This window comes from Manis pentadactyla, chromosome 13, assembly GCF_030020395.1.
Source record: "Manis pentadactyla isolate mManPen7 chromosome 13, mManPen7.hap1, whole genome shotgun sequence".
NCBI classification, from domain to species: domain Eukaryota; kingdom Metazoa; phylum Chordata; class Mammalia; order Pholidota; family Manidae; genus Manis; species Manis pentadactyla.
The window spans coordinates 45,058,093-45,202,271 of NC_080031.1; positions in this window are offsets into that span (position 1 = coordinate 45,058,093).

The window sequence follows — 144,179 nt, forward strand, 5'->3', positions numbered from 1 at the left end:
CATAAGCTATTTTGCCATATTGGGTAGCACACTCATTCCTTTTTTTTCTTTAGTTCTACAGATATTTATGGTATGAGTTCTATATGTCAGACTCTGTACAAGGCATATAGAAGACACAAAGGCAAGGAAAATAGACACAGTGCCTAACCTCATTAAGTTTATTATGTTGTTTTGGCCTAGGGAAAAAAATATTATGAAATCCTGCCATATTCAATAGTGGAGTGTATTAGTTGCATTTTTCCAACCATCTATATTTAAAATTTAGTTGCTTGTATATCTTTCTAAATTCATCCACATGTTGTCTCATAATAAAGGCAGGGAGACAGCAGTAATGCAGTGTTTAATGGCTGATGGCCTTGCTTCATAAAGATAAGAGGGTCATAGCTTTACTGAGTAACCCAGAATAAGCTGTTATATTTCTCCAACCTTATTTACTAATTTAGAAAGTGCTCCTCTGCCCTCTTTTCTCTGCAGGCAAGCCACAAATACCAAATCATTTTCCACATGAAGATGCATCCATCCCAAGCACCTGGAGCTGGAGGACTCTGGAGGACTGGCTTCAGGGAGTATGCTTGCTCTCCTTTTCCCTGTCTACCTTGGGTGAGTCCCCTCATCTTCGGTTAAGTGAAAACACCATTCCATGTTCTGCCTGTCTCGATATTGACCCAATACTGGGATCCAGTGAGATGAATTTGAGAGTGCTTTGTGGATTCCAGGGTTTCTAGTTCAATGGAGCTTAAATCTGGGCCACTTAACTCATAGGCATGAAATAACTTCAAACTGTGTGTTTGTATGAAACAGGGTGATGGTGATGTGAATTACTCTCTGTATTCAGATTCTACTGTAACAAAATGCCTTCTGTAAGATAATTTCTGGGACCAAGTGGAAATGCATGCATAGTCATCTATGAATGCAGGAAATAGTTCATGCAATAAAATGACTTGGTCCTCATACACATATTCCTCTTCCCTGTTTAGGAGTGATGTCCATAGCTCCTGGCACGAAGTTCCCAGACCTGCCTCCAGATTACAGAGTACTCTTGGCAGGGAGTTGTTCTCTCGTCAACAATGATCATTAGTGCAGCAGTTGGACTGGAAAGCCTTTATCTGTTAGGAAGCCTGCAGAGTCTGGTTGCTAGGCAACCTAGTCTGGAGGCAGAAACCAGTGTTCACAAGAGGGAATCCGTGGAGGTGGGTCTGGAAAGTAGGGAGAAGCAATTCTGTTTGCAGAGTCAGCTGAGGCAGGAGGAAAAATACCCTGCCTACTACCCAGGTAATGAAGTGGTGCACACATTGACTTAGTTGTGCATTTTAACATCAAAGTCCTGGGTGCTAACAGTCACAAGTAACTACATTGTCATTTTTAAACTGTGTGACCTTAAGCAGGTGACTCTCCAGCCTGCATTGCCTGGAAAAAGCAGAAAGTGAAGAAGCCAAGTATGAATACCTCCCCTCATTCCTACTTTCTATCTGTGCAGCCACAAACACACACAATCCTTCTCAAATCAGAGCTGCTATTTTACATATGGTATTTGCATGGAGGTATGGAAAGAAAAGGGTATATTGCTAAAAAAACGCTGGAGTGAATGGTCTTTGGAACTCTTTATGGTTAAGGTGCAAAAAAAATGACTATTTCCCACTCTGAAATGTAGCTAAATATTTACACAGGACAGGCAATGCTAAAATACAGACCTGGGGACATTATCTTTCAGAGAGCCCAGCTCTTCTAGCTCCTCTGTCCCAAAATATATTCCTTGCTAGACTGCCAGCAGATTTGAAGGGTGCAAGGGTAGATACTTTTTTGGAAAGTTAAGGCATGAAGTATTCCCGAGTCACTTGGGAGGTCTAACTTATCAAGTAAACCTTAACTAATTCTCAGTTTAGGCCTGACAATGAATTTGAACTGAAAAGAATGAGCTATCCTAGTGAGACTTGCTGTGAAGGGCTATCCAGGGTTGAGGCATCACAGAGAGAAGGCAATGGGTTGTAAGATTTGCAGACAGGCAGATAGAGATTGAAGCAGCATTTCTTCACTCATGTTAGCGGGTAACCTTAGCCATGCTACCTATATTCTTTGATGTGCACTTCACTGACCAGTAAACAAAGGAATAAGAGCAGTATTTAACTCTAAGAGATGCTATGAACTTTAAACAAAATAATTTATGATAACCACTTAATAGAAGGCCAGATTTACTGTAAGCAATGAATAGACTGGTGAGATTGACCATGTAGGTACTTGGTTCAGGATGGTAGAGTAAAATTGGGTGATATTATGGTTTAAAAAACACTCACAGCTCAGGGGTAGGATGTTGGTATGGAAAAATCCTGCAATGGGAGTTGGGAGATCAGGCTTCTGTGAGGGGAAAGGTTAATACCAAACAATTGAGTTCAGTTAGCAATGGTGACAGCTCAAAGGATGCACAGAAAGAGCAAGTGTCTGCCCCAAAACACCTTCCCAAGCACCATAGACTGTACTTCAGAGCTTAGGAACACAGCTCCAAATCCAGATGCTTTCAGTTTGAAATCTTTCATTTGCTAATAGCATTATTCTTTGAGTACTTTCAGAGACTTTTGTATTCTTGGATCTGAGACTTAAACTAACAGTGGTCTGATTTCAAGAAGACTGTCATTTGCAGATTCTTTCCTATTGTATAGGTCTTGCTGTAAACAATGTGTGTCCCTTTCCTCTCTGGGCTACTATTTCTTAACCAATAACTCACATAGACCCTGAAAATACATACAACGGTGAACATTTGGGCAGAATTTCTGCTCTCATGTCACTTACAATGGTGTGAGATGGACTATAATAGTTCGACAGGAGTGGCTGATTTTTTCAGATGGAGATAAATGTTATGAAGTACATTTAAAGGGATACAAATGGTTTCAGTTGTCAGTTACAGTATAAAAACCACCCAAAATGCACTGCCTTGAAATCACAATGATTCATTAATTGTCATGAGTCTGCCCTGACTGGACTCAGCTGAGGGTCTCACCTCCCCCTTGTGCTATAGCCACAGTTACTTATGCAACTGCTTAGCTGGGAGGTCATTAGCGGCTGGCATGTCTCTGCTCATCTCTCATCCTCCAGGGTCTCTGCACCTTGCCATCATTCTGCACACCTCCCTGAACTTCTTTACAGGATGTCAGCTGAATGTTAAGTGCACAAGCCCCAGTGTGCAAGTGATCCTCAAACACATATAGTTGTCATGTTTTTTGATGTCCCTCTGACCAAATGGAGTCACCTGGGCAAGGCCAGAATCAGTGTGGGAGGGGGCTCTGCAAGCAGTTAAACAGGGCCATGGTTCATTAGAAGTCATCGGAGGCAGGGGAAGATGACTACTTTATTTTGGAAATGGGTGAAACTTCTCTCAGAAGAAGTACTATTTGAACTGAGACCTGAAGGCTGTAAGATCAGAGAGAAGGGGACATGTACAAAGGTGCTGGGGTAAGAAAGGTTGTGAGTATCTGAGATTATCTGGTACTTGTGAGTAAGAGGCCAGAGTGGTTAGAAGATCAAGTCAGTGAGGTTAGGCAGAGGCCAGACCGCAAGGGCTTGGAGGCAATAGTAGGTGTTTGGATTTTATTCTACACGCAAATGAGAAGCCATTAATGTGTTTAAGAAAGAGAGTCTGTTTATCTGATGTATATTTGCAGAAATAAATGTTAGACTTCTTGGTGAAGAAAGGATGTTAAGAAAATTAGCCCAGTCTTTCTAATAAGTCAGGAACATAAGAAGGGGACTATGCTAGGTTAAGAACATGATTAAAATATGGTCATGGAATAAGGGAAAAAATAGCTATAAAGACATTTCAGGATCATTGGAGAGATTTTTAAAATTACTGAAATGCAGAGGTGATATTATCAATTAGAAACAAATTTTAAAACAGTACAGACACTATGCTCTAACTTTAGTTAAAAAGCAATATATATATATATATACATACATACATGCGTAGAAAGAGATTCACAGAGACATACACTAGATGTTAACTTTAGTAGTGACCCCTGATTGTAAGGCGATGGTTTTTCTCTTTGCTGAAAAATAATGGAAGGCAAGGAGGCAAAAGTGAAATTTGGGAGTCCAGGTAGGAAGCTGTTACACAGCAGAGATAACAGTCGATTTTAAAGGCCGAATAGAGTAGAATTAGTGAGAAGTTGATATATTGGAGGTAGAATTTGGGGGTAAAGAAGTTATTACTTAATGATGAATTGGCAGTTTCTAGAAGACGTAAGAGTAATCAAGAATGACATTTAGTTTGTGGCTTGAGAAATGCATGGCAGTGGTGACGTTTTCTGAGATGGCATAGAAGCATGCAGATCTGCTTTGAGTACCTTTGTCAGAAAGAGGTTAAGAGGTGACTAGATACCCAGTGATGGGCCATCTATAACCGGATGTACCATTCTAAGTGCCTGATCTTCTTGGATGAGCTCCCTTCAGCCCGATAGTAGTAGTCAGATTAAACCTTATTAAGCACAAGCTGAATGAATGAGGACATGTCTTGGAAAGTCACCCTAGACACTAAGCAGAATATAAAATAGCCCAGAATGCTTCACCTTCTTAATCCTTTCCATTTTAGAAGATGGTCCAGAGCAACAACAATAACTTAACACTGATAAAAATGAGACCATTAAAAAGTAGAAAGCCGAGAATGGAAAATCAGACATTTTGGAAGAAATGATTGATATAGTCATTGATCAGAACGTTTTCTTAGGTGGCAATCAGTTATCTGAAGCTCCAAGTTAATCCAAACTCATATCATCTATGTGAGCACAATGTTAATAATCTATGCCATCATGGTGATAATTTTTAAAACTTGGTAGGAATGCCTGGAAGAATTTCCTCTCTATGATGAAATTACACAAACTAATGTGGCTTTCTTATTACAGTAGCAAGAAAAAGTTTGGTTAGATGTGAAGGAAGAGTTTCCTAAAAATAAATCAAGACTAGAATAGCTAACTCTCTGAAAGGGTTTTCAACCCATTGAGACTACTTCCTAATTTATGATTTTGTGGCCAAAATATTTAAAGCAAAAATAACCAGACTCTTAAAAGGCAACTCCATCTAGTGTATTTCTTTTGAACCTAGACCATAACGAATCTACCCAGATGCATCACAGCTGAATCAATCCAGATGGTTCTTTGAAACAGCCAAGCTGAGCATTTTAGATGTGCTATAAATTTGGATACTGGAGATCTTAAACCCTTCACTGAATAGGAGATCGGATATGCCAAGTACAGAGGCTGAGACCTCAAGAATTGGGAAGGGGTAAAATTTCAACTGGTGAGCATGTGTGGATTTTAATGGAAAAAATAATTCCTAGCCTTCAAATTGAATTCAGGTAGTCAACAGAGATCCTTCATTAATGTTTATCCCCTGTTGATTTTTTAAAATATCTTTAAATTTTACACTGAACAACAAAACATCTCAGTATATATGCTTTCCAAGTTTTTATTTAAGAACCAGTTTCCCAATGGAAAGAAGAGAATGTATAAACTGCCAGGTTGTCTTAACAGCCTGTAAGAAATATTTGAGTGTAGAGTCAAAAAGCTTTGTTTACTTTCACAAAGCTAGCTACTAAAGCTAAATTATAACTGTTTTAAATATTTTTTCTCAAAAAAGTACCTGTAGAAAATAATAATTTTCCTAACTTTCTCACTTAGGAAATACCTAGCCAAGTCAGATTGGCCACATTTCATTCCATAGTTATGAAATACAGGCTTGGAGACATCCATGGAGATAGAATTCATGGTTTTGCATGTCCTTCCTGCCTTCCAGATCAGCATGTATGGCCTATTGACAGTAAGATCTTAGTGGCTTTGAAAAATTTCTCAATAAATGCATTTAAACTCACTAAGAAATGGGGCAAGTGCAATAGATGAACACCAGACTGAGGATGTGAGCAGGTCAGATTAACCCCTAGGGCTCAGGATGTTTCTTGCTGGTTTCCAGGTAACAGAGGACCCAGAAGTTTGCCAGAATGGCTTAAAGGTTGTAAGTAGTCCGGCTGGGACTTCAGGTGCCCAGTGTCAAAGCCCAGGGAGACACAGGCCACCGCCTCCCTGCTTGATCTCTCTTTGTTGGTAGGAGTTTCTGTTCCTGTAAGGGAAAGAGCAATGCCAGAGACAAAGCTCAGGTCATAGAAACTGACCAAATCATACAGAACTGGGTTTATAATCTGACTTTATCAATTAATAGTTCTTTGATTTTTCACCTGTAACTTCATTTCCCTAAGTTTCCCTGTTCTCATCCATAAATGAGTTGGTTACGAGGATTAAATAAGATACTACCATGTAAAAGTATTTGCATAGTGTTTGATGTCTAAGAAATCTCAATGTTAGCTATTTTTAATATAATCAATGGAATGAAGAGAGTGGATGAACCAAAAACACAGGAAAAATAGTGAAGAAAACAAATGTTACTGATTTTTCAATTGTATAACAACCATATTGCTGAGAATGCCATATTTCCTTCAGATAGGGTAGGGAATCAAATCGCACTGAGAGCCACTTACTACTAACAAGAGTATTTATAGTTTGCTGAACATTTACAGCCTGCAGTTTTTTTGAGCAGCTCCTGATGTTTATTTTTTCACTAGGCCAAATTTGATGACAAGTAATTGTCTTAAAGATTCATGTGGCCTACAGAGATAAGATGATTATATCCCATTGTGGATTCAACCTTGGCTTCCTGACTTTCTTGCTTTAATGACTTGGTTGAGGGCTACCAACTTCAGGCTGGTAGTGCCAAGAGGGCACAACTATACAAAGCTTCTGCCCTGGGGCAGTGTTCCAACCTGTGTACTGGACCTATTTTCAAGTAACCCATAATTGCCACAACTCTCAATTTTGCATTTTTCTCTGCATGTCTGGAATCTGTCTTCCTCTTACATGGTCTTGAACACATATAATGTGTTTGCTGTATTCCTGTCTTAAATGTACTCCTTGCAATAGTCTGCTGATAGGCCAATCAAGTTTTAACAAATGACGTGCATTGAAAAAAATAGAATACTATTACGTGTCAGTGTTTGACACAGTTATGATAGCACGCACACTTATATAATGACCCATTTCATTGATGGGGGTGGTCTTAGGTCCACCAGTCACACTGGGGAGAGGAAGGGAATTATTATTCAAGCTCCAGTGGTCTGACAATAAGTTCCATGTTGTCTCTCTCCTGCCAATTTGCTAATTGGGATTGCTGTTGGGATTTGCTATTTGTTATTTGCTAATTAGCAGTTTGCTAATTGCTGTTGGGATACAGAAAATGATATGAGTGTGAAGAAGCTCATCAGGGAAAACTGTGCAGAAATGAGTTTCAAAGGCTATGATAGACAAGGGGTTGGCCAGGAGGGCATTTTAAACTAGGTTAAGCCACATGTATCCTAGTTTGAGGATGAAAACACACACTTTACATTTTGGGGAGTGAAAAATTGTAAGTCTCTCATTTGAAATTCCTTATATACTTAGGATGGTAATGTTATTTTCTAACAGAATACTTTGCTGTACAGTAGGTGGCTGTGGTGCCTAATTTAATCTTTCACTGAATATATTCCCTCAAATACAGTATCTCAGCTTGACAGTTATTAAATGCCTAGTTGACACCAGACATTAAAGAATTGGAACAAACATTAGGTACTGCAGATTCATTTAGCAATCAAAGAGAACTGCTGGATAAATAATGACCAGAATAGATTTATTTTCAGGATGAATGGCCAGTTGCCATGTGAATTGCAGTTCCTGAGTCTGTCCTCTTCATCAGCTTGCCAGATCGCTCCAGAAGCACTTGTTTGAGGCCTTTCAGGGATTGGCTTTTAAATTCTTACTACTGCTTAATGATCAGTCCTTTTGGATGCCAAAATGTACTTTCCTTTTTCAAATCTTTCCTCCTCCACTGTGCATTCAGCTTTTCTTGTTATGCTAGCTTGTGTAGCATCTGTTACTTGCCAAATTCCTGGGTACTGCAAATACCTGTAAAAAGGAATTTGTCAATGGTAGGATCCTGTCCCCACCTTCTTTCCTCATCTCAACGGCATCAATTGAAGAGCTAGGAGAGTGGCAGCTGCTCTTGGGTGTCTGGAAAGGTCTCATAAAACTGTGCTCTTTTAACTGCTGCTCTTTGTTTTCTGAGTGGGAAATGTGGTTGGGTAACCCAATTTCTCAAATCTCCACTGACTTACCCCATATAGCATAGGCCTTCTGCCCATTTGTATTTTACAGAAGTCTGAGTTGCCAGGTGACACAAATGATGTTCATTGTGTACCACCTTGATCATTAAAGATAATTGGTATTTAGAAGAGGAATAAATATATATGCTTGCAAAGGAGGGAAAGGCAGCAGAAATTCAGAGTCTGGGACTGGTGGAGCCAATGGCGAATGGAGGTTTGCACACTCTCCTAAAATCATTCTCATTGTTTATCATCACCACTTGTTTTTAATTGAAGGACCATTCTGTCAGGCCAAATTTAAAACATCTGTGGGCCAAATAGGTCCTGGGCCTCTGGTTTGTACCTTCTTAGTGTTTTGCAGTTTGCAAAGTGGCCTCATATTTATGTGTTTATGACCCCAGGGCCACTCACAGAGAAAATAATAATTAGTTCTCTTACGTGGGAGATTTTACCTTAGTGACTTAAAGGAGGCCAGGGAAGAGTTAAGGCTCAAATTCAGGCTTTTTGTCCACAACTCCAGAGTTCTTCTCATTGTACTATGCCTCTCTCTTATTTCCTCTCTAATTTACCTTCTCTGTCTAAATAATCAGGACTCCATCCTTCCCCCAGTCATGCAGGGAAACTTCAGTGATTCTGAGTCTAGGGAGAGCTTGTCTGAAGTCTTAACAGTTTTCCCACTCAAGATCTTTTATTCCTGCTCTGACATTCTAGAAGGTTATTTGATGTGTTTTTCTATCAGTGAGTGATTCTAAAAGAATAATAAATGCCAATAATTTCAGGCATCACATTACAGGAGATCCTATGTCAATTTTTATTTTTAGAGGAATAATAGGAATTAGTATGTTATAGAGAGAACAATTACATGACATATATGTTATTTGACAATCTAAAAAGTAACTCTAATTTCTCTAAGCCTTCCTCATTTAGGAAGTGGAAATTATACATATAGATGACAAATTTTTCAGAATGGTAGACTTTGGATCAAATTGTAAGACCACTATTTTCAAGCTATGTGACTTTGGTAGCTGTCACCTACTTACATCCATAAAATTAGTAGCAGAAGCAGCACACTTACTGTTTTGAGGATGAAAGGAGAGAATGCATGTGAGGCACTGATATAAGCATGTCCTCAGTGGATATGAATAAGATAGCCCAGAGGTAATGTAGCTGGGGGCTCTCCAAGGCCAGTCCTGTCACACTGCAAATCTGCCATCTTTCTTTCCTTCTGTTGCTTTTCCTCAAGCCAAGCTCTGAGGCAGTTAAGGAGAGAAGCATGTGCCTGTCCACCGCAGTCCACATCAAGTCCCCATATGACTGACTCATGGTTTGTTCTCTGACCTGATCATAAGAACATGACCCCAGTTGGTATGAATATTCAATTGTTTATTACCAGAAGGCAAGGTACATTTGTTGTATGATATTTCTGTCAGAACCCTGGCATTTCGAAGGCTACAAAACTAGACATAGATGGTTAATTTTCGCATTGATGGGATTCTCTTTTTATAGGTAAATCAGTTCCTTTTTACTTAACATTTCGCTTCTTCAGACTTATTCTGGAAAGCAAAGTGTTTTGTCTGGTAGTGGTGAGAAAGCACCCTGTAAATACTTATCTTCCAAAATTCTAAAGGAAAGAATGAGTGTGATTGAACTGTAAAGTTATGGAAAATGTACGTCATCACTGTGAGAGGAAGAGCTTAGAAGGGTCACTGTGGGAGGAGTGTTGATCAAAGTGGAGTCAATTTTTCAACAGAATAATAACAAGAAAAGAATAATTTGGACAGTCTCTTCAATAGATTGTGAAGGGAAAATTGCACAGCCACATGCAAAAGAGTAAAACCAGGCTATGCTCTTAGACCAGACACAAAAATTAACTAAAAAGGGTTTAAAGATTTGAATGTAAGACCTGAAACCATAAAACTCCTAGGAGAAAATGCAGATGGCAAGCTCCTTGACATAATCTCAGTGATGATTTTTTAAATCTGACACCAAAAGTAACAAAAGCAAAAAATGAACAAGTGGGACTACATTAAACTAAAAAGCTTCTGCACAGCAAAGGACACCATTAGTGCAATGAAGAGACAGTACACTGAATGGGAGAAAATAATTTCAAGCTTATATCTGATAAGGACCCAAAATGTTGAAAGAACTCATACAACTGGAAAAAAATATGATTAAAAACAGGCAGAATATCTGAATAGACATTTTTCCAAGAAGCCATACAGATGGCCAATATATACATGAAAAGATGTTCAACATTATTAATCATCAACGAAATGCAAATCAGAACTCAATGAAATAATCACCTTATATCTATTATAATGACTATCATCAAAAAGACAAGAAATAACAAGTGTTGGCTAGGATGTGGAAAAAGGGAACTCTCAGGCATTGTTTATAGGAATATAAAATGGAGTAGACACTATGGAAACAATATGAAGGTTCCTGAAAAATTAAAAATTGAGCTACCCTATTATCCAGAATTTCTACTTCTGGATATTTATCCAAAGAATATGAAAACACTAATTTGAAAAGGTATATGCACACCCATGTTCTCTACATTATTTACAGTAGCCAAGATATGGAAACAACCTAAGTATCCATTCATGGATGCATGGATAAAGAAATATTATTCAGCCATAAACAAGCGTGAATATTGCCATTTCTAACAACATAATGCCTTGTGGGTATTATGCTAAGTGAAATAAATCAGACAGAGAAAGACAATACTGTATGATCTCTCCTATATGTGGAATATAAAAAACAAAAAAGAAGCTCATAGATATAGAGAACAGGTTGAAGGTTGCAAGCAAGGGGAGTGGATAAACCCTTTTTAAAAAAATTAACTACACAATAAAAACTTTAAAAAGAAAAGCTCAAAACTTATGTTTGTATGCACTGTACTTTGAACTACAATGTCTAGAAACTCAAACACAGGTAACAGACTTGTTCACTAAGTAAATTCTAGTTAATTATCACAAACATCTGTTGAGTATTTGTAATGTTGGACATAACAGAGGACAAGAATTGTTCTGTGATATCATGGGAGAACAGAGATGAAGTAGACATATCTCTTTGTATTTGCATTCAGATGGTTCTGCATATTGAGTAGGGATGGAGGGCATATTTGGGGAGGTTGTGAATTTTGAAAAAGAAATTTAGAAATTGGTAGACAGAATAAAGCAGGAAAGTGAAATTGATATCCTGTATCATTAAAATAACTTTGATATTAGTATAAACTAGAGAAGGTCTAATAGTATAAAATCATCAGAATTTTGTTATTAAGTACATATATGTGCAAAAAAGAACTAAAGCCTTACTAAGATCAAAATAAAAACAATAAGTAACAAAAGAAATAAAATGGTGTATTGAAAATAAGAAATTACACAGATAATGGTATGTTGTTAAGTGATTTTCTCTGGTAGTAAATGAATATATTAAACCAATGTTAAGAAATAAGGAATTACAAGGATATGACGAAAGAGTGGAGATGATTTACTGGATGCCTGTGGACAAGGCCTTCATTCCCACTGTGTATGAATTCAGTATAATCATTGCTGAATGCTTACTGGGTGAAATGGAGGTGACTCATCCAGGGAACCTCCTAGAGGGTGCTTATGCTTTATAGCACCTCCTCCCACCCCCAATTTCCATCCCAAAGATCTCTCTTAGGTTAGACCTAAGGGCAGAGATATGCTTCCCCAAAAGGGAATTTCCATCACACTGATGCTTTCCTTTAAGCTAAATTGAAAGGGAATGAGGCCATCTGGCCATTCCTTCTGAGATGGTTATTTTTCAAGGCATTGGGTAGTAACTGTTGCTGTTTTGGTTCCTGAGTTTTTGTCAAGTTAATTCAAATAGAGTTACATGCCTTCTGCCATGGCATGGTAGCTGTAACCTAGAAGGCCAGGTGGTTCCTAATTTGGTTGACCTCCTACTTCTACCTCTAGTTAGGAAGTCCAGCTCACTAGATCTCAGATGGGCATATAAGTGTCACTTCACTGGCTGAGACAATTAGGAAGATTTTAACTAGTGAAAGCCTCAATTTCATGACCTTTATAATGGGGAACACAACTGTTTAGATTTTAAAAGTTAGAAAAGTTTTAATTTGTGAAAGACATAGTACCGGTTATCATACCTTGAGTACTTCAAACCTAGTCATGGAAAGTCTTGGAGAAGTTGGTTTTTACCCCTATACTATATATAAGGGTTGTGACACTTCTTTTATCTATCCACCTACCTACCTACCTACCTGTGTTTATCTATATGTATGGGGTAAATGGAAGTTTTCACCAGAATTTCCAACTGATGTTTATCACAGCAGAGCCTCCTGTCAATCCAGAGCAAGGGGTGGAGAGGAAAACGGCCATTTTCTCCTTCCATCCATTCCTGGTACCTAATTGGTCTGGCCCTCACCAGTTACCAGGGGCCTGCCCATGGAGTTACCAGCAGAAGAGAGGGGCAGGGGGGCGGAGTGTGGGCCATGCTCATAGGGGACAGAGTGTGGGCGGCTAGTGAACCCAAGCAAGCTGCGAGAAATAAATCCCTTTAACTCAAACTGTCCTTCCCCCTTGTCCTCCTTTGGTTTCACTGGATTCATAGAGAACTCACCCTGGGTCAGAAACACCCTTTCCCTTGGGGCTACACTATGTATATAATTATACTGTAGAAGGAAAAGCTTATTACATTTATTTTGACAAATAACTTAGAACCTGATGCAGTATCCTTGACATTCTGAGAGGACTAGTGAATATGAAAAACAATTAAGTCATTGACTTTAAAATGAGGGCAACATGTATACCTCATGGGCTATCCAACTAATGACTAATTTTTCACCTTTGCAATAAAAATACTAGAAGGCTAGATAATTCTCATAAGTTGTGTCATCACAAGTTCATGTTAAAATTCCAGAATTTGAACCAACTGTATCAAAGATCCTGAATATGCTTAGTTAGGAGAGTTTTAGGAATAATCTAGTCTCATTCAAACTCAGTGCTTGAATTTTTCTTACACTACCCCTCTTTCTATTTCTGATTACATACCTCAGCTAGTAGGGGATTTGTCACCTTTCAAGGCTGTTTGTTCTTGCCTGGACTTGGACAGCTTGGACTGTTCTATTTAAATCCAATATAAGAAAGATATTTCTGACTCCTTGCAACTTCCAGGAATTCAATTCTTGCTGTCACAGGTACATGATGAATCTTTCCTAAACAAGGCAGTCCCTCATTTGATTCAAAAAGGATATCATAATGTGTAGAATTATTTTCTTCCCAGATAACCCGAGGTTGTTCAGCTCTTCCCCATGGGACCTAGTTTTAAGATCTCTTTTCCTCTTAAAACACTGACTTGGCATTACAGTGTCCTCTTCAAAGGATGGCACCCAGAAAAATTACACACTCGTCTAATCTGAAATCAACATCTCGAAATTTAATAATATTAGTCGAGTGTCACGTTGTTTCAACCTTCATTGCACGTAAGCTCCTTCCTTTCAGGTCACATCCTCCTGTTTACTAGTTGTACATTTGTTAAATCTCATATTTATGATGTACGTTTCTTTCTGTCAGTTGTAGAGATCATTTCTGTCTAATTACTTTCCCCCAGCCAGATAAATCTTATTTATCTCAATAGAGAATATTTTTGCACTGTGAAAAGAGCTTGGATTTCATGACAATAGGCAAAGTACTTAAATGACCTTAGCCATTATGTAAAATGGCCACAAAGATAAGACCTACCAAACTACCAAAAGTGACTGTTGAGATTTAAAGGATTATATATATTCCTATTATAATACCAGACCAATAGTAAGTACTCAAGAAATAGTCCAACTTATATATTAATAATAATAGGTGGTGACCACCACGGAAACCAAGACCATACCCCTCAAGTAAATACTTATTTTATTACCTAGACAGCCCAGAGGGCTTTATCTAGCCATTTGGCTTTATTTCTCCTGGTTTCATGCCTAGAAAGAAATTGGTTTACCAACTTCTGCAAATTAACCATAGTCTAATACTTCAAGCCTTCATCATCCTGTAGAGGTTAAGATAACTATAGTAATTGTCTTGACATTTATTCTTTGACTTCATCTTTCCAGGTACACGAACTTTCAGGAAAAAGAACATGCTGTAGGAGACATGAAAAACTTTTCTTCAGCCTTTTTGGGCCACAAAATTCTTCTCATTTTCTGTTTCTTAAAACTTTAGGGGGAGATTTAAAGAAGCTATCAGAAGGAAATAGAACCATCTCTTTGATTGTAGAACACTCTAGTTCCTCTACATATATACTATGTTAATTAAAGAGATTGCCTTCTGGAAGTGAATACTCTAGATGTAAATTGAGATTTAAGAGCCTATGTTTTAGCTTTGTTATTAAATTAAGCAGCCTAATTGTCTCCTTGTAGTCAAATTCTATAATACTGTTCTGCTTAAATTGCGTGCTAGACTATTTCATGGTTCCTTGTGAAAAATGGGATGTCATATGTATTTTAATTACAAACTATGTTTCTTATGTAACATTTGACTTTAATAAGTAATAACCATACATTTTAATACAGTGTTTTTACCCCTTGAGAATGTGGATTTATTTTTCCATCCTTCACCTGAGTAACCTAAGGCTACTCTGATTTCATAAACCAGAGTTTATACTTACTTACATATTCATTTTTATTTAAGTATAGTTAATATACAATATTACAACGGTTTCAGGTGTACAACATGGTGATTTGACAATTAAATACATCACAAAATGATCATCACAACAAGTGTAGTTACCGTACAAAGACACTACAAATTCAAGGACTCTATTCCCTATGCTATACTTTTCAAACCCATGTCTTATCTTATAATTGGAATTTTGAGCCTCTTAATCCCCACCACATAGTTCCCTGTCCCCCCACCCAACTCTGTCTCCCCTGTGGCAACCACCAGTCTGTTCTCTGTATTTATGAGTTTATTTCTGTTTTGTTTGTTCATTTGCTTTAATTATTTTGGTTCCACATATAAGTTAAATCATATGGTAATTGTCCTTCTCTGACTTATTTCACTTAGCATAATACCCTCCAGGTCCATCCTGTTATTGCAAATGACATGACTTAATTCTTCTTTGGTGGATAAGCAATATTCCATTGTATATATGTGCCACATCATCTTTATCCATTCATCTAACAATGGACACTTAGATTGCTTCCATCTCCTGGTGATTGTAAATAATGCTGCAATTTACATAGGGGTGCGTGTGTCTTTTCAGATTAGGTATTTTGTTTTCTTAGTGTAGACAACCAGAAGTGGAATTACTGGGTTGAATGATATTTCTAATTTTTTAAGGAAGCTCCACACTGCTTTCTACAGTGGCTGCACCAGTTTACATTACCCACAATGGTGCACAAGTGTTCCTTTTTCTCCACATTCTTGCCAACACTTATTTCTTGTTTTTTGTGTACCAGTCAATGTGACTGGTGTGAAAGTGATGTGACTAGTAATATGAAGCATCTTCTCATGTGCCTGTTGGTCATCTATGTGTCTTTGGAAAAATGGGTGTTCAGGTCCTCTGCCCATTAAAAAAAATTGGATTATTCATTTTTTTGATATGGAGTTGTATGTTTATATATTTTTATATTAGCCCCTTATCAGATGTATCATTTGAAAATATCTCCTCCCATTTAGTAGGTTACCTTTTCATTTTGACGATGGTTTCCTTTGCTTTGAAGAAGCTTTTTAGTTTGATGTAATCCCCTTGTTTATTTTTGTTTCTGTTTATCTTGGCTGGGGAGACATATTCAGGAAAACATTACTAATGCCAATGCTTATATTTTCTTTATGGTTTTAGGTCTTACATTTAAGGTCTTTAATCCATTTCAAGTTAATTTTATGTCTGACATAATACAGTGATCTAGTTTAATTCTTTTGCATGTAGCTGTTTATTGAAGGGACTATTTTTTTCTCCACTTTATGTTCTTGCCTCCTTTGTCGTGTATTAATTGACCATATAAACATGGATTTATTTCTGGGCTCTCTATTCTTTCCCACTGATCTATGTTACTGTTTTTGTGCTAGTACCATATTGTTTTTATTACTAAAGCTTTATAGTATAGCTTGAAATCAGGGAGCAAGATACCCCAGCTTTGTCCTTCTTCCTTAAGATTTCTTATGTTATTAAAGTCTTTTATGGTTCTGTTCAAATTTTATGATTATTCTAGTTCTTTGAAAAAGGTCATTGGTATTTTGTTAGGGATTGGGTTGACTCCATGGATTGCTTTGGGTAGTTTTGCCATTTTAACAATATTAATTATTGTAATTCATGAGTACGGAATATTTTTCCATTTATTTGTATTGTTTTCAGTTTCTTTCATCAGTGTTTTATACTTTTCAGAGTACAGGGCTTTCACTTCTTTGTTTAGATTTTTTCCAAGGTATTTTATTCTTTCTGATGCAACTGTAAAGGGGATTGTTTTATTAATTTCTCTTTCTACTAGTTTGTTATTTTTATATAGAAATGCAATAGATTTCCGTATATTGATTTCATATTCAACTTTGCTGAATTCATTTATTAGTTCTAACAGTGTTTTGGTGGAGTCTTTAGGGCTTTTTGTGTATCATAGCATGTCATCTGCAAATAATGACAATTTTACTTCTTTCTTACCAGTTTGAATGCCTTTAATTTCTTTTCTTGTGTTTTTGCAGTGGCTAGGATTTCTAGAGCTATGTTGAATAAAAGTGATGAGAGTAGGCAGCCTTGTCTTGTTCCTGATATTAGAGGAAAAGCTTTCCACTTTTCACCATTTTTCACTGAGTTTGTCTTATGTAGCCTTTATTAGGTTGAGGTATGTTCCCTCTATACCCATTTGGTTGAGAGTTTTTATCATGAGTGGATGTTGAATTTTTTCAAATGCTTTGTCAGCATTTATTGCGATGATATGTTTTTTACTCCTTCCTTTTGATAATGTGCTGTATCACATTGTTTGATTTGAAGATAATGAACCATCTTTACATTCCTGGAATAACTAACACTGGTTATGATGAATGATCCTTTTAATAGAGTTTTTAATTTGGTTTTCCAGTATTTTACTGAGGTATTTTACAACTATGTTCATCAGGCTATTGGTCTGTAATTTTCCTTTTTTTAGAATGTCTTTGGTTTTGATAGCAGGGTATTGATAGCTTCATAGAATGAATTTTTGCATGTTTTCCTTCCTTTTCTATTTTTCAGAAAACTTTAAAAAGGGTAGGCATTAACTCTTCTTTAAATGTTTGGTAGAATACACCTGTGAAGCCATCTGGTCCTGGAATTTTGTTTCTTGGGAAGTTTTTGATTACCAGTTTAATTTTATTACTAGTAATTGGCCTGTTTAGATTTTTATTTCTTATTGGTTTGGTCCTGGAAGTTTATATGTTTCTAGGACTTTATCTATTTTTCCAGCTTGTCCAATTTGTTGACATATAATTTTTCATAGTAGTCTCTTAGAATCATTTTGTATTTCTGTGGTGTCATTTCTAAATTTGACTCTTTCTTTTTCTTTTAGTCTAGCTAAAGATTTATCAATTTTGTTTGCCTTTCACAGAATCAGCTCATAGTTTCATTGGTCTTTTGATTTTTTAAATCTCTATTTCATTAATTTTTTCTCTGAGCTTTATTATTTCTTTCCCTCTACTAACTTTGAGACTTGTTTGCTTTCCTTTTTCTAGTTCCTTTAAGCATTAAGTAAGATCTTTCTGTTGTAGTTTTTTAAGGTAGGCCTGTATTTCTGTAAACTTCCCTATTAAAACTGCTTTTGCTGAACCACAAAGATTTTGAAACTGTTATGTTTCTGTTCACATAAGTCTTGAGCTATTTTGTGATTTTCTCTTTGATTTCTTTATTGACCTATTGGTTGTTTAGAATCATGTTGCTTATCCTCAGTATGTTTGAGTTTTTTCCAGTTTTTTTCCTTAGAATTGATTTATAGTTTAATGCTGTTATGAATGGAAAAGATGTTTAGTATGACTTCATTCTTTTTGAATTTATTAAGACTTGTTTTTGTGGCTTAATATGCAGTCTGTCCTGGGGAAGGTTTCATGTGTAGTTGGAAAGAATGTGTATTCTGCTGTTTTTGGATGGGATGTCCTGTTCATATTTGTCAAGTACATGTGGTCTACTGTGTCATTCACAGCCACTGTTTGCTTGTTGATTTGCTGACTGGATGCTCTATCCATTGATGTAAGTGGGGTGTTAAAGTCCCTTAATATTCTTATATCACTGTCAATTTCTCCCTTTATGTCTGTTAATATTTACTTTATATATTTGGTGGTCCTTTTTGGGTGCACAGATGTTTACAATTGTTTCATCTTCTTGCTGGTTGAACCATTTACTGTTACATAATGTCCTTATTTGTCTATTGCTAGTTTAAAGGCTATTTTTTCTGATATGTGACACTACCCCAGATTTTCTATTATTTCCATTTGCATGGAATATTCTTTTCTATCCCTTCACTTTCAGATTCTGTATATCTTTAGGTCTGAAGTAAGTCTGTTGTGGACAGCAGGTAGGTATAAACCAGAGTTTTTTAATGGGGGTTATTATTCCCTTCTTCTAAAGAGGGAAACAACAATGATTATTAAATGAGTGAAAAAGTCATTAAAACAATATGACATTATTATCATGCTAGGTTGATAGAAATATGTTAATAGTAATAGGACATTTTCTGTGTATACTAATGATTGGTTTCTCTGAACCATGCTTTCAATCCCTCACCATCCATAATAGATAAAATGGAACCATTGATATAAAAGATGTAAAAAATGTCCTGTATGGTGTGAAACTTAGGAAATAGTAGTCTGAATTTTCATAGTACCATGACTAAGCCCCTTTATCCTAAATGAAATCACAGGTTCCCTCCTCCCCTTCACTAGGATTTCTTTAACCTCTTGCTTCATGAATGGTCCTTATGCAAGTCCTGAAAATTATGAAAAATTGCCATATGGGCATTTCTAGCAGAGTGTAATGAGTTGCATAAGAAATCTGCCTTCCCAAGGAAGCCATCAATATGAGCTGAACACAAAAATATTGCAAGCATTCTGAAAGAAAAAAGGAAACAATGTCTGAAAGGTCCAGGCTAACGTTTTAAGAGCTGCAATTATTTAAGCAAGTTTACATTTGGGAGAGAGTTCTGGACAGGGAATATACATTTGGTAGTCATCAACATATATATAGGTGGTATTTATATACTAAAACATAAATGAGATCTGCTGGAGAATGAATATAGACAGAGAAGAAAAGAGGCACGAGGTTTGAGGCATGGCTTACTCCAACATTTAGAAGTTGGGGAGAAGAGGAGGAAGCAGCATAGGGGATTAACATTGAGCAGAAACAAAGTCAGAAACAAAATCAGGGCAGTTTGGTATCCTGGAAAACAAGTGAAGAAAGTGTATGTGGGAGGATATGACTCTATATCTAATGCTACTTGATCGGTCAAGTAAGATGAGGAAGAGTAATGGAACACTAGATTTCACATATGTATAGAGAAATCATGATCTTAAAAGGAAAAATTTTGTTAGAAGGCTGGACTGAAAGTCTAATTGGAGTGGGTTCAAGAGAAAAGTGGAGGAAAGGTTTTGGAAAGAATGAGTGTTATAGAATCTTACATGAGAGGGGCTGGCCTCAAGCTACAAATTACTTAAGCCCCAAAGCATCTAGTCAAGTTCTACAAGAAGATATACTCCCGCTAGCTCCCACCCCAACCACCCTCTCAGCCCGTAGAGCCTCATCAATGACCGTGGTGTGCATGGTCCATTTTGAGTGCTTTGGGAGTGGGAATAATGTCATGGACTTCCACATTTATACCTCATCTCATTCTGTAGAATTGTAATGCCACTGGGATCATATCAAATTCAAGCTTAGTATGCAGATTATTGGAGAACCCATTTTTTATGCCAAATGAAGAAATACAATATTTGCAAATAAGGCACTTTTCAAGGAACTCATTATAACCTCAATTTTAAAATCTGTACAACTGAAGTCAAGTTACATTTTTGAACTTGTGTATGTGCTGCTGTTAATAATACCAAGAAGTGGCCATGGTATTGTGTGAATGTATGGGAAAACATTTTGACAGACTTCATCTCATTTGGCTTTCACAACACTGATGACTTAGATACAGTAAGATTGATAAATTTCAGCTTCAGAGAAAATGCACAGGAATTGTGTGACATGTCCAGGCTCACAGACAGCTTCTAATCGGGACCCATCATTGCAAATCATAACTTAGTGTTTTTTAATTATCCCCAAAGGCTGCTGCCACCACTCGCTCCATGGTGTTATGGAGGACAAGAGCATCTTAAAGTGCTGTGCAAAACTGGGATTTCTAAAATGTCACTGTGAAAGCCATTGATTTAACTGTATTTCAAAAGGGGGGAAATTCTGAATGGGTACACTTTAAAGAGGCAATATGTATGCCTTCATAATGTAAGAGAAATGTAGGTCTTACTTACAAACCAAATCTATTTGGAATTGACTGTGTCTCTCTGGCACATGAGAAAGCCTGCAGGGTTTGGAGAATGAGCTGGTCAGATTTAAGGTTTCTGTTTTTTATCATCTGAGGAAATTCCAAGACTAGTCCGCAGCAGGATTCCCTCTTCTAAAACGGGTCACATTCTTGTTTGTTTAGTTTTTTACTTTGTGAAATATTTATTAAATAAATGATATTGCATGTGTTTTCTTGTGCTTATTAGCCATCTGTATATATTTTTAATGAAATTTTTATTCTAAACTTTCACCCATTCAAAAAAGTAATCATTATATTAATGAATTGTGGGAATTATTTATATATTCTAGATAGGAATCATTTATTAGATGTATCATTTGTGAATACTCTGTGGTCATTTTACTCTGGCTTTTCTTTTTACTAATGGTATTCTTTGAAGAGCAGAAGATTTTAATTTTGATAAAAGGCAATTCAGGTTTTTTTTATGGCTATACTTGTAATGTCATATCTAAGAAATTAAGAAATCTTTGTGTAATCTAAGGTCACAAAGAGGTCTCCTATGCTTTCTCATTGAAACTTTATATTTGTAGCTCTCACATTTAGGTATCTTGAGTTAAGTTCTGCATATAGTGTGAATTAAGGGTCTGTGATCATTGTTTGCACATGGATATTCTACTGACCCAGGAGCATTTATTGAAGACTATCCTTTTGGCTTTGCACTGCCTTGACTTGACCATAAGTGTGGTATATCTTGACTTTTTTTTGTTCTTTCAATCTTTTTTTATCCTGTTTATCCTTTTGTCAATACTATACTGTCTTAATTACCTTTATAAAAGTTTTGAAATCAGGTACTGTTAGAACTTCAATTTATTCTTCTTTTTCACAGTTGTTTTGGCTATTCTAGGCACTTTGCTTTAATACATGCCTATTAGGGTCATCTTGTCAAATTCTAACAAAAAAAAATCCCCCTGGAATTTTGAGTAATTGCCTGGAACCTAAAGATCAATTTGGGCAGAATTGACATCCTCACGAAATTCAGTTTCCCAACATCTCAACTTGGGGAGGTCTAAGTAAAAAACAAGTAAAAAGGCATCTAAGTACCCCATTTACTTAGATCTTTTTTGACTCTGGTTGACACCATTTTGTATTGTTCAGTACAAATTGCAGCATTCAGGCTTTTTGCCCCTACTTCTGTTAAATTTATTCCTAAGTATTTTACTTTTTTGGATTCCATTATGAATATTGTTTTCTTAATTTTATTTTCAAACTTCATTGTTAGGATATAAAAATGGAATTGATTTTCATACAGTGATTTTGTATCTTGTAACCTTGTTACATTTGTTTTTCAGATCTGCTAGGGTTTTTTTTGTAGGTTCTTTCAGATTTTAAAAATATACCTTCTCTAAGATACTGTTTCACTTCTTACTTTCAAATTGTGTGACAAGCATCTTTTCCTCTGCCTTTTGGCTTTGTGAAGTCCCTGTAGAAGTCCTTTTGCCCATTTTCTTAACAGGTTGTATTTTTTTCAGAGTCATTTATGGGGATTGTTTGTATGTTTTGGATCAGAGTCCCTCAGGATATATACTTTTTAAATTGAATATAGTTGACATTATAATATTATATTGGTTTCAGGCATACAACATAGTGATTTGACAATTTTATATATACATATATATTACTATATACTCTAAATATACATATTACTAATGCTCACAATAGATGTAGTTGATGTCAAAAATAAATTACAGTGTCAGCGACAGCATTTTCTACGCTGTACTTTCATCCTGGTGACTAATTATTCTGTAATAGAATGCTCATGCCTCTTTATCCCCTTCACTCATTTTACACATTGCTCCATCTGCCTTCGGTAATGCCCAATCTGTTCTCTGTTGTTTATGAGTCTATTTCTCTTTTGTTCATTTACGTTGTTTTCTAGATTTTATATATAAATGAAATCCTTCTCTGACTTATTCAACTTGGCATAATACCCTCTAGGTCCATCCATGTTGTCGCAAATGGCAAGAATTCATTCTTTATATGAGTGAGTAATATTACATTGTATATACATACCACATCATCTTTATCCATTCATCTACCATGGGCACTAAGGTTGCATCCATATCTTGGCTATTTTAAATAATGGAGCAATAAACATAGGAGTGCATGTATCTTTTTCAATTAGTCTTGTTTTCTTTAAGTGAATTCCCAGAAGTAGAATTACTGTATCTTAAAGTATTTCTATTTTTAATTTTTTTTTGAGAAACCTCCATACTGATATCCATAGTGGCTGAATCAATTTACATGCCCACCAACCATGTAGGAGGGTTCCCTCTTCTCCACATCCTTGCCAACACTTGTTATTTCTTATCTCTTGGATACCGGCTATTCTGACCAGTGTGAGCTGGTATCACATTGTGGTTTGATTTGCATTTCCCTAATAACTAATGACGTGAGGCATCTTTTCATGTGCCTGTTGACCATATGTATGTCTTCTTCGGAAAAGTGCTTGTTTAGGTCCTCTGCCCATATTTTATATGGTTATTCATTTTCTGGTTATTGAGCTGTGTGAGTTCTTTATATGTTTTGTATTTTAGCCTCTTATCAGATATATCATTTGCAAATATTTCCTCCCACTCAGTAGGCTGCTTTTTGTTTTGTTGATGGTTTCCTTTGCTTTGCAGAGACTTTTTAGTTTGATATAATCCCCTTGTTTGTTTTTGCTTATTATTTTCTTCTGGGAGTTTTATGATATAAGGTCTTACATCTAAGGGTTTAATCTACTTCAAGTTTATATTGCATGTAGCTGTCCAGTTATCCCAGCACCATTTATTGAAGAGACTATCTTTTCTCCACTGTATGTTCGTGCCTCCTTTGTCATGTATTAACTGACCATATAAGCCTGGGTTCTCTATTTTGTCCTATTGATCTATGTGTCTGTTTTTATGCTAATACCATGCTGTTTTGATGAATATTTGTAATATAGATTGAAATCAGGTGACATGATTCCTCTGGCTTTGTTCTATTCAGCATCTTGTCTTGTTCCATACAAATTTTTGGCCTATTTCCTTCAATTCCATGGAAAAGGCCATGGGTATTTTGATAGGGATTGCACTGGGTACTGCAGCCATTTTCACAATGTCAATTCTTACTATCCATTACCACAGACCATCTTTACTTTTATTTGTGTTATCTTAAATTTCTTTCTTCAATGTCTTATAGTTTTTGAAGGACAAAGCTTTCACTTCCTCTGTTGGACTTATTCAAAGGTATATTACTTTTTTATACAATTGTAGGTGGGATTGTTTTCTAATTTACCTGTCTTCTGGTTTGTGTATAGAAACACAACAGATTTCTGTATATTGATTTGTATCCTGTGACTTTACTGAATTCATTTATTAGTCACATTTTTTTTTGGTGGAGTCTTTGGGGTTTTCTATAGTATCATATCATCTGCAAGTAGTGACAATTTTACTTCTTCCCTCCCAATTTGGATGCCTTTTATTTCTTTTTATTGTCTGATTGTAGTGGTTAAGATTTCCAGTAATAATGCTGACTAAAAGTGATAAGAGTGGAAACCTTTGCCTTGTGTTTCTCTACTGAGTATGATGTTAGCTGTGGGTTTGTCATATATAGACTTTATTATGTTGAGGAATTTTCCCTGTATACTTACTTTGTTCTGAGTCTTTATCATGAATGGATGTTAAATATTTGCAAATGTTTTTTCAGTATCTATTGAAATTATCATATGGTTTTTATTTTTCCTTTTGTTAATGTTCTGTATCACATTGGTTTGTGGATACTGAACTGTACTTGAATGCCTGGAAAAAAATCCCACTTGGTTTTGGTGAATAATCCTTTTCATGCATTTTTGTATTTACTTTGCTAATACTTTGTTGAGGAGTTTTGCATCTGTGTTCATTAGGAACACAATTATTGGTCTGTAATGTCCATTTTTTGTAGTGATTTTGTTTTTGTCTTCAGGTTGATGCATTGAATTTGGAAGTTTTCCTTCCTCTTCTATTTATTTTGGAGTAACTTAAGAAGGATAGGTATTAAGTCTTCTTTAAATATTTGGTAGCATTCACCTGTGAAGCCATCTGGACCTGGACTTCAGTTTGTTGGGAATTTTTTATTACCAATTTAGTTTTATTACTAGTAATTGGTCTGTTCAGATTTTCTATTTCTTCCTGGTTTAATTTTGGAAGATTGCATGTTTCCAGGAATTTATCTACTCTAAGTTGTCTAACTTGATGACATATAAGTTTTAATAGTAATCTCATAACTGTTTGTATTTCTGTAGTGTCAGTTGTAACTTCTCTTTCATTTCAGATTGTCTCACTTTTTTTGATGAGTCTACCTATATGTTTCTCTTTTCAAAGAACCAGCTCTTAGTTTCATTGATCTTTTGTTTTGTCCTTTTAGTCTCTATTTATTTCTTCAAGCAGTTCCTTTAGGTATAGAGTTAGATGATTTGAGGTTTTTGTTTCTTATGGAAGACCTGTATTCATATAAACTTACCTTTTAGAACTGTTTGTTTCTATTTACATTATTCTCCAAGGATTTTTTTATTTCCTCTTTTGTTTCTTCATTGACTGATTGGATGTTTAGTAGCATGCTATTTAACTTTCACATATTTGGGGTTTTTCCAGCGTTTTTCTTATAACTGATTTCCATTTTCATAACTTTGCATTGGAAAAGATGCTTGGTGTGATTTAATTATTCTTAAATTTATTGAGGCTTGTTCTGGATGTAATGTTCTGTATAGATTTCTATTAAGTCCATTTGGTCTAATGTGCCATTCAAAGCCACTGTTTCCTTATTGATTTTCTGTCTCCTCGACCTATCCATTGATGTGAGTGTGGTGTTGGAGTCCCCTACTATTATTTTACCATCAGGGCATATCTGTGTAACAAATATCTCCTTCTATTTTCATGGCTTTCATTTTCACTCAATTGCATCCTTTATAAACATATATTTTGGATTTTCTAAATTAATGAACACTTTATAGTAAAATATTCCATATAGTTAAGGAACATAAAAAGTGCTAATCTTGTACAAACTCATCCTTAATATATAAAATAAGTGAAACCTCCCCAACTTGTTTTATGTGGTCTGAAATCTAGAACCTGAGAAGTAATTGTAAGAAGTAAAAATTCCAGGCCTATCTTTCTGATGATCATAGACACAATGCTCTTAAAAATATTAATAAACTAAATCCAGGTAAATAAAATAAGTAATATAACCAAAGTGAGTGTATTCTAGTAATGTAATTTTACTTTTATATTTAAAATTCAAGGTATTTATCACATTAACTGAATAAAGGAGAAAATGATTTCAAAAGATGCAAAAATCATTAAAAATTTCAACATCCATTCATATATTCAATTCTAAAATTTAGTTATTTTGTAAAGTATTGTCATTGCTGCAAGGAGAAAAATAGCATGGGTAGGGAGTTGAAGGTTATAAGAAGAGCTTAGAAAAATAAATTGAGATGCTGAATTGGGAAAGGTTTTGTATAAACCTTCCAATGGATTCAGATTTCATTCCGCAGACCAAGATTTTGAGTATGGGATTAATACTTCTAAATCTCAGAATCTGTTAACTCCAAGAACACAAAACTAAAATGAATAGACACTAGAAAATCATTTTGAATTAACAATAATACCTACTCAGTGTAAAAAATCAAACAGGACATTGATATGTTAAAAAAAGTGGGTAATATCCACCATCACTCACCCAGCCCCACATTTATACCTCTTAGCCAATGTGAATATGTAAGTATTTATGTACAGTCAAAACCTATAAAAACATGTGCATTGATTATACACACACAGTTAATTTTATTGGATAATACTATAGGCATTGCCCCAATCCTGGCTTTTTAAATTAAATACTGATGATAGCATCTGACATTTTTCAAAATTTATTATGTCCCTAGCACTACACTATTCTAAGCATTTTATTTGTATTATCTCATTTAATACTTACTGTGGTCATGAGGTAAGTCCATTTAAGGATAAGGAAAGTAAGACTCAGAGGCTAAATGACTTTTTAAAAAATAAGGTCAGTTCACCAGCCAGTGAGTGATGGAGCCAGACTCTTAATCCATGTCATCTGATATATGTCTCATGCTCTGAACTGCTGTGCCAGGGGCTCTCTGACTCAGGTGACCAGATAGGAGAAGATGTAGGATATGTGTGTTTTTGTGCCAGTGGGGTTCTAAGAGCAGGAGGATTCCAAGAAAATTTCAGAGATAAGTAGCTCTGAGGCCCTGGTATACACTGATGTGTGGGCTGAAGGAGAGAAGAAGGCTGAAGTTCAACTTTCGGGCTCCTAGCCGTGAGGTCTGGGTAAAGCATGATATTAACTGAGGAGTAAATATGTGAATTGGGGCCAGTTTGGGGTGGGGAGAGAAAACCATTTTCTCCTTTTACCTGCATTCCCACTGGCTTCTTAATATAGGAACTTAGGGATGTGTTAGGGAGAAAGTCCCTCTCTTCCTTATCTCCTGGGAGTATTTTCTCCCTTCTAAATGAAAGTCATCTTATTTTTTGTTGAGATAGGAAAATGAAACTTGAAAACGCTTCTCCCACCTCCTTTCTTGATGTGTTATTGTGATGCGTCCACACCACACACACACACACACACACACACACACACACGACTGCCCACACATGGTATGCTGCTCCTCCTGGGAGGTGCAGGCCTGACTCTAACCTCAGCGCACTAGATCTGCTGAAGCAGCCTGCAGTGTCTGTGCTACTTGGCATGGGTAGTTAAGTATCATTTGGGGTGTATGAGAGGCTTATAAATCCTACTTTGGAAACAAACCAGGGCTCTTTCTCCTATCTAATTTTACCTGGAATATGCTGATATTTTGGGCCTCATCTTCCTCCTTATTTTTTCTCCACTGGTTGCGAACTCGATGGGACAATCAATTATTGAATTAAAAAACCCAATAATTGGCCTGTTGAATTTGATACTTGTAAAGGACATGCACATGAAAGAACACAGGTGCCAAGTATAGGCCCATGAGTAGTTAGGGATGCAGGTCTGCAGTTCAAAAGAGATACATTAGCAGGGAGTGTGGGGAAAGATGATGGATGGTCTAGAATTTCTGATTAAATAGTTTTGAATAAATTATCTGAGCTATTGGATGACAGGGAAGCTCTAAGCCTATGTATATTTTGAAATGCCATATGTACTTATTGATTTATTATTATGTTAAAGTGACATCTACTGAAACTTGTAGGTAATATAGCCATAGTTGATTGTCATCTTCTTTTCTCTCCTGTACCATGGGCCTTTCTCAGGGCTCATATAAACATATCTCACTGTGATATTTAGAGAAGTGGAAAGAGGGCATCAGTGCTGATATCTGAAAATAAATTGCTATAATACTGCAGCTGTATTAAACTGTCATAAGCAATATTCCCCTCAAGCCCATGGATAAAATACTGATTCTAAACAGTGACTCTTGACTAGATCCAGTACCCTAAATTATGTCTGGGTTTAACCACTTGCTACAGAGGTAAATTGGATGCCTGGGGATTAACCATGCCATCTGAAGCCATTCAAAATGTTGACAGAGATGAAACATGGTGATGGAGTGCTATACTTCAGACTGATATATTAAAAATTGATTAGTTGGAGAGGCAGTGATTCTTGGTAGAACTTGACCTATGTTGATTCCCTAGTTGCCCTGAAAACAAGAAGAATCCTCAAGCCTTCCCCATAGCACATAGAGACAGACATTTGTGCTAGACAGGGAAAGAGGCCAGAAACATCATTTTAAGGCCCATTTCTGTGAATGGCATGGCTACAGTGTGTGACATGTACATGTCTTCTCACCAAGAATGAGGGTTTTAAAATTATATGATTTCTGTGGAACCTTACAGCTCTGATATGTTTCTTATCAAATGAATCTGGCTTCAAAAATTTTTGTTATACTTGGAGCTTTCTTTATTGTGAAGCTCATTCTGTTATTTTTTTCTCAGAAAAACATTATAAAAATTTTCAAACATTATTTAAGTATTGGTAATTTTGTTAAATGTGATAACAATGTTGTGCTTAGGAGTAAAGAATTCTGATGACTGAAATGTTCAATATTCCAGAGTGGAAAAAAAGTTAATGCAAAATGTACTCTAGTTCATGCTTTATAGCTTGCCAAGTAAAACTATTGCTTTCACAAACATTATCTTGTTGATAACTTGGCTTTCTGGTGCTCTTAGGTTGGGGTCAGATCATGAAGGGCCTTACTAAAATAATGGGTAGTTGCACAATCTTGTTTTGACTCTTAGAACAGCCGTTTAAAGACCTTGGGAAATTTGTTCCTTTCACAGGGCTTTCTCCCACATCTATAAAACAGCTAATGATATCCATCCTTCTGCCACCTTCCCCCTGCACTAAATTATAATCCAAATCCTGTAAACATGGCCTCTGTGACTTGTTTCTAGCCCAGAACTCTCCTTTACTGTGAATCCCTTTCTCTGTTCTAATTTGCTCCCACCACAGTTGTGTACTTCTGGTTCTTTGGAAGCACCTTCCTCTTTCATTATCAGGTGATGCTCTCTGTTTTTAGAATGCCTTTACCCCCACTCTACAACTCTCCAGGTCCCAGCTGAAACATCCACTCTCAGTTCATCTTTTGAGTTTACAAGTTTAAGAGCAAGAGCTCCTGCTCCTAGGAACTTATTTTCTTTCACAGGAGAGGCAGTTAGTAGAGTGGTTAATAGTCCTGGCTCTGGAGTCAGACTGCCTGGGTTTGAATCCCAGCTCTGATATTTTCCTACTAAGTGACCTTGCAGAAATTACCTGAACTTACTTTCCTCATCTTTAAAATGGGTATAAGAATAGTGACTACCTCATAAGGCTATTATAAGGTATATTAATTAATGTAAAGGGCTAGCATAGTGCCTGGTGCATATTAAGTACTCAAAAAATATTAACTATCATTATAATACTTCTAATAATTCATGATCAGAAATTTATATGTGTTTATTGAACCCCTGCCTTTGCAAGCTGAAAGGAATCTTAAAAATCTTAATTCATCACTCCCCCAACTCAGAAATCCTTTCTCTGATATTATTGACAGCCATCTAGACCTTGTTTGAACTATTCTTTGGAAGAGTTCACCATATTTTGAAGAAGACTTTGAACTAAGATTTGTGTTCTTGTCAATTCTGCCACTTAACTCTTCCTTCTGTAACAGAACAAAACAATTCAACTCCCTTTATCCAAATGACAACCACAGCTTTCCTGGCAGGCCAAGGAACACTCTCCCCAGTGTCAACATCCCAGTCTCTATGCCATCACTCTCTCAGTCAGCTTCCATGTGGAGTGATCTCTTCATGCCACACGAGCTTGTCATTGTTTCGTGGTTAGTGAATGAATTTGTTAGTGATGAATATGTGGGCATGTTGAATTTGTGTGCAAGTGAGAGGGTGGTGATGAGGAACTGCTCTGTGAAAGTAAAGGTTCAGGCCTTGCAGGCAGCACTGATGATGTGTTTGCAATGCAAGCACATTGACACAGTCTGAGGACATGCTTTAACCTAATGAGACTCTTTTGGATTCCTCCTCCTCGTTTGTGCACTTATCCCTCCAGAAAATTCTTAGGAGTCAGTTGGCCAATCAGTACTCACTTGGTACCTGTGATGTGCAAGGGTCTGTTCTGAATTTGATGGGTATAGATACTTTGTAATGATGAATATTTAGTCATGAAAATTTCTATGCTAACTAGCTGTGAATTGAAATGTGAACTCATAATGGTATTTTGGGTTTTTACAGGTGCTGGTTTTTATACAAAATTATTGAGTTTGTGTCAAGACAAGCATTCAGCCAGTGTTGACCACCTACTATATGCTGGCCACTATAGGCACTGAAATTAAACAAGAAGGCAAGAAAATGCAGCAAGCTCAAATCAATAGAAAGGGTGAAGAAAAGGGCAAAAATGTGAAATCTTGAAGACTATCCTTCAGTGTTCCTAATGCTTACACTGGGGTGAGGGATGGGTGAAGGCCAGGGATTTGGTTGAAGAGAAATACTACAACTGTTCGAAGTTTAGGAGAGAGAATCCTGAAACTGAAAGGAACTTTTTCTAAGTCCCTTGTTTATCCCCAGACATCAGAAAGGTGAAAATCTGCTAATTCTGGAACTAAGGGATGCATAGTTTCTTAAAGAAATCTGGAGACCTACTTTAGACCTTTTGTCATTCACTTAATAATTACATCTATTCTTCCCCTAACTGCAATCTATCTTGCCTCACTCAAGTCCATTTTCTCCTATTTTGTCTGACAACCATATAGACAATCTGATCAGCACACTGTCCCCCAGATTATTTTCCTTCTATTGCAAAACTTCCAGGACTGCACAGAGGCAACATGACACTTGATATGACTCTTACTTAGCTTACTGTGCTATGTGGCTCTTTTAACACTGGTCCATAAAGGTTCCCAGTAGAAAGCCCTTGTAAGAATGCCAGCTGCTCCTAAGCATCTGAGCCCTTAATGAAACCCTTTCTTCTTCCCAGAGGGAGGAAAAAATTGTTGGTTTTCTCTCTCAATTATTTTTCTAGTCTATTCAGTTGTTACAACCTCTTTGTCTCTGTGAGAGGTGGATGTCACTGTAGCTTATCTCCTGAAGACAGGGAACAGTAGCGCCAGAGGAGATGTTTTTCTGATTCTGTTTCACCACCACCAGAGAAAAGAAGGTGGTGATGGAAAAGCTCACAAGCAGTGGAAGTAGATGTCCTGGGGAGATTTATGAGACAACACAACAAATGGAATGAGGATGTTTGCACCACCGGGTTATATAAAATATGCAGTTTTAATCCACTAAGCAGTTTATCTATTCATGCAGCTTAGTTTGCTGGGATAATTACCTTCCCGAGCAGGCCATGTCATGTACCAGGCAAAGTGTGTGCAAAATACACAAAATCTGTGTGTACTGTTGGAAAACACGGCAGAGGGTGGAATATTAACTCAAATTTCAGAAAAACACATTGTAGATAATTAATCCAGGAAGTCTGCTGGAAGTTTCTATTTGGTTGTTGGCAAAATTGTTAAGCTTTATTTTGTCTTACAACAATAACAGCTAATTGAGACACTGTGCTGAAAATTTTGCAAGCATCACAAAGTTCAGAGAGGTTGAATAACATAATGAAAGATACCAGTGAAGGTGTAGCTCGGCTGAGATTTGCTGCCTGGATGTCTGACCCAGATCCTGACTGTCCTTACCTGCAATGAGCCATCTGCACTTCCACTGAAGACCAAGACCTGCACCAGGTCACTGGACGCCATCCCCGCTGCCCACTAAGGCTGGGGCTCCAGCACTTCTCCCCACCTGGGACTAATAACCTTTTCCTGTTGGAGCTCTCCCATAAACATATGCAAATACTATAGTTTTTCCCGTTTTAACCTCTGTTGGCCTCATTTTCCCTTCCAGTTATCATGCCATTTCTCTGCTCTGCTTTACAGCAGAAGCACTTGAAAGCCTTGTTCGCAGTTACTGTCTTCAGTTTCCCTCCCCGGACTCTCCCCTGAACCCATCTCCCCGTGAGGCTTTTATCCTGCCCCTCTTTCACAATGTCTGACTTTACTCACTCCTTTCCTGAGGCACGTTCTGCATTTGACTGCTCTAAATACACACTATCCTGGTTTTCTGCCTTCTTCACTGTCCATTTCTTCACATTTTCCCTCTTCAAGATGGTTTCCCTTCATCTTTCTGAAATTTTCTTAGGGGACACGGACCTTATTGCTAGGACTTGTTTTCTGTCTATACTTACTCCCTTGTGCCAATAATTCGATACTTTATACTTCCAGCATGAAGTCCTCCCAATAGCACATTATCTTCTTAATATCATCATTGGAATGCATAATAGCTAACTCAAAATCAACGTATCTAAAACCTGTCCAGTGAAAACCCCCCAACCCAAAAAATCTTGGCCAAATCTGATCCATCTGTAACTATTCACAACTCAGTTGATGGCAACTCCATCTCTCAAGTTGCTCAAGCCCAAACCATGCAGTCATCTTTGACTCCATATCTGATTTTTCAGGAAATTCTGTTGGCTCTGTCTTCAGCTTACATCCTCACTCTTACCACTCACCCCTCCACTGATGCCACCCTGATTTATGTCAGCATATTTTACCTGAGATATTGCAGTTGCCTCCTAGGTGCCTCCTGGTTCCACCCTTACCCCCTGCATCCTAGTCTCAGTATGTCATGTGACACTTTAAATTTGCTAGTCAGATCATGTCACTCTTCTGCTTAAAACACTTTAATGACTCCCATATGTGAAAACACAAAGTCCTTCTGGGGGTCTATAAGGCCCTACATGACATGTCTTACCCCCCAAGTTTCTCTGGTCTTATCACTGAATCACTCTGATTTAGATATTATGGCTTCCTTCTACGACTGCTGGTTCTCTTTGGAGTGCTGTACGGTTTGTTTCCATTTTCTTCTTTAGGGCATTGCTCAAATGGCTCCTTCTCATTGAAAACTTCTCTACCTGCATTATTTAAAATCGATGCCCCCTTACATACAAATGCATAATCTAATCCCCTTCCTGGCATTATGTTCTCTATACCATTTATTGCCCTTTAATACACTCCATGACTTACTAGTGCAGTTTGTTTACTGTCTGTTCCCCTCAACTAGGATGCAAATTTCTTAAAGGCAGTGGTTTTCTCCACTGCTGTATCTCAGAGCTTAGACCAGTTCTAGAAGCACTGCTAAGTGACTGTTTGTTGGGTGAGTGAATGAGCATTAATAGTAGTTACCCAGAGAGTGGTGGAAATGACATCACAGCTGTAGATCCATCCTCCAAGTGGGTTGGTGTGCTGCCTGGATTAGTATTATGGTTTGCAGCTGTAACTCCATTAGTTATGCCAATTACATTTGGTTACGAGATTCAGTGTAGAGGTATGTGTGCAGTCCTGAAGTTAGAAGACGTGGGTATGGCTTCTACTTCTCACATTTGCTAGCCATATGCCTCCTTTTTGTCCCCTCATTTACAACATGAAGGTACTAACATTACTTACATGAGAAGGTTGTAAGGATTCAATCAGTCAGTATACACAAAGTGCTTAGACCAGTGCCTGTCAAAGGGCTTATACCAGCACTATCTATGTGGTACTACTAATCATATTTCTTCTTATTAAGAGAAATCAAAGCTGTTGGATAAAGGGTACAAACTTCCACTTATATGAATGACTTCTGGAAATCTAACGCCTGCCTGGCGACTAGAGTCAATGCTGTGCTGTACACCTGAAAGCTGCACCAATAGTAGAGCTTTAATGTTCTCGCCACAACAGCAACTGCATGGTGATTATGTGAGGTGAAGGATGTCTTAATTACCCTTGTTATAGTAAGCACTTTTGCAATGTATACATGTATCAAATTATCAGATTATAAACATGAAGCTTACATGATGTTTTAAGTTGATCATATCAAAATAAATCTAGGGAAAAAAGAGAGATTGAAGACACTATGGATGACTCTGAAATCCTTCCATTTCTAATTAAAGCATCTTAAGATATACTATACCCTATGAAATACCACTTGGTAACTTTATCTATATCATAAAATGACCTTGGGTATTGTAATATTTATACTGGGAACTAAGACTTACTGAGCACTTACTCAGTGACTAGCACTATTCTAAGCACTTTATTAACTCACTTGTTCCTCACAATAAACCTGTGATTTATGTACTATTATGCTCATGTTAAAGATGTGGAAACTGAGAGCACAGAAATTAAATAACTTGCTGAAACATAATAAAGCTATTAAGTGGTGCAGTCAGAATACAAACCTGATGAATCTGTATTTCTACTGTAATAGAAGAAAAATCTTTATTCATAAGGTATAAAGAAGTATGTTCAATTTACTGCCTAATTTAGATTAACCAGGATAAGTCAGAAATGTCAAAGAGCATCACCTATATCCCCCAAACTTTCCAAGTGGAGTCATTCTCAATGTGTGGTTATTTAAGATTCACCTGACAACTATTTGAAAACAAGTTTCATAGTCTTCCTTTATAGTAAAGTACTAAAATTTGAAAGTGATTTAAACATTAGAGCAGATACAAATTTATCACTGAATTTACACCACGCTTTCTATGATATGCTTTGTCAACAGGCCGAGAAAGGCATGGAGCTAGTACTAGGATGTTGAGAATCACCCTTAATGGACAGTATCTATGTCACAAGCTTTAGTGAGGAATGACTACTGGCATGTAATTAATAGTTAGGCTGTAGCACTTACAAGGAGAGATCATATGGTTATATCAGTTTTCGAGGCTTTGTCAAGATTGTGGGAAACTCTCACTCACTGGAGCTGCATGTGTTGTATGTGTTACAGCAGAGGAAGGGGTGGTCACCCTGGGGCCAGATGGTGTTTAGTTAAGGCTGTCCTTTGTACTTCAGAAGTTTGATATTTAGTAGAAGATGTTTGTTTCTACATGTAGTGAATACACACAAAAAGTACTGATTATAAGGCCAGTTCAGAAAAAGGAGAGCTCATACTTGGGTGATGATCTGTGAAGATTTTGTCATTGGGTCTTGTGCTGAACCCTGACACAGGAATAGGAATTTATGGCAAAGGGTGACTAGGTGCCTCCATCATCATAGGACAAGAGTTATCACTAAGAGGTACTTCAATTAGACCCTGCCTTAGGCAAAAGTGAAGCCTCAACCCTAGATTCCATCATGCTTCCAGGAAGCCTCATCCCTCTCTACCCCGCACGTATATTACCTTGCAACTAGTGTCACCAAAGAAACCCTTGACTCCAAACACAGACACCCACATACCTGTAGATCAGTGCTGCTGACCCCAGTTCCTACCACTCCCCCATGTCTTGTGGGCTCTTCCCATTCACAACCCACACCTTCAATGTCTTCAAGAAATCTTAGTCTAATAGAAACCTGGTTCTCCTCGGAGGACACCGCCAGCTCTGAAATCCCATGGCAGGTCATGCCTGCTTCCAGAGGTCTGAGGTGGGGTGTGTGTCTGAGGTGGGGGTATGTCTTCCTGGCTCATTGTTGCTACTTCTTCTCTTCTTTGTTTTCTCTCCCTAAAGCTCCACCTTGAATCTTATATTATTGGGCTCAAATATGTATTACTCCTCAACACAGTTGTCAAATGAATCTGTGTTCACTACCATTGAAAATCTGGTTCAGGGTCTTCCTTATTTAACCCATCCCCTGGATTTATTTTTAGTGAAGTAAAAATTGGCCCTAGCCTTTCAATTCCCAAACTTTTCCTTCTTCAGTCTTTTTCTCCTACTCATTCCTTAGACATTACAAGTAGCAGTAAGCACAACTTCTCTCTACAATATCGTCAAACATTTCATTTACCATCTCTCCAGCTCATTCCATTCTATTGAGCCCACAGAGACCTAAAGAAGTCCCTGCTTTTAGTAAAGATTCTATTTTATATTGTCATCATGCACATACCTAACATCACTGCTGCTACAGAAGTAGTACATTAGAAGTGGAAGACTAAGGATATCAGCAAAAATATCAGAGTAAGGATGTCTGAAAATTCTGCCCTCCATGAAACCAACAAGAAATTGGCTTAAATTGTCAGAATCAACTTTTTTCAGAACTTGGTAAATTAACCACAGGCTAACAGAAACTCTAGGAATGTTTATCTAAGAACACCAGCTGACTCCAGATAAGAATAGTGAGCATTAGGACATTTTAACTTGTCCTATTTGCAAACTCCCTCTCCCCCAGCCTCATAGTAAGTAGCCTTATAAACCAATAACCAAGCCACCACTGGAAAGGGAAGAATGAGATTAGAGCTCTTTCAAAACACTATTATCAGAGAATCTCATTATTTGATCTGTTTGGCGATTTCCTGGAAAACTCCAGGAATAATATCTTTATTTGATATGGAGCTCAATGTCTGTGGCAGTGGGTAATAGTGGTGGCAAACAATAGGCTAACCAAAATGCTTAAAAGAAAATCTGGGGAAAGAGATGTCCAAAAGGGGCTTTGAAAAATAATGACATATTCTGCAGCATTTAGAAGTTCATTGACATTGATCTGTGCTCAGACTAAGGGCTATGTGATTGCTCTGGGAACACCTGAGAAAGCCCTAAGCTCTTCTGGCTTTGAGTTTCTGCAGAATCAGGTTGAGGCAGGGCTGTTAACTGCCTAGCAGAGTGTTACAGGTGTGTGCCCCAACATGCACACAACACTCCTCAGGGAAAACTGGGTGACTTATAGGTTCTAAGGAAATCTCTATCTAATCATTGGCTGCTAACTAGTCTAACCGAGCAGAGACGTTAGTGGGTACACAACAAAGAATTATCTCAGTAATTGAGATGACAAATCTAGGGTAGAGGACAGAATCTCATTTCCAGAGTTGCCACATTATTTAGAAAGTTCATCTTGAAAAAAAAATGAAACCATGGCCCATATACAAAAGCAGAGAACTCAATAAAAAATACCCTTTAAGAAGCCCAGACATTGGACTTACTTGAAAAAACAACTAAAATGTATATCTAACAAGTTCAATGAACTCCAAGAAGGAAAATTTCAATGAGATAAAAGCTCAGACAATAATAATTCAACTTCAAAAGGCCAAGACAAAATCTTAAAAGCAGAAAAAGAAAAAACTTTTCATATATGGAAAGTCTTCAATAAGAATTGTGGCTGACTTGTCATCAGAAACCATGTAGACTAGAAGGAGTTGTGATGGTATATCCAGTGTGCTGAAAGAAAAAGACTGTCAACCAGGAATTCTATATCCAGACAAACCATCCTCCAGAACTAAGAAATTTAGACATTTCCGAATGAATAAAACTAAGAGAATTCATCACCAACTTCACCTGTCCTTTAAAAAAATACTACAGAGGTCCTTCAGGATGAAATAAAGGTAGATGAGAAAAAAATTCTAAACCACATAAATAAATAAAAAGCACTAGTAATGGTATCTACATGCATAAATATAAAGGAGAGTATATATCTATTTTGTGACTTAAAAAATCAGCATAAAGCAATAATTATTAAATAATGTTGACAGTCATGCAATGGGTAAAGAAGTATTTGTATGACAATAGTAGCACAGGGGAGGGAGAAGCTATATAGGAGCAAAATAGTTGTGTGCTATTGAAATTAAATTTGGTTAATACAAACGAGCTTATTTTAAATTAACATGATAATTGTAATCTCCAGGGCAACCACTAAGAAAATAAATAATATAGTTAAAGAAACAGTAAGGAGATTAAAATGAAACATAGAAATATCTAGTTAACACTAATGGAGCAGTAGGGAAACATGAAAGCATAAAACATGAAATATAAATATAAAAATGGCAGATGTCAATCCTACCTTATTTATAATCCCATTAAATTTATTAAATTATCAAGTTGAGGCAGAGATTAGCAAAATGGATTAAAAGGAACCATTATCCAACTAAATATGTCTTCAAGATATATACCTGAGATTCAAACACACAAATAGATTAAAAGTAAAATGAGATAAAAAGAAACACCACATAAATAATGACTAAAAAAGAGCTGGAGGATTTATACCTATATCAGTCTATAGTAATATGTTGACTTAAAGACAAAATTTGTTACTAGAGGTAAAGAAAAATATTTTATAATAAGAATATACAACAATTATAAATATGTAAGCACCTAATAACTATAAATATATAAGCACCTAACAATAAGGCCCCAAAATACATGAAGTAAAATGTGTAGAATTAAAGAGAATAAAACCAAATTCAACAATTATAGTTGGAGACTTCAGTATCTTGGTTCAAGTAATGGATAGAGGTGATCAACAAGGAAATAGAAAACTTGAACAACAAAAGTAACTAGACATTAAAAGACATATATAAAATAATTTACGCAATAACAGAGTAAGTATCTTCTCAGATATTTACCTGGAACATTCTCCAGGCACAATGGGATGAATCTTGGAATCAATAACAGAAGGAAATTTGGGAAATTCCAAAATATGTATAAAGGAAGAAATGACAAGGAAAATTAGAAGACTTTCAAGATGAATGTAAGTAAAATAATAATGTATAAAATTTACAGATGCATCTAAAATGGTACTTCCAGGGAAATTTATAGCTGTAAGTGACTCAGTTAAAAGAAAAAGACATTTCTCTAAGGAAGATATACAAATGGTCAATAAGCTATGAAAAGATGCCACCACCATGAGTCATTAGGGGAAATGCAAATCAAAACCACAATGCGATATCACTTCACACCCATCAGGATGAATACAATTTTAAAAAGACAATAACAAGAATTGGAAAGGATGTAGAGAAATTGTAATGCTCATACATTGCTCATGAAAATGTAAAATGATGCAGCCACTTGGAAAAGTTTGGGAGTTCCAAACATTGAAAACAAATGTCCACACAAAATGTAGTACATGTATGTTTATAACAACGTTTATAATGGCCAAAAAATGGAAAAAAACTCAAATATCCAACTCAAATTTATTACCAGCTAACAAGTAAACAAACCAGATGTGGTATAGTGATATCACTGAATATTATTCTGCCATGTAAAGGAATGAAATATCAATACAAAATATGTACCACAACATGGGTGAAACTTGAAAACATTATGCTAAGTGAATAAAGCCAGGTACTAAAGAGCATTCATTTTATGATTTCATTTTTTAAGAAGGGTACCCAACGGGTGAATCCATAGAGGTACAAAGTACATTAGTGACTTCCAGGGACTGTAGGTTTGGTGGAATGGGGAGTGACTGCTAACGCTATCAAGTTTCCAGGGTTGATGAAAGTATTCCAGAATTAGTGGTGTTAGACACACAACTTTGTGAATATTATAAAACCCACTGAACTGTACATCTTCAAAGGCTAAATTTTATAGTATGCCTACCCTATCTCAAAAAAATAAAAGATTAGGTCAGAAATAGAAATATTAATCCTGTCTGGGAAAATTATCGAAGACCTCATGACTAGAGTACATTGACCCTGGAGCTAGAATGAGTGCCCTGCAAATAGGCAAACACTCTTATGAGAACAAAGGCAGGAAAGCGTAAATGAGAAGTTAGTGCTTCTCTTTTGGGCAGCAAGCTGATCTTGGGGAATGAGATCAGAGTAGTTATGTGTGGCTAGGTTGGTTGGAGAGAAGAAACGCTGGACATCTGAGTTTGTTGCAGGTCACCTTTCTATGGCCGTGCTAAAGTGAAATTATAGAGTGCTTAAAGCATTATCTATAATGCCCTCTGATTCTGCTTCATTACTCTTTTCTCTGTACGTACAAAATTGTCCCAGTGTGGGTTTTCCAGGCTGGAGATAGAACAAAGGAATCCAAATTCAGAATCCCCTTAAAACCACACAATAAAGGCAGTCTCCTTTTCTACATAATTATGAAGTTACATCTGTACTTCAATTTTAAAATAGCTTTCCAGGGCTGAAGTTCTGTAATTTTTAATGATCAGTCCAAACTGCGTTCCCCAACATGAGAAGGAAGCCCACAGGTGACAGAAGAGCACTTTTCACCAATGTGGACCCAAGTTAAATTATTTATGATGACTGGTTTATAGTTTAGAGAACCAAAATATTCTTCTGCCTCTAACAGGAGTTGTAGCTCCATTGGCTGCCTGGCAGCATAGGGTTTGCATATACTCATGGAAAGAGTGAGACAATGGTGAGGAAACTCAGGAACCCAGGGTATATTGGGGTCTTTCCATCTGCACATGAGTATCTCAGTTTGAGATAACACTGTTATGTTGAGCTCCCAAACTAGAAACTATACCTATAAAATAACTATTACCCTGAAAGAAACTCTGACATCACTTAAGTCCATTCTTTTGCTTTTAAGCAAAATGATGCATTTACTCTTCCGTCTGCTTATTCCCTCTTCCTCTCTCTCCCCTCCATCCCATCTCCAGGAAGGAGTTCCCTACCCTTTCACCAACCTGCTGTGTCTCCTAGTGGCTTTTGGAAGATCATTTGAATTCATTGTGCTCCCCTCTAGAGAGAGTAATATAGGGCCCACTTTTGTTTCCTTCCTCTACTCCTGCATGGAGACTGAGAAAAAGAGCAAAGGGTCTCTTTCCTCCGTCCTTCACATTCCACCGCAACCCGAGCAATTCCTCCACAGGTCCTTCAGAGCACACAAGGCAGACAGCAACTCCTGGTGCTCTTACCTGTGCTTGGGTTATACGCGAAAATTCAGGCCGGTGTGTCCATGTGCCTCGCAACACATCCACTAGGCTTTTGATGCTATTGTGAAGGGACAACTTTGAAAATTCCTCCTTTACTTTTTTTAAATTTTGTTGTCATTAATCTACAATTACATGAAGAAAGTTATGTTTACTAGGCTCCCCCTTCACCAAGACCCCCCGACACACCCCATTACAGTCACAGTCCATCAGCACAGCAAGATGCTGTAGAATCACTACTTGCCTTCTCTGTGTTGTACAGCCCCCCTCGTGCCCCCCCCACATTACACGTACTAATCATTATGCATGCTTTCTTTCCCTCTGCCTTATCCCTCCATTCCCAACTATCCACCCCAGTCCCTTTCCCTTTGGTAACTGTTAGTCCATTCTTGGGTTCCGTGAATCTGGTGCTGTTTTGCTCATTCAGTTTCTCTTGGTTCTCCGGCTCCACAACTTAGGGAAATCATTTGATACTTGTCTTTCTCTGCCTGGCTTATTTCACCGAGCATAATATCCTCTAGCTCCATCCATGTTGCTGTGAATGGTAGGATTTGTTTTCTACATCTGGTAGAATAATATTGCAGTGTTCATCTTCTGATGGACACTTAGCTTAGCTATTTGGAATAGTGCTGTGATAGACATCGGGGTGCACATGTCTTTTATAAACTTGGCTGCTGCATTCTATTATTTATTTTTATGTATGTATGTATGTATACATTTAAGTACTTTTTTATTCTTTATTTATTTATAGTTAGTCTACAACTACATGAGTAACATTATGTTTACTAGACTCCCCCCATCACCAATTTACCAAAGGGTAAGGGATTGGAAGGCTTTTTGGGAATGGAGGGAAAAGGGTGGACACGGGGCATTATGATTAGCTTACATAATGTGTGGGCAGGTTCCACTTGGAAGTCAGTATAGTACAGAGTGTTCAAGTAGTGATTCTATAGCATCTTGCTACGCTGACGGACAGTGACTCTAATGGGGTGTGTGGTGGGGGGGGGGACTTGATGATCTGGGGAGTCTACTAAACATAATGTTCTTCATTAATGATACTGAAGAAAAACCCGCGTATTCCTGAGTAGATAACGATGAGACCCGGGGAAAAAAAAAGATCGCAGAGCGAGGATTGCAGCAGCGTGAGCTCGCGGGGAGCGTCCCGCCGGTCCCTGCAAGCTGCTGCGCTCTCCCTGTCTGTCCACAGGGCTTCCCCGGCCTCCCCCATCAGGCAGCGCGCCGCGGTGACCCCAGGGCCATTTTCCCAAGGCGCCTGCACGGCGGCCCCGCCGCCCCTCGGCATGCGTGCGCGCACACGCGCGCCCTCGCTCTCGCTCCCTCCCGCCCTCGGTACCCTGAGGCCGCTTGGCTGCCGAGCAGCCGCGGCCGGGGCCCGACCCGGGGCGACCTCGAGAAAACTCCGGGCTGGGGACCAGCGGGTGCTGGCGGCTGGGGCTGCTGGGATGAGCGAGACGGCGCGGGCGCGGGTTCGGGAGGCGCTCGACGGTAGGCCTCCTGCCGGCCTCGCCCAGACGAACGCTCCTCTCTCCCCAGGAAGCGGCGAACGGCCTCCATCCCCGCCCGCCGCCGCCGCCGCTGCCACCGCCGAAGTTCCCGGAAGGCCTTCGCCCGGCGGAAGGGTACAGCCTGCGGGGCGGCCCTGCGAGAGCGGCCGCTGACAGCTCCCCGCGCCCAACGCGCCCGCCCCTCGCCACCGCCTGGCTCCGCCCCAGGGCGCCCCTCGGCCCCGCCCGTGCCCACCGCCTGAGTGGCGCGCCTGCAATTGTAAGTTGTTTTTTTTTTTTTGCATAAGGTTTTCTATTCAGCATGTTTGTGATTCAATCATCTTGTATTGGTGATTCAGCCCTTTCTATTGATGAGTAGTACTTCATTGTATGAATAAACCACAGATTTTTGTAAAAGTCTGTTTTTAGTTTTGCCTACTATGAATAAAGTCTCTGAGAAGGTTTGTATATAGGTCTTTTTGTAAGCATAAGCACCCATTTTCATTTGAGTAAAAGTCTACAAGTGGAATTGCTGGGCCATAAGGTCAGTATATTTTTAAGTTTATCCAAACTGCCGGATCTTTTTCCCAAAATGGTGTACCATTTTACGTGCCCACCAGTTTGATCAACAGTTGATGTCTGGCAGTGTCAGTTTTTTACATTTTAATCATTCTGACGTAATTGTGATGTCACAGTGTTATTTTAATTTGCATTTATTTGATGACTAATGTTGCTAAAAGTTTTTCCATGGACTTATTGGCCATTTGTAGCTCTTCTTTTATGAAATGTCTCTTCCCTTTTCTCCATTTCTTAATTCAATTTACAATTTTTTTTATTTTGGTATCATTAATCTAATAATCAGTTACATGGAGGACATTAATCTAATAATCAGTTACATGGAGGACACTATGTTTACTAGGCTCCCCCCTTCACCAAGTCCCCTCCACATACCCCTTCACAGTCGCTGTCCATCAGTGTAGTAAGAGGCTGTAAAATCACTACTTGTTTTCTCTGTGTTGCACAATCCTCCCTGTGTCCCCCCCACATTATACATGCTAATCGTAATGCCCCCTTTCTTTTCCGCTTCCTTATCCGTCTCTTCCCACCCATCCTCCCCAGTCCCTTTCCCTTTGGTAACTGTTAGCCCACTCTTGGTTTCTGTGATTCTGCTGCTGTTTTGTTTCTTCAGTTTTTCTTTGTTCTTATACTCCACATATGAGTGAAATCATTTGGTACTTGTCTTTCTCCGCCCATCTTATTTTACTGAGCATAATACCCTCTAGCTCCATCCATGTTGTTTGCAAATGGTAGGATTTGTTTTCTTCTAATGGCTGAATAATATTCCATTGTGTATATGTACCACATCTTCTTTATTAATGTATCTACTGATGGACACTTTGCTTGGCTATTGTGAATAGTGCTGTGAGAAACATGTCTTTTTTAAACTGTCCTGCTGCATTCTATCTTGTCTATCCATTTATCTATGTATGTATGTATGTATCTATCATCTATCATCTATCTTTCTATGTAATCATCTATTTATCACCTATATCTATCTGTCTTATCATCTATCTATTTATTTATAATTAATCTACAATTAAATGAGTCACATTATGTTTAGTCGAGTCCCCCCATCACGAAGATGCCCCCCAGATACCCCATTGCAGTCACTGTCCATGAGCATAGTAAGATACTGTAGAATCACTACTTGTCTTCTCTGTGTTGTGCAACCCTCCCTGTGACCCTCTCCCACATTATACATGCTAATTGTAATGCACACTTTCTTTACCTCTCCCCTTATTCCTCCTTTCCCAACTATCCACCCCAGTCCCTTTCCCTTTGGTAACTGTTAGTCCATTCTTGGGTCCTGTGAATTTGGTGCTGTTTTGCTCATTCAGTTTCTCTTGGTTCTCCTTCTCCAGAGGTTAGTGAAATCATTTGATACTTGTCTTTCTCTTCCTGGCTTATTTCACTGAGCATAATACCCTCTAGCTCCGTCCATGTTGTTGTCAATGGTGGGATTTGTTTTCTTCATCTGGCAGAATATTATTGTCCTGTTCATCTTCTGATGGACACTCAGCTTGGCTATTGTGAATAGTGCTGTGATAGACATAGGGTGCACATGTCTTATAAAGTGGGCTGCTGCATTCTTTATTTTATTTTATTTTACTTTTACTTGTTTAGTTTTATTTTGTTATCATTAATCTTCTGTTACATGGAGAACATTGTTTAGTAGGCTCCCCATTCACAAAGTCTTCCCCACAAACCCCATGACAGTCACTGTCCATGAGCATAGTAAGATGCTGTAGAATCACTACTTGTCTTCTCTGTGTTGCACATCCCTCCCTGTGCCGCCCAAATTATCCGTGCTAATCGTAATGCCCCCTTTCTTTTCCCCTTCCTTATCCGTCCCTTCCCACCCATCCTCCCCAGTCGCTTTCCCTTTTGTAACTTCTTGGTTTCTGTGATTCTGCTGCTGTTTTGTTTCTTTGGTCTTTCGTTGTTCTTTTACTCCACATATGAGTCAAAACATTTGATACTTGTCTTTTTCTGCCCAGCTTATTTCACTGAGCATAATACCCTCTAGATCCATCCATATTATTTGCAAATGGTAGGATTTTTTTTCTTCTAATGGCTGAATAATATTCCATTGTGTATATGTACCACATCTTCTTTATTAATGCATCTACTGATGGACACTTTGCTTGGCTATTGTGAATAGTGCTGTGAGAAACATGTCTTTTTAAAAATGTCCTGCTGCATCCTGTCTTGTCTACTTATCTATGTATATATGTGTATATGTATCTATCTATATATCATCTATTTTTCTTCCTATGTAATCTGTCCAATAATCACCTATATCTATCATCTATCTATCTATATTTTATCTACAATTAAATGAGTAACATTCTGTTTACTCAAGTCCCCCCATCACCAATGCACCCCTATGTTTACCACAGTACTAGTCACAATAACCAATCTACAATTGTATGAGCAACTTTATGATTACTAGATTTCCCAGATCATCATGTCCCCCCCACATACCCCATTACTGTCACTGTCCATCAGCATAGGAAGATGCTATAGTATCACTACTTGACTTCTCTGTACTATACTGACTTCCCTGTGGGACCTCCCCCCCACATTACATGAGCTAATTTTAATGCCCCCTTTCCACCTTTCTCCCTCCCTTCCCCACCAGAGTTCCTAGTCCCTTACCCTTAGGTAAATTGGTGATGGGGGGAGTCTAGTAATCATAATGTTACCATGTGATTGTAGATTTATGATAAATAAAGAAATAAACAGGTAGATAGACAAATAAATAAATAATAGAATGCAGCTGCCCAGCTTAAAAAAGACATGTGCACCCCTATGTCTATCACAGCACTATTCATAATAGCCAAGCCAAGTGTCCACCAGAAGATGAACAATGCAATATTATTCTGCCATATGAAACAAATCCTACCATTGACAACAACATGGATGGAGCTAGAGGGTATTATGCTCAGTGAAATAAGCCAGGAAGAGAAAGACAAGTATCAAATGATTTCACTAACCTCTGGAGAAGGAGAACCAAGAGAAACTGAATGAGCAAAACAGCACCAGATTCACAGAACCCAAGAATGGACTTACAGTTACTAAAAGGAAAGGGACTGTGGTGGATAGTTGGGAATGGAGGGATAAGGGGAGAGGGAAGGAAAGCGTGCATTAACATTAGCATGTATAATGTGGGAGGGGGGTCACAGGGAGGGCTGTACAACACAGAAAACAAGTAGTGATTCTACAGTATCTTACTATGCTCATGGACAGTGACTGCAGTGGGGTATCTGGGGGCATCTTCGTGATGGGGGAAGTCTAGTAAACCTAATGTTCCTCATGTAATTGTATATTAATGACAGAAAGATAGTTAGAAAGATAGATAGATAATAAATGAATGAATGAGTACATGAATAAATAAAAAAGAAAGGAAGAAAGAAAGAAAGAGAGAGAGAGAGAAAGGAAGGAAGGAGGGAGGGAGAGAGGGAGGAAGGAAGGAAGGAGCCCAGTTTAGAAAAGACATGTGCACCCCTATGTTTATCACTGCACTATTCACAATAACCAATCCAAAATTATATGAGCTACATTTTCGTTACTACACGCCCCAGATCAAGTCCCCCCCACATACCCCACTACAGTCACTGTCCATCAGTGGAACAAGATGCTGTAGAATCACTACTTGAACTCTCTGTACTATACTGACTTCCCTGTGGGAACTCCCCACAATTATGTGAGCTAATCATAATGCCCCCTGTCCACCTTTCTCCCTCCCTTCCCAAACAGCCTTCCTAGTCCCTTTCCCCTCTTAAATTGGTGATGGGGGAAGTCTAGTAAACATAATGTTACTCATGTAGTCATAGAGTAATGATAAATAAATGAAGAATAAATACATATATACATACATACATACATATATAAAAAATAAATAATAGAATGCAGCGGCCCAGTTTATAAAAGACATGTGCACCCCTCTGTTTATCACAGCACTATTCACAATAGCCAAGCTAAGTGTCCATCTGTAGATGAACAGTGGAATATTATTCATCCATATGAAGGCAACAAATCCTACCATTTGCAACAACATGGATGGAGCTAGAGGGTATTATGCTCAGTGAAATAAGCCAGGTGGAGAAAGACAAGTATCAAATGATTTCACTAACCTGTGGAGAAGGAGAACCAAGACAAGCTAAATGAGCAAAACAGCACCAGATTTACAGAACCCAAGAATGGACTAACAGTTACCAAAGGTAAAGGGACTGGGGTGGACAGTTGGGAATGGAGGGATAAGGGGAGAGGGAAAGAAAGTCTGCATTATGATTAGTATGTGTAATGCTGGAGGGGGGTCACAGGGAGGGCTGTACAACACAGAGAAGACAAGTAGTGATTCTACAGTATCTTACTATGCTCTTGGACAGTGAGTACAATGGGGTATCTGGGGGCATTTTCGTGATGGGGGTGGTTTAGTAAACATAATGTTACTCATCTAATTGTATATCAATGACAGAAAGATAGGTAGATAGATACGTAGATAGATAGATAGATAGATAGATAGGTAGATAGATGGACAGACAAGATACTTAATGACAAGTATTAAAATTAAGAACTGAACACTGATGCAGTGTTATTGTTTAGTCTACAGATGTTCAAATTTTTTTAAGTGTCCCAACAATTCCCCTTTTATCAAAAGAAAACATGTTTTTCCTGGCTGGGGATTAGTTGTTGTTTCCATTCATCTGGAAGAGTACCTCAATCTTTCTTTGTCTGTATTGACTGACGATTTTAAGGAGTGCAAGCCAGTAATTTTGTAGACTGTCCCTCAGTTAGGGTTTGTCTGATGTTCCTTCAAGATGAAATTCCTGCTGTGCAAATATTGGGCATAATGATGCTACCGAATTGGTTAGAGTTTTTAGTACCTTTTCAGGAGGCGCACTCTGCCCGTCTAATTTCCAGGAGATGCTTATTTTCACCATAGGATAGTGTGCGCCATGTTTTCCCACCGCAAAGTTAATTTTTTGCTCTTTGAAATAGTACTTGTCGGGAGATACTTGGAGACTACGTAACGTGAAGTTGTTTCCAGGGTACTTGCGCCACCTAGTTTTGCCAAGGTTACAATGACAGCGGCAGACCCAGTATAGGATGTCAGCTCTGGTGGCTGTGTTTCCCAGTGCCAATTTGTGTCTTCCCCCTAGATTGTATGCCTTGTGTTAGCATAATGCCTGGCACACAACGCATTGCAGTTTCTTACCCAATTCATTTCTTTTATGTCAGCAGTTAGCAATGTGTATTGTAATTATCTGCCTGTATGTCTTTCCCACAGACTGTGAGCTTGTTGAGGTTAATCATCACGGGTTATTGCTTTTCTATCCCCAGTGTCTGTCACATATTATTAGGTGCTTAAAATTTACATGTTTCAGTTAGTGGCGTGCAGCAGACGCTAGGAAAGAATGTAAGGGCTATAGGTTAGTCTGCGGACTGCGCTTTTCCTGCTCTAAGCGGAAGTGAGGGCAAGGGTAGCGGAAGACACGGCCGGCGCAGTCCCCATGGAGAAACACACATCTCAGCAACCACGCTGGCGGTTGGGCTTCAGAATTGCGCGGGTGGGGAGGATAGTGGGGTGGGAAACCGAAAACCGAAATCTGCTCCTGGCACTCCATGTGGGCGGTGCTTCCCTTTGACCCTTCGCTCCCTTGCTACATATCAGGGCTTCTGCTGCCACTAGTCCGGGGAAGATGGTGGCTGCTGCTGTCCTGCTTCCTGTCCAGTGGATAAAGAACTGGGAGAAATCAGCGAGAGGCGAATTGTGAGTGTACTGGTTGGAGGCACGCGCGGGCCGGAACGTCAACTACGCTCTCACCTGTGCTGGGAGGTTGGGAGGGGGGGTGGCAGTGCTCCTTCCCCCATCGCGCGACGAGCGGGGATGGTTGTATTGGCGTTTTGAACTCGGGGAGGAGCGGTACTGGTCACCGCCGCTGACCTCCTTCCTTCCCTGGTCTCCTGAAATCCCCGCTTCCTGTCTTAGTCTGTCATCCTTTAGCCTCTCAGCCGAACTCCCGTTCTGCCCCAGCGGGTCCCCGCGCTCCCGCTCAGTGTCTTTTTTTTGTCCCCCTCTTAGCTTGAGCTCACTTGGCTCCTTTCTCTCTAAGGGGCCGCGCTGGAAGGGTTCGGACTTTTTGTCGCTCTCCGTCCCATTTCTTTCCTCTGCACCCGTTTAACTCTGCAGTGTGGAGCATTCTTATTCAAGTATCTTGGTGTACACATCGTGTGTTTTGTCGGGTATATATTGAGGTGTACAGTTACTGGGTTCTAGATTGTGATTAACTTCAGCTCTGGTGGATACTGTCAAACGATTTCAAAATATACTCCCATCAGCAGTGTATGACAGACCGTTCACTTTGCTTCACATCCTGGCTGACATTTAATATTGTCAGACTTGAAATTTTTGGTCAATATGATATGTATGTAATGGAATTTTGGGGGGGCTTATATTTACATGGACATCTTGTTATATGTTATTGTGTAAGAATGATAATAAGTTAGCATAAGAGTAGCCATCTTAAGGGCCTAGAAGCAGTTTTCTGAAGTTGTGACTTAAAAGAAAAAAAAACTGGAACTGAGTAAGGCCTTGGAAAACAAGTTAATCATGAACACCGGGATGGGGGCAGCTGTGGCCTTCGGTCAGCTAACCTTGGTCAGTTAATCCTACATACCAAGCTTATCTTGCAGAACCTCCCTAACAATTAAAGAGTGGTCTTATCTTGCTCTCGCTTAAACCCAGGATGTATGTCTTGCAAAGATAATGTGCAGCTGTGGAAAATTACTAAGAGTTAAGTGTTTTGAAAATGCCATATAAACCCTTGGTTTTGAGTGCTCGGGGTCCTTGTTGAGACCCGCTGCGTCGGGCTAACTTGGACCCCAGCTAGCTGGTTCCTGAATAAATTCCTCTTGCTTGTTGCATCAAGAGATGCCTTTCGTGAGTGATTTGGGGCGGCGTCCTCCTCTGGGAGAATCCAACATTTGGGGGCTCGTCCGGGATCTGCGCTCACCCCGCTTCACTCCCGAAGTTGCTCTTGGAGGAAGAGGTAAGATTAGTGGCGCCTTGGGTTGTCTGTGTTCTGTTTTCTGTTTTTCAGTGAGACCGGTCAGAATTCTGAAAGGGTACCCGTTTTCTGGCAGCTGTCTCGATCCCGTAAAGGGGTCGAGACTGCGGTCGGTAGATGTACTAGGAGCACCGCAGGCTGCAACCCTGAGGGACGCCTCGGGGAGGTTGGGGGGCCAGGGACGCCTGGTAGCCTCCCGTCTGTTTTTCCGGCAAAGTGAACCTGATGAGATAGGATTGATTTTTGGGCGCCGAGAGTATCAACCCTCTGATTCCTTTCGGTTTCTGTTTGAGACTCTGAGGAGAACTAAATGCGGCCGCTGTGTGTCTAATTTGTGTGTGTCTTTGTTTTTTGTGTCTTTTACGTGTCTAATTATTGTTATACTGACTATGGGACAGGCAGTGACGACCCCCCTTAGCCTGACGTTAGATCATTGGACGGAAGTCAGAGCGAGGGCACATAACTTGTCAGTAGAAGTGAAAAAGGGACCTTGGCAGACTTTCTGTACCTCCGAATGGCCCACCTTCAATGTTGGGTGGCCCTCGGAGGGGACTTTTGATCTCCCCACTATATTAGCAGTAAAAGCTGTTGTCTTCCAGGATTCGTCTCAAGGACACCCGGATCAGCAACCCTACATTGTAGTCTGGCAAGAGTTGGTGGAGAACCCCCCACCCTGGGTAAAGCCCTGGGTACAAAAGAAAATGGGCCCTCAAGTTTTAACTGCCCAGACTCAACCTCAGAAAAAGGAAAAAGAAACTACCAAAGTTTACCCTGATACTCAAGATTTGCTTATGATTGATGATCCCCCTCCCCCTCCTTACCCTCCCGCCCCTACAGCACCCCCGGCGCCCCCAGCCCCAGCGCTCCCAGCACCGCCAGCCCCGGCACCCTCAGTCCCTGATGCTGAGGCAGTGGGGCCGGCTCCAGGACCTGCCCAGGGAACTCGGCGCCGCCGAGGGGCCACCTTGGACCCACCGGGTATTTTTCCTCTCCGGTCTTATGGAGTTCCCATCCTTGGGGAAGAAGGAGACCCGCCTTTCCAACCTCTGCAATATTGGCCCTTCTCCTCTGCTGATTTGTATAATTGGAAAGCTAACCACCCGCCCTTTTCAGAGGAACTGCAGAAACTAACTGGTCTGGTAGAGTCCCTGATGTTTTCCCACCAGCCCACCTGGGATGACTGTCAGCAGCTTTTGCAGGTGCTCTTCACCACGGAAGAGAGAGAGAGGATTCTCCTGGAGGCACGAAGGAATGTGCCTGGAACTGACGGGCGACCTTCGCAACTCCCTCATGACATAGAGAGGGGGTTCCCGTTGACTAGACCCAACTGGGACTTTAATTCTCCAGAAGGTAGGGAGCGACTAACCATCTATCGTCAGGCTCTGGTGGCAGGTCTCCGTGGGGCTGCAAGATGCCCCACCAATTTGGCCAAGGTAAGAGAGGTCAGCCAGGGAGCCACTGAAGCACCCGCAGTATTCTTAGAGCGCCTGATAGAAGCCTTCAGGTGGTATACTCCCTTTGATCCCACTTCTGAGGGGCATAGTGCTTCAGTGGCCCTTGCTTTTATCGGACAGTCGGCACCCGACATTAGAAAAAAACTTCAGAGATTGGAAGGCTTACAGGATTTGTTGCTGAGGGATTTGGTGAAAGAAGCAGAGAAAGTTTATCATAAGAGAGAGACTGAGGAAGAGAAAAGGAAAGGGAAAGTAAAGAAGAAAAGAGGGATAGGAAGTATGAGAGAAATTTAACAAAGATCTTGGCCGCAGTAGTAGAAAGTAAGGGATGCCCGCCCTCTAGTGGTAGAACTAGTAAGGCAGGGTCCCTGGGCAACCGACCTCCTTTGGATAAAGATCAGTGTGCGTACTGCAAGGAGAAGGGGCATTGGGTGAAAGAATGCCCTAAGAAACCACCGCGGGGACCTCCGAAGAAGGTGTTGTCTCTGCTAGAAGATGAAGATTAGGGTAGACAGGGCTCGGAGCCCCTCCCCGAGCCTAGGGTAACTCTGAAGGTGGAGGGGCAACCCGTTGAGTTTCTGGTAGATACCGGTGCTCAACATTCAGTACTGACCCAAGCTAGAGGCCCCCTTTCTAGCAAAAAGTCTTGGGTGTTCGGGGCCACGGGTCAGAGACAATATGCATGGACTACCCAAAGAACAGTGGACTTAAGAGTGGGACAAGTAAACCACTCATTCCTTGTTATACTGGAATGCCCTACACCCTTGTTAGGAAGAGACATCTTGACCAAAGTCGGGACCCAAATATCCTTTCAGGCTGAAGATACCCGAGTGACTGATAGAGAGAAGAAACCTTTGGGCCTAAGTATTCTGTCCATAAGATTAGAAGACGAGTACCGCCTTTTTAAGGAACCAGAACCCTCCCCAGTTAATCAAAGGTGGCTCAACCAGTTTTCAGGGGCCTGGGCGGAGACGGCAGGTATGGGGCTTGCTGTAAATCAGCCCCCGGTGGTCATAGAATTGAAAGCCTCAGCCTCACCAGTAACTGTGAGACAATATCCAATGAGTAAAGAAGCCAGAGATGGAATTAGGCCCCATATCCAGAGGCTCATAGAGCAGGGGATATTAGTAAAATGTAAATTCCCATGGAACACTCCCTTGCTGCCTGTAAAGAAAGCGGGAACAGGAGATTATCGACCAGTGCAAGATTTAAGAGAAGTTAATAAGAGAACACAGGACATTCATCCCACTGTGCCGAATCCTTATAACCTGCTAAGCTCTCTGGCCCCAGAAAACACTTGGTATACAGTCTTAGATTTAAAAGACGCCTTCTTTTGTTTGCGCCTGCACCAGAGTAGCCAACCGTTGTTTGCTTTTGAGTGGAAGGACCCCTCCACAGGAACTACTGGACAATTGACCTGGACTCGCTTGCCACAAGGATTCAAGAATTCACCTACCCTCTTCGACGAGGCTTTACACCAGGACTTGGCCTTTTACCGAGCCTCCAACCCACAGGTAACCTTGTTACAATATGTTGATGACTTGCTGATAGCCGCCCCTACACAAGAAGTCTGCCAAGAGGCCACTGAAGCCCTTTTGACTGAACTTGCTAAGCTGGGGTATAGAGCATCTGCCAAAAAGGCACAGATCTGCCAACAACAAGTGACTTATTTAGGGTATTCCCTGAGAGAAGGGAAAAGGTGGCTTACTGAAGCCTGGAAGCAGACTGTGACGCAGATCCCGGACCCTACTACTCCGCGCCAAGTCCGCAAATTTCTGGGAACAGCAGAGTTCTGTAGATTATGGATACCCGGATATGCCACCTTAGCCGCCCCCCTGTACCCCCTAACCAAAGGGGCAGCCCCGTTTGTTTGGGGACCTGAACAGCAACAGGCCTTTGATGAGATCAAGAAGGCCCTCCTGTCGGCACCCGCTCTGGCCTTGCCAGACGTGACTAAGCCGTTCGTCCTTTTTGTGGATGAACGGAGTGGAGTGGCTCGGGGAGTGTTGACCCAGCAATGGGGACCTTGGAAGAGACCTGTCGCCTATTTGTCAAAAAAATTAGACCCAGTAAGTAGCGGATGGCCTGCCTGTTTGAGAGTAGTGGCGGCCGTGGCCCTCCTAGTTAAAGATTCTGACAAACTGACACTGGGACAGAAACTTACTGTGGTTGCTCCGCATGCGTTGGAGAGTGTAATTCGGCAGCCACCCGAGAGATGGATGTCGAATGCCAGAATGACTCACTACCAAACCTTACTCCTGAATCGTGATCGTGTGGAGTTTGCCCCCCCTGCCATTCTAAACCCGGCCACTCTGCTCCCCGATTCGGGGAAGGAAGTGCTTCATACCTGCCAGGAAATCCTGGCTGAGGAGACAGGCACCCGCCAGGACTTGCAAGATCAGCCCTTAGGAGGACCAGGACTCCTGACTTGGTATACGGACGGGAGCAGTTACATCATGGATGGTAAGAGAATGGCTGGAGCTGCAGTAGTAGATGATGACCAGATTATATGGGCCAGTGGACTCCCAACGGGCACCTCTGCACAGCGAGCAGAACTCATCGCCCTGACTCAGGCCCTAAGGATGGCAGAAGGTAAGAGACTTAACGTCTACACTGACAGCAGATACGCCTTTGCCACTGCTCATATACACAGGGCTATTTATAGACAGAGAGGGCTGTTAATTTCTGCCAGGAAAGATGTTAAAAACAAACAAGAGATTTTAGATTTGCTAGAAGCCATCCATAGGCCTAAGGAAGTAGCAATAATACATTGCCCTGGACATCAGAAAGATGACTCTCCAATAGCTCGAGGAAACCGGAGGGCAGACCAAGCCGCAAAGCAAGCAGCTCAGGGAATGAACATTTTGCCCCTCCAAGTGTGTCCGGAAGCCACTCACATTAAGAGCTTCCAGTATACACCTGAAGATCTCATTTGTATAAACAAATTAGGGTTCCAAAATTTCTCGCCCCAAGAGATATACAAGTCTGAAGAAGGGAAAGTTGTCCTGCCCCAGAGAGAGGCAGAGGAATACTTAAGGCAATTACATCAATTGACACATCTGGGAGCAAAAAATCTAAAAACCTTGGTTTGAGACTCCCCTTATCATGTTATTGGATTAGGAAAATTGGCTGACGAGGTTGTAAAAAATTGTGTACCCTGTCAATTAGTAAACGTGAGCAAAAATCAAGCAATATCTGGAAAAAGACTTTGAGGAGATCGCCCAGGAGCTTATTGGGAAGTTGACTTCACTGAAATTAAGCCTGCTAAGTATGGATATAAGTACCTTCTAGTTTTCCTAGACACATTTTCAGGATGGACAGAGGCGTTCCCCACAAAAACTGAGACAGCCCAGACGGTGTCTAAAAAGATCCTTGAGATATTTCCCAGATTTGGGATCCCAAAGGTAATCGGCTCCGACAACGGCCCTGCCTTTGTTGCCCAGGTAAGTCAGGGATTGGCCAAGATCCTGGGGACGGATTGGAAATTGCATTGTGCATACAGGCCCCAGAGCTCAGGACAGGTAGAAAGGATGAACAGAACTCTAAAAGAGACCTTGACTAAATTGTCCATAGAGACTGGCTTATGTGATTGGTTGGTCCTCCTTCCCTTTGCCCTGTTTAGAGTCAGGAACACTCCCGGCTGCTTTGGACTAACGCCTTTTGAAATAATGTTTGGGGCCCCGGCCCCACTTCAGTCAGCACATCTTCATACAATCCCTGAGTGTGCAACTAATAAGTTTTTGCTTGAAAGGTTACGAGCCTTGGAGGCTGTGCAGAAAGAGGTGTGGGCCTCCATCAAGGAAGCCTATCGGCCAGAGGACCTCTCAGTGCCTCACCAGTTCCAGGTGGGAGACCCCGTCTACGTGAGAAGGCACTGGACAGGAAACCTCGAGCCACGGTGGAAGGGACCTTTCATCGTCCTCCTGACTACTCCCACAGCTGTGAAAGTGGACGGCGTCTCTTCCTGGATACACGCTTCACATCTAAAGAAGGCACCCCCGTCGGACTTGGACTGGCGAGTAACTCGGACTGATAATCCTCTTAAGCTTCGCTTGTGTAAAAGGAACTATGTTGTTAGTAATTCTAATGCTCCTGCTGTTTCCAACCCCCCAGAGCCTTAATCCTCATGTCCCTTATCTGCTTACCTGGAAAGTAGGAAATGGGCAGACCCAAGAAGAGTATAATCACACCACCCATATTGCCCCTTTGGGCACTTGGTTCCCGGACTTATATTTTAATTTAGATAAAGTAGCTGACATAGACGGGATGGAAGGAGGAGACTGGCGGAAAAAGCAACGCCGAGTCTCTGTAAGTAGGAATGGATTTTATGCATGCCCAGGGTTTCGAACGGGAGCAGAAAGACAGAAGTGTGGAGGAATTGAGTCCCTCTACTGTGCACAATGGAGCTGTGTCACTTCCAATGACGGAGAAAAAAAATGGGATGTGAGCCCGCAGCTTATCCACCTTTCCTTTGTTAGACCATGCACTCGAGTGAAGTACAGCCCCAATTGTAACTTACTTAGACTCAAATTTACAGAACAGGAGGGTTGACTTGGGGACTGTATCTCCACCAGACACCCCCGAGTGGAATCCTTCTACGAGTGCGACTCAGCATCCAGGCCCTCCCAGCCGCTCCGATAGGACCTAATACTGTCCTACGAGATCAGCTGCGTCTTCCAACCCCTACTCCAAAGCAGTATCCCATCATTATGACTACTCACCCCCAGCCCTCCGTATCCCCTCCTAACCAGGTGGTTCCTTTTATTGGTACCGGACAGCGCCTCCTCAACCTCGTCGAGGGGGCGTTCTTAGTTCTGAATGTTTCCAACCCTAAAGTTACCGAATCCTGTTGGTTATGTTTTTCTTCTGGACCTCCTTATTATGAAGGGTTGGGACTGTCAGGTAGTTTCAATAATACAACTAGCCATGAGGTCTGTAGTTGGGGAAGCCACAAGAAGTTAACCCTAACTGAAGTAACTGGGAAAGGTAAATGTTTAGGAACAGTTCCCTCAACCCATAAGAGTTTGTGTAATGAAACCATACCCATAGTTTCCTCAGGTGAAAACAGATATCTAGTCCCTCCCCGTCAGGGATGGTGGGCTTGTAACACTGGACTAACCCCATGTGTTTCCACCTCTGCTTTTGATTCCTCCCATGATTTCTGTATTATGGTCCAACTAGTGCCTAGACTAATGTATCATGATGATCTCTCATTTGTAACCGAGTTCGACCCTAGACATAGGTATAAAAGAGAATTAGTCTCGTTGACTCTAGCCATGTTATTAGGAATAGGAGTTGCAGCAGGAGTGGGAACAGGGACAGCTGCCATCATCCAAGGGAACCAACACTATGAAAGACTGAGGGCAGCTATTGATGACGATTTAAGAACCATAGAACAATCCATTACCAAACTTGAAGAATCTCTGACTTCCCTTTCTGAAGTCGTCTTGCAGAATAGACGGGGGCTGGATCTGCTGTTCCTAAAAGAAGGAGGACTGTGTGCAGCTTTAAGAGAAGAATGCTGCTTTTATGCAGACCACTCCGGAATAGTAAGAGATTCAATGTCAAAGCTTAGGGAAAGGCTAGACCAGAGAAAGAGAGAGTGAGAGGCTGGCCAGGGTCTATTTGAGTCCTGGTTCACTAAGTCCCCATGGCTCACAACTCTGATATCCACTTTAGCCGGACCCTTGCTCATTCTTGTTCTGCTTCTTACTTTTGGTCCCTGTGTTTTGAACCGGCTAATATCTTTTGTTAGAGAGAAAGTGCTGTTCAAGTACTAATGCTAAGACAACAGTATCACTCGCTCACACATCGAGAAGAAACAAACATTCCATGATTGGAATGCCCCAAAAAAGAGAAGTGGGGAATGTAAGAATGAGAATAAGTTAGCATAAGAGTAGCCATCTTAAGGGCCTAGAAGCAGTTTTCTGAAGTTGTGACTTAAAAGAAAAAAAAACTGGAACTGAGTAAGGCCTTGGAAAACAAGTTAATCATGAACACCGGGATGGGGGCAGCTGTGGCCTTCGGTCAGCTAACCTTGGTCAGTTAATCCTACATACCAAGCTTATCGTGCAGAACCTCCCTAACAATTGAAGAGTGGTCTTATCTTGCTCTCGCTTAAACCCAGGATGTATGTCTTGCAAAGATAATGTGCAGCTGTGGAAAATTACTAAGAGTTAAGTGTTTTGAAAATGCCATATAAACCCTTGGTTTTGAGTGCTCGGGGTCCTTGTTGAGACCCGCTGCGTCGGGCTAACTTGGACCCCAGCTAGCTGGTTCCTGAATAAATTCCTCTTGCTTGTTGCATCAAGAGATGCCTTTCGTGAGTGATTTGGGGCGGCGTCCTCCTCTGGGAGAATCCAACAATTGGTCATTTAGTTTACTGATTTTTTGTAAAAGGCCTCTTTGTATCTTTTTCCCACTTTTCTATTGGATTGTTTGCATTTCTTACATTGATTTGTAGTTTTTATGTAGTCTGTATTTGTGCCCTTTGTTACATTGTGTGTGGCAAATATCTTGTTATTCTTTGGCTAGCATTTCTGCTTTTATAATAGTGAGTTTTGAAGAACAGAAGTTACTCATTTTAATGTGGCCCAGTTTATCAGTCTTTTGCAGTATGATTAATACTCTTTTGTGTTTAGCAGTCTTTCCCCATTCCAACATTAGTGAATTTAATCCTCTTATGATTTTCTGGAAACACATTATTTTGCTTTTCATTTTTAGGTTTTACCTAACTAGAGTTGATTTCCCGTCTGCTGGAAAGTGGGAGTGGCATTATATTGTCATTGATGTATATGAAGAGAATCCAGCCTCACACTGATAGGTGTTGGCAGAAGGAATTTTAATACCCTTTTGAGATAATTGTAGATACCCTTCTTTGATACCATGTTAAAATGTGTCTAGTGGTAGGTTCTTAATGGTTTGTTGTAATGCCAGATCCAAAACCACATCTGTGAACTTTGTGTACTTTGTTAAATTTAAATGTATTTGTCTCTCTTCTACTTGGTGTCTTTTACCCATGCATTATTTTGCAACATCATTTATAAGTCCTTTGGAAAATATTGGTTCACTGAGTAATGCAGCTCTTTCAAATACTGACACAATACATTGTATTACATTAAAAAACACATTGTTTATTAAAAGCACTGAACTAATCAGGAAAGTTGTTACCGTCTGGGAACAAATCCATGGCAGCAGATACAAGTTTTCCAAAATCCTAATTTTTGTTTGAAACCTTACCTTTTATCATTGGCAACAAATACTCTCATTTGTTTTCCTTGAAGTTCTTTTTTGAGAAAATGTCTGCAAAAGACCCAAGTCCGAATAACCATAGTTTGTCAGTTCTTTCTAGTAAAAATGGTATTCTATGAAAGCAGCTAGTTCATCTCACAATTCAAATATTACATAAGTGATTTTCCTGGAGACAATAACAGTATTTTGGTGTGCAGCAGAAATGCTTTATGTGTACTTTCCATTTCATTACATAGAAATTAAAAATGTACTAAAAAACCTGTTTTCAGGGCTGAAAATTTAATAAAATTAATAACTTTTACTGCATTAAAGACATTTTCTTTTTTTCTTTTTTCTTTTTTATTAAGGTATCATTGATATACACTCTTATGAAGGTTTCACATGAAAAACAATGTGATTACTACACTCACCCATTTTATTAAGTCCCCCCACACCCCATTGAAGTCATTGTCCATCAGTGTAGTAAGATGCCACAGAATCACTACTTGTCTTCTCTGTGCTACACTGAAAGACATTTTCTTTATTGTAGATGAAAACCCATAACAGATCTTAACAATTTTTTAAGTGAACAGTGTGGTATTGTTCATGAGTGCAGTGTTGTATAACAGACCTATAGATCTTTTTCATCTTGCATGACTGAAGTTTTATGCCCATTGAGCAACTCCCCCATTTCTCTTTCCCCTTATCCACCTAGCAGCAACTGAAATTCTGCTTTTTACTACTATGAGTTTGACTACTTTAGATACCTCATATAAGTAGAATCATACAGTATTTATTGTCCTGTGACTGATTTCACTTTCACTCAGTCTCTCAGGGCTCATCCATGTTTTGGTATATGACTGGGTTTCTTAATGACTGAATAATATTCCATCATATGTATAATCTACATTTTCATTATACATTCATCTGTTGATGGACATTTGGGTGGTTTTTACCTCTTGGCTACTATGAATAATGCTGCAGTGAACTTGGGAGTGCAAGTACCTCTTTGAGATACTGATTTCAACTCTTATGAATGAATACCTAGAAGTGGGATTGCTGGATTGTTTGGTAGTTCTATTTTTAATTTTTTGAGTAGCTTCCATACTGTTTTCTGTAGTGGCTGCACCATCCATTTCACATTCCCACCAACAGTGCACAAGGATTCCAATGTCTGCACATTTTTCCCAATGCCTTTTTTTTAAGAATTGAATTTTTACAGCAGTTTTAGGTTCACAGAAAAATTGAGAGGAAGGCACAGAAATTTCTTATTTACTCCTTGCCCCCCCACATGTATAGCTTCCTCCATTATCAACATTCAGTACATTAGAATTGTGAACCTACATTGACACATTATAATCACCCAAAGTTCATAGTTTACCTTTTACTTCACTGTTGATGTTGTACATTCTGTGGGTTTGTACAAATGTCTAATGAGGTGCATTATAGTATCGGAGTATTTTCACTGCCCTAAAAATCCTGCTTTCTACCTATTCATCACTTATCCTACCTCCAACTCCTGGAAACCACTTATCTTTTTATTGTCTCCATAGTTTTTCCTCAGCCAGAATGTCATGTAGTTGGAAACATAAAATATGTAGCCTTTTCAGGCTGGCTTTTTTCACTTAGTAATATGCGTTTGAGTTTTGTCCATGTCTTGTCATGACGTGATAGCTCATGTCTGTTTGGTGGTGAATAATATTGAATTGTGTAGATGTACCAGTTTGTTTATCCAATCACCTACTGAAGGACTTCTTGGTTATTTTCAAATTTTGGCAGTTATGTATGAAGCTGCTTTAAAGATCGGTGTGCAGGTTTTTCTGTAGACAGAAGTTTTCACCTCCCTTGGGTAAATAGCAAGGAGTGGGATTGCCGCATCCTAAAGTAGAGTATGTTTAGTTTAAGAAACCACCAAAATGTTTTCCAATGTGGCTATACCACTTTCATTCCCTCTAGCAATAATTGAGAGTTCCTCTTACTCCACATCCTCACCAGCATTTGGTGTTGACAGTGTTCCAGTTTTGGCCATTCTACTAAGTGTATAGTGGTATCTCGATGTTTTAAATTACATTTCCCTAATGACATGTGGAGCATCTTTTCATATGCTTATTTGCCATTTGTGTATTGATGATGTGTCAAGGTCTTTGTCCATTTTTAAATTGGTTTGTCTTTAGTTGAGTTTTAAGGGTTCCTTTTATATTTTGAGGAACAGTCCTTTATTTGTCATTACTATTTTTTTAATTTTTAATTTTGTTATCATTAATCTACAATTACATGAAGAACATTATGTTTACTAGGCTCCCCCCTTCACCAAGTCCCCTCTACATACCCCTTAACAGTCACTGTCCATCAGCATAGTAGGATACTGTAAAATCACTACTTTTCTGCTCTGTGTTGCACAGCCCTCTCCGTGCCCCCCTACACACTATACATGTTAATCGTAATGCCCCCTTTCTTTTTCCCCACCCTTGTCCCTCCCTTCCCATCCATCCTCCCCAGTCCCTTTCCCTTTGGTAACTATTAGTCCATTCGTGGGTTCTGTGCTTCTGCTGCTGTTGTGTTCCTTCAGTTTTCCTTTGTTCTTATACTCCACATATGAGTGAAATCATTTGGTACTTGTCTTTCTCCACCTGGCTTATTTCACTGAGCATAATACCCTCTAGCTCCATCCATGTTGTTGCAAATGGTAGGATCTGTTTTTTTCTTACAGCTGAGTAATATTCCATTGTGGATATGTACCACATCTTCTTTATCCATTCATCTACTGATGGACATTTAGGTTGCCTCCATATCTTAGCTATTGTAAATAGTGCAGCGATAAACATAGGGGTGCATCTGTCTTTTTCAAACTGGAGTGCTGCATTCTTAGGGTAAATTCCTAGAAGTGAAATTCCTGGGTTAAATGGCATTACTATGTTTTATAATTTTTTTATAATGGCCATCCTTGCAAATGTGAAGTGACAACTTATTGTGGTTTTGACTTGCATTTCTTTGATGTGGTGATGTACATCTTTTCATATACCTATTGGCCATTAGTATATCTTTGGAGAAATGTTTATTCAAGTCCTTTGCCAATTTTTTAATGTTTTTTTCTTGCTATTGAGTTGTAGATGTTCCTCATATGTTTTGGATATCAACTCCTAATCAGATGTATAGTTTCCAAATATTTTCTTCCATTCCACAGATTGCCTTTTCATTCTGTTAATTGTTCCCTTTGCTGTGCACACAGTTTTTAGTTTGATCTCCCACTTGCCTGTTTTTGCTTTTGTTGCGTCTGCTTTTGGTGTCATAACCAAGAAGTCATTGACAAGACAAGTGTCGTGAACCTTTCTCCTTGTGCTTTTTTCCTAGGCTTACAGTCTCAGGTCTTATGTTGACATATTTAATCCATTTTGAGTTGATTTTTGTGTATGACATAAGTGTCCAATTTCATTCTTTTGCATGTGACTATCCATAATGCTCTTGAACCTCTCTAGTGAATTTTTCAGTTCAGTTATTAACATTCTTTAGCTCCAAAATTTGTTACGTTCTTGTGTGTGTGTGTGTGTGTGTCTGGATAGTCCTTTTGTTGAAATTCTCATTTCATGTATCATTTTTCTGAGCTTGTTGAGCATCTTTATGATGATTAATTAAAATTCTTTATCAGATAATTCATATACCTCTATCTTTAGAGTCAGTTTCTTCAGACTTATTTCGTTCCTTTTATTGGACCATTTCCCCTGTTTCTATTATGTTCCTTGAAAATTTTTGTTGGTATCATTGCATTTGAAAAAACACTCTTCTCTTCCAGTCTTTATGTACTGGCTGAGTACAGAGGAAGGCCTTTACTAGTCAGCCTGGCTGTAGATTCTGGGGGCCTCCCCAACCTTTTCTCTGGGTCTGTCCTCTCTGTACCTGTATATGTAGATTCCAAATCAGAGGGATTTTCCAGTTTTTTCTTCCTGCCCTAGAGGCTTGTACTCTCTTGCATCTTCTATACCATGGGTCCTGTGAAGTAGCACACTGCCCAGCTCTTTTTTGTTCCTAGTGACCCCCAGGTAGCTAGAGTATGCCAGGTACTGTTAGCACCCTAAGTCAGGCTAGATAAGAAACCAGTGCCACAGGCAGTCCCACAGAAAACTGAATGTTGGACAGAGCCACCAGTCTTCCCTTTCTCCCATGAGGGGGAAGTTGCTGAGCTGTATTGGTCTGTTTGTTGTCCCATGGGTTCTCTGGATCTGTAGTTAACCACCCAGCTTCTTTTTTAGTTCTCAGTAGGCCCCAGGCCCCTAGGGTGTGCCAGTTCTTGTCTGTGCTCTAAGAAGTGGAGAAAGAAGCTAGTCCCTCAGGCAAGGCCTGCACTCCCCTCCCATCCCCTGCCAAGTTAGAATGTTAGATGTAAAGTACAGTCTTCTTTCCCTCCCCAGGAGAATTTCTGAGGCCAGTTTTCTTCCAGTTGTGTGGTGCTGTGCTGGGAGGAGGGACTGTGGTGAAACGGTGTCATGAATTTTCCTACTACCTTTGATGAAGTTGGATAGTAGCACCTTGGGTGCAGGAGCCTCTTAACTGATTTCTGAGTTCTCATAAAGGGAATTGGTATGGGTACTGTTAAACTGGTGTTTCTGAGGGAGGAAGGAAGACCTGGGGCTTCCTGTTCTGCCATCTTGTTGATGTCACTTCCATCAAGGACATTCTTAAGTGAAATTGGCTTTTCTTTGTGAATGGTCATGAAAAATAAAATGAAACAGTTTGCATCGTACCTGAGACTGGATTTATTCTCAGATTTCGTTATCACAAAGAATCAGTGAAACAGTTTGGTGCTACTGCCCTGATACGTACTAAGGTGCCTGGATTCCTGCCTTCCTTTGTTTTTGAACTACTAGTGTAAATGTAAATACAGAAAAAAAGGAAAATGAAGTTTTGGTATTATGGATACAGTTTTGACCTCACAGAACTCCAGGAACTGTCTCTGGGATCAGGCATTTGTGAAGCACACTGAAGTGAACTACAGTTTTTCTAAGTGTCTTAAAAACAATAGTGAATGGATATTGAATTTTATCAAGTGTTCTTATGCATCTATGAAACTATCATGTAATTTTAAAAACTGTTTAATGTGATGAATTAATTATTTGGGATAATTATATTTGGGATAATAATATATAAAAATATTTGGGATAAACCTGCATTAGTCTTGATGTATTTCAATATTATTTTTCCATTTATATATTATCTCTCTATACTTAATACTACATGTTTAAATACCACAAAACACTATTATTATTATTGAAGTTAATATTCACTTAGAATTATCCATGTACTTACCACTTTTTTCCTCATCATTTCTTGCTGCAACTGTTAAGGTTCTATCTGGGATCATTTTTATTCTGTCTAAAAAATCTCCTTAAGCATTTCTTCTAGTGTGTGAACTCAGTTACTATTTGTGTGAAGTTCAATCCTTACTTTGCCTTCCCTTAGAATTGTGTTTTTTGGGTACATAATTTTAGGTTGGCAGATACTTCATTTTAGCACCTTGAATGTATCTTCATTAATCTCTGGCATTCAGTGTTCTTGTTGAGAGGTCATATAGATAATATTGTCTTTTTTTTTCCTTAGGTGCTTAAATGATTTTGTCTTTTTCTTACCATAGATAAGACAAGTTTTACAATGACATGTCCAGATGTGGATTTCACTTCAGTTCTGGAAAACTGAATTCTAATTATTGGCTTTTCATTTCTTCAAATATTGTTTTTTCCCTGTTTTCTCTCTTCTTTCTAGAATTCCATTTAAGTATACCTCTTCACTGTATCCTGTATATCTTTCTTTGCTTTACTTACTCTAATGAGGAAGTATTAAAAATACAAGTATTTTTTTCAGATTTTCAGAGTTTGTTTTTAAACTTTATTATTGAAAAAAATTTCTAAACATATGAGCAAGTAGGATGGTATATCCCCCATGAAATCATCAACCAGCTTTAATAGTTATCAACTGCTTGTTTCATCTATAACCCCACCACCCATTTTCCCATTCTACTGAGGTAAATATTTCATCTGTAAGTATTTCAGTATCTGTCTTTTAAAGATAAAGAGTCTATAAAATATTCTAATTGACTCATAAATGTAAATTTTTTAAATACTTGCTTGAAACAGGATCCAAGTAAGGATCCATACATTGTGATTGATACATCCCTTAAGCCTTTTTTACCCTAAATATTCCCCACTATCTTCTATTTTTCCTTGCAATGTATTTGCTGAAGAGATTGGGTTATTGTCCCATAGAGTTTCCCATAGTCTGAATTTAGGTTCATGCCTTTTTTAAAAAAAGACAACTTCACAGGTGGGTTGTGTGTTCTTTCATTAGGATCAGGAGGCACTAATGTCAGATTGTCTCTTATGATGTGAACAGCCATTGCTACATGCCTATGTAGATTCTTTAATTTTTAGGGATTTAAAATGATGATGTTCTAATTCTAGCATTCTTTTATTAGCTGAAATACTTCAATACAGAGACATTTCTTATCAACTGTTGGTTCATATATGAAAGGCAGAGTAAGTATTTGGTTTTTATTTACCAGTTTTCAACATAATCAATTGATTCACTAGTGTCCTTCACTTCTGACCAATTAGGGTTTTTAGATTTGTTTTATTATGGATTTAACATACTCCAGAATTAACATGTTCCAGATGCTTTTAGTTGATACGACTTGCTCTTTAAAGACATCTGTGTAGTATTGAAATTAATAAAGATTACTTCTGCTTTATTCTAGTTTGCATTTATGCCGGATCCTGAGTGAAAATAAAAGCCGTGATTATTCATCTTATAGAGGTAAGACTTTCAAAAGTATCAAAGCTGTTATGTTTGGCTTGGCCAAAATTAATAAATATTGTTTTCCATTAAATTGCTACAATGAAAACAAAGGTATAAGATAGTTCATACTATATAAAGCTTTTTTTTGAGAGGGCATCTCTCATATTATATAAATCTTTTCTATGAATATGTTACAGTTAGGATTAAAACTGTAATTATAGTAAGACTATATATCTATATATAGATGTTATTAACCTGCATAAAAGTCATAATGATATTACTTGACTTTATAATTATGACATGGAATATTTGGCTACATTTCAACAGTTGTTAGCAGTATTAAAAATTATACAAGCTAGCTATCAGTCATAAACAGAAGAGAAAAGCTAGCATGGAAAGAAAAACTGTTTTGATATTGTTTGCACTAGGAAATTTCCAGAAACTGAGATTCAGTGTTTTTACTAAAGCTGGTTATGTTTAGGTGGTATATGGGGATCTTGATAAAGGCAGTTGTCATGGAAAACATTAAAAGCAAAGGAATTGTTTACGCACATCACAAATATGGTTTATTAAGTAAAATGTTATGTAATTAACTAGGATGTGAATTTTAATTTTAAAGGACTTTACTATTTAATATTCATTAATTTAAAATTAGACATTTAAGAAATTTAGATTTAGAAAGCAAGGGGCAAAAACAAAACAATTATGTCCATTAAGTTTAAAGAATTTTCCTATGTAGCTTTCATTCTGGGTGGGACCCATGACATTTTTTCAATCTGGAAAAAATGATTTATAACCAATATTCTATTTTAAGTAAAAATTATTGGATAAAATTCATTTTAGTTATTTAAATTATGCCTTTGTGAATAGTTAATTAAGAATAGAACATATTTCTATACAAATGTTTACTTTAATCAAAATATTACTGTGAAATATATGAGAGTATGTACTTTTTTTTATTAATTTTATTTTGGTATCATTAATCTACAATTACATGAAGAACATTAGGTTTACTAGGTTCCCACCTTCACCATGTCCCCCCCACATACCCATTCACAGTCACCGTCCATGAGCATAGTAAGATGCTGTAAAATCACTACTTGTCTTCTCTGTTGCACAGCCCTCCCCGTGCCCCGCCCACACTATACATGTTAATTGTAATGGCCCCTTTCTTTTTTCCCACCCTTATCCCTCCCTTCCCACCCGTTCTCCCCAGTCCCTTTCCCTTTGGTAACTGTTAGTCCATTCTTGGGTTCTGTGCTTCTGCTGCTGTTTTGTTCCTTCAGTTTTCCTTTGTTCTTATACTCCACATATGAGTGAAATCATTTGGTACTTGTCTTTCTCCACCTGGCTTATTTCACTGAGCATAATACCCTCTAGCTCCATCCATGTTGTTGCAAATGGTAGGATCTGTTTTTTTCTTACAGCTGAATAATATTCAATTGTGTATATGTACCACATCTTCTTTATCCATTCATCTACTGATGGGCATTTAGGTTGATTCCATAACTTGGCTATAGTAAATACTGCAGCAATAAACATAGGGGTGCGTCTGTCTTTTTCAAACTGGAGTGCTGCATCCTTAGGGTAAACTCCTAGAAGTGGAATTCCTGGGTGAAATGGTATTTCTATTTTGAGCATTTTGAGGAGCCTCCATACTGCTTTCCACAATGGTTGAACTAATTTACATTCCCACCAGCAGTGTAGGAGGGTTCTCCTTTCTCCACAACCTCGCCAACATTTGTTGTTGTTTGTCTTTTGGATGGTAGCCATCTTTACTGGTATGAGATGATATCTCATTGTGGTTATAATTTGCATTTCTCTGATGACAAGCGATGTGGAGCATCTTTTCATGTGTCTGTTGGCCATCTGAATTTCTTCTTCAGAGAACTGTATATTAGCTCCTCTGCCCATTCTTTAATTGGATTATTTGCTTTTTGTTTGTTGAGGTGTGTGAGCTCTTCATATATTTGGATGTCAACCCTTTATTGGATCTGTCATTTATGAGTATATTCTCCCATACTGTAGGATACCTTTTTGTTCTATTGATGGTGTCCTTTTCTGTACAGAAGCTTTTCAGCTTGATATAGTCCCATTTGTTCGTTTTTGCTTTTGTTTCCCTTGCCCGGGGAGATATGTTCAAGAAGAGGTCACTCATGTTTATGTCTAAGAGATTTTTGCCTATGTTTTTTTCTAAGAGTTTTATGGTTTCATGATTTACATTCAGGTCTTTGATCCATTTCAAATTTACTTTTGTGTATGGGGTTAGACAGTGATCCAGTTTCATTCTCTTACATGTGGCTGCCCAGTTTTGCCAGCACCATCTGTTGAAGAGACTGTCGTTTCCCCGTTGTATGTCCATGGCCCCTTTATCGAATATTAGTTGACCATATATGTTTGGGTTAATGTCTGGAGTCTCTATTCTGTTCCATTGGTCTGTGGCTCTGTTCTTGTGCCAGTACCAAATTGTTTGATTACTGTAGCTTTGTAGTAGAGCTTGAAGTTGGGGAGTGAGATCCCCCCCACTTTATTCTTCCTTCTCAGGATTGCTTTAGCTATTCGGGGTCTTTGGTGTTTCCATATGAATTTTTGAACTATTTGTTCCAGTTCATTGAAGAATGCTGTTGGTAATTTGATAGGGATTGCATCGTATCTGTATATTGCTTTGGGCAGGATGGCCATTTTGACGATATTAATTCATCCTAGCCAGGAGCATGGGATGAGTTTCCATTTGTTAGTGACATCTAATTTCTCCTAAGAGTGTCTTATAGTTTTCAGAGTATAGGTCATTCACTTCTTTGGTTAGATTTATACCTAGGTATTTTATTCTTTTTGATGCAATTGTGAATGGAATTGTTTTCCTGGTTTCTCTTTCTATTGGTTCATTGTTAGTGTATAGGAAAGCTACAGATTTCTGTGTGTTAATTTTGTATCCTGCAACTTTGCAGTATTCCGATATCAGTTCTAGTAGTTTTGGGGTGGAGTCTTTAGGGTTTTTTATGTACAGTATCATGTCATCTGCAAATAGTGACAGTTTAACTTCTTCTTTACCAATCTGGATTCCTTGTATTTCTTTGTTTTGTCTGATTTCCGTGGCTAGGACCTCCAGTAATATGATGAATAACAGTGGGGAGAGTGGGCATCCCTGTCTTGTTCCTGATCACAGAGGAAAAGCTTTCAGCTTCTCACTGTTCAGTATGATGTTGGCTGTGGGTTTATCATATACGGCCTTTATTACGTTGAGGTACTTGCCCTCTGTACCCATTTTGTTGAGAGTTTTTATCATGAATGGATGTTGAATTTTGTCAAATGCTTTTTCAGCATCTATTGAGATGAGCATGTGGTTTTTGTCTTTTTTTGTTGATGTGGTGCATGATGTTGATGGATTTTCGAATGTTGTACCATCCTTGTATCCCTGGGATGAATCCCACTTGGTCATGGTGTATGATCCTTTTGATGTATTTTTGAGTTCGCTTTCCTAATATTTTGTTGAGTATTTTTGCATCTACGTTCGTCAGGAATATTGGTCTGCACTTTTCTTTTTTGGTGGGGTCTTTGCCTGGTTTTGTTATTAGGGTGATGTTGGCTTCATAGAATAAGTTTGGGAGTATTCCCTCCTCTTCTATTTTTTGGAAAACTTTAAGGAGAATGGGTATTATGTCTTCTCTGTATGTCTGATAAAATTCCGAGGTAAATCCATCTGGTCCGGGGATTTTGTTCTTTGGTAGTTTTTTTATTACCACTTCAATTTCGTTGCTGGTAATTGGTTTGTTTTGATTTTCTGTTTCTTTCCAGCTCAGACTTGGAAGGTTGTATTTTTCTAGGAAGTTGTCTATTTCTCCTAGGTTTCCCAGCTTGTTAGCATATAAGTTTTCATAGTACTAATAATTCTTTGTATTTCTCTGGGGTCCTTCGTGATTTTTCCTTTCTTGTTTCTGTTTCTGTTGATGTGTGTTGACTCTCTTTTCCTCTTAATAAGTCTGACTAGATGCTTATCTATTTTGTTTATTTTCTCGAAGAAGCAGCTGTTGGTTTCATTGATTTTTTCTATTGTTTTACTCTTCTCAATTTTATTTATTTCTTCTCTGATCTTTATTATGTCCCTCCTTCTGCTGACCTTAGGCCTCATTTGTTCTTCTTTTTCCAATTTCGATAATTGTGACATTAGACCATTCATTTGGGATTGTTCTTCCTTCTTTAAATATGCCTGGATTGCTATATGCTTTCCTCTTAAGACTGCTTTTGCTGTATCCCACACTAGTTGGGGCTTTGTGTTTTTGTTGTTTGTTTTCATATATTGCTGGATCTCCATTTTAATTTGGTCATTGATCTATTGATTATGTAGGAGCATGTTCTTAAGCCTCCATGTGTTTGTGAGCCTTTTTGCTTTCTTTGTACAATTTATTTCTAGTTTTATGCCTTTGTGCTCTGAAAAGTTTGTTGGTAGGATTTCAATCTTTTGGAATTTCCTGAGGCTCTTTTTGTGGCCTAGTATGTGGTCTATTCTGCAGAATGTTCCATGTGCACTTGAGAAGAATGTGTATCCTGTTGCTTTTGGATGTAGAGTTTTGTAGATGTCTCTTAGGTCCATCTGTTCTAGTGTGTTGTTCAGTACCACTGTGTCCTTACTTACTTTCTGTCTGGTGGATCTGTCCTTTGGAGTGAGAGGTGTGTTGAAGTCTCCTAGAATGAACGCATTGCATTCTATTTCCTCCTTTAGTTCTGTTAGTATTTGTTTCAGGTATGTTGGTGCTCCTGTATTGGGTGCATATATATTTATCATGGTTATATCCTCTTGTTGTACTGAGCCCTTTATCAATATGTAATGTCCTTCTTTATCTTTTGTTACTTTCTTTATTTTGAAGTCTGTTTTGTCTGATACTAGTATTGCAACATCTGCTTTTTTCTCTCTGTTGTTTGCATGAAATATCTTTTTCCATCCCTTGACATTAAGTCTGTGCATGTCTTTGGGTTTGAGGCGAGTCTCTTGTAAGCAGCATATGGATGGGTCTTGCTTTTTTATGCATCCTATGACTCTGTGTCTTTTGATTGGTGCATTCAGTCCATTTACATTTAGGGTGATTATTGAAAGGTATGTACTTATTGCCATGGCAGGCTTTAAGTTTGTGGTTACCAGACATTCAAGGTTAGCTTCTTTACTATCTTACTGTCTAACTTAACTCACTTATTGAGCTATTATAAACACGGTCTGATGATTCTTTATTTCTCTCCCTTCTTATTCCTTCTCCTCCCTTCTTCATATGTTCGGTGTTTTGTTCTGTGCTCTTTTTAGGAGTGCTCCCATCTAGAGCAGTCCCTGTAAGATGCCCTGTAGAGGTGGTTTGTGGGAGCCAAATTCCCTCAACTTTTGCTTGTCTGGGAATTGTTTAATTCCTCCTTCTTATTTAAATGATAATCGTGCTGGATATAGTAGTCTCGGTTCGAGGCCCTTCTGTTTAATTGCATTAAGTATATCATGCCATTCTCTTCTGGCCTGTAGGGTTTCTGTTGAGAAGTCTGATGATAGCCTGATGGGTTTTCCTTTGTAGGTGACCTTTTTTTTTCTCTCTGGCTGCCTTTAATACTTTTTCCTTGTCTTTGATCTTTGCCATTTTAATTATTATGTGTCTTGGTGTTGCCCTCCTTGGATTCCTTGTCATGGGAGTTCTGTGTACCTCTGTGGTCTGAGAGGCCATTTCCTCCCCCAGTTTGGGGAAGTTTTCAGCAATTATTTCTTCAAAGACACTTTCTATCCCTTTTTCTCTCTCTTCTTCTTCTGGTACCCCTATAATGCGGATATTGTTCCTTTTCGATTGGTCACTCAGCTCTCTTAGAATTCTTTCATTCCTGGAGATACTTTTATCTCTCTCTGTATCAGCTTCTCTGCATTCCTGTTCTCTGTTTTCTAGTCCATTAATGGTCTCTTGCATCTCATCCATTCTGCTTTGATGTCCTTCCAGAGCTTGTTTTATTTCTGTATTCTTCCTCCTTAGTTCTTGCATATTTCTCTGCAAGTCCATCAGGATGGTTATGACTTTTGTTTTGAATTCTTTTTCAGGAAGACTGCTTAAATCTATCTCCCCAGGTTCCTTCTCAGGTGAAGATGTCAAAGCTGTCTGGGTTAGTCTTGTCTGAATCAAATTTTTTTGCCTTTTCATGTTGATAGGTGCAGTGGTATGCTATTGATGTGTCTGTCAGCTGGGAGAGCCTAGACTTTTTCCAATTGATCCTGGTCTTTCTTTTCTGGGACAACTGCGACCCCCAGTGGCTTGTTTTGGGCAATTGCATGTAGACTGGGTCTCTGTATCTTGCCCGGCTCATAAGAAGGAAGCTCCCCTGCTGTGGGCGTGGCCAGCCTCAGGCCGCTGCTCTGCTATGGCATGGCCCAGGGCGGGTAATGGACGGGTGGCTGTGTGGCTGTTTACCTCTGTGAGGGGTCTCAGAGCTGTTGCCCAGGTGTTTAGTGTGCCCGGAGTTCCCTGGAATTTCTAGCTGTTGGACTGTGACCTGGGATGCTTCCGTCCAGCTGTGGGGTCCCTGTCTCTTTAAGACTTTCAAAAAGCACTCACTTTTCTTTGTCCCAGGAGTGCCGGCTGCAGGACATTCTCACAAGTCTTACTGTCCTGCTTCCCTAGTTTCCAGCACCCCACGCATGCACTGTGTGTCTGCGCTCTGGTGCGGATGGTTAGGGCTGGGTGTTTGGCAGTCCTGGGCTCCCTCTTCCTCCCCCTCCGACTCCTCTTCTCCCGCCGTGAGCTGGGGAGAGGGGCCTCGGGTCCCACTGGACTGCCGCTTGTATCTTACCCCTTTCACCAGGCACTGGGTTCTTGCAGGTGTGGATGTAGTCTGGCTGTTGTCCTGTGTCTTCTGGTCTCTCTTTTAGGGATATAGTTGTATTTGTTGTATTTTCAAAAATATATATGTTTTTGGGAGGAGATTCCCACTGTCCTACTCATGCCGCCATCTTTAAAAGGTCTCGAGAGTATATACTTTTTAAAGAATATTTTTGAATGGAAAGCATTCAAATGGAAAGAATTCAAACAAATGAATGAGCCATTTTTCCCTGTCATTTGAGTAAGATCTGCTGTAAGATTTAACATTTGTAAGCTCACATTCCCAAAGTTATTTTCCACTTCCTCCTGCTTATAAAATTGTAAGATCGTTCATAAGGTGTCTGAGGTCGATAAAATGCCTTCTTTATGAATAAATCTGTTGACTGCCAGAAGTATAAGAATGTAAAAAAAGACTCCTTCCTAAAAGCACTTGGATACTTAATTTTTTTCTTTCCTGTGTTTGATACAAGTGTGTAACTTCTTGGTTAACTTTGATCTTGTTTACAATTGAAATCTTAAGTGGATAAAATAAGAATTCTCAGAAGAACTATGCATAATGTAACCTAGGGGATTACTCCTTCAGTTTTAAATGGGACTGGGTGGATCTGCTATCAGATCCAACTATCAGATTATTGTTAACTTTTTGCATGTTTGTTCTGATTCACATATGAAACAAAAAGTAGTTGAGTGTGGCCTCATTGGCTGGATTGACAGTGCTCTCTTGCTTGCCCTTGTCAGCCTTCAACACGTTACAGCTCTGGCTGATAGCTGCCACCAATCAAGCTTTGGTCTGAGGGCCCCAGTTGGTAGTCCATGCTGAAAATAGCATGTCATTTCTTCAGAATTTCTTTTGTTCTATCTTGGGGATTGAGTTTGGATAGTGTCCTTTCTACCCTTTCCCTTTCTGTTCCTCAATTGATTTCATTTCATTTCAGACAGGCAGTTTACCTTGCACACACTACTTTCCTTGTTCTTTTATACATCCCTCATCCCCAGTAAAATAACATTTTAATGATGGCTGATAAACCAGGGTAATCCTAGTGATATTCAACATAACGAAGAACTGTCATCTTCCATATTCAAATCCCACAAAGCACTTCTAAGAATGTCTAGAAGTTTCTTTTACTTGTGGCTATTCTTAAAACTGCTTTTTCTGAAGTGTTAGCATTAAGATAAAATCTTTTGTTTATTTTTTTGTGTATAAGGGATTTAAGTTTTACTCTCCATTGTAAATGCAGTTTTTCAACTTTAGTGTAGATTTTTTCAGGATTTTGTGGAGCTAGCCATGGTAATCTCCAGGTACCATTTACTGTTTCTATGGACAAAATACGATAGGACAGGGAGAGGATTAAAGATGGTGCATGAGAGGAGAGACAGAGGCTTCCTCCTAAAACCGGATACAACAAGAAAATATAGTTGGTGTAACTAATCCTGAGAAAGCAACAGAAAAGAGGACGAAGCCAGACTCCATACACCTGGAGAAAAGAGCAGACCTCACCAAACAGGGTAACATACTAGAGCTGTAGCTCGGCAGGACCCGAGCCCTTCCCCCACCCCAGCTCACCAGTTGGAGGGAGAGAAATGGAGCAGGGAGGGAGTGGACGGCTTGGGACTGCTGAATACCTAGCTCTGGAGATCTGCGCTGGGAGCACAAACTTACATTTCATGGGGATTTCATCATACTCTTCTGATTACGGGGTTGAAAAGCTGGGACAGGTGGAGTACCTGGGGAGCCTGGGATTCCGGCCTCTTGTGGAAAGCAGGGATCCATATCCGGCTGCTCTGGAACAAAAGCTTATATATATGTGCCCGGCCCACTGGCTTAGGCAGTGGAGACAGGCACAGCAGCCAGGAAGCGGGGAACAGCTCTTTCGTCCCTCCAGGCACCAGTACCACTCCCCTGTGACCCCCGACATTGCTTCAGGGGATGATCAGCTCCAGAATAGAGATTCTGGACACTGGTGGGCACCCTGTACAAATATGAAACACCAAAGAAAGCAGGTACCAGGTAAAATTATTAATACAACTCCTGACTGAGAAAGATTTAAATGATACGGACCTCGTGACTCTTCCTGAAAGGGAGTTCAAAATAAAAATCATCAACATGCTAATGGAGGTATGGAAAGACATCCAAGAACTCAGGAATGAATTCAGGTCAGAGATCCAATCATTGAAGAGCATGATGGACGGTATTAAAAGCAGGTTGGTTACGGTGGAGGAGACAATAAATGAAATAGAAACTAGAGAAGAGGAATACAAAGAAGCTGAGGCACAGATAAAAAAGGATCTCTAAGAATGAAAGAATATTGAGGGAACTGTGTGACCAATCCAAGCAGAACATTATTCGCATATAGGGATACCAGAAGAAGAAGAGAGAGAGAAAGGGATACAAAGTGTCTTTGAGGAGGTAGTTTCTGAAAACTTCCCCAATTTGTGGAAGGAGATAATCTCTCAGGCCATGGAGATCCACAGATCTCCCAACACAAGGGACCCAAGGGAGACAACACCAAGACACATAGTAATTAAAATGGAAAAGATCAAGGATAAGGACAGACTGTTAAAAGCATCCAGAGACAGAAATAAGATGACAGACAAAGGAAAGCCCCTCAGGCTAATATCAAACTTCTCAGCAGAAACCTTACAGGTCATAAGGGAGTGGCATGATTTATTTTATGCCATGAAGTAGAAGGGCCTGGAACTGATTACTTTATCCAGCAAGATTATCATCTAAATTTGAAGGCAGGATTAAACAATTTACAGATAAGCAAAAGCTGAAAGAATTTACCTCCCACAAACCATCTCTGCAGTCTATATTTGAGGGACTGCTATAGATGGAAGTGTTCCTAAGGTTGAATAGCTGTCACCAGAGGTAGTAAAACCACAGTAAATAAAGTAGAACAGCTAATTACGAAGCAAATGCAAAATTAAATTAACTATCCCCAAGTCAATCAAGGGATAGACAAAAAGTACAGAATATGTTACCTAATATATAAAGAATGGAGGAGGAAGAAAAAGGAGGAGAAACAGAAAAGAACCTTTAGATTGTGTTTGTAACAGCATACTGAATTAACTTAGACTCTTAGATAGTAAGGAAATTAACCTTGAACTTTTGGTAACCATGAATCTAAAGCCTGCAATGGCAATAAGTACATACCTATTGATAGTCACCCTAAATGTAAATGGACTGAATGCACCAATCAAAAGACATAGAGTCACTGAATGGATAAAAAAACAAGACCCATCTATATGCTGCTTACAAGAGACTCACCTCAAACCCAAAGACATCCATAGACTAAAAGTCAAGGGATGAAAAAATATATTTTATGCAAACAACAGGGAGAAAAAAACAGGTGTTGCAGTACTAGTGTTAGACAAAATAGACTTCAAAACAAAGAATGTAACAAGAGATAAAGAAGGAGATTACATAATGATAAACGGGTCAGTCCAACAAGAGGATATAACCATTATAAATACATATGCACCCAACACAGAGGAGCACCAGCATATGTAAAACAAATACTAACAGAACTAAAGGAGGAAATTGAATGCAATGCATTCATTTTAGGAGACTTCAACACACCATTCACTCCAAAGGACATATCCACCAGACAGAAAATAAGTAAGGACACAGAGGCACTGAACAGCACACTAGAATAGATGGACCTAATAGACATCTATAGAACTCTACATCCAAAAGCAACAGGATACACATTCTTCTGAAGTGCACTTGGAACATTCTCCAGAATAGACCACATACTAGGTCACAAAAAGAGCCTCAGTAAATTCAAAAAGATTGAAATCCTACCAACAAACTTTTGAGACTACAAAGGTATAAAACAAGAAATAAATTGTACAAAGAAAGCAAAAGGCTCACAAACACATGCAGGCATAACAACATGCTCCTAAATAATCAATGGATCAATGGCCAAATAAAAATAGAGATCACACAATATATGGAAATAAATGACAACAACAACACAAAGCCCCAACTTCTGTGGGATGCAGTGAAAGCACTCTTAGGAGGAAAGTATATAGCAATCCAGGCATATTTAAAGAAGGAAGAACAATCCCAAATGAATAGTCTAACGTCACAATTATCGAAATTGGAAAAAGAAGAACAAATAAGGCCTAGAGTCAGCAGGAGGGACATAATAAAGATCAGAGAAGAAATAAATAAAATTGAGAATAAAACAATAAAAAAAATCAGTGAAACCAAGAGCTGGTTCTTTGAGAAAATAAATAAAACAGATAGTCCTATAGCCAGACTTATTAAGAGAAAAAGAGAATCTACACACATCAACAGAATCACAAATGAGAATCGAAAAATTATGATGGACCCCACAAAAATACAAAGATTAGAGAATACTATGAAAACCTATATGCTAACAAGCAAGAAAACCTAGAAGAAATGGACAACTTCCTAGAAACACACACCCTTCCAAGACTGACTAAGAAAGAAACACAAAATCTAAACAAACCAATTACAAGCAAAGAAATTGAGGCAGTAATCAAAACACTACCCAAGAACAAAACCCCTGGGCCAGAGGGATTTACCTCGGAATTTTTACAGACATACAGAGAAGATATAATATCCATTCTCCATAAAGTATTCCAAAACACAGAAGAGGAGGGAATACTCCCAAATTCATTCTATGAAGCCAACATCAACCTAATAACAAAACCAGGCAAAGACCCTACCAAAAAAGAAAATTACAGACCAATATCCCTGATGAACATAGATGCAAAAATACTCAACAAAATATTAGGAAACCGAATTCAGAAATACATGAAAAGAATCATACACCATGACCAAGTGGGATTCATCCCAGGGATGCAAAGATGGTACAACATTCAGAAATCCCTCAACATCATCCACCACATTAACAAAAAGGACAAAAACCACATGATCATCTCCACAGACGCTGAAAAAGCATTTGATATTCAACATCCATTCATGATAAAAACTCTCAACAAACTGGGTATAGAGGGGAAGTACCTCAACATAATAAAGGCCATATATGATAAATCCACAGCCAACATCATACTGAACAGCAAGAAGCTGAAAGCTTTTCCTCTGAGATCGGGAACAAGACAGGGATGCCCACTCTCCTCACTGTTATTCAACACAGTACTGGAGGTCCTAGCCATGGTAATTAGACAAAACAAAGAAATACAAGGAATCCAGATTGGAAAAGAAAAGTTAAACTGTCACTATTTGCAGATGACATGATAGTGTACATAAAAACCCTAAAGACTTCACTCTGAAACTGCTAGAGCTAATATCGGAATTCAGCAAATTTTCAGGATAAAAAATTAACACACAGAAATCTGTGGCTTTCCTAGACACTAACAATGAACTAACAGAAAGAGAAATCAGGAAAACAATTGAATTTACAATAGCATCAAAAAAGAATAAAATACCTGGGAATAAACCTAACCAAGGAATTTAAAGACCAGTACACTGAAAACTACAAGACACTCTTAAGAGAAATTAAAGAGGACACTAACTAATGGAAACTCATCCCATGCTCCTGGCTAGGATGAATTAATATCATCAAAATGGCCATCCTGCCCAAAGCAATATACAGATTCGATGCAATCCCTATCAAATTACCAACAGCATTCTTCAACGAACTGGAACAAATGTTCAAAATTTCATATGGAAACACCAAAGACCCTGAATAGGCAAAGCAAACCTGAGAAGGAAGAACAAAGTGGGGGGGGATCTCGCTTCCCAACTTCAAGCTCTACTACAAAGCCACAGTAATCAAGACAATTTGGTACTGGCACAAGAACAGAGCCACAGGCCAGTGGAACAGAAAAGAGACTCCAGACATTAACCCAAACATATATTGTCAATTAATATATGATAAAGGAGCCATGGACATACAATGCGGAAATGACAGCCTCTTCAACAGATGGTGCTAGCAAAACTGGGCAGCTACATGTAAGAGAATGAAACTGGATCACTGTCTAACCCCATACACAAAAGTAAATTCTAAATGGATCAAAGACTTGAATGTAAATCATGAAACCATAAAACTCTTAGAAAAAAACATAGGCAAAAATCTCTTAGATATAAATATGTGTGACTTCTTCATGAACATATCTTCCCGGGCAAGGGAAACAAAAGCAAAAATGAACAAGTGGGACTGTATCAAACTGAAAAGCTTCTGTATAGCAAAGGAAACCATCAATAGAACAAAAAGGTATCTACAGTATGGGAGAATATATTCATAAAAGATAGATCCAATAAAGGGTTGACATCCAACATATATAAAGAGCTCACGCACCTCCACAAAAAAGTAAATAATCCAATTAAAAAATGGGCAGAGGAGCTGAATAGACAGTTCTCTAAAGAATTAATTGAGATATCCAACAGACACATGAAAAGATGCTCCACATCGCTAATCATCAGAGAAATGCAAATTAAAACCACAATGAGATATCACCTCACACCAGTAAGGATTGCCACCATCCAAAAGGCAAACAACAAATGTTGGTGAGGTTGTGGAGAAAGGGGAACCCTCCTACACTGTTGGTGGGAATGTAAATCAGTTTAACCAGTGTGGAAAGCAGTATGGAGGTTCCTCAAAATGCTCAAAATAGAAATACCATTTGACCCAGGAATTCCACTTCTAGGAATTTAACCTAAGAATGCAGCAGCCCATTTGCAAAAGACAGATGCACCCCTATGTTTATCACAGCATTATTTACAAAAGCCAAGAAATGGAAGCAACCTAAGTGTCCATCAGTAGATGAATGGACAAAGAAGATGTGGTATATATACACAATGGAATATTATTCAGCCAAAAGAAGAAAACAAATCCTACCATTTGCAAAAACATGGATGGAGCCAGAGGGTATTATGCTCAGTGAAATAAACCAGGCGGAGAAAGACAAGTATCAAATGATTTCACTCATATGTGGAGTATAACAACAAAGAAAAACTGAAGGAACAAAACAGCAGCAGAATCACAGAACCCAAGAATGGACTAACAGTTACCAAAGGGAAAGGGACTGGAGAGAATGGGTGGGAAGGGAGAGATAACGGTGGGAAAAAGAAAGGGGGCATAATGATTAGCATGTATAATGTGTGGGGCGGCACGGGGAGGGCTGTGCAACACAGAGAAGACAAGTAGTGATTCTACAGCATCTTACTACGCTGATGGATAGTGACTGTAATCTGGTTTGTGGGGGTACTTGGTGAAGAGGGGAGCCTAGTAAAAATAATGTTCTTCATGTAATTGTAGATTAATGATACCAAAATAAAATAAATAAATAAATAAAAATGACATTGCAATGTCAGAAAAGTAGGAAAAAGTGATGTGTCTTTAGAGATGTGAAACATTTTAAAATCTTATAAAGCAACCATTCTTTATACAATGTAATTTTAAAAAGCAAAAAATATATATAATCCAAAATGTATGTGAGTCTGGGCATGTACATCTCTACATATATGAGGGTTTATATATGGCATATACATTCATGTTTTGAGCCCCCCAGTGATAGAAGAAATTAAAGAGAAAAATCATAACCTTGGTCAAAAATTAACAAAATCATTACAGTCATAAATGTAATTGAGTTCCATATTCAGAGAAGGTAGAGGTGGCCAAGAATTTATATCTTATTGTGTAAGAAAAGACTAAAGGTGCCCTATATGCTGTGAGAGATTAGAATTGGTCTCACAACATGAAACCAAGAAAACTGGGGTAGGGTCCCTGCAAGGGTCCCTGCAAGAAGCATAAAAAATTAATAAGGTCTAGTTAGGAATGTGGGGCCTGTGTGTGTGTGGGGAGTGCTCAGAGTTCAGATGGAAGCAGTCCCAAAATAACTAGATAAAAAGGGTGAGTACAGAAAGAGAATGGAAGGGAAAAATATTCCATTCAAAATTGAACCTTTAACCAAAATTTTAAAACTGGAAAACTAATGTCAAGACTGAGTGGCAAAGACATCAACACACAGAATGAGAATACACAATTTCACTTTAAAATTAGTATATTTAGATGCTTAAATATATGAAAAAATATATCACAAAAACGCAAGAGATTAAGAAGCCAGGGGGTGGAGCCAAGATGGCGGCATGAGTAGAGCAGCGGAAAACTCCTCCCAAAACCATATATATTTATGAAAATATAACAAAGACAACTCTTCCTAGAATAGAGACCAGAGGACACAGGACAACATCCAGACCACATCCACACCTGCAAGAACGCAGCACCTCGCAAAGGGCATAAGATTCAAGCCCCAGCCTGGCGGGACCCAAGGGCCCCTCCCCCCAGCTCCTGGCGGTAGGAGAGGAATCGGAGTGGGGAGGGGAGGGAGCCCAGGACTGCTGAACACCGAGCCCCAGCCATCCAGACAAGAGCGCAGACACAGTGCATGCGTGGGGTCCTGGATACTAGGGAAACAGGGCAGCAAGACCGGTGAGTGGGTCCCTGAGGCCGGCGCGATAGGACAAAGAAAAGCGAGCAGCTTTTATTTATTTATTTTTTTTGCGAGTGCTTTCTGGAAGTCCTAAAGGGACAGGGACCCCAAAACCGGATGGAAGCGTCCAGGGACACTTAGTCCAGAGGCAGGGAATCTGGGGATCTTTTGGAACTCTAACCCCCTGGGCAGCAGGGAGCACGGAGGCCCCTCACGGAGATAAACAGCCTCCCGGCCACTCCCCCTCCAACGTGGCTCCACCATTTTGGAGCAGCAGCCCGAACCAGGCCATGCCCACAGCAACAGCGGAGATAAACTCCATAGCAGCCGGGCAGGAATCAGAAGCCCTGTCTGCACGCAGCTGCCCAGCACAAGCCACTAGAGGTTGCTGTTCTCCCAGGAGAGGAAGGCCACAAAGCAACAAGAAGGGAAGTTCTTCCAGCTGTCACTTGTCCCAGCTCTGCAAACTATTTCAACCACCATGAAAAGGCAAATTTGCAGGCAAAGCAAGATCACAGAGACAACACCAGAGAAGGAGACATACCTAACCAGTCTTCCTGAAAAAGAATTCAAAATAAAAATCAAACATAATGATGGAGATGCAGAGAAATATGCAAGACCTAAGGGATGAAGTCCGGAGGGAGATCACAGATGCCAGGAAGATTACAGAAGTGAAACAAACTCTGGAAGGATTTATAAGCAGAATGGATAAGATGCAATAGGCCATTGATGGAATTGAAACCAGAGAACAGGAATGCATAGAAGCTGACATAGAGAGAGATAAAAGGATCTCCAGGAATGAAACAATATTAAGAGAATTGTGTGACCAATCCAAAAGAAACAATATCCGTATTATAGGGATACCAGAAGAAGAAGAGAGAGAAAAAGGGATAGAAAGTGTCTTTGAAGAACTAATTGCTGAAAACTTCCCCAAACTGGGGGAGGAAATAATCGAACAGCCCACAGAAATACACAAAACTCCCAACAGAAAGGACCCAAGGAGGACAGCACCAAGACACATAATAATTAAAATGTCAAAGATCAAGGACAAGGAAAGAGTTTTAAAGGCAGCTAGAGAGAAAAAGGTCACCTATAAAGGAAAACCCATCAGGCTATCATCAGACTTCTCAACAGAAACCTTACAGGCCATAAGAGAATGGCATGATATCTTTAATGCCCTGAAACAGAAGGGCCTTGAACCAAGGATACTGTATCCAGCACAATTATCATTTAAATATGATGGAGGGATTAAACAATTCCCAGACAAGCAAAAGTTGAGGAAATTTGCTTCCCACAAACCACCTCTACAGGGCATCTTACAGGGACTGCTCTAGATGGGAGCACACCTAAAAAGAGCACAGAACAAAACACCCAACATATGAAGAATAGAGGAGGAGGAATAAGAAGGGATAGAAGAAAAGAATCTCCAGACAGTGTATATAACAGCTCAATAAGCGAGCTAAGGTAGGCAGTAAGATACTAAAGAGGCTAACCTTGAACTTTTGGTAACCACGAATATAAGCCTGCAATGGCAATAAGTACATATCTTTCAGTAGTCACCCTAAATGTAAATGGGCTTAACGCACCAATCAAAAGACACAGAGTAATAGACTGGATAAAAAAGCAAGACCCATCTATATGCTGCTTACAAGAAACTCACCTCACACCCAAAGACATGCACAGACTGAAAGTCAAGGGATGGAAAAACATATTTCATGCAAACAACAGAGAGAAGAAAGCAGGGGTTGCAGTACTAATATCAGACAAAATAGACTTCAAAACAAAGAAAGTAACAAGAGATAAACAAGGACACTATATAATGATAAAGGGCCCAGTCCAACAAGAGGATATAACCATTCTAAATATATATGCACCCAACACAGGAGCACCAGCATATGTGAAACAAATACTAACATAACTAAAGGGGGAAACAGACTGCAATGCATTCATTTTAGGAGACTTCAACACGCCACTCACCCCAAAGTATAGATCCACTGGGCAGAAAATAAGTAAGGACACGGAGGCACTGAACAACACAGTAGAACAGAGGGACCTAATAGACATCTATAGAACTCTACATCCAAAAGCAACAGGATATACATTCTTCTCAGGGGCACGTGGAACATTCTCCAGAATAGACCACATACTAGCCCACTAAAAGAGCCTCAGTAAATTCCAAAATTTTGAAATTCTACCAACCAACTTTTCAGACCACAAAGGTATGAAACTAGAAATTCTACAAAGAAAACAAAAAGCTCACAAACACATGGAGGCTTAACATGCTCCTAAATAATCAATGGATCAACGAACAAATTAAAATAGAGATCAAGGAATATATGGAAACAAATGACAACAACACAAAGCCCCAACTTCTGTGGGACGCAGCGAAAGCAGTCTTAAGAGGAAAGTATATAGCGATCCAGGCACACTTGAAGAAGGAAGAACAATCCCAAATGTATAGTCTAACATCACACTTATCGAAACTGGAAAAAGAAGAACAAATGAGGCCTAATGTCAGCAAAAGGAGAGACATAATAAAGATCAGAGAAGAAATAAACAAAATTGAGAAGAATAAAACAATAGCAAAAATCAATGAAACCAAGACCTGGTTCTTTGAGAAAATAAACAAAATAGATAAGCCTCCAGCCAAACTTATTAAGAGAACAACAGAATCAACACAAATCAACAGAATCAGAAATGAGAACGGAAAAATCATGACAGACTCCACAGAAATACAAAGAATTATTAAAGACTACTATGAAAACCTATATGCCAAGAAGCTGGAAAACCTAGAAGAAATGGACAACTTCCTAGAAAAATACAACCTTCCAAGACTGACCAAGAAAGAAACACAAAATTTAAACAAATCAATTACGAGCAAAGAAATTGAAACGGTAATCAAAAAACTACCCAAGAACAAATCCCCTGGGCTGGATGGATTTACCTCGGAATATTATCAGACACATAGAGAAGACTTAATACCCATTCTCCTTAAAGTTTTCCAAAAAATAGAAGAGGAGGGAATACTCCCAAACTCATTCTATGAAGCCAACATCACCCTAGTACCAAAACCAAGCAAAGACCCCACCAAAAAAGAAAAGTACAGACCAACATCCCTGATGAATGTAGATGCAAAAATACTCAATAAAATTTTAGCAAACCGAATTAAAATGTATCAAAAGGATCATACACCATGACCAAGTGGAATTCATCCCAGGGATGCAAGAATGTTACAACATTCGAAAATCCATCAACATCATCCACCACATCACCAAAAAGAAAGACAAAAACCACATGATCATCTCCATAGATGCTGAAAAAGCATTTGACAAAATTCAACATCCATTCATGATAAAAACTCTCAACAAAATGGGTATAGAGGGCAAGTACCTCAACATAATAAAGGCCATATATGTTAAACCCACAGCCAATATTATCCTAAACAACGAGAAGCTGAAAGCTTTTCCTCTGAGATCGGGAACAAGACAGGGATGCCCACTCTCCCCACTGTTATTTAACATAGTACTGGAGGTCCTAGCCACAGCAATCAGACAAAACAAAGAAATACAAGGAATCCAGATTGGTAAAGAAGAAGTTAAACTGTCAGTAATTGCAGATGACATGATATTGTACATAAAAAACCCCAAAGACTCCACTCCAAAACTACTAGGACTGATATCGGAATACAGCAAAGTTGCAGGATACAAAATCAACACACAGAAATCTGTGGCTTTCCTATGTCCTAACAATGAACCAATAGAAAGAGAAATCAGGAAAACAACTCCATTCACAATTGCATCAAAAAGAAAAAAATTCTTAGGAATAAAGCTAACCAAAGAAGTGAAAGACCTATATCCTGAAAACTACAACTCACTCTTAAGAGAAATTAAAGGGGACACTAACAAATGGAAACATCCCATTATCATGGCTAGGAAGAATTAATATCGTAAAACTGGCCATCCTGCCCAAAGCAATATACAGATTTGATACAATCCCTATCAAATTATCAGCAACATTCTTCAACGAACTGGAACAAATAGTTTAAAAATTCATATGGAAACACCAAGGACCCCGAATAACTAAAGCAATCCTGAGAAAGAAGAATAAAGTAGGGGGGATATCACTCCCCAACTTCAAGCTCTACTACAAAGCCATAGTAATCAAGACAATTTGGTACTGGCACAAGAACAGAGCCACAGACCTGTGGAACAGATTAGAGACTCCAGACATTAACCCAAACATATATGGTCAATTAATATTTGATGAAGGAGCCATGGACATACAATGGCAAAATGACAGTCTCTTCAACAGATGGTGCTGGCAAAACTGGACAGCTACATGTAGGAGAATGAAACTGGACCATTGTCTAACCCCATACACAAAAGTAAATTGAAAATGGATCAAAGACCTCAATGTAAGTCATGAAACCATAAAACTCTTAGAAAAAAACATAGGCAAAAACCTCTTAGACATAAACATGAGTGACCTCTTCTTGAACATATCTCCCCGGGCAAGGAAAACAACAGCAAAAATGAACAAGTGTGACTATATTAAGCTGAAAATCTTCTGTGCAGCAAAAGACACCATCAATAAAACAATAAGGTACCCTACAGTATAGGAGAATATATCTGTAAATGACAGATCTGATAAAGGCTTGACGTCCAAAATATATAAAGAGCTCACCTACCTCAACAAACAAAAAACAAATAATCCAATTTAAAAATGGACAGAGGAACTGAACAGACATTTCTCCAAAAAAGAAATACAGATGGCCAACAGACACATGAAAAGATGCTCCACATCACTAATTATGAGAGAAATGCAAATTAAAACCACAGTGAGGTATCACCTCACACCAGTAAGGATGGCTACCATCCAAAAGACAAACAACAACAAATGTTGGTGAGGTTGTGGAGAAAGGGAACCCTCCTTGACTGCAGGGGGGAATGTAAATTAGTTCAACCATTGTGGAAAGCAGTATGGAGGTTCCTCAACATGCTCAAAATAGACTTACCATTTGACCCAGGAATTCCACTCCTAGGAATTTGCCCTAAGAATGCAGCACTCAAGTTTGAAAAAGACATATGCACCTCTATGTTTATCACAGCACTGTTTACAATAGCCAAGAACTGGAAGCAACCTAAATGTCCATCAATAGATGAGTGGATAAAGAAGATGTGGTACATATACACAGTGGAATGTTACTCAGCCATAAGAAGAAAACAAATCCTACCATTTGCAGCAACATGGATGGAGCTAGATGGTATTATGCTCAGTGAAATGAGCCAAGTGGAGAAAGAGAAATACCAAATGATTTCACTCATCTGTGGAGTATAAGAACAAAGGAAAAACTGAAGGAACAAAACAGCAGCAGAATCACAGAACCCAACAATGGACTAACAGGTACCAAAGGGAAAGGGAGGATGGGTGGGTAGGGAGGGATTGGGGGGTGGAGAAGAAAGGGGCTATTATGGTTGGCATGCATAATGAGGGGGTGTGAGAAAGGGGAGGGCTGTACAACACAGAGAAGAAAATTAGTGATTCTACAACATTTTGCTATGCTGATGGACAGTGACTGTAAAGGGGTTTGTGGGGGGGACCTGGTATAGGGGACCTAGTAAACATAATATTCTTCATGTAATTGTAGATTAATGATAACAAGAAAAAAGAAGAAAGGGGGGATTACTCCCTGATAGGATAATACTAACTGTAAATCAACGATTAATGCATGCTTTAAATATCCTTAATTTTGATCATTTAATGGGTGTCAGATGATCAGCTATGGAAATACATTTTTCTGATAATATTCTTTTCTCTTAAAAAAAAAGCCATTCCTGTGTGGTGATCTCCTATAAGTTCTTCACAGTGGTATAAAAGTCATATCAAAGTGTGGGCAAAGGGTTTGTTTGTGTTTATACAGAGGATCAAAGCCTAATTTGGCTACCCAGAAAACGAATTAAGATATGATATGAAGAAGAACTTCCAACATCAACATCCTCTGGAAGAGTCATTTCAGAAGATGAACATCAAAAAACTTAAACAAATATCCTGGTGCTAGTGTAGTTGTAGCTGCAGTCATCCCACTGGTTCCTGGACTTGCCATTGGAATAAAGAAGGAGATATCTAAGCTGGCCTGTGCATACAGTAAAACAACAAATTTGACTGGATCTATACTGTCGGAACTCAACCAATAATTAGGAGAAGTGCAAGTTGCAGCGCTCCAAAATCTTGCGACTATAGACTATCTACTGTTAAAAGAACATATGGGATGTGAACAGTTCCCAGGAATGTGTTGTTTTAATTTGTCTGATTTTTCTCAAACTATTCAAATTCAGTTAGACAGTCTCCATCATATCACTGATAAGTTTTCACAAATGCCTAGGGTGCCTAACTGGTTTTTTTGGTTTCACTGGAGATGGCTGGTAATTGTAGGTCTGCTTTGGTTATGTAGCTGTATTCCTATTATGTTAATGTGTGTACACAATTTAATTAGTAGTTTAAAACCTATACATGCTTATGTTACTCTACAAGAAGATATGTCAAAGAAATAATCAATCTTCCCATGTTTTCTTCTGTCTACTACTTCTATAGCTTTTCTTCTTCCTTCCTAATTAAAACCCTTAAGTAGAATTCGTGCCTCATATCGAAATTACCGCGTATCATAATTCTTCCAAGTGGTAAAGATACCTCAAGACAAATGCTGGGCATAGAAGCCACAGGGCATAAATATGCAAAGAAGTAAAAAGCTAACCTTTTCAAACAATAAGGCTTCCCTCTCACTTACCAACTTCACATTTCCCTGTATGGCCCCGGAAGATGACTGGTTAGCCAGAGACGGGTAAGATTCCTCAAGGGAGGAACAACCTAAGACAGGCACAGTCGCAGGGGGGCCATCAGGTGAGAAATTGGGGATCAACAGAGGTGAGGATTAGAACCTCATCCCCACTGTTTTGAGAGAAATCTTCTGCATCCGTGGATGTTTTGTTGCCCTTGTCTAGCTTGGATTAATACTTAGTCTATAGGCACACACCTGATCATCTACATTTGCCCTCTTACAGCACTAAACTATGTTTTCTACCTTCTTTCTTGCATCTACCTACCACTTCAGCATTTTATTAAAAATAATAATAATAATAATAATAATAATAATAATAAGGGAGAAATGTGGGATTCACATATAAATCAAGTATAAAAATCAAACGAGTATTCGTATTTGACCTGATTGTTTATAGTTCATAATGCGTGATCAAAACCTAAAGTTTCTGTGATGACTGCCCTTGCACTGTTCACCATGTAAGAACTTATTCACTATGTAAGAATTTGTTCACCATGTAAGAACTTGTTTGTTATGCTTCTGAAGATTGGAGACTGTTGAGAATTAGGCTTGGGGTTGATTAATGATTGTGCATTGAGTCCCCTATGCAAAATTTTATTGTTGTTAACAACCATTTGATCAATAAACATGAGAGATGCCCTCTCAAAAACAAAAGTAGATGCCCAACATGTATTCCACTATCCTTCTAGAGCAGTGGTTCTCTTTCTTGGTTTCACATTGGAAATAACATGGAAAGCTTTACAAAACTAATGACCCAGCTTCACTCCAGAAAGTTTCAGGTAATTGATCTGGAGTGCAGCCTGGGCATCAGGACTTTTCAAAGCTCCACAGGTGATTCTAATGTGGAAGCCAACATTAAGAACCACTGTTCTAGAGCAGTTGTTCTCAGGGAATGTTGCTTGGACCAACAGTAGCAACATTACCTGGAAACTTGTTAGAGATTTAAATTCTCAGGCCTTACACCAGATCTGAATCAAAAACTCAGGAAGGAGCACTGCAATCTGTGCTTTAATAGGCCCTCTAGGGGAATTCTGATGCAGGCTAAAGTTCAATAACTATTGTGCTAGTTTAAAGTTTCTTGGATGGGAACCTACAGTAATAAATTCATTTTATATGGTATCCCAGTTCACATCCATATTACATTGTCTCCATTTATATAACTGAAACAAAAATTTCATTACACAATGGTAACCCTGAGGGTGGGCTATTCTGTGCCATTTCTTTTCATTAAAAAAATCTGAGTCATGACTCCCAAAAAAAAAAAAAGCCAGATAATGATTTAAGAACAAGTACCCATAAAAAGGAACCAATAATAAATTTTTTAAATAAACAGTATAGAATTAGAATTAAAAGAACAATAGCTGGCTGGGTTAAACTCTAGACCAGGCACAAAAAGGCAATTCAAGAATTGAAAATTAATACCATAAACAATACTCAGAAGCCAGCACAGAGATAGAGAAAATATTGAAGAACAAAATTTAAAAGTAATTGAGATATAAGGGACAGATTCCAACATAAATGCACCAGGACTACTCAAAAAAAGGGGCTGAGGAAATGGAACAGAACATTTGCTCAAAGAAAAAATACACAACAAAGAAAAAAATGGCTTAGAATTTTCTAGAATGAAAGAAAACATGAGTTCTCTAGTAGGAAATGAATACTGAGTGTTAAAAAAAATAAGTCCATCCCTAGTCATTTAATCGTGAAAGTACAGAACAATGAGGATAGAAAGAGATGATCACCAAGGAAAGCAAAATAGACTGATTGGAGACTTCTCAGCAATAGTAATCCCTAGAAGACAACACTTCTAAAATACAAGGGAAAATATACATATATATAACATACACATTGTTAGACCTTAAATATCCACCATCTTAACTCTTTAAGCAGGATGGCAGAAGTTGCACCATGTATGAGAAACAATCAGAATCTTCCAGAGATATTCCAGGTCACCTTTTCCATTCCCCCTCCTTGCTTCCCAAATGCAACAGCATGTTCAGTGTGTGGGCACTGTGTGTCTAAGTGTATGCTTTCAGTAACACTCACAACCTCAGGAGGTCACTCATCCCTTCTATGACTGCTGACAAGTCTTAAATCCATGAATCTCAAAATGGCTCAAAAATCATCAAATGAATCACTAAGGGAAGAAGATGGATTTGTAGCTAAAGTAGTGAGAAGAGAGGGAAACAATGAGTATGTGTAGTGTGAGATGTACATGCTGTCCTAGGGCTCATTTAAACTTGTTGGAAGGCTTCATGTTTATGGGATGAGTCATGTAGGAGATAGCTGATATTTGTGCCTAAGAGGCTGGCTGAATATAGATTCAGGGAGTACAAGAAAAAAATACTGAATAACTCAGCAGGAAAGGGAAAATATCAGTGAAGCTGAAATACGGGGGTGGAAAATCCATAAGGCACACTGTATGAAAGGACCCTGTAAAGATGAACAATGGTGAGGTGACCTCACTGACCAAATCTGTTAGATGACTGCACTGTGGTTGAAAGGACTCTGTCCCTTGTCTTTGAGGTGCATGTTTCTCGGGTCACTAAACACAGCTTAAAGGATTCAATTAATCTAACAACAGAAAGCCTTTATGATGTAAGCAAAAAACTTTTGGTATGATTTGAATCCCTTAATTACAAGGGACAGGAGGCAGAGGAGTAAGAAGACTGTGTGATGGTCTTGCTTCCAGCCCCAGAGCGATGCTGGGTGAGCCGCAAAGCCTGCTTCTGACCTTTACAGTTGCTGCTCCCTCTGACTGGAGCATTCCTCCTGAGAGCAGCACAGCTAACTCTTCACTTCTCCTAGGTCTTTGCTCAAATGTCACCTTCACTGTGAGACCTTTCCAGGCCATCCCATCTAAAACTTCAACAGACCCTCCACACATGCTGACATATGCACACAAACACACACACATGACACTTTTTTACATTTCTTCCCTCCCTTTTTTTTCCTTTTACACTTAACACTGCCTAGTACACTATATATGTTACTTAGTTGTTTTATTCTTGTCTATTCTTCCATTCTTCCATTAATGTAAAAGTCCATGAAGGCAAATATTTTTGTGTTTTGTTTACTGATATATGCCCCAACACCCTCAACACGAGGGCCTCATCTGCCCTTTTGAGTAACAGAAGATGCTCAATAACTATTTGCTGAACGTGCAAACAAATCTTGTATAAGCCTCACAAGTTATTACAGTATCCATGAATGCTATGCTAAAATCTTTACTAAAATAATTCAAATATAACTTATAAATCTAACCACATTCTGTTAACTTAAAACTGAGGTTAAGACTTCTTCTAAGGTAATTATTGATTGCACATAAACTATGCACAGTACATCTTTCTACAGAAATATAATCAAGCATTCATTTTAAATGAGGCAATTTACATTCGACACTCAGATAAGGCATTTGAGCCCTCTGCTGACAAGACTATAAATTGACTGATTATAGGATTACCCTTTGGTTTTCTCAGTACAGAATTGCCTTTTCTCAAAAGAGGTCCAAAGGAGAGAAAAAAGATTTGAAAAAGTGAAGTAAGGATACTTTCCACTAGAATGTTGGTTTATGTATTTTCTCTCCTGAATTGTGACAAATAGACACCTGTAAAACTTTACAATTAAGGGGCTTTCTGCTTTTACCGAGGCCCAAATCAAAGAATCTAAATGAAATACCCTATCTTTATGGAATCATGTTCTAAGCCACCTACTGGTATGGGTTCCTAGAACCCAACTAAGATTTTGAAAATGAGAGGAACCCAATTGGATATTTTTACAAATGAAATTACTGATTTGTTTCCATAAAATTATGGCTAACTCTCTTTAGTAATCACAGATATATTTAACTTAGAAAGTCAGGAGGCTCACTGACATTAGAAGAAAAATTATGTTAACTAGTTGGATCTAGAACTTGGTTCTTACAGCAATAAATGACTACATTGGGATAATACCTAAATTTCTACCACTCATTTTCAGTAAAAAAACAGCATTCTCTAAGCACAAAATTTAGTCAAGCCTCTCTGTTCCCTGCTTTCAAATGATAGACTATGATGAAGCTACCAACTTATTTTCCAAATAAGATGCAATCAAATACATATGTGTGTATACATATATGCACATATGTATATAAGTATACATAATGAAAATCAGAGATTAAAATCTGGTTTATAAAATCAAGCTAAAAACCAGAGCTAAATTTCCATAATCACATGTAATTACAAAAACAGCAAATATCTGGAAGCTTAAGAAAGAAGCTATTTAAAATATTAACTATACTTTCACTTATGTAAATCTGTTTAGATGAATTTTCTGTGATCATAAGCCCTATTAGTTGGTGGTTTTAACTGAGCTAAAATAAAGTACTAATTAATTAATACAGATGGTAATTTTTCTATTTCACTTTAAGCTGAATCTTTTCCACTTCATCCCTTTTAAAGTATATGAAAGCCAAGACAGACACATCTGAGACTCCCACTGTCCGGGACCCTGTTGCTGGCTCTCTGGTAACGTGGCTCCCTTTGGGGCCTAAGGAAGCCGTCATGATTACTATCATCTATAGGAGAACAAACTGTTTTTAACTATATAATAATGAATTCAGGGCAATAAGGTAAATAGGATTTAACACAAACTTCTCCTGAGGTTTAGAGGGCAGAATAATAGTCCTGATATCTAGAGGAATTCTGCTTTTCTCTAGAAGTGAATTGTAAGCCTTTAACAAACTAACATAAGTGGGTGCTTGTCTTGCCAATGGGTTTCAGCCCCATGAAGTTCGCTATGGATTCAGTTTTGACCAAATAAATGACAGTAGAACATTCTTGGGGTGAAAGGGTTATACCCAACTTTATTTCCACAGTGGCAAGTTAGTCACTAGAATCCCATCCACTCAGAGCAGGTCTGCATGCAGCAAGCCGGTCTCTTTCTCTGGGCCTCTCTGCACAGTCATCCTGCACAGCTGTCCTCTGGGCCTCTGTCCTCAGCGCTGCCACCACTTCAGCCTCTGCTCTGCACTCCTGCAGGCTTTCAACTACACTACTGTGTAGGCAGAGCACTGGGCAGGGCTCTTTATATAGAGTCAGTAATGATGCATTGCCGACACATGTGTAGTGAGCAAGCCAACCAGGGCCAGGTGAAAATCCAGGTGAGGAACCTTCAGTTTGTCCACAGCGCTACACTCAGGTTGTCCTGTGCCCCTGACAATGAGTTGTAGAAGTTGGCAGCGGTAAAGGGGGGTGAGAAATCCTAGTCCCCCATGAAGAAGGTCCCTCTTCAAGCTTTACGTGGCCACCAGGTTTGTATTTCTTCTGGATTACCTGGATAAACGGTGTTCTTCTACAAAGGCAGCTGTTTGATTTAGGATAGGGGTCTGAAGCACCAGACAGATGACTAACTATTCTATGCCATTTTATATAAGAGATGTCAAATTAAAGATTTAGTCAAGAGTTGCATGTGTCTCTGGAAGAGCTTGGCAATCCTCTGCTCCAGGGTACATTTCCTTACAGGGGGACAGGCATCCTAATGAAGCAGACCAGGTCGTGTGAGCCAGCCTTGGCAGACAGCACAGTGGGGCTGCTAGCAGCAAGCAAGGGAAATGATGCTAGACCAGTTTATCTCATCAAAGTCAGTGACATTTCCAACCGCTATTTGAGTTCTGATCAAGTTATAATAGGAGAGGATGTGTCCCCCGAGAGAGGGTCAGATGGGTTAACCACTAACATTCTTCTAACTCTAAGATACAAGAATCCTCAACTCATTCACTCAAACATTTGAGTGTGTGTGTGTGCCAGCACACAAAGTAATTTTCAGTTAAGTATCCTTTTCACATCATAGCCACTTTATTAGGAGGATGCCACACTGCCCCATCTTTTACTGCAGCACAGGGAGGGTACAAACGACAGCTATGCCTGTAACTTACATAGTGGAGCTTGAACTTGCACTCATCTTCAATTTCATCTGCACTATCTTCATCGGAGACTTCCCCTTCCTCTGCATCATCCCCAAGGTGATATGGCAACTTCTTGCCCTGAAACACAACAAAACACCTGATTTTAAAATAAAAATAAATTCATGATAGCCAAAATAAGGAAGCAACCCAAGTGTCCACAGACAGATGAATTGGTAATTGATAAAGCAAAATGTGGACATGCATATAATGGGATATTATTTGGCCATAAATGGAGGGGAATTCTGACATGTTGTAATGTGGATGAACCTGGAGGAACTTAAGCTAATTGAAATAACCTGGTCACAAAAGGACAAATACTGTATGATTCCACTTACATGAGGCACCCAGAGTAGTCAATTCATAGACTAGGAGGTAAATAGTGGTTACCAGGGCTGAGGGGAGGGGAGAGCAGGGAGTTATTTAATGGCAATGGAGTTTCAGTTTTGCAAAATGGAAAGAATACACAGCAATGTGAATGTCCTTAACACAACTGAACTATGCACTTAAAATAGTTAAGTTGGCTGGTAAATTTTGTTATATGCTTTTTAACAAAATTAAAATAATATTTAAAATGAGAAATGAAAATAAAATGTGGTATCCCTTGGCTAATCAGGACTCAGACTGACTAGAAGATACATAGCTTGAATGTGGGGGCAAAACAAGTGGGGAATAGACTTCCAAAAACAGACAGTTTTATTACTTTCAATTAAATATAATTAACTGGGGACACTATATTTACAAAAACAAAAATTAGCCCAGGATTCTTTTTGAGACTATGGGATTCATCATAGTACGCATCACCCATCTCATGCCCTTAAGAGTGGTGTATTCTCCTGAGCAGGTGAAATGCACCCTCACCTCGGACTTGCTGTGTCCTCTGCATGACAAGCCCTCTGTCACCGACTATGCAATGAGACTCCTGCCCGGCTGAAACATGGCCTCATGACTACTTACCATCCTTTAGGAATCAGGGGCTTTTTGACCACAAATGTATAAATCTATAATTTACTCTTACAATAACATGGTAGAAAACCTAAATTATAGAATTTTATATATATATATATATATATATATATATATATATATATATATGTACACACACTCACATGATCTCAGTGATGGATAACAACTCAGAAAAACTCTGGCAATCAATATAGTGTATTATTAAGAGTATCTCTGGGTGATAGTGTCATGGGTGATGCCATTTTTTCCTTTTCTACATTTCCCAATTTATATTCAGAAAATGTAGAAGTAAAAAAAAAAAGGCACAGGGCAAGTCCAGGGACCTGATAAGGGTTTCTAGGCACTTCAGCATTTGGATCTTACTAGGCATCTTAATTGCAAGCAGAAAGAACATTGACAGGAAGTTGAATGGTTCCTAGAATCTCCTAGAGAAGCAGGTGGGGCAAAATCAGGCCCTGCAGCTAAGTGGCCAAGGCCACTGGGTGGGGCAGCCTCTAAAACTCCCCCAGCGGTTCCTACCTCTTGGTATTCAGGCCCTTCTGGAATCCCTTCCCGTGAGTGTGGGCTGGACCTAGTCATCCACCTCTAATAAATGGAGTATAGCAAAAGTGATGGGATGTCACTTCTGAGGTTAGATTACAGAAAGAGTGTGGCTTTTTTCTTGCTCACCTCTCCTCTCCTCCTAGAGAACTTCTTCTCGGCTTTGATGTTCTGAGCTATGCTATGGAGAGGCCCACACTGCAAGGAACTGACGGAGGTCTCTGGCCAATAGCCGGTAAGGAACAGCCACCTGCTGGCAGCCACTAAAGGGATCTTGGCAGCAGATACTCCCCTGGCAAGCCTTGAGATGACAGCAGCCAACACCTGAGCTGTGGCCCCATGAGAGGACTTAAGCCAAGAACCCAGCTAAGCACACCCAGATTCCTGATCTACAGCAGCTGTTGGGTAATAAAGGTTTGTTGTTTTAAGATGCTAAGTTTGGGGGTGATTTGTTATGCAGCTGTAGGTAATTACTAGGATCACCAACCACAATCAGGGGGCAGAACTAATACACTGAATATACCATTTCCAAAACAACTAAGCACAGACCTTATGCTTTCAATTCCATTATCCACACCACAGACACCAAGGACTCCTGCCAGAGATGTGCCCTTGAGCCCTAAACATAGCTGCCACCACTTCCACCACCCCTCACCATGATCACTAGTTTCTGTTTTGATTTCTGATTTGATGTCTGAGGCAGGTCCATGTGATTGTTGGCATCTAAACCATGTGCCCACACCCTAGCTCTAAGAGAGGCTGCAAAAGCACATGTCCAGCATTTTTAACACCGGGGGGGGGAATTCCTTAAAATACAAGGATTGGGGGAATTCCTTAAACATGGAAGGAGCTTCATCTACTTGGCAGCCAAAAATAATGATAAAATTCTAAATATCATCCCAGACTACTATCTAGTCTGATCTCTAAACTTGAGCTCCAGGGACTTCTCGTGTTTCTGCTTCCCAAACCATTATTGGCCCCCCTCCAGCATTCTGGACCTCCTCCTCAGCCACTGTCTCCCTCCACAAGGCCACCAGCATAGTCAGATTTTCTGAGAACTTCCCTCTCAGTTTTCAAGTGCGCTCCCTGATAGCCAAAGCTCTTGACCTTGGGTACTTAGCAGATTAATAGTTTCAATCAAGTCATTTATGTAATGAAAACAAAATCTGTACGAAGAATCCACACTTTGGGGGTTTGGATACTTAACACTTCATTTAGTTTACAGAAGGATGTTTGTAGGATTCAAAAGGTAGGATATAACTTCCCTTTGTATGAGTATGTATTTTATTTCTTATTTGTATGTGCTATCTGCAAAGTGAAACCTATACCTTTTTCTGTCCTTTCCACAAGAATATAGAGGCAAGTAGACATATGTATATGTACATATTGTTAGGCTGGAGAAAGGAAAAACAAGGACATGCAAACAGAACAGAGAGATGCCATAGGGGGAGAACAGACCAGACCCCAAGTCTGTGCCATATATGGAAAGGGGACAGCTCTCCCTGAATTCCACCCTGATGTGCCAACTAAGACCCAGACGTCAGCCTCCTCCCTCTTGGAAAGAAAAAAGTTTCTAGTTGACTATTATGTCACCTTTAGCCAATCATACCTCTCCACACCCCTTAGGATAGCTTGCCCACTCCTCCCCCTCCTAATCCCTTATAAGCGCCCCACCTCCCTAACCCTGTGTGACTTCTCCAGCTTGTAGTACCCAGGCCATGAGAACATCACCCGGGTGTATTTAAATAAATTACCTGGCCCTTTGTTGCCTCTCTTTGCCTGCTTATTCCGGCTAGAATTTATCTTACATATAGTGCCGAAACACGGGAGGAATGTGAGCGCAGGGCCCCGACCAGCCACTGGCGGCCCTGCCCCCTCCTTCCCCGACCCGGGACCTCAGCCTGCTCTCCACTGCGTGAACTATTTTCTGGTGAGTCCCTCAGTTTCCCCCGGTCTGCATCCCTTCCTAACTCCGTTTCACCTGGTCCGTCCGAAATCGTAGCTACGTCCAGGTCTGGGCATTCAGCCCATCCGTTGCGAGTATCCGGGATACTCGCCCCTGGCCCTGCAGTGGGGGAGCCGTCCCTCACCCAGGCTCCCCAGGCTGTCTCCCCTGACTTGGTGCACTTGGGATGCTGGGTGCTCCTCTCAGCGGGATACTTTTTGGGAAGTGGTCGCAGATGTGAGGAACCAGCCCATGAAAGCAGAGGCTCAGACCCCGCTGTGGTGTCTCATTTCTAATCTGGCTACTCTGTTTGTCCCGGGAAATTCACAAACAGAAGTTAGTCTTCCTTTGCTCTGAGGCCGGGCCTCAGTATTCCTTGGACAACCAATCTTGCTGGCCCCCTGAGGGAACTTTTAATTTTAGCCTCCTCACTGACTTAACTAATTATTGCCACCGGAGCGGACAGTAGAATGAAATCCCATATGTGCAGGCATTTTGGACTTGGCACTCCCGTCAAAACCTTTATGTTAAGTGTTCTATAACTCAGGTTCTTATGGCCCGATCTCCAGTTAAAGATTGTCAGCCTCTTATTCTGCTCAGTCCGTCCTTTTCAGATCCGCCAGAAAACCTCAGTCGCCCACCTCCCTCAGCTCGCAATCCCCTCCCCTTCTCTCCACCACCATCTCTAAGTCCTTTGTCTTCCCACGTGTCGCCTTCATCTTAGTCCTGCATTCTCAACCATGCCGTTGTCCTGCTCTCCTCTTCCAGTGGCTGCACCACACCCTCCCCCTCTCCTTCCGCCTTCACCGCCCTCTTACCCCACCAGAACACGCCCCTCCTGCCCTCTAGTTCCAGAAGCCACAGACAAGAAGCTGAGAAGAGAGACAGCAATTAGATATCAGTAACTTAAGTCTTTGTATCGGTTTGTCTATCTGTGTATATGTTTTTATGAAAAAGTGTTGCTGACTGTAGTCATTGTATCTCAGTTTGTACCTTTGTGTGTCTAAGTGTATAAATGAAAAATATTTTATTTAAAAACAAGCACTTGTGAAGATTGAGCATTCTGGAACTTCCAGAGAATCTAGTAAAAAATGTTAAACATTAATGCTAATTTGAGTTTAGCTGAAGCGGGCATGTCCTTGTTGTTATCAGCTGCCTAAGTTTACCTAAGGTCATTTAAGTCAATGTTATCTACTAAATTTTTTAAGACTTTGATAATAACTATGTAACCTTCTTTATTTGCCTTTGAAGTACTTTGTTGTCGTTCTAGTTAATTGGATAAGTATTGCTTTATAGCAACCTATAATCCTATTTAAGCAAGTGCCTTAAAACTTTTAACAACTTCCCAAAATCAAATTCAAAAAAGTGCTTTTACCTCTAGTTAACTCTGATATTTTCCAGAGGGCCCCTGGAACATGTCAGAGGAATTGTTTCTCATTGGAGAAAGTATATGGTTAATTTGGCTTATTTATCTGATATATAATTACCTGCTTAATTACCTAGGAAGCACTGTCAAAAAGAATAATGCTAAACTTTGTTACTGAATGTTTTGTATTACAAAAATATCAGAATTTCCTTATGTCAACTGTCTTACAGTAAGCTCTCATCAGATATTTAACCATTGTCATTTGTAAGTCTTTTATTATTTACAGTCACTGTTTTATTACTCTTAAACTAGTAAAGAACTAGATTTCAGCAGAACAGGTATTAGTTACATAAGATTAAGTAAGCTAAAGAAGATGATTTTGTGGCTTTTTGTTTCAAATGTTGATAAAGTGTTTTAAGCTTTTTCTCTTAAGCTGACAACAGTTTAGTAAATGACTGCCTTTATAAGCAGAATTGAAACTTTATCTTTCTACCTGATCCCTCCAGAATTTAAAAACTCTCAGTAACTATTTTTATATTTCATGGCAGTATATTTATTTTCACAAGTTCAATAAGAATCTGCTTTCCTTGTAAGAGGACCAATTAAAAACACTGGTTATACTGCCAAGGCTTTGACTGGAATGTCATACCTGAGAGACACGTGCACAAACTCAGATATGAACAGACAGCTTTAAGGAACTAAGATTGACTTTATGGAGCCAACAAAGCCCCTTAAAAAACTGGCCTGGTACCTTGCTTACAGAGTTCCCAGCAGCCTTACCAGGTGAGTAAAGAAGGTCACTTCCTGGCAGAGGAATTCACCCAAATCTACACATACTGCAGGCACAACCTGATGGCAAGTCTGGCTTGGCTTTCTAGCCTCAATCTGAAATTCCTTACAAAAAGTTCCAGCAAAGCATATTTAAAAGAGCCTATGTAATCAATTGCTCTTCTTGCTGCACTTATGCAAATAATCAAGCCAACTGTTAATTATTTTCTTAATCTAACTACTTCTAATAAAAATAAGGGTGATTTTAGAGGAGTATTGTTTCAATAATGCAGTATTATCTATACTAAATCCTAATACTAGTCATTGAGATGTAAACTCAATCCAGAATTCCAGTCCCCCATAATAGCCTGGCGAATGCCCCTACTGGGCCCCTTAATAACAGTTTGTGGTTTACTCTTAGTTGCCCCTTGTGTCCTCAGGTTCTTCCAACAGCAGCTAACCCAGATGACCTGAGTCGCCACCAACCAGATGTTACTTCACCGTTACGCACCTCCTCCCACTGAAACCCCTCCTTCGGCCTAATACCAGCCTCAAACCCCCACGATGCCCCTTGTCAGCCGGAAGTAGCCAGATTGAGTCATCGCCCATTATGACCAAAAGGCTGGAATGTTAGGCTGGAGAAAGGAAAAACAAGGACATGCAAACAGAACAGAGAGATGCCATAGGGGGAGAACAGACCAGACCCCAAAGTCCGTGCTGTATATGGAAAGGGGACAGCTCTCCCTGAATTCCACCCTGATGTGCCAACTAAGACCCGGATGTCAGCCTCCTCCCTCTTGGAAGGAAAAAAGTTTCTAGTTGACCATTATGTCACCTTTAGCCAATCATACCTCTCCACACCCCTTAGGATAGCTTGCCCTCTCCTCCCCCTCCTAATCCCTTATAAGCGCCCCACCTCCCTAACCCTGTGTGACTTCTCCAGCTTGTAGTACCCAGGCCACGAGAACATCACCCGGGGGTATTTAAATAAATTACCTGGCCCTTTGTTGCCTCTCTTTGCCTGCTTATTCCAGCTAGAATTTATCTTACACATATATTATGAATATAAGTAAATATGGCAAAACAGGTTTTTGCTTCCTCCTGTGTATCAACAATTAACAAGAAAGCTCAGAATTAAAGCATTTATGTCTACATACTGTCTTATTGACACAAAAGGCTTCTATAAAATGAGTTGATTTTTCTCTGTTTTAGAGGGCATTTGAGAGTAGCTATGGTGATATGGCAGCACCAGAAATAAGGTCCTCAATTAAGTGCTAACCAGACACAGTCAGAAACTTACAGACATCAAGTGACCAACACCCTCCTTTATTTATACCTTTAGGGCATAATGGCAGACACCAAGATGGACTTGCACACAGACACGTAAAATAATAGTGATAGCAATTTCCTCATTTGAAATTGCATCAAAATTCAGTGTCTTTTTTAAATGTTCGATAAAACAAAGCTAACAAATGAGAAATAGCATCAGTGAGTAAGAAATAGCAATCCCTGAGTGATACGAAGGGTCCTGACACCACAGAGTGGCCAGGAGAGTGTGACGGAGAGGGGGCCACACTAAGCTGCCCTCCCCCTTCCTGTAAGTGGGGCAGTGGGAAAGGGAATAAAGAGAGGCAGCCTTCTCAGAGCATCCACATGGTGTTCTCATTTTCAGTCCTTTTAAAATTGAATTAAAAACCATGAGGGCCATATCTTCTCCCCATTCCTGCTTCTCAAAAGATACTTTATCCAGGCATATGGGAAGAAAAGCAATACAACAGAACATTATTTCTTAAAGCCCCTTATCAATAGTGTTACTCCTAAGGAAAATTATAAGATACATTTCAGGAAAAGTTAATGGGACTTAAGGAACTTAGCTGTGGTCCAGTGTAGATATAAACAAAGGATGTTCAGGTATCTTCTAGGCATCCCTTTCTGATTTATATACCATTTCATGTGGGAGTTAGACTCAAGAATTAGAATAATTGGTTCATAGTACATGGAAACATTGCAAGTTACCTAGAACTATAGTTACCTCTCACCTCCAAGCTGCATGGCCCCAGGAGGGTGGTAAAAACTCTGTGATTCACATCTGTAAAAAGTTGGAAGCTTGGACCAGATAATTAATGTTTCTTTCAGCAATACAGGTCTATGGAAAATTCTAAGCTTATTATTTTGTATAAAGGCAACTTTCTGTTTACTTTTCAGGACACATATACATGTGTATACACACATGACATATGTATATATATAAATATATAGCAATGTGTGTTTGGAAAAAAGTATATTATAATTATAATTATAAATAATTTGTCTATTTCCAAAGTGGTATGTAGTGAAACAAATGTTGCTTTTTGGATCAGAGATTGCTCTGATGCTAAGGAACAGAGCAAAATTAGTTCTCTTGTATTTTCTGCAAATGGATGTGGGCTGGTCCATGGATCTAGGAAATCTCAAAGTCTAGAGAAGTTACTACTTGCAAATGGGGTCAAGCAAAAAGTCCCTTGAAACACGCACAGTCCAGACAGGTACCACTCTTTCCAATGAAAGCCTCAGATATTGTGGCTCCAATCCATCCTGGTGCCCATCAGCCCCAGGACATCTGTTGCCAAATGACCCAAAGTCTAGTTATGTAGAAGGGACTCGGTTCCCATCAAATACCTACCTGAAGTTCCACCATGGAAAAGGGAAAGATTTCAACCAAATGGACTTATTCTGTATCTAACCTTCCGACTGCTGGCTTAGGACTATTCAGGAAATACGGAAACAGTTGTAGGGCTATAAAGATGATATTTAGCTTTCTAATCCAGGAATCAGTTTTCACCCAAAGAGTACTTTAGCAAGAATTCAGAAAAATTGACCTTAATGTTATCTCTTGCATTATTTGGAGCTTTTATTCAAAATGCTCTCCTACATACAATGCCCCACAATGCCTCTTTGATGGATTCAGTCTATAATTATCATTTGACTGACAGGAAAGCAAGTTTTCACCAATTCGAAAAATGAATACTTCACATTTTTCCCATTTTCTGCCCTGCCTTAAAGACCCCATTTAAAGTATTGTTATGAAATGAGCAATAATTTTTCATCAACCGTTTCCTTGACTTTCCTTTGCCTCCTATGTGACACCACTTTTAAGTAAAATATAACCCAGTTTGAATATTAATGCCCTACTGCTATTCCTTAGGTTTTTAGTCTCAAAACAATACAACTCTCCAAGTTGGTTTTAGTCCAAACACATAAAATTAACTTGAATTAAGTAGAACCACAAAGTCAGTGATCTGAAATCTCACATCACTTTCTGGTTATTCCTTGCATTAAAAATATTCACTGCAGGTAGTAAGTTTCCTCCCTCAAGAGATCTGTTTATAAAATGTCATTCTATTCGCCTACTGCTTCTTTGCAGACACAAGTCCTGTGGGCACTGTCTGGGCCTGTGCTCCTCTTTGAAGAGAGCTCTTACTTACATAACCAAGACGGACCAACCGTGAAGGCTTTTTTTTTTGACAGTTATTGGAGCTTGAAATGGGAGAGAATCTGAAAGAAATGTTTTCAGATATGGACACAAGGAACCTTCTCCTCCCTTGTATCCCACACTCCTATACATGCATTTCTCTCCATTGTGAACTATTGCAGACTAAACTATTAAACACTTGGCTTACAGTATTGGTGTTCTTGCTTCATCAAAACAAATTCCAGGGTACACAGTCAAAAGCAAGCGTTTTCTGAACGTATCACTATAAATAAATTGGAACCAGGTGCAGACACAACCCTTTATGTACTGACTCTAATTATTGTTCTTTTGATAAAACAGGATTTAGTCCTTAAGGGAGAGAGGGCTGAACTGATCATTCTGCCTCTTACTGTTCCTTGAAGTCTTTACCTTCACTAGGATTTTGCCTTTCAGACTTTGAGGGCTTGGCAGCTGCTTGGTCTCTCCTGTGTCTGCAGATGACAGGTCCAGCTTGTCTCGGAATATTCCTTTCAGGTACTGAGCTATCTTCCTTTGCTGCGGGATGGTGCAGTGATTCCCGATAGAATGACCAGGAACCTGTGAGGACAGCAACAGTCTAGAGGCAGCGGGGACAGGCAACTCACAGGCATTTTTAGAAACCATGGTGTATTCATTATATTATTAAAATCCTGGTGACGGTATTTGTGAGAGGGGTGATGATTAAAATGCTTCCAAACTGAGATAAATGAGACGTATTTTTTTAAAACCCTCTGACCAAGTGTACTTTGCCAGGCATAATGGCTGAACAAAATACCCATTCACATGGGATAACTTAGTCTAATATTTTGTATCACACACAAAAAATAGTACATACATTAAGTCCCTTAAAAAGAAAAAACAAAAAAATTTGAGAGATCAGCCTAAAGAAAGAACATGCATATAAATGAAATTTTATGTTCTTTTTTCTAAAGTCTAGAAACATCTGAGAGACTACTGAATGTCATTAAATATAGATATTTACTCTAAAAACATATAATCAATACCCAATTGAAAATTACTTTTGAGGATAAAATACCATAATGGAATTTAGTGTTTTATAAACATCCTATGTCAGGCATGTCAAAATCATTTGTATATAATCATATACTAGTCTTCACCTTCAGAAAGGAAAGGAAAAAAGGTGATCGACCATTCATTCTCTGCAGCCCTCAGGCTCCTGCACAGACTGGGAGGCCCCAGTAGGGGGATTGTCAGACAGCCCAAGCAGCTGGTGGGGAGGCAGAGAGGGAGCCGGGGCTGATGACCTTGTTTCACTGCTTAATTGAGATTTATTTTTATTTTTTCTCTGTTACGTCATCACATATCTTCTGCAATAATAGGCAACATATTTTTTCTAGAGTATACATACCAACATTTAAATTGCCTGATGTATCTGTGTGGAGAAAACTTTTACTTCTGGGCTTATATGACACACCCAAGCTCTACAATATGGACTGTGACCTCCTGAAATTATATCCTACCCTCATTGGAAAAAGCTGATGCCAAAGGTAATATAAAAGATGAGCCCTTGTGACTGAAGTTGTTTGGGTAATCTGCCTATAATCTGTTTGCTCTTGTGTCCTCACGTATTTCACCCCAGGGTATTAGAGAGAAAAATAACAAACTAGCAACCCTGAGTTGTCTATGTAATCACATCAGGGAGCTCGAACAATGATTTTTTTAATTGTCAATCTGTTTATAAAAAGCTTATTAGTGCCTAATGATGCTTAGTATAAAGCAGTGCTCAACAGCGGTGGGGGGTGGGCAGGGGGATGGTTCAGGACCCCTCCCAAAGGACACTTGTCAGTGTCTGAAGACACACTTTTGGTGGGCCCAGTATGAGGGACTGCTACTGACAGTTAGTGGGTACAAGTCATAGAAGTCAAGGATGCTGTTCAACCATCTGACAATGTGCAAGATAGTTCCCCACAAGGAATTACCTGGTCCAAAATGTCAACAGTGTTAAGGTTGAGAAACCCTGCTGCTAAGATGCAACTAAAACTTAAGGAAGAAAGGAAAAAGACTGAACTTTAGAAATGTGCTAAACAAGTGTACTGTTTTCATTTGAAGTGCTTTCCTCCTAAGGATTTCCAAATTTGAAATAAGCATTGTTGAGTCACCAGAGAATCTTTTAAGGTATATATGTAGCAGGTCTTCTCAACACCCCACTTTGCATATTGGAAAACAAAGGCAAAATCTTGGCTAAGACTAGTAGCAATCAATCAGGGTAGAAAAGAACCATCAGAATTCAGCACCTGAGAGTCTTCCACACAGAAGACACTACAAACTAAACGTGTCATGCAGCAAGAGTCTCATGCTAAGAACAGCATGTTAACCTAATGATTAATTAGAAGACCAAATATTAGAATTTTTAAAGGCTACTAAATTCTATATAATTTATTTATGCAATTGCAATTTAAATTTGCTTCTTTTAGTTCAAAGCACCTTTCTTGGAGATTCCAGGCACTTGCTAGACAATAAAGAATGAGTAACACATAACCCCATATTTTCAATGAGTTCGTGGTTTTAAAGACTTAAAAGAAGGCAAGTAACCAACAAGTTATGAGAGGGTTCTGTGTGGTTTGATAGAAATAAGCTCAGGGTGCTAAGAACAGAGAAAAGGAGAATTTACATCAGCTGTGAATGTCAGTACATTTGCCAACAGTCCTTAAGCAGTCTTACAGGATGAGCAAGAATCAGGCGGGTGGAGTAGTGGGGAAGGGTGTTGCAGCCAGAGAGAACTGCATATGTGAGGGCAGGAGGTGGTGAAGGAACTGGGATCACTGGGGAATCCAGAAGACAGCCAATGAAAGTAGAATCCTAAGTCTCTGAGGAGCAGTGGCTGAAGCATGAAAGAGAAGGAGGGACCAGGCCTTGACCGACATGGAAGACACAACTATGTACTACAGGGAGCTTTTGAAGGACTTTATAAGACAAGAATTACACTGTGCTTATATTTCTAGACAGAAAAAAAAATGTACCAGTGTGGAAGACAAACAAATGGGAAATGAAAATGAAGAGAAAGCAGTGGAGACAAAAGACAACTGAAGAAGTAGAATTGACAAGAACTGGCTGAATCCATAAAGACTTCCAGTTTTGGGCTGAAGCCCCTGGTAGACAGTGCTACCCTTAACTAAGAGGAGACAGAGCAAGAAGAGGTTTGGCAGGATGAGGTGCTGAGTTCAGTCTGGAATGTAAGTCCCAGGATGGTAGGAGCTGCACCTTTTGTTCAGTGCTGTGGCTCCCGGCACCTTTTAGGCATGCCTGGCTTACAGTAGGCATGAATAAATACCTAAATAAATGACATTTGTTGATCTTGAAGTACCTCTGAGATATTCAGATGCATTTCTACTGAGAATTTTTCTGTATAGCTCTGAAACTTAGTTCTGGACACATAATTAGACAAATAACCAAGAAGTAGACCAAGAGCAACAACTTAGAAAATAGTGACTATTACAGGAGTAACAAAATGGTATAGAAGACCAGAGGTCAAAAAAGGTGAGAAGCAATAATAGCAATAAAGGAGAGACAGTTCTAATAAAATTCCCTCCCAAAAAAAGTATTGAGAAAATAGTCACCATTATTAATGCCAAGAAGAGGTCATGTAGCACAAGGTCACTAGACATTTCAATATATACATGACATCCAGTAATTCTGGAAGCCCACATACTATTTTACTGTATTGTAATAAAAAAGCAATAAACTATTATACATAGTGACCTGTATTTCCAGACTTCATGGACACACTGTATATGCCAGGGTTGGAAATTTTAAGGCCTCTCTTTGCAAGAACATGCTTTGAGGAGGCAACATCTTAAGAGGGAATGGGGTAAGGAATAAATGGAGCATGGGAAAGTACAAACATGGAGCTCATATTATTTGCTCACAGTATTTTGTTGGAAAGGAAGGAAAGAACTAGGGTAGCAGAAAGGGTGATGCAGACTCCAAGGATGAACGGCTGGTTCTGTAGCCATGTCACACCAGCTGTTGCTCTGTGTGCTGGCTTCACTCCCGGATGTTGCTATACTTATTCTTCACAAAGGCATGCTTGTTGATGGTATCCACATCTCTGAAGAGAATTTCTGAAGTGAGAGTATAGCCACTGGCTCTCCATCTGGGCCATCCCAGCAGTCAATTGCCAAAAACAGAATTTCACATCAACAACCCAAAGCTTCTGGTGTTCACTAATATTTCTGGAAATATCAGACAAATACTTTTAGTTTATTATTTGACATTATATGTATTATGATCATGACAAAGATGACAAAGAGAAATGTGTGTTCTGGCATACTTATCACAATAAGGGAATAAAGATAATAAATGATTGGTTTCTGAGCATTTACAGTTAATAAAGATTTCATATTCACAAGTAGCCTAGCACTTATGGAGAACTATCATAAAAACAGATCTAAATCCAATTAAGTGTACCCAAGAATAGAGACATTTCTTAACATATTGTTTATCTAATTTCAGTTCTTCAGTTTACTAAGGCCTTTGAGTGCTTCACAGTGGCCTGCTCAACTCAATAACAGGGTCTTTCATTACTATTCACTTAAACTCATTATGTTTCCATTAGATTTATTTCCATTTTATTAATTCCACAATAGTTATAAAATAAAATTGCCTTTCTAGGTTCAAATCCTGAGGCCCTGCCAACATTTATGTGAATATGGGCAAATTTTTAAAGCCCTGCTTTCCCCATCTATAAAAGGGAAATAATGGTAGCACTTGCATCATAATTTTGAGTGTTGTACACATGAAATACACATAAAGCTGCTCACAATACCACCTGACACAGTCACTATTCTTATTATTGAAGATACTAATACCGCTCTGTGTACAAACACCCTCATCAACTTCCCACCAGAGAAAACAGCTTCCTCACCATCCTGCCTCACTTAAGAGTTTGCCTTCCCTTGTTTTACGCTCTCCCACTTAGACTAATTTCTCAAAACACCACTTTCACGATGTTGTTCCTTTGCTCAAAAGCCTACTCTGTGCATAACCAGCATCCAACACATACACAGTATGTAGTCAACAGCTATGTGCTAAATTTATTAATGAATATCCTACAGTAGCTCCTGCCTGTGTAACCCAAGGTCTCCATCGCTTGTGCTAGAGACCGGCTCCTGTTCACTAAGCCTGTACTCTCTTTTGCCCCAGCACACATCTGGACAACATTGCCCAGCCTCCCCTTGCCATAGGATGTGGCCACTGCAATGTATGCAAAAATGATGTGGATCACTTCTAGGTCTGGTGTATAAAAACCTGTCCTACACAGTCACCCATACTCTCCTTTTCTGTGACTTTAAAAGGCATATACTGAAGGTGGCATGGCCACAAGATGGAGGAGCCTGGACCCCTCAATCACTGCTTGAAAGACTCATCCATTAGGAATACCTATTTTGGATTTTATTTAAGCAAGAAAGAAATCTGAGTTGTTTTAGGACTCTGAGATTTCAGGTTTAACTGTGAAAGGAACTGGTGTTGCCTGACTTATTTTCCTAGCTCCTGCCTGACCAATCAACCTTATTTTATCCTACACACATTTTTGTTCTCCTAGTTTGGCAAGTTTTCCCACTTACAACCCACTCCTTTGCTTCTTCCATTTAAGATCAATTGAAATGTTTCCTTTCACATTGCTTATCTAAGTAGAGAGTGACCCATAAATGGGAATCATGTCTACAAATGCACCACAGCTGAGAGTAAAGAATGGGTTGGGATGAAGTTAAGACTGAAATGAGTAGGCTTTTGTGGCCATTCAATAGCCATGGTCCCAGGGAAATACCCACTGCTAATGTGTAATGCTGCCTGCTGGCATCATTGAAACAGATGGGCTATTTCTCTTCAAAAGGTCATGTTTTATGTAAGATCTCTACACATTACATGAAAACTAATGCTTTGTCACCCCAGAACAGTAAATTATTAGACTCTTAGTTCAAAATCTCCATGATTATGTAATTAAGTCATTAAGACTAAAGATTAAGTCACTGGGGAATTCCCATTATTTAACAGTGCCACCTTTCAGAATGGCCCAGGGAGAGTATCTCTCTCCTGCTCTTTTAGCATGCTAACATTTCTTCCTGAATGTTGTAGATCCTTTCCCCAAGCCTCCAGAGTAAATGTCAACAAATAAATTCATAAGGTGACACTTGGTAGCAGATACTTTTGCCAATTTCACAAAATCTTTCTAAATCTCTTAAGATTTGGGGCTTTCTATGCTTCCTTTAAATATAACTGAATACTAAGCAGGCTAATGAGAGGTGGAACCCAAGTTAGATTTTGAAATGGGGACCATAATGTTTCTGCAATAAGAATGAACTTCACTGCCTACAACTACTTGAGCCCTACAGCACATGTGTCTCCTGGAATATATTTTTTAAACTTTCTATCCAAAAAATGAACCACAAAAACAAATATATTTTCAGATCATTTCACTGGCCCTGACTTTTTTTTCCTAATTAAAAATCAAGAACTTGACTCAGTGTTTCCTGTGACCTGCCTTTTTAGATCTATTCTTAGACTTAAATGGTCATAAATGTTATACTGCTTGTATTTCCACATATGCAATAAACCCAAATATTCCCTGACCTTGTGTTCCTAATATTCTGATCCACTGTGATCAAAATTTGGGGGTAGGAGATCCTCATTAAAATTCAAGTTTAGGGCACCTGAATCCTGCTAATAGAAAATTCATACTGAACCCTCAGAAACACTACTTTTCTGGCAGAGAAGTTATTAAAACACTAGACCAGACATTAATCCTGTTTAAATCAGCCAGAAATCTTAATAAAACCACTAATTCAATGATTCACCAGATGCTGAAGAGTGTCAATATAAATTGGTCAACTGTCTTTTTTTCCAGTCACAAGAATAGCAAAAGCATTAACAATAATAAAAAAGAAAAAGTAGCTGCTAAAAGAAGTAGCACTTAGTATGCACTCACAATGTACTATTCACAGTGCTTAGCATGCCTGTAGTCACTGAATAATCAAACCCACCCTATAAGCAAGCACTGTGATCTCTTCTTACAGTAGAGGACACTGAGGCATAAACTAACTTCTCTGAGGTCACACAACCAAGAAGTGATGGAGATTCCTGCATCCGCACTGAACTACTTCCCGAGGCCCAGGAGTCACTTTGGATCTAAAATGACAGCATTCTTCGGCACAAGGAAAATGAAGGGGAAAAAAAGCTTCTTGGAGTAGATTGCAGACTCTTCCATGTTCTCTCCACCATCACATTTTTTTTTCTACTGCAACTTTCAGTTTTTGTTCCCTTCAACAAATGAAACAACAAGTGCAAGCAAGCTGTGAAGTGGGGTGGGTGGCTATGTGGTCCAGGAATTAGCCATTCTCTTTGCTTCAGCTGCAGCTCTCACAGCTGGTACACCCAGTGACCTTTGCTTGTGGATATCTTCGCAAAACATTAGAGTCAGTTTTTGGTGTGTGGCAGTCTCCAGCCAGCTGAGTACACGCTAGAGACAGAGTAAATGCTTGGTGTCTGACTGGTAGGCCAGGCTTACATGCAAACTAAAATGGCCCTGAGCAGTTTGAGTGTAACTTTCATTCTATGGTCTGCAGCTATATCATCCATATCCTGATTTTTTCACCCCAAATTATCTAACTTATTTCATAACTATTTATATATTTTGCTTATCAGTTATATAATTCCCTATCAATACATTCTAGAACATGGCTGTACTTCCTAAAACATATTCATTACAACCTGTCTACAATTTTGAGATAAAACTTCATCTTTACCAGCAAGGGCACCATCACTTTCATTGAAAGAAGCCTAAGGGATTCCACTCTGGGGTGACTTCCTGTATTAAAGTGACATTCAGTCCAGTGCCAACAGGAGGGTGCAATGCACTTCCCAATCAAAGGTCACAGAAGCCCCTACCCTCAGGCAGGAAAGACTATCAGGGCATGAGGGGCAGAGCAATAGCAGGTCACAGCATGCTTTGTGATATACAACCCAGGCTCTGAGGAGTGCTCATACACACAACTCCTTTACACACAGCAGTCATAATTACACAGAAGATAATTGGCCAAAATGTCAACAAAGAAATCAACCAAGTATGATCAGCTATTAGGGCTTTTCCCATTAATATTTCTGGCCAACTGTTCCATTGTCAACTGTCTGTATGCAAAGGAACAGATACAAAAGAATTTTTTTAATGCATAAGAATATCCTTCCTTTAACTTAGATTTTTCTACAATTTGTGTAGTAAGGGTTAAGAGAACCTGTATTTACCAAATATGAACTAACTAACCTTAGTTTAGCTCACCAAATTTTATTTGATGGGAATATAGCCTAAGAATCACTCATATAAAACCCCTCTTATCCCTTGTGATTAATCTTACAATTTATTCTAAGTAAACTTCTACATCCCTTGCTAGGTAAGAGAATGTTGCCTTTTCCCAAAACTCTCTTAACACTAAATTTATGTTTGGGCTTTTTAAACAAGCAGGGAATTAGAACTCAATTCAGAACTGAGACCAAAACATCCCTATTTTCTGGTTCAGAGAGAGAAGGCTTTGGCAAACAAGCAAAAAAAAAAAAATCCATAATAATTAGCTAACCCAATTACAAAGTACAGAATAGGATGCACACATATTCTCTGTTCATTTTGGAAGGTGTCAAACACTTGCACAAAGAGAGAAAATTCACATGGAGAACTGCTCATATACAGGAACTGTATAGTCTTTGAATTTCTGTGCACTAAAGAAAACAAATTCTCCTCGTAAAATGGCTCTCAAACATTGGGACCATAGAAATCTTTTCATCCAGGGAAATACACATTTTGGCTTTATTTTGTTATGTGTTTCCCTAAAAATAATGGCCCATGTGATCAGAATCACATACTTGCAAGTTCTATCTGTTATTAACAGCAAGGGTGGATGTAGTAGTCAACAATCTACACAAGAAGCAAAGAGCATGAGATGACTTGGTTTTCTCTTTCACCTCTGGCAGATACTGCTCATTGCTTCTACAAGCACATTGTGGCCATGTGCCTAACTTAAAAATATTTCCCAGTCTCCTTTGCACACATGAGGGGTCATGTGACTAAGTTCTGGCCAGTGTGATATAAGTACAAGTTCATGAGTGGCTTCCTATAAAAGTTTTTCTAAAAGGGGGCTCTTTCAATTAACAGGTGCCCTTTTGTTCTTACCCTTCCTGCTATCTCAATGCAGATTTTATGGCTGGAGCAGCCATCTTGTATGCACAAAGCCTCCTTGAACAAGAAGCTAGTTCTTTCTCTTACACCACCATCCTTCTCCCTTCTATAACACAGCTTTATAATTACAAAAGTATTAACACTGGTTCAGCTGAAAGATAAAAGATGCCTGAGACCTGGAAAGTCCCAGAATTGCCACACTAGTTCTGGACTAACCATCCTCAGAATTTTTACATGTAGGAAAATGAATTCTTACCTTGTTTTAAGACACTGTTATTTAGAATTCATATTTTGTATACCAGGATCTAATCCTGAAATGATACCTATGTGAGCCAGCCTCCAAGAGAGTCCACCCTGCCAGATAGTCAAGATGGCCTTGACTCCTGGTACTTGTTTTTGTATAGCCACCTCCCACAATGAATCAGGCAGCCCACAGAGTATATTAGAAATTACAGTGTGACTTCAGAGACTAGGTCATAAAGGGCCTTGCATCTTCCAACTTGGTTTCTTGGATCATTCCCCTCTGGGGTTAGCCAGTCATCACGTCATGACACTCAAGCAGCCCTGTGGAGATACCCACATGAAGGGGTACTGAGGCGTCCTACCAGCAACAACTTGAAAGCCACATGAATGAAAATCCTCTAACCCCAGTCAAACCTTCAGAAGACTGCAGTCTCAGCTGATATCTGACTGTACTCTCATGAGACACCCCAAGCTAGAACCACCCAGCCAAGACATTGCTGAATTCCTAACAGAGAAACTGTGAAATGTAATAAAGGGCTATTCATTTGGGGGTAATTTGTTATCAACAATAGATAATGAAGTGTCTGTGTGTCTAGTGGCATTCATTCTTCAGAATGGCCTGGCACTGTGATACAGCTCCCATGGAATTAACCTTGAAGTGATCAAAATCATTCCATTAGTTATATTCTGCGTTACCATTTCATTAGACTTGCCAACATGCCTGCCGCCTGATAGCATGTAAGTTCCATGATGGCAGTATTCATGTCTGGTTTTGCTCACCATTGCATTACCCCGTGTATACAACAGTACTTGTCAAGGAAGACATGTTTGGTGAGTACTTATTGAAAAAATGAATAAATAAAGAAGGAAGAAATAAATGGAAGTCAGATACTAAGATCTATTTAAGTAAGGGATTTTTATTTTCTTCTCCTTTTGTTAGCCAGTCCTGCCCATCCAGTGCCATGTTGTACCTAGAAGATCATGCCAGTTTCTGATTGTTACAAGGCCCAGAAAAGAAAAGTAACTTGAGGTCACATAGTGCATTGGTTTCCATTGTTGGAGTACGTTTTTTGATTTGCGGTTCGAAGAAAAAACAGAGTCACTGCAATGAAAAATCAATAATGATGTTAACAGGCCTAATCACAGAGGCAACACCTAGTAACACAAGAGGAGACAAACACAAAGCTATGGGAAGATGAAGGGACATGAGGGGTGGGGTTACATGGTCCCACTTTCCAAAGTCAGAGCCCTAATCATTTTCTATCTGGTCTCCTGGGCCCATAACTATTTAATACCCAATTTGAGAAACACTGGAATTGAATTTAACAAGTCTAAAAACACTGATTCAAAAAATATTCAATAGAAGAAACATTTTTTTGAGGAAACCAAGGGTAAGAATTTATAAGAAAGGAAATTCAAAGCTTGACTTTATGCTAAATCATGTTTAGTTTATTCTTTCTTTACATGTCCAATTACTATTGTTGGATTGGAACAACAGAAAATGTTCACTTCCTAATATTCCCCTCTTTCATTGTTAGGACAGGCTACTTTTTTGAAAAATCAGACCCAAAGCAGTATGGTGGCTGTAACATACAGCCAGTGGAACTCCTATAAAAGCTTCTGTCTGAACAGAGATTGGCAAACAAGGAGATAAGGCAAAATACCCTTTTCACTTATCCTCAGTGAAGTATGGCTATTTCAACAGTACAGGGCCCCAGACTGTAAAGGAAAGTGATAAAAAAAATAATCCCTTTTATCTTCATAGCACTTCATAATTTTCAAAGCCCTCTCTCCTACATGATCTCACCTTTCCCAGAGCAGCCCTGTAAGACAGAATGGGAAGGAAATGCTGAGACCTTTTCCCTTTAAAGCCCCAAATCCTTATGTCCAATTGCTGTCTGACATTTCAAGCCAGATATCCCAGTACCACAACACTTCAAGTGTAAAATCAAAGTCTCCATCAGCCCCACTGTTTCAAGTGTCCCTGGGATTCATTTTAAAATCCTGTTATGTATGGCAAGACACACAGACACAGAAATGACCATCATAAGGAAGATGTTTCATGTGTCCTGTTCCTAAGAACCAGAAGGCACTGAGCTGCAGGCAGGACACACAGGGAAGCGGCGGGGTCCACCCGGAGGCAGAGGGATGGGCTTGGGGGTGGAGGGGAAGGTGGGCAAGAGCCTTTACTGTATTTCCACATGAAGGAACAGGCAGGGCAGGGCAAGCAGGCTTGGGGTTGGCTATCTGGGGTGATTTTAGCAGGCTCTGGTGCTCAGAGGCTATTCCCAGTCACCTGGTGCCTGGTCTGGGGTGATCAGGGCAGGTAAAAAGTGATCTGGTGGAACAGATGGGTGAAGGAGCCAAGTGAGGATGGGTACTCTGGGTGGGCTGGTTTGTACATGAAAACTGCCCTCCCGGGTTCGGGGTCAACTATCTCTAGGAATTAGCTGACCCAGGCAGGGCACTACTCCAGGGTCCAGGAAGGTCCCAAGTATGAAAGCACCAGAACCCAGAAAATCAAATAAATGGGTGACATACAAAAGAAATGGTTAACATAGCCGCCTGCACGTTGTCCTGCCTCCTGGTCTCAGTCTCATGAATGGGCGGCGTTACTGACCTCCACTGGCTGCAGCCACCTCGTCACCACAAGCTCTTCCATTCTCCTGCACTGCACACCCTCACTTCTCCCTCCTGGATGCCTCCCCTCTCTGCCCTCACTGCCCAGCCCTCACCTCTAACCCTGGCTCTCACAGCAGCCTTTCAGATGACATCCTGGAGGCTAGCTGGCCTCACAGACCCACCTCACCCTCTCCCCCTCTCCACACTGACAACAGTAGCACCCTTTGCAATGTGCACCTCTAACCTCCCAAATCACATGCTCAAATCCTTTAAAATTTTTGTTTTACCCTTTAAAAGTGTAAGAAATTGTATCTTCAGTTCCTTGAGTCCCCAAATACCACAAAGTAAAACTGGCCCTTAGGACCAGGCCTTTTTCTGTCCAAATGACTGAAGAGTAAAGTCACTCCAATTTGGAAAACACAGGCACAGAGAACCTAAAGCAAGTCCCTCTGGAACAGTCCCCCTAATCAGCCAGCCTCATTTCCCGCATGACCTTTCTCCTGCCCCAAACTCACGCCCTTGATATGACACTAACTCTGAAAACATAAACCCAGGAACAAACACACTGTGCCTCTGATAATCTTTGACTCAGTTTTGGTGGGCTGGCTTTTGATAAAGGCCTTAATGGAGCAATGAAGGACAGAGGACATTACAATACATACCTGCGGTGGTTTAAAAATATATCCATAAAAGTCTTTGACACTCCTGTCACGGAAACATAAGTCCAATTCCCCATCTCTTGGATATGGGCTAGCCTTAGTGACTCATATCTCACAAACAGAATGCTTCATCAGAACAAATCTGATATACAGCTGAGACTTAGTGCAGCTGTGCAAAATTAACCATCACCTTCATTGTTGATCTCCAACTCTCCTCCCAGAGAGTGAAACAATTCTTTATAAATGTGCAGTATCATGCAGGGCCAACCACATTTGCTTTTCCTATTTGGCAGGCTAGAATGTAAAAGCTTAGCTAATAGAAAATGCATGCATTCTTAACCTGAGAGTCAATAAGGAAAATGGATGTTCCCTCTCACCCAGTGTAACAACAAGCATTTGTACTCCTAACAATTTAAATAACTCCCTACACACACTTTAACATTCCCAAGATGAAAGATACTTGACCACTTCATTCAAAAGTACTTTAATAAGTATGTTCCTGAGGACAGTACTACCAAGCCAAGGCACATTTTCCTAAACCACTTTCTCCCAAACTTGAAGAATCTTTTAGATACATCAAAGGACATAATTAACAGGAAATTGCATTTCCTTTTGCAGACCTACAAAGCAGCCAATTTAGATTAGGGAGAAATAAAGATGTACATACATCTTTAGGAAAAACCGCAGTGCAAAGATTCCTGTTAAAACAATGCCCCCAAAGTTTTTGACATAGAAAGCTTTCAATTGATGACTAGCAAGCACTTCAATTTATCCTGCACCCTCACTCTAAAGCTTAACAGAATTTCAGAAGTCTTTAAAAATTTAAGTTGTTTTAAAAATCTTAAGCCCTGAGATAAGAGAAAAAAAATAGTTGTCTGAAGGTAAGAAAGAGTAAACATCGCTCTTTTATCCATTCAGCAAGTAGATTTTAAGCAACTATGGCCATCTAATTGAGTACTGTAAGAATTTCTAAGACTATCACAAAGCTAGAGTCTTATGAAATCCTGGGAATTTAACCTGTTCTCTTCCATTTCCTTGGTATTGACTGTCCTCATTCTACATAGCAGAGGAATTTTGGCAGGACTCTGGGAAGAATCAATTTGTATCTTCAGCCTGCAAAGCTTACCAGAAGGTAGTAAAAGAGAAATAGAGTACATGTTTTCAAACTGAAAGCTCAGAAGACTTGAAAATTTGACCCTTGGATCAAATGAGAGAAATAACATGATTTAATCAATGACATACCATCTTAAAGTCCCCAACCCTAGGAGTAGCATCCATAGGTCAAAGCTCAGGATACTGTATCCATAGGGTCATAGCTCAGGAATTTAAATTCTTCCCCTCTTATACTCATCAAGTCAACAAAGAAACAAAAACAGGATGAAGGTCATCCCCATAAGATGTTGGTTACCTCAAAAGGGAAAAGTCATAAGAAGGCAGCTTTAGGGTAGGTGGGACCATTTATAGCCTCAGTATGATTACAGGCCTCCACCTTGGTCCCCACAAAAGGAAGCTCCTCCTTTGCAAAGGCCTCAGTTCCCCAGCAGGAGAAAGGCCTGGTCATGTTTAAATTTCCCAAAGTGCCACAGTTATTTAGTCATCCATTCTACATTTCAGCAAATAGTGTCTACTGTGTACAAGATATATTTCTGGGAGCTAAGGCTCAACAGGACAGTGAACAGGACAGAATGCCTGTTCTCACTAAACAAGAGTGAGAGACAATTTACAACAAATGAGACAATAAAGGATTTTATAACATGTGTCCAAAGTGCTGAAAAAGAGCAGGATAGAGAGACAAAGCAAATTACAGGAGACCCGATAGAGTCTGGGCTTCCAGGAAAGGCTTCTCTGAAGAGGTGGCTTTTAATATGAGCTCAGGATAAGCAGCAATTAAACAAGAAAAAGGCAGGTGGGAGATCATGACAAGGGACGGGCAGGTACAGAAGCATGGTGACGAGGTGGAAGGTGAAGCACAGCCAGCCTCCTAGGACCTCAGGCACACTAGAGATCTTGGTTTTCATCCTAAAATAAACATGAATCCACTGTAGGGTTTTAAGCAGGGAAGTGGCAGGATGAAATTGGCCTTTTCTTAAGATGAGCCTGACTGTGGCTTGGAGGATAATTTGTGAGCACAAGGGTAGGCCCGAGAGTTCAACCACAGAGACCCAGGTGCACAAGGAGAGTCTCAGAAAAGGGCAGAACTGAGACATTCAGGCTCATGATTTGGGGTCCTCACATATTTGTTTACCACTGACTTAGAGATACATCTGAAACTGCTTGAGGAATGGGAGGCAAAGAGGCCTCTCCTCCACTGCTCTGTGGAAATCTGGTTGGCCCCCAGGTAATGTCCTGATCAACAGAACAAACCATGTCACTCAGCAGACCTTGTCCTCACAAGGAGGCCCGGGGACCTGCCAAGCAAGTACTCTCAGGCAGGACCCCCATGTGGGGGGCTGGCTGTGCGGACCACAGGGGTACAGTGCACATCCTGTACACATGCTGCTCAGAAAAGCCCTGCTCAAGGTGGTGGCGGCCACGGCTCTCCCTTATCCACCCCAGGGATGTGCAGCCAGTGTTCTCCACCCCATGGTCCTGGTCATTTTAGCCATCCATCACCACACAGCAGCCTGGCCAGCTACTCAGCTGGCGCATCTGTAGTCCAGCTCTGATCTGGATTGGGATGACTGTAGTGGAAGTGGAAGAAAAGAGAACAATTCCAAAGTCTACTAAGTAGAATTAGTAAGACTCCGAATGTGTGACACAGGGAGGCATGGGGGAGGAGAGTGTCATACTTCTGCAACTTCCTCCAGTCTTCCCCAAAGACCTGTCATATTACTAATAAAAATATGTATACAGCCCTTTACAGCTTATACCATCTTTATACCATGACTATCACAACAGTCCTATGAGACACAAGTTTGATCCCTATTTAAGAAGTGACACTTACTAAAGATCACACAGATTAGTGTACAGAGGGAAAAAAAGAAGCCAGACCAAGAACTTCTCGATCTAAGTCTGTGCTCCTTCTACTGAAACACACTGCCTGTAAGTGGCACGATCATCTATGAGTGCCACAAACAAGCACTCACTGGGTCCTCCTCTGGAGAGCCTGTGGGAGGACATGACCACTGGCAGACCTGGCAGGGGGATTACTATGGCCATGGGGCCAGAGGTCTCTCAAATCAAATGTAATTTGGAAGCCTGGAATTAGCCTTATATCACCAAAGAGAAGTATTCCTTTTATGTTTTTAATTGAAGTATCATTGATATACAATCTTATAATAGTTTCAGAGCATAGAGAAATATTTCTTTTAACCTGAAGAAATGGCAAAACGGACGACGAATAAATTCAGAAATGAAAAGAAAATGTGTTCATATATTTTTAACATGTGACAGACATTGCATTTGTCTCACATTCAATGAGCTATCATAAATCAAAAACAAAAAGATTACCTGATATGAAAATGGTTACAGGACATAGACAATATATAGAAGAGGAAATCAATAATACACATTAAAAGGTGGCAAACAATGCTACTGATTCCAGACGTGCAGATTAAAACATTGCTGCTACACTGTTGGCTGGATTTAAAAGGCTGACATCCAGTGCTGGCTATAGTGTGGGTAAACATGCATTCTCATAGACTATGGAATTAGTCACATCTACCCAAATTTTCCTATTCTTTAAGCCAGCAACTTCAATTCTTAGAATTCACACACTATATATACAAGGGTACAAAGGCATATGCAAATGTATGTCTGTTACAGCATGATTTTATAGCAAAAAACTTAAATATCCATCAATAGAGAACTAGTTTCTTAAACGATGATGTAGTTGTATTGGAAACAATAGTTATTAAAAAGGAGGCAGATATATATGTTCACAAAGATATATGAACATGTATAACATAGAGAAGAAAATAAATCAAAACTAGCTAATCAGAAAGAACATATAATAAAGAATTTTTTTGTATTGTTAAGATGGTATATGTTTGCATATATATAGAGTAAAGTTAGCAAAGATATACACCAAAATGTCAATCGTGAATACCTACAAAGGGTGGAGAAGTATAGCTCAACAAAGAATTTTTATATTTCAGTTCATGTGTAGGCAATCCTTGGAGGATATATTAAGGCTCCAGTTCCAGTATACCACAATAAAGCTAATATTAAAATAAAGCAAGTCATGAATTTTTGGTTTCCCAGTGCATATGTTATGTTTATACTATGCTGTAGTCTATTAAGTGTGCCATAGCATTATGTCTTAAAAAAAACAATGCTCATACCTTAATTTAAAAATGCTTCATTGTTAAAAAATGCTAACCATCATCTGAGGTTTCAGCAAGTTGCAATCTTTTGGCTGGTGGAGGGTCTTGCCTCACTGTTGATGGCTACTGACCGATCAGGTGGTGGCTGCTGACTGATCAGGGTAAGGCTGCAGCAATTTCTTACAAAAAACAATGAAATTTGCCACATCAGTTGATTCTTCCCATCATCTATGATTTTTCTGTAGCCTGACAGTGTTTGATAGCCTTTTTAACCCACATTCTTTCAAAATTAAGTGAATCCTCTCAAATCCTGCCACTGTTTTATCAACTAAGTTTATGTCATATTCTAAATCCTTTTTCATAATTTCAACAATCTTCACCAGGAATAGATTCCATCTCAAGAGACCACTTTGCTCACCCACAGAAGCCACTCATCATCCAATCAAGTTTTATCATGAGATTGCAATTCTGTCTCATCTTCAGGCTACACTTCCAATTCTAGCTCTCTTCCTTTTTCCACTACGTCTGCAGTGACTTCCTTCACTGAAGTCCTGAACTGCTCAAAGTCATCCATGAGGGCTGGAATCAGCTTCTTCCAAATTCCTGTTCATATTGATATTGGACCTCTTACCATGAGTTATAAATGTTGTAAATGGCATCTAGAATGGTGAATCCTTTCCAGAAAGTTTCAGTTTATTTTTCCAGTGGTACACCTGCTGTGAAAAGCAGGATGGAGTTTCCTCATAAAACTCGAAATAGAAATACCATTCAATCCAATAATTCCAATTCTAGGAATTTACCCAAAGAAAACAAAATCCCCAATAAAAAAGATATATGCACCCCTATGTTTATCACCACATTATTCACAATAGCCAAGTCATGGAAGAAACTTAAGTGGCCATCAATAGATAATGCATAAAGAAAATGTGGTATATATACACAATGGAATATTATTCAGCCATTAAAAAATAAAATTCTGCCATTTGCAACAACATGGATGGATCTAGAGTGTATTATGCTGGGTTAAATATGCCAGACAGAGAAAGACAAATACCATATGATTTCACTTGTTTGTGGAAACTAAAAACAAAATGAACAAAACAGCAATAGACTCACAGACATGGAGGAGGGGCTAGTGGCTACCATGGGGGAGGGGTTGGAGTGGGTGGGTGGTAAGGGTGAGGGGGATAAAGGGGCACAAAACTTCTCAATCATAATATAAGTTGGTCCCAGGAATAGTAGTCAAGCATGGAGAATATAGTCAATGATTCTGTAACATCTTTTTAGTACAGATAGTAACTGTACTGGATACTAACTGTACTAGAGGGGGTTAGGATTTAATAGTATGGGTAACTGTTGAACCACTCTGTTGTATATTTGAGGCCAATACAAGATTGTATGTCAGTGATACTTCAATACAATTTTTAAATTAAAAAGTAAATAAATGGCATCTAGAATGGTGAATCCTTCCCAGAATGTTTTCATTTTACTTTGCCCAGATGCCCTACAGGAATTACTAACTATGGTAGCAATAGCCTTATGAAATGTATTTCTTAAATAATAAGACTTGAAAGTCAAAATGACTCCTTGATCCAGGATGATTCAGAATAATCCAGAATGGATATTGTGCTAGCAGACATGAAAGCAACATTAATCTATTGTACATCTCCATCAGAACTCTTGGGTGACCAGGTGCACTATCAGTGAGTGCACCACTATTTTGAAAGCAATCTTCTTTGCTGAGCAGGTCTCAAGAGCAGGCTTAAAATATTCCACAAACCATGTTGTAAACAGCTGTGCCATCATCCAGGCTTTGTTGTTCTATTTATAGGGCACAGGCACAGTAGATTTAGCATAATTCTGAAGGATCCTAGGATTCCCATGATGGTCAATGAGCATTGACTTCAATTTAAAGTCACCAGCTGCATTAGCCCCTAACAAGAGAGTCAACCTCTCCTTTGAAGCTTTGAATCCAGGCATTGACTTCTCCTCTATAGCAGTGAAAGTCCTAGATGGCACCTGCTTTCAGAAGAAGGCTGTTTCATCTACACTGAAAATCTGTTGTGTAGCATCATCACCTTCATTACTTCTCTCAGCTCAATCATCTGGATAACTTGCTGCCATCAGCACTTGCTGCTTCACCTGCACTTTTATGTTATGGAGGCAGCTTCTTCCCTTAAACCTCATGAACCAACCTCTGCTAGCTTCCGACCTTCCTTCTGCAGCTTCCTCACCCCTCTCAGCCTTCATAGAATTGCAGAGAGTCAGGGCTTTGCTCTGGATTAGGCTTTGGCTTAAGGGAATGCTGTGACTGGATTTATCTTCTATCCAGGCTGCTCAAACTTTCTCCATCTCAGCAATAAAGCTGTTTTCTCCTTCTTATCATTTGTGTGTTCACTGAAGGAGTACTTTCAATTTCCTTCAAGAACATATCCTGTGCAATCACAAATTGGCTAACTGTTTGACACAAAAGGCTTACCTTTTGGCCTTTCTAGACTTTCAACATGCCGTCTTCACTAACTTTAACCATTTCTAGTCTTTGATTTAAAGTGAAAGATGTCACTCTTCCTTTCACTTGAACACTTAAAGGCTATTTTAGGGATGTTAATTAGCCTAATTTCAATATTACTATCTCTCATGGAATAGAGGCCTGAGGGAGAGGGATGGGGTCATGGTGGCTGGATGGATCAGACAGAACACATGCGGTATTTATCAATTAAGTTCACCATCTCATATGGACGTGGTTCATAGCACCCCACAATTACAATAGTAACATCAAAGATCACTGCTGGCAGATCACCATAACAAATATAGCAACAACAAAAAAGTTTTAAATATTGCAATAATTATCAAAATGTGATACAAAAACATGAGACACGAAGTGAGCAAATGCTCACCACTTTCCTTTGTTGGAAAAATGGTACTGATAGACTTGCTCAACACAGGGTTGCCACAAACCTTCAATTTGTATAAAACACAGAATCTGTGAAGCACAGTAATGTGAAACACAATAAAACAAGGTATGCCTATAATTCTGTACTAAAATTTCTAGTGATTAGCATATGTGGATAAAATGAGAGCTCCTGTGGCCGGGATTCTCACCTGGCCCTGGTTGACTAGCTCACTCCACACCTGTGGGCAATACATGGCTACTGACTCTATAAAAAGATCTCCCCCTAGTGCTCTGGGCCTGACACGGTGGCAGGGCAGCAAGGCAGCAGGAGAGCAGAGCAGAGGCTGGAGTGGTGGCAGCACTGAGGACAGAGGCCCAGAGGATGGCTGTGTGGGATGACTGTGCAGAGAGGCCCAGAGGATGGCTGTGTGGGCTGAGAGGCCCAGAGGCAGAAACCGGCTTGCTGCATGCAGACTCACTCTGAGTGGGATTTTACTGACTGACCTGCCACCTGGAAATAAAGTTGGGTATAACCCTTTCACCCCAAGAACAGTATGCTGTCATTTTCTCTGGTCACACTGAATCCATAGAGAACTTGCCTGGGGCTGAAACCCATTGGCAAGACAGCATATATTAATATAATTTTTTAAATTAATAAGAATATCTTAATATTAAAAAAAACTGCTAGAGCTTAATGTCCTTCAGCAAGTAAACTAAGATGTTGATTAACCATACTCCAATCTCATTCACCCCACTTTTGGGTTGCTTTCTGTTTCAATATGAAACTACCAGCTGATCTCATATAAAACATTAATGTAAGAAATGCCTGCTTTCTTCTTCTACTCATTGACAGGTAGATTAGATGTTCCAATTATCTTCTCTGAGGTGTCATTTCTTAATCAGTCTTTGGAAATGATCAATTCTTACCTAGGATAAACTAAAAGGAAACCTGAGTATCTATTGCTTTCCATTTTTCAAGTCCTAACTTCCTAGGTTTTCCTCCCTCCAGGAATCTCTAAAAATATGTAAGTTATGCCTCAGAGACTTTGGAGCCATGCAGTTAACCAGACAGAACAAGCTTATTAACTCAACTTTCTCAGCAAACATAACAATCAAATCATTCGCAGTAAGCAGAAGGACAGAGCAAAGCCCAAGAGTGCTGTTAGCATTTATGTGACTTTCTATCTAACCTTACTTCTCTTTTTCCAGGCATTCCAGGAGAGTTTGGGCAATAGGGAGCCAGTTAACTTTAATCACTCATGCTGTTTGATCTCTCATATAGCTATAATATCTAAACCAAAAAGCACCATGTTAAACTTCTTAGATCTCATCATTTTATAGATTGCTGATAATCTACATTTGCACTGTATCATTTATCTAACACACAAAGAAGCTAGCGCAGCATAGATGGCTAGACTAAGATTATTATCCACTAGGGTCCTCTAGGGTCAGTAGGAAAAATCCACATTCAGTTAGAGGAGTCCAGAATTCCCTTTCAGGTTAGTAAAAGGAAAGAATTACTGTATTTATCATTTGGGATCCTACTGAACACATTCACATTTTCTGAGCCCACTCTGAACACATCGCTGCATTTTCAAGATCATTTATTCACCAAACATTTAGTACCAGATATCATGCACCATTTGTAAAGAGCTTATATGCAGGAAGATCACTTAGTGCTTCCCCTCATTTACTTGTCCTCTTAGCTGATGCTTTCAGACCACTGATGCCCACCCCCACCGTACACACCTATAAACAAAGCACACACCCTGCTCATCACACCTGCGGCCCCGCCTCACTGCGTCCACACGCCGCCCTCTCAGGCCCTCGCTCTCATTTGCTGACAATCTCTGCAACACACTTCACTTCTGTCCTGTCATCATTCCTGGTGACCGTGCCTTAATAGTGGATAATACATCCAACACTCTGCATTTTTGTTCCTGGACCACCAGTAATCTTGCTCTCAACCCACCTCAATGATCCCCCCCAAGATTTCTAATTATACAATTACCACTGATTGTATAATTCTTAAAATCACCACTTCAGGTTTCCACTAGACTACCACCACTGCTTTTGTTTTTTCTCCCTCCTTCTAGTATCCCAGTTGCCTGAGCCCGTCAGGAATGCCAAACCATTGGCTTTTTTTTCCTCTTTGTTGTCCGTATGCAACCTTGCTGGCCCTCCTCACCTGGCATTCTCCCACAGCCTTGCGTACACACATGATCCTTCACCCCGCTTCTCCCTCATCCTGATACATCAGTGTCCTCTTGCCCATCTCCTCTGAGCCTGCAGTCAGTTGGTTAGAACAAAATACAGAAACAAGGCCCATTTTAAAATTATTCCTCATTTTCCAAATAGGCTCTCATATCCCTTCTCAGTTCATTCTATCATACTCCAAAATGACTTCTACAAAACTTTTCTCTTAAAATCTCCAATGCCCTTCCCACTCTGAGCTAACTTTGCTTCTAATTTCACCAACAGGAGAAATAGGCAAAGAAATTCCTCATCCCACCCACCATTTCTACCTTTATTCCACATGCACTGCTTCCCATCCCTCCTGCATTATCACCTTGTTTTCTTTTTACTAGTTCATCACGTCTTCAAGTGTGCTATAAAATGTCCCGTACAGTCACTAAAATTCACATTCACAATACAGGTAGGTCACAGGGAGGGCAGGACAGCAGGGAGAAGACAAGTAATGACTATAGCATCTTACTACACTGATGGGTGGGGGGTACTTGATAATAGGGGTGACTGTTGAAACCACAATGTTGCTCATGAGAAACCTTCATAAGATTGTGTATCAATGATACCTTAATTTTTACAAATAATTCCCTTAAAATATTCCATACTTTGACCCCACATCCCTTTCTGGTGATCACCCCATGTCTCTACATATCTTTAGGGGAAAACTCCTCAAAAACGGTTGTCTGTCCCTAGTTCACTCCCTCCCACTTTCACTTTCATCCATTCCCACAGCGCCATCGTCCCCACCTCTCCCTGAAACCATACTGGCGCATAGCCTCCATGTCGCCAAATCCAATGGCCACTTCTCAGTATTCACCACACTGAGCTCCAGGGGGCATCTGACCCAGCTGACCACAACCCTCCTCGAAGGGGCTCCGTGGCTCCTGGGTCACTGCATCTCCTCGGTGTTCCTCACAGCACACTAGCCAGTGCTCCTTAGCTTCCTTTGCTGAGTAAAGAACAAACCTTCCCAGGGCTGTAAATCTGGAGAAATCCAGAACTCAGTCTCGGACCTTCCTCCTTCACTCACTCCTTAGTGACCTTAGCAAGTAGCATCATTTTAAATATGCTGGTAATTCCAAAATGTATATCTACAAAGCTATGACCGCTCTCCTGAGGTCCAGAATTGAGCATTCAAACTGCCTATTAATATCACCACCTACATAGATGTCTGACAGACATCTCCATATTAACGTGCCAAAGAAATTCTGTCATATACACACACCTCCCTGCCTCCACTTCCGCAACACTCCTCTTCAACCAAGTCTTCCCATCTCAGAAAATGGCATCCTCACCCCATTTGCCCTGCATAGTTCTCTTGCACATCCCACATTCAACTAATCAGAAAGTGCCTTCAAGTCAACCCTTAAAGTTTATTCTAAATCTGAACACTTCTCATAATCTACCCATGAACCACTCAGGTCTAGGCCACCAACTTCTCATGCAATAATAACATGGTTAACTGGTCTCCCTGTTTCTCTCAAGTCTTAGCCCAACTTCTCCAGTACAGAAGAGGTATCTTGGAAGGGCACTGCCACACCCCTCCAGTGGCTTCCAACTACCCTTAGAAAAAATATAAATCCCATGGTCCTACCACTGCTTTGACTCAATTCCTACTATTTCTCCTATCATTGATTTTGCCTGCACTGCCATGGCCTCCCTTGCTGTTCCTTAAAAACAACTTCTTGGCCCCACCCCAGTAAATGCCACAACCCTTCACATTTACTTAGTCCTCTTCCAGGAACACTCTCCCTTCAGCTATTACATGACTCACTCCCTCAGCTTGTTCAGACTTCTACTCAAGTGTCACCTCTTATAAAGGTCCTCTCTTAGACCCTATCTAAAATATTCCCCTTGGGTCACTATTTTTTGGTTGCACCTTTTTATTTTACTGGATCAATCTTTTATTGGAGCAATCTTTCAGAATGCTCGCAGATAACAGAAACTGCCTGAATCCAGATCTGTCCACATATCAACCAAAGAAGAGCAAATAAAACAATCCATTACCTACAACCAGGGAATAAATAGGAATCAAAGAATACTATATATAACTGATAAAAGAAGTAGTTATTTCCCAACATAGCCAGCCCCCAAGTCAGACATCAAATGCATGGGGAAAAGAAGGCAGCAGTGGAGTACTTGTGGCGGTAGAAAATAGACAAAAGTTTTTTCTTGAAGAGGGGTACCCTCTCTAAAACTCCTTATAAGGAGCATCCTGTGAAGATAGAGGATGCTAAGAGGAGCCCAAAGTCTGAACAAGCTGAGGGAGTGAGTCATGTAATAGCTGAAGGGAGAGTGTTCCTGGAAGAGGACTAAGTAAATGTGAAGGGTTGTGGCATTTACTGGGGTGAGGCCAAGAAAGTTTTTTTAAGGAACAGCAAGGGAGGCCATGGCAGTGCAGGCAAAATCAATGATAGGAGAAATAGTAGGACATGGAGTCAAACAGTGGTAAGACCAGGTTGGATATGATTCCCCCAGTTTATTACCCTTAGCTCATTCCCTTTCGTTCTAACACATTTTCCCACTGTTTATCAAATCTAGTATAAAAACACTCAGGCTTAACTGCTTCTTTAGATTTTCATTTCCTTGTGAAGACTCCTGTGTCATATAAAACATACATTAAATAAATCTCAATGCTTTTTCTCATTATTCTGTATTTTGTTAATCCAATTTACAGGGCCAGAGAACCTAAGGAGGTAATAGGAGATAAAATTTTTCCTCTCATATAATATTTCAAAATATTTCATTGAATTGTAAAATATGCAACCATACTTCTGATGAAAAGCTGAGATAATCCCAATCAATTCCCGTTATTTACCCCTTAAGCTTCATCAATAAAGTACAAAACAATTTATTTAGTAAAGACTATTCCTTAAAAAATGAAATTTGCTTTTAAAGATGTTTGTTACTATAGTTAATCTCTATTCATCTTTGACGCGACCACTTCAGTCTATCTTGATCCAATGGTTAAATAACCCTACCTAGCAGTATGCCTTTCATATTTTGAAAGTAGTCATGCATTTAACTGTGCTCTTTCTCCCTGGCTGCCTGCCAAAAACAATCACAGTTCAATATTACAGCTTCTCTTTTGGAAGTGATTAACAAGTTAGTCTTACTTAAAACAGAAAATTGCCCAGCAGACTACAGAGCCAACTTATCTGCTTATTGTGGGTAAAAGCTCAGTCAAAGAAAGAGTACCACATTCACAAAGATAAAACCCAAACTGCCTCCCTAGCTACCCCATCACCACTGCTTGGGGATGTGTGGAGCCCATCACAGCCCATCAGTCGCTGGGAACCAAGCCTTTCCAGCTTCCTTGCAGCATCATGAAGCAACAGACTGAAGACTATGGAGGACATCAGGCACAGTCAGTTAATTTCCTAGTCCCAGAGAATAAGGGGGGATATCTTAAGAACCAAGGAGCCTACCTGAGCTCAAAACTGCACAGTATTCCTTTACTGTTCCTGACTACATGCCAGAGTGAGATGTTCATTCACTCCTAAGCTTTTTCCAACATCAGTCGATCATTAAAGAAAAGGACCTTCTGATTCATTTGACACTACTCTATCCAGTGCCTAATATGTGATTTCTCTTACTTACCATGGAAAGCATTTCTTCAGATAATTATCTATACATCTTCAGATTCATCCTATAACCCATGGCCAGGGGTGCCAGATGTCTCCTAGAATGAATGGAGTTTTTGAGAAGTCATCTAAACCCAGATGATAAAGGCACTGCTTGCTCTGTGCAATAATCCAAACTGCCTAACAGACTGAACACAACTCAAAGTCAGACTTTTCCTAAAAGTGCAGACCTATGGCATTCTGAACCACCATCTTTAAGGGGACTATATTCTTTTCAGAAGTCAACAGTCACTTTTGCAAATCTATTCTATCTCCAAGCTGGCTCTCAGAGAAAATTCTGAAATTCTTAAAAATGCTGCAGAAACTGAAGGCATTTGAAATTGAGATCCGAGCAGCAAACTTCAAGCTTATTCCCAACCAGCTAGCTGTATACAAGGTCTCCTACGATAAGGATTTTTCAATAGTTAACAGTCCTCGGAAACCTGCCATATACACAGCAGTGGACTAAAAAGTACAGGAATACAAAGGAAAACGGCACTGTTTCTTTCCCTGAGGAACATGTACTCCATCTTAATATTAGAGGTGATTTAACTAAGCTGCAACTGAACTTTATATTTCAACTGCTGCAGGAGAAACGGGAGTCCTAAAAAAGTCCATCTACCCATTCACCCATATCAGTCTCATAAGTTTTACTCTTCTTTTGTGCATTTGGGTTTCACATTATTAAAAGAAAATTTAAAAAAAAGAAAATCAACATGCTCTTTTAAAAAAATCCTTTATTGTAAAATAAATTGACTATTTTCCTTTTCCTCTGTTACCTTAGGATGAGTGGCTCCCCTAGGATAACTTCATAGGTAATTGAATTTCATATGAAATTTACCAAATAACAAAGGTCTGATGTGTTCTGCAGAACATTTTATATAGCCAAACCCCTACCTGCCTGGAGCCTTCAAACATAATGCCACATGAAGAACTGGCATATTGAGGAACAGGAGGCAATCATCAGTGAATTAGTGAATCCGCAGAATTTATAGGGAAAGCCCAACAACAGATCCCAATAGGAACTGTCAGCCTCCATAGACTGGCTGAGGCCCATGATCTGTGTAATTAGATAAAAGGCCCTGAAAGTCCTACTTAGATGAGCTTATGACAGGGACATTCACTACAATAAGAGGAACTACTGCGTGATTAAAAAAAGAAATTATCACAAGCCTGAGAAGAGCCAAATGATGTGAGAGAGAGCAGAGAATGCATTGCAACCAAGTATCCCAGCCCCAATGAGAAATCTGAATTGTTCACTGATCTTTGCTTCCCATTTATGCATTTCTTTTTTGTAATAATTAAAAGGGGTATTAAATCTTTCATTCCAATTGCAGAAATCTATTTTATCAATAAACAATTATTGAACACTGACTACATATAGATTCCAAGGGTGCCAAGTGGAATGAGACTTTGTCCCTGTTCTGCAAATTTCTTGGGGTAACATACTCTGGTGTTTTTAATGGATAAATTTTTAAAAGGTTTTCTAAATACATATCTTGTGTTTCTTTATTCTTTTCAAACGTAACTGCTCAAAAACAAGAGAACACTACAATAATGTATGGGCTAAACATAGCTACAAACACACCTCTTCTGTAACATGTGACAATCAATTTAGACAACTGCCTTTGGTTAGATTTGGTAACTAAGAATATGCATGGGGAAACAAATCTTGACCCAGTTCCATCATTAACTATGTACTGAAATCTTTTATTCTCTTCTCTTTTCTCTTCTGCCTCTCTCCCCAACTTTCCAAAAACCAGCCAAAGTATTCAACCTCCTAATTATTTCAGCTGAAGAGATTTTTGCTCCATATATTACTTTCTATAAAAATATTATCTCACAGCAAAATTCTCCCTCTCTCAAAGGTAAGGAGGGATTGGTGCATTCATTTTGTATCTTCTCCCAATAAGGTACATGTGCCTGAAGCAGAGACAGTAGCTTATTTATCCTACTGTCCTTGGCACCTTGTAGAATGCATGATGCATTAACAGCTAGTTGGCCATTGATAAATGTTAACTCAATGAACCTCCTCTCCATCATTTAGCTTAATATTGCTCCATGCTAAATGCTGAATTTTTACTGATCAGTTTACATAAATTCTTAATTTGCCAATCAGAGGGAAGAGTGACTATCAATTTTATACCACCATTGCTGAGGCTATTATGTCTTCAAACTAGCAAAAGTCAGGCTACATAACAATCAGAAGCAAACATTAATGAGACAGCATGCTCATAGTATCAAAGCATTCCTCAGTCCACAGTCCTTTTACTCCCTGCAATACTCATTCACTTATTATGTGCCACCCATGAGCTCAACAATGATGCATCAGAAACAAGTCTGATGACTGTATCAATTACAAGGATGACAAGGGGCACCTGCTTATGTTTAGAAAAGAACCTGGCAAAAACAGCACAGTAGAGGGGATTCAGCTGGGACTGAACTCAGGCTGCCTGATTCTCATGGCTATTCTGTGATTCAAAGAGTGTAAAGGAAACTTAGGCCCTCATCTAGTGCAGGAGGGAGGCATCTCTCCTACTGAAATAGCCTTTGGGCCACATAATTTCTGAACTACAGTGCTCTAAAAAGATATTTCAGCCCCTGAGTATATATATTCCCTGAGCATCTGCCACATCTCAGACACTGTACTATATACAAATGAGTAAGACCTCAGACACTCACAGTCTACTCCAAATGTTGGCAGATGTTTTCTGTAGAGTCAGATAGTAAATGTTTTAGGCTTTAGGGGCCATACAGTCTCTGTGGCAATCTCTCACCTTTGTGTGTAGTACAAAAGCAGACCTAGAAAATCTGTAACCTAATGAACATGGTTGTGTTCAAATAAAGCTTTATTTACAAAAACTGGTGGCTGGCCAGGTTGGATCCACAGGATATAGTTTTTCAATTCTTGGTCAAATCCAGGGGTCAGGTACATTATTTCTAAAAATGCAGCACAGTGATATCTGTGTTCGTGAAAGTGTCTCCCTTGTATTTGTATAATATTTAAGAATATTTCATGTGTGATGACTCAAAATTTAATCCTCATGCCAACTCTTAGTAATAATGAGTAGGTCTTAATTATTCTCACTCTACAAATGAGAAAACCAAGGCTCAAATAAAGAACTTTGAGTCATCACACAGCCAGGGGTGGAGCTAGGACCTGAGCTTCTGCCTAATAGGTAATGATTACTATGTGTTCACCAAAACTCATTTCATCCTCCACCAGGGCACACTCCAGATTACACCTCCCAGGCCCCTTGGCAGTTAGGCATTGCTAAGTGCTTGGGTCTAGCTAGAAGAACTGAGGCCTTGCCTATTAAAACTTCCTCATAAAAATCTCCTCATATGATTCTCTATTTTCTCTTCCCCTTTTAGTTGGCTGCAAAGAAGACATACCTAGGGTAAATTATGAGGTATATAAGACACACCTAGGGTAACTTGTGAGTCATATGTTGACAACAGCTGAACCATAAAATAAGGAGCCTGAGTGCCTGAATCACCACCTGGAAGAGAGCCCCTTGAACGGGAGCCCCTTCATTAGACTGTGAAAGCAGTAAGACACTTGTATTAGGCCCCTAAGATACAGAGCATTATCTGTTACAGCAGCTAGCATTACCTTAACCAATACATCCTGTGTCCAGGTCCAGTGTAGTTTGCATTGAACTATAATGGACAAAGATGAGTTTACCAGGCTAATGAGGCAGAAAAGATCATATTTTAGATAGGGGTACATCAGAACAAGCAAAGGGTACCTTCAAGAAAGAACAAATTGTTCTGAATGGTTAGGTAGTAAAGAAGCAAAGGAGTGAAAGGAGAGGCTGCAAAGATAAGCATTGGGAAAGGACTTGTCTGTGGCCTGAAGCAAAAGGACTCAAGAGAAGGCAATTAGACCTGCCTTTGGAGCAGCCACCAGAGGGAGAGGTGGCGGGGGTAGGGAGACCACCTCAAGGGTCTCTGAATAGCACTGGCCTCATCAGAGAAGAGCTGTGGGTCAGTAAAAGATTATTTATATAACTCAATTTTTAAGTAGATTTGATTTTCTCTGATTATAAATGTAATATATGCTAATTATGAATGTATAAAGAAAATAAATCATACCTAATCCCTTATCAAAGATAACTCTATCACTATATTGAGGCATATATTTTTTAGTTTATTTCACCTTTCTGTTGTACATACATTAAGGCATTTAGAAAAACAGGAATATATTTCTCCATTGACTATAATCATGAGCACCTTCTCATGTCAATCAACATAGATCTTCACAACATTGTGAGAAGCTGCATTGTCCCCATGGTAGAGATATGCTATCATTTTAAAAAATCAGTTATTTACTAGTGTACATTTAGGCTGTTCCATTTTTCTTGCTATCACACACACACAAAAATACTGCAGTAAACATTCCTATCACTATATCTCTGCACAAATGTGCAAGTACTTTTATAGGACTAGCTTCTGGAAGTAAAGTTTCTAAGACAAAGGGTTTGTCTACTGCCAAACTACCCTCCAGAAATACTAACTCAGGTTTCCCACAAGCAGTGTATAAAATATCTATTTTCACACACCTCTGTTAACACTGTATATCATCTTTAATTACCTTTGCCAATCAGGTATGGCAAAAAACTCTCTTTTTTTTAACTGAGTTTGTAAAAATTAACAAATTTTTAGTCATCTTCCTTGTATTCTGTTAAAATATCATGTTTGGACTGCAGAAGACCTAACATTTAGAAGTTACTTTAGGAAGGTAACAACGTGCTATAGGTCTAAGTAACTAGAAGCACAGCTCTTGGATTTGAAAGATTTAGCATGAAAAAAATTACACAAATAATCAAATATTAGTTCTTCACGGGGGATACTAAATACTGTTGGTAAACTGTGATTATCAGGATTGAGTGCATAATCTTGTTTCTGCATCTAAATAAGCTGTTTTGCTAATTAAAATCACCTAAGGATTTACTTTTTGCTTCCTTTTGTTTTCCTTTCACACATTTACCATATGCTTGACTTATTTTTGGTTTTTATTGTAGAGTAGCTAGGTAAAAGGGTAAGTCTACAAGGATGAGAGGAAAATTACAAATAGAAAACTGATACAGATTGTCAACCTGAGAGAAAGGAAGTGATGGGACACAGAGGACATGCGTGTGTGGAACACAGATACTAAGCTGAGCAGGCATGCACTGTCAGGAGAAGGACGTAATGTACTGAAGGCCTATGTACAGAGCACTGGGGAAGATTACTCATGCCAGCCCCCATTTAATCCTCACAACTCTTTAAAATACAGAATCCTTGTTTTTAAAATGAGTGCCAGAGAAACTGACCCACATAATTACCTAAAAATCTAAGCTGATATTACAACTTTTGATTGTCTTTTGCTGTGATTTTATTCCAAATCCTACAGTCTCCTCAACTATATCAAAGCATTGAAGAAATCCTGGTACTCTCCCTGCCTTCCGTGTTTCTCTTCTCTCATTGGAGGTTATAAAAAATGATAAAATAAAAAAGAATAGTTTGCATGTGAGAATGGGGAAAGGTCCCAGCCATATAAATAAGAAAAGAAAATGAGTAATGTATTGAGTAAATGAGAGGTTGAGGAAAGGAGTGTAAACTAAGAATTGTGTCAGGGAGACAGAATAAATGAGCACAGGATAAAGAAGTAGCACAACACAACAGTGCATTTAAAAAATACACATTAGTCAAAGGAAAAAAAACAAATAGAAAAATAATAGCTACAAATCACACAATTATAAACCTGGATGGTTTAACCAAGAAACAATATGTCCAACCTCTTAACCTTGACCTGTTCCTTATGGAACCCATTTCCCATTCTGTCACTATTCATTATCCTATGACAATTTCCCCACCACCCTTGTAGTGACCAAAACTGATGTCTCTTCCAACAGGGTCATATCCACCCATTTGTGGCAACAAAGAGCATGTTACCCAGGACCTGCTGACGCTATCTGCACTGAGAGCTGACAATGTCAGAACTTCATCAATATGTTTTTTTCCATGATACTCGGGGCTTCTGCCATGACTGCCAATATTTGTGCTGCTCGGATTTTGTTCCTAAAAACACTCCTCTGGGATTTGAGTAAGAAAATGCATGGAAAGCATCTCAGAAAGGTCCACAACACCAAGGGTGAGCAACTGCTCCATGTCTTAGAGTTGATGCATGTCAGAGCCATTACCAACTACTGGTTCTTATCTTCATGGGCTTGCATGTGGCTTTATAAATCAAATGCATTCTAAATTTTATTTCTCTGAAAAGACAAAAGGAAATGAGAAAACTAGGGAAAGGAAGTTTCAAAACAAAAAGGAAGACTTCATTGAGGAGAAATCACAAGACACCAGTGGGAATAAAAACACAGCAGAAGGAACACTATATTCTTCACTAGTTTTCTTTTCCCCCTTTGTGTGTACCTTGCTTCCATTCACCATTCTTCAGGAAAAGAGGAAATTTGAGCCAGAAAAAAGTAAACAGTGAGAGAATATAAAATAAAGTTCAGAATGACTATTTACTATCCAGCCACATTCATTAAATAAGATTAAAATTAAGTGGTAAATAAGAATTTGAACCATGGTTCCTCTCCCTTCCACCGCCACCAAATTTGGTGTATTTTTGTTTATTATGCTTCCCATTCCTGTCTTCTCTCATTTTCCTAGTTCTTTCTGGCCTTTTCATTTTTCAAAACATCAGTGAAAACCTGAGAAAAGGAATGAGTAAATTTTTTAAACACAAAAGTGAGAGAATAAGGAAAGTATAAAATAACTGAGATTAACCTTAAAAACCTCAACATAAGGATAACGCTCACTGGATGAGAGGCATTTAATTACTAAGTATTGATTAAGTCCTATTTCATGTTCATTCTGGGGCTCAACGAGTAGGATCAGGAAGGTGGGTTAGGGACTGGCCCACACAATTTATATTTTTTATTCTCCTTGTTAAGCACATAAAAATTGAATTCCCTGTGAGACCTGCACTAATGCTATGACTCCTTTCTGTATATGTGTGCATATACATACACACTCTTGGAAGCATGCAAATCCACGTGCCAAAGATATCAACCACGGTTATATCTGAGGAGTGAGAAAGGCAAGAAGCTTCATCCAGTATTTAATATAAGTCAATATTGCTTTTTTAAACAGTCATCAAGTATAACTTTGGATATTCAAAATAGAGAATAAAAGGCAAATGATAATGAGGGGGTAAAATGAACAAAGAGAAACTATAAAAGAGAGAGCAAAAAAATTGCCTTTTAGAGCTGTCTTATTTCTTCCCTTCTTTTCTCCTGATTTCGTATCTGCATTGGAGTGGGTGGTCTCAGACCTCTGTATATTCTCTCAAGTTTTATCTTTTCACACCCTCCCTGGAAAAACAGTCAATAGTGACATTGATTTTAAAGAAAAGCAAGAAGCAACAGGTCACTGGATTAGATGAAAACCTTATGTTACACACATCTACAGCCATGACTTATTCTTTAAACAGATCAATAGAAACAATCATTCAACTTTCTTCAAAGAGACAACTGAAGTAACTCAAGCTCTCTCGTGGTAGCTTCTGTTTTGCTGACAAGTAAAGACAGTAATGACTCATTTGTCAAAACTTCAATGTCTAGGGTACATGGCCTTGATATGCCTGAACCAATTTCTCCAGCAGATGGCAGGACTCTTTATCTTGGCTTGTTGAATCAATCCTTCACAGTACTTTTTTCCCTTAAAGTACCACTTGTATATAATCATCCCCTCCAAAGCTTATCATCTTCTCCACTTCTTCACTAGATTCAGCCCAAACTCTCCAGAGGGATGTTAAAAACCTTGCATAATCTGGTTGCACCCTAATCATTCTTACCCCCCACTGCTACCCTACACCCCGCCCTGTGGGCTCCACCACACCACTCTCTGTCTCTCACTCCAGAAGTACTCATTGGCAGGTCCATTTACTCAAGGGAAGTCAGGCCAACCTGTCAGCTGCGGAAAGGCATATGCAGAAAGCAGAAGCTAAGTTGAAATATCTTTATAGAGATGGTAGGGGTTTTGGTTTTTTTTAACACAGAGAAGGTAATGAATTGAGTCCTGCCTATATATCTTACTACCTCCAAGAAAGCAACAATAGCATTAAGCAAGGGGACCTGGCTGCAAGTCTAGGCTCCAAAGTCGGCCAATGGGATTCAAATGTCAGCTCTACCAATAACAGTATGACCTAGGGAAGTTATTTTACTCTCTCTCTCTGAGCCTCAGGTTCCTCATCCCAAAAATAGAGATAACTACACTCACCTCACTGAGTTATGATGAAGACTGCTAATTGTCAAAATTATCAGAGACTTTTTAAAATAAGCTTAATGCCACCATCTGATATAGAAATCTCCAGAATTTTTCCTTTTCCTCAGATACCATCTTCTGAAGCAATATCCTTAATTAAGATTGACTTGGATGATTACTTTGCTCTGATGCAATTTTACATAGTCATAGTATGTAAACTTTGCTTATTGATATTAAACGTTTAAAAACAACCTATGATCAAAACATGGAAGGTTTAATTATAAGTACAGAAAAAGAATGGGAAAATAAGACAGAACTCAGAAGGGGTAAGTGAGGGAAAGGCTTGGTGAAGTGAGTGCTGTGGCCGCTAGGTGGAGTGTTTGTACTTGGCAGAGCAACAAGCAGAAGTGTAAGCAAATTACTAAAGGTACAAAGGTAGCCAACCCATGGAGTCACTGAGAGATGGAGGGGGGAGCGGTGTAAGTGGGTTAATTCCTCATTTTCCATAGAAGAAATCAATAGATAATGTCAAAAATTGAAACACCAGTAGGTAGCAGTATAAGTGCATCATTTAGAGATATCAAAATAACACTAAAATCCTACAAAAAGAATTAAAAATAGCTTATTTAGCAAAGAGGTGAAGAGGGCTGAAAGGGGGACCATACTTGTTGTTCTAGTTCTTCTATACTACTGTACTTAAAATTTTCAACTGTTTTTAAAAGAAAATGTAACTGAAAAAAAAACTAAGCACACCAACTAAAACCACAAAAATAAACCTAGTAAGAAATGTGCATATCTTACAGCAAGAAAACTCTAGATCTTTGCTGATATAAAGGAAGACCTTAAATATGGTTAATTCTATGTTCCTGAAAGGGAGGGCTCAGTGTCTTAAAGTCAGTGCTGCTCAGTTATTCTATAAATTCAATGCAATTCCAATTAAAAATCCCTACTCAGGGGACTAGATTACTTTTGGGACTAGACAGGCTATTTCTAAAATCTATCCAGACCAGAAAATACATGAAAAGACCCAAACAGTTATGAATAGGAACAATGATGGAGAACTTGCCCTACCTAACAATCTAGTTCTGAACCAACGGATCTGTGGAACAGAATAAAGTATACAGTATCCTGAGCATCATCTTTTTCATTACATGCAAATAGGCATTTTTAGCAAAGTGAAATACCCAGAAATGGCCGGTGACCTCTCTTCTCTAATGTTGTATGTGGACTGATGATGCAAGCAACATGACAATATTTCAACAAATGTACCGTAACCTAATAAAAGGCTGAGTTGGGAAAATCTGAGCTTCCTGTGGAAATAATTTTTGTTCTCTGTAAAAGAAAAAGAAATACTCATAACTAAGCACAATTCTATCTAATAGAGCAGAAATGTTTTATTTCATATCAGGTAATCAATCACCTACTTGCAGCTTATTTACCCAAACTACAAAACAGTGACTGGATTAAAAAGTATATGCTGAGGAAAAAGTATGTGAATTCTAGTGTAGCTTCGATGAGGGGCAAATGTGGACTTGAGAGTGCTGTGTTTTCTCATGAAAGATCTATGTCAGCTAAGAAACTTGAGTTGGGACTATTGTATTTCACCTATTTATTGCAAGAGGCTTCCATCTCCTGTGTTCCAGCCTCACCTCTCCCCTAAATTTGTTAACCATTGTCAGAGAGATCTTTCTAAAATTCAACTGGCCCTTGACTACTTCCTTCATCTTCTATCCTTGCTTATCCACCTACTGTAATCCTTCTTATTCAAGGCTCATTTCAAATATCATCACTAGAAATCCTTTGCTGACTTCTTCACATTCACGGTCCCACCGGAATGCTTCTCTGTCACAGTGCTACCATACTTGGTGATATAAGCCTGCCTCCACAGTATCACGAGATATTTGACAAGGAGGTTAATACTTCTTCTCATTTTCATAGCCCCAACCAACACGTGTATACAAAGCATTCAATGTTATCTTTGATTGCACCACTAGCAGCAAAGGATTCCACAGGCAACTCTCAATTTTCCCCTCCCTAAAAACGGCCTTGGATAAATAATAAATGGCACAACAAGAGAAATCACAAGTATCTAAATGTTTAGCACCTCCAAAAAGCAAAAATCTTCATAACTGAGAGGAGTACTGATCTGGAAACCAGAGTACTGATTCCAGCCACAGGTCTACTCCACATCTTGGAGAAAATTTTACAGCCTGTTTTCTCTCTTTAAAAAAGAGTGAAATTGCTATGGCTTCTTCCTCATCTAGAAAGCTAGGACTCACTCCTACACTGACATCAGCCCCCTCCATAAGGCATGCCTACACACTGCCCACACTGCTGGCATATCAGTCACACTAAGCCAAGAGGAAAATTAGTAGCAGAGCTACCAAAGTTCCAGGTCAAAGTGTTTTTTATTTGCATTCCAAATTAAATACAATAGCTTTTCAGTTAAAGTAAAGGAAATGTGCATTATCTTTATTTCTGTGATCATATCCTATTACATTTCTGTAGCCCTTTTCCATATTCCAAATGCTTTCAGAGACATTATGCCAGTAATTCTTTTTTTTTTTTTGGTCCTCACATATGCCAGTAATTCTTACAGCAAAATTGCAAAGTCAGCAAGAAAGTAATTTTATCTCTAGTTACTAAAAAGGAAGTTGGGCAGGCGGAGCCAACATGGCGGCGTGAGTAGGACAGTGGGAATCTCCTCCCAAAAACATATATACTTTTGAAAATACAACAAACACAACTAGCCCTAAAAGAGAGACCAGAAGACGCAGGACAGTGGCCAGACTGCAGCTACACCAGCGAGAACCCAGCGCCTCGCGAAGGGGGTAAGATACAAGCCCCGGCCCTGCGGGACGCGAGCGCCCCTCCCCCCAGCTCCCGGCGGGAGAACAATAGGCAGAGCGGGAGGGAGACGGAGCCCAGGACTGCCGAACACCCAGCCCCAGCCATCCGGGCCAGAGCGCAGACACAGTATATGCCCAGGGGGCCCTGGATACTGGGAGAACAGGGGGTAGACCTCAGAGCGGGTGCTGAAGCTGATGCCCCTGTGACAAAGAAAAGCGGGGGCTTTTTTGAAAGTCTTAAAGGGACAGGGACTTAACAGCTTGACGGAAACAACCCAGGTCACAGTACAGCAGCTGGAAATTACAGGGAAAACCGGGTGCACTAACCCCCTGGGCAACAGCTCTGAGACCCCTCACGGAGGCAAACAGTCAAGCAGCCCCCCCATCCATCACCCCACCGGGCGCTGCGAAAGCAGAGAAGCAGCCTGAGACAAATTCCGCCCACAGAAAGGGAAATTTCTCCCTTCCGGCCGGGCAAGACACAAAGACCCACTCTACACGCAATTACCCAACACAAGCCACTAGGGGTCGCAGTTGCCCCAGTAAAGAAAGGCCAGTAGTAAGTGAAAATTTTGGCCCTCCCAGCTGACAGTCAATAGCACCTGTCAACATGAAAAGGCAAAAAAATATGATTCAGACAAGACTAACCCAGACAGCTTCGGCATCTGCTACATCTTCCCCTGAGAAGAAATCTGGGGAGATAGATTTAGCCAGTCTACCTGAAAAAGAATTCAAAACAAAAGTCATAACCATGCTGATGGACTTGCAGAGAAATATGCAAGAACTAAGGAAGGAGAATTCAGAAATAAAACAAGCTCTGGAAGGACTTCAAAACAGAATGGACGAGATGCAAGAGACCATTAATGGACTAGAAAACAGAGAACAGGAACGCAGAGAAGCTGATGCAGAGAGAGATAAAAGGATCTCCAGGAATGAAAGAATTTTAAGAGAGCTGAGTGATCAATATAAAAGAAATAATTTAAGAATCATAGGCATTCCAGAAGAAGTAGAGAGAGAAAAGGGGATAGAAAATGTCTTTGAAGAAATAATTGCTGAAAATTTCCCCAAACTAGGGGAAGAAATGGCCTCTCAGACCACAGAGGTACACAGAACTCCCATGACAAGGGATCCAAGGAGGGCAACACCAAGACACATAATAATTAAAATGGCAAAGATCAAAGACAAGGACAAAGTATTACAAGCAGCCAGAGAGAAAAAAAAGGTTACCTACAAAGGAAAACCCATCAGGCTATCATCAGACTTCTCAACAGAAACCCTACAGGCCAGAAGAGAATGGCATGATATACTTAATGCAATGAAACAGAAGGGCCTCGAACCAAGACTACTGTATCCAGCACGAATATCATTTAAATATGAAGGAGGGATTAAACAATTCCCAGACAAGCAAAAGTTGAGGGAATTTGCCTCCCACAAACCACCTCTACAGGGCATCCTACAGGGACTGCTCTAGATGGGAGCACTCCTAAAAAGAGCACACAACAAAACACCCAACATATGAAGAAGGGAGGAGGAGGAATAAGAAGGGAGAGAAATAAAGAATCATCAGATTGTGTTTATAATAGCTCAACAAGCGAGTTAAGTTAGACAGTAAGACAGTAAAGAAGCTAACCCTAAACCTTTGGTAACCACAAACTTAAAGCCTGCAATGGCAATAAATTCATACCTTTCAATAATCACCCTAAATGTAAATGGACTGAATGCACCAATCAAAAGACACAGAGTAATAGAATGGATAAAAAAGCAAGATCCATCCATATGCTGCTTACAAGAGACTCACCTCAAACCCAAAGACGCGCACAGACTTAAAGTCAAGGGATGGAAAAAGATATTTCAAGCAAACAACAGAGAGAAGAAAGCAGGTGTTGCAATTCTGGTATCAGACAAAACAGACTTCAAAATAAAGAAAGTAAAAAAAGACAAAGAAGGACATTACATAATGATAAAGGGCTCAGTCCATCAAGAGGATATAACCATTATAAATATATATGCACCCAATACAGGAGCACCAACATACCTGAAACAAATATTAACAGAACTAAAGGAGGAAATAGAATGCAATGCATTCATTCTAGGAGACTTCAACACACCACTCACTCCAAAGGACAGATCCACCAGACAGAAAATAAGTAAGGACACAGAGGCACTGAACAACACACTAGAACAGATGGACCTAATAGACATCTACAGAACTCTACATCCAAAAGCAACAGGATACACGTTCTTCTCAAGTGCACATGGAACATTATCCAGAATAGACCACATACTAGGACACAAAAAGAGCCTCAGTAAATTCCAAAAGATTGAAATCCTACCAACCAACTTTTCAGACCACAAAGGCATTAAACTAGAAATAAACTGTTCAAAGAAAGCAAAAAGGCTCACAAACACATGGAGGCTAAACAACACGCTCCTAAATAATCAATGGATCAATGACCAAATCAAAATGGAGATCCAGCAATATATGGAAACAAATGACAACAACAACACTAAGCCCCAACTTCTGTGGGACGCAGCAAAAGCAGTCTTAAGAGGAAAGTATATAGCACTCCAAGCATATTTAAAAAAGGAAGAGCAATCCCAAATGAACGGTCTAATGTCACAACTATCAAAATTGGAAAAAGAAGAACAAATGAGGCCTAAGGTCAGCAGAAGGAGGGACATAATAAAGATCAGAGAAGAAATAAATAAAATTGAGAAGAATAAAACAATAGCAAAAATCAATGAAACCAAGAGCTGGTTCTTCGAGAAAATAAACAAAATAGATAAGCCTCTAGCCAGACTTATTAAGAGGAAAAGAGAGTCAACACAAATCAACAGTATCAGAAATGAGAAAGGAAAAATCACAACAGATCCCGCAGAAATACAAAGAATTATTAGAGACTACTATGAAAACCTATATGCTAACAAGCTGGGAAACCTAGGAGAAATGGACAACTTCCTAGAAAAATACAACCTTCCAAGACTGACCCAAAAAGAAACAGAAAATCTAAACAGACCAATTACCAGCAACGAAATTGAAGCGGTAATCAAAAAACTACCAAAGAACAAAACCCCCGGGCCAGATGGATTTACCTCGGAATTTTATCAGACATACAGGGAAGACATAATACCCATTCTCCTTAAAGTTTTCCAAGAAATAGAAGAGGAGGGGATACTCCCAAACTCATTCTATGAAGCTAACATCACCCTAATACCAAAACCAGGCAAAGACACCACCAACAAAGAAAACTATAGACCAATATCCCTGATGAACGTAGACGCAAAAATACTCAACAAAATTTTAGCAAACCGAATTCAAAAATACATCAAAACCATCGTACACCATGACCAAGTGGGATTCATCCCAGGGATGCAAGGATGGCACAACATTCGAAAGTCCATCAATATCATCCACCACATCAACAAAAAGAAAGACAAAAACCACATGATCATCTCCATAGATGCTGAAAAAGCATTTGACAAAGTTCAACATCCATTCATGATAAAAACTCTCAGCAAAATGGGAATAGAGGGCAAGTACCTCAACATAATAAAGGCCATCTATGAAAAACCCACAGCCAACATTATATTGAATAGTGAGAAGCTGAAAGCATTTCCGCTGAGATCGGGAACTAGACAGGGATGCCCACTCTCCCCACTGTTATTTAACATTGTACTAGAGGTCCTAGCCACGGCAATCAGACAAAACAAAAAAATACAAGGAATCCAGATTGGCAAAGAAGAAGTCAAACTGTCACTATTTGCAGATGACATGATACTGTACATAAAAAACCCTAAAGACTCCACCCCAGAACTACTAGAACTGATATCGGAATACAGCAAAGTTGCAGGATACAAAATCAACACACAGAAATCTGTGGCTTTCCTATATACCAACAATGAACCAACAGAAAGAGAAATCAGGAAAACAACTCCATTCACAATTGCATCAAAAAAAATAAAATACCTAGGAATAAACCTAACCAAAGAAGTGAAAGACTTATATTCTGAAAACTACAAGTCACTCTTAAAAGAAATTAAAGGGGACACTAACAGATGGAAACGCATCCCATGCTCATGGCTAGGAAGAATTAATATCGTCAAAATGGCCATCCTGCCCAAAGCAATATACAGATTTGATGCAATCCCTATGAAACTACCAGCAACATTCTTCAATGAACTGGATCAAATAATTCAAAAATTCATATGGAACCACCAAAGACCCCGAATAGCCAAAGCAATCCTGAGAAAGAAGAATAAAGTAGGGGGGATCTCACTCCCCAACTTCAAGCTCTATTATAAAGCCATAGTAATCAAGACAATTTGGTACTGGCACAAGAACAGAGCCACAGACCAATGGAACAGACTAGAGAATCCAGACATTAACTCAGACATATATGGTCAATTAATATTTGATAAAGGAGCCATGGACATACAATGGCGAAATGACAGTCTCTTCAACAGATGGTGCTGGCAAAACTGGACAGCTACATGTAGGAGAATGAAACTGGACCATCGTCTAACCCCATATACAAAAGTAAACTCAAAATGGATCAAAGACCTGAATGTAAGTCATGAAACCATTAAACTCTTGGAAGAAAACATAGGCACAAACCTCTTAGACATAAACATGAGTGACCTCTTCTTGAACATATCTCCCCGGGCAAGGAAAACAACAGCAAAAATGAACAAGTGGGACTATATTAAGCTGAAAAGCTTCTGTACAGCAAAAGACACCATCAATAGAACAAAAAGAAACCCTACAGTATGGGAGAATATCTTTGAAAATGACACATCCGATAAAGGCTTGACGTCCAGAATATATAAAGAGCT